The sequence below is a fragment of the Equus przewalskii genome, chromosome 25 (assembly GCF_037783145.1).
Source record: "Equus przewalskii isolate Varuska chromosome 25, EquPr2, whole genome shotgun sequence".
In the NCBI taxonomy this organism is placed as follows: domain Eukaryota; kingdom Metazoa; phylum Chordata; class Mammalia; order Perissodactyla; family Equidae; genus Equus; species Equus przewalskii.
The window spans coordinates 46,569,795-46,712,002 of NC_091855.1; the positions used below are offsets into that span (position 1 = coordinate 46,569,795).

At 52.6% G+C, this 142,208-nt stretch overlaps 2 long non-coding RNA genes and 1 gene segment (V, D, J or C); 2 read left to right on the forward strand and 1 right to left on the reverse strand.

The window, feature by feature from the left end:
* Window positions 1-839: 839 nt before the first annotated feature.
* LOC139079250 (uncharacterized) lies at window positions 840-68,783 on the forward strand. The gene is made up of 2 exons (XR_011532689.1): window positions 840-986; window positions 66,707-68,783. It is a non-coding gene; the product is annotated as an uncharacterized lncRNA (long non-coding RNA).
* LOC139079245 (uncharacterized) lies at window positions 57,566-60,862 on the forward strand. Its single transcript, XR_011532682.1, has 2 exons — window positions 57,566-58,785; window positions 58,963-60,862. It is a non-coding gene; the product is annotated as an uncharacterized lncRNA (long non-coding RNA).
* A 47,632-nt stretch (window positions 68,784-116,415) lies between the features above and the next one.
* On the reverse strand, window positions 116,416-117,084 carry LOC103542404 (immunoglobulin heavy variable 1-69-like). The segment is given in 2 exon segments: window positions 116,416-116,861; window positions 116,947-117,084. Coding segments are annotated over 2 exon segments (363 nt in total).
* Window positions 117,085-142,208: the final 25,124 nt, after the last annotated feature.

Genomic DNA, 142,208 nt, shown 5'->3' on the forward strand with positions numbered 1-142,208 from the left:
GACTGGAAAAGGAAACAGAGACAGTAAAGCATCTGCTGCCTCCTGGGCCACTTCAGGGCATGGCCACCAATTCAAAATGGCTCCAGGGGCACTGGCGGTCATGATGCCCCGTGTGGCCTGGCTTGGGTGTGGAGAGTTGGGTTCACCTTGTTGGGTGAGGAGATATAAGGGCTGGCCATGGGGAGGGGAGGGGGAGTGGAGGGAGATGCAGGGAGAGAAGTGAGGATATGAGGGGGATGGAGGGGAAAGGTGCAGGGTCGAGGGTCATGGGTGTTCAGGGAGTGAGCTGGAAAGAGAGGAGATGGAGACAAAGGTCGGATGCTGCAAACTCTGGAGGCAGAGCAGTGGATGCTGAGGGTCCCGAGTCTGGCCTGGGGGAGGTGACTGGGGGCAGAGAGGGAGGGTCTTGTGAGAGAGGCCGGGACCTGGGTGTCCCTGCAGGTGACAGACCAGAGAGGAGGAGAGTGACAACCCTCTGAGGTGGGGGCGGTGCTGGGAGGAGCAGGGGACAGCCTGTGAGTGCTGTGGTCACTCCCAGGGGCGCTCAGGTGTGCTGGGATGAGGAATGAGTGAATGAGGGAGTGAATGAATGGAGCACCATGACGTAGGGAGCGAGTGAAGAGATACATTGTTGCCTGGAGCAAAGGAATGGCGGAGCAACAGCACAGGGCTGTGCCAGCTCTGAAGGACTGAGAACCTGCAGGCCAGGGCGCAATGGGAGGGGAGGGGTAGGAACGAGGGGAGGGGCGTGCAGGCAGGAAGGGAGGCAGGAAGGGCTCTGTGGGTTTGGAGGCCCCGAGCTGGTGGAGCCTATCTGCTTCCTGTGTGCAGGGCGGTCTGGGGGGTGGTGGTGCCCTGTGGTGCCCTGGACGCTGCCAGGGAGCAGGCTGCCTGGGGCCTCGGCTGTCCTTCAGGCCCGCTGCCCACCTGTGACCGGGCTAGCCTGTTGGGACCCATAGGAAGAGCCATTGACAGGAAGGCACCTGGTGAGTGGCGCCGTGAGCCCCCAGCGTGGGGCCCCTGACCCTCCTGGAGACAGCCTGGTGATGGGTGGCAGGTGCAGGTTGGGGACGCGAGTGTGAATGCAGAGCTCCTGGCCCTGCTCTGAGCTGGGCTCGTGCTTTGGGAGTCCTGCTTTGGGCAAGGCCACCCTGGCTTCCTGCTGTAGCTGAGTCCCCAAAGCTGGGACAGAGGTCCGTGGGGACCCGAGGGGACTGTGTCATGGGGCTCATGGAGGACGTTGCCTGGATGACGGTCCCGCACGAGGGCAGAGCCGTGGGCTAGGCCGTAGGTGGGCTGCAGATGGAGGCTCCCCTTCCGTGCTGGTGTTCCCAGAGCCGCCTCAACTGGGGGCTCTGCTCCTGGAGACCTGTCAGCGGACCGTCACCTTGCGTGCTGGCCACCCGGCCGGGCTTTCTGAGCTCCAGCCCCACCGTGGTGCCCTCGAGTCTGCTCCCCAAGGGCTCGCACCCCTGCTAGCCCCAGGCGAGGGGCAGAGGACGGGGGCCTTGTGGTCCCAGTGATGCATGGGGCCAGCCAGGCTCTGGGGCTCCTGGATGTTGGGGACCCCGAGTGGGGTATCTGTTCTCTAGATGACATACATGAGGGGTCAGGCCTGCTGGTCCCTTGTCCCAGGGCCGTGGTGGCAGGAGTGGGACAACCAGCTTGAGGGCCAGCTCCGGTCAGGGGCCCCTTGACCACAGAGGAGGGTGAGGATGGGGCCCAGCCCCCACGGACTAGCCCAGTCCCTGTCCTCACCACAGAATGGGGACACTGAGGGCAGTCTGGGATAACCTGAGGACAGCGCCTGGCCTGGAGCTGGGCTCTGCTCGCTGACCTCTGGCCTGGACTTTCTGTGACCTCTGGCCTGGGCTGGGCCCCTGGAGCCCACAAGGACAGTTTTAGCCGTGGCTTCTCTCACGTTCCAACTATACGTACCATGATATGGGGCTGCTCAAAATTTCATAGTTGCGTCCTGGCCTCAGGGCCTTTGTGGGGAGGGGGGGACTGCTGGGTGGGGGGCTCCTGCTGGGGGTACTGGACCAGCAAGTGTGGTCTTTGTGGCAGGTTGGACGAGTGGCCTGAGGCACTGAGTTCCAGCCTGAGTGACACCCATGCCATCTCAGGCTGCACACAGACTATCAAGGACCCGGGGAGTTGTGGGGGCCCCACCTGGCTGCATCTCGGGGGATGTGTAGGCCCAGGAGCCCCATCAGGCTGTCAATGTCCACCAGAGAATGCAGGGCGAGGACATGGGGTCGTCTGCTGGCGGGGGTGGGATTCACACCTCAGATCTGGACTGCAGGCTCCCCTGCTGGTGGGCTGACCTTGCAGGGTTTCTGTCCTAAACAGTGTCACTGTGGGCCAACCGCTACCGTAGCACAGTGACACAAACCAGATCAGAAACCCCATGACGTGGTGGGGCTCAGTGCCCCTTGGATCTTGTCTGGCTCTGATGGAGGGGTGGGGGTCCCTCCACGCTGGACTCTTCCGCTGAGCTCCGGGGGCCCCCAGTGTGTGTGGCTCCTGCGGTGGCCTTCAGCCAGGTCCAGTGTGGGGACGAGCCCCGTGGGTGGGTGGGCTCTGGGGCAAAGCCAGTGGTTCCCACCTGCCTTGCAGCTAGAGAGGGTCCCTCCTGCTGGGTGTGGAGCCCGGCCGCCCCATCTCTGAGTCACAGTCTCAGCCGGGTCCGGTGGCCTGGCGTCCTGCTAGGCTGTGTGGTGGTCAGTCGGTCAGTGAGAGGGCTGTGGGAGGGGGCACCTCGGGGTCAGAGGAGCAGGGGGCTCAAGGAGAGGCCTCTGGGTTGGATCTGAGCCACTGTGGGGGTTGTTCCGCCCTGAGAGGGTTGCACGCGGTGTTTCCCCTATTTCTCTGTGGGAGCCCCCTCAGTGGAGCCTCCCCAGCAGTACCGTCTCCACCTGCCCTGCCGTGCGGGCCGGGTCCTGGGCCAGGGGGGCTGGGACTGGGGAGACAGGCCAGCACGGTGGGGTTGGCGGGAGGTGGGCCGGGTTCACGGAGCTCTTGGGGGTCAGCTCAGCAACAGAAGACGTTTGGGGCCGGAGCCACCACCATCCCTTCTCGGGCTCCCCCTGAGGTTCTGGTTGGTATTTGGGGGGCTGCCAGCCACGGTGGTAACCAGCACTGGAGTATCTCACCTCGACCCAGCCCCCGCCCCGCGGAGGGAGTCCTGGCGCATCCATATCCGCGCGCAGGGAAAGAGGAGGAGCAGCCTGACTGGGGCCCAGGGGACAGGGGCTCAGGATGGGGGGCTGTCCGGAGAGGATGAGCCAGCTGACCGTCCTCCACATCCACGGCCCAGGCCTGTCCTCTCGGCCTCTGGACAGGCTGTGGGCTGCCCTCCTGGGGCGGGAGGGAGGAGAGGGCCAGCTCTGGGCAGGAGGTGCAGACCCACCGACTATACTTTCCTGCCGGGAGTGCCAGCCGTGGACATTAGCGCGGAGGTGGGGGGGCTCCCCCTGCCTGCAGCATCCCTGGGTCTGCCTGGTGCTCTGCACGGCAGCCTTCCGTGAGGTCCAGCCTCCTACGACAGTTGCAGGATGGCAGGAGGGAGCGGGGCAGCGGGTTTTGAGCACAGGAGCTGTGGGAGCTGTACCCAGGACCCACAGTGTCAGAGACCCAGACAGTATGTCCCGTCTCTAGGGCCCAGGGGAGGACAAAACCCACAGCTGCCCACGCTGTCCGACTGGAGCCACGGTCCCTCTAGGATGCCTTGGTGAGGCCGGCATCGCCCTGGGCAGCTGAGCTGCAGGCATGGCTGGGAGATGGGCCTTAATCGAGGGGCCCCTGGGTTCCCTGAGGTCCTGTCCTGGCGGATGAGGCTCACATGCAGCTTCGTGGACAGGAGTCAGGCGTCTCCCTGAGTGGCCGCTGCACCTGGGCAGGTGGGGACCAGGGTCAGCTCAGGGCTCTGGGCTGTCCGCCTGGGCTCCCAGCCTCCTCCCTCGCTGGCTGTGTGGGCTGCTCCGTGCCTGTTTTCCCACTGTGGAGAGGGTGCTGATGGAGCCCCTCTGGGGAGGGCTGATGGGTGGACCAGGAGCTCAGCCCGGGGGCTTCTGTGCCCACTGTCCCTGGGGGTGCAGGGCAGGTGCAGGGCAGCCGCAGGGCCTGGGCTCCCTCCCATGTGAGGTGCGGGCTTTGAGCTTCTAGCCCCTCAATCTTTGCCTGTGGGTGCCCAGGCTCGTGCCCTCCTGGTTACCCCTCTGGCTGTGCTAGACACTACCTGTGCCCATAGCCTGTGATTTCAGTCTGGTCACTTAAAGCCAGTGGCCCTAAGGTCACTTCCCAAGCACAGACCTCCAGCTCTAGGGAGGGATACCAGGCCTGGGGTCAGGGAGCTGCCTGAAGGTGTGGCGATGCTGCGGGGTGCAGGTGGGCCCTTGTTGCTGCTCTGGGCAGCATCGCTAGTTGTGGAATCATGTAGACCACTGCCTGAGGCCCCTGACATGACCTAGGCCTGGTGCCTACAGGCGGGGCTGGCAGGACAGGGAGGGTCCAGGTGGCCAGTAGGACACGCCAAGGGCCACCAGGGCTGTGGAGGTGCCCGAGAGTTGCCCTGGGACCTGGACGCGTCCCCATTGCTGGGGGCCCATTGGAGGCTGGCCTTGGAGATTCAGCAGGGGCCACAGTCTGCAGCTCCTGGGGTGGGCCAGGAGGGGAGAGGCCATCTCAGGCTCCTGGGTGCACCATGCGCCTCTGTGCTCCTCGTCTGTGGACCCCAGGAGGAGGGTGTGAATGGAAGGAGCTTGGGCAGGCTGGATGCCAGGTATGAGTCTGAGAATGCAGGAATGGGCGACAGTGACACTGTGGGACAGGTCTGCTGTGCTGGCTGAGCTCAGGACTGCTGCCCCAGAGTGGACAGCGGCCTCAGGGGCCATGAGCTGGCCGGCGACAGCCTGACTGCCTGTGGGAGCCTGAGGTGGGCAAGCAGGGGCCTTGGGCTGGGCTGGGGGCCAGAGTGGGCATCTCTTCTCTGCTCTGATGTCCTGGGTGAGGGGTCCAAGGGGTGTTGGATGGGGCGGGCCGTCCTGTGGGACCCTGTGAGGCTACAGTGGGGCTGGGCTGCCCCGAGGGATCTCCAGGACCATGACTGCTGGGGTAGGGTGAGGGGTTTGCAAGCATTTCTGTCTGGATCAGAGGAGCAGGAGTGGGGCCGAGGGAGAAGGGAGGTCAGGGCTCCCAGACAGGCCCTGGGGGAGGGACAGTCCCCAATGCTCCTGCTCTCCTGTGGCCACCTGGGGGCTGCACTCTGGGCTTTCCAGAGCCGGTGCTGTGGCCTGACCCATCTGCCCTCTGGGAGGTCTGGGCTCCACTTTGTGCCAGTTCTGTGAGTCATGTGGGGGACATGGTGATGCCCCCAATCACGATCCCCGCCTTCTGTGGCCTGCAGTGCCTCCTAGGAAAGTATGCCCGGGAGGCCAACTGAAGCCCTGTGCTGGGAATGTGGCCCTGGGAACAAAAGCCTGGACGTGGGGAGGGGCACAGCATGTGGAGGGCAGGCCAGAGACCCCAAGATGACAAACAGAGGGTAGAACAGGGGTCAGTCACATGGCTAAGGTCAGGGATGAGGCCCTGGATAGTGTCCTATGCCTGGAACCTGGCCGGTGCCAAGGTCAGCGCAGCTCAGAGCACCCTGGCAGGGCTACTGGGTTGGGCAGGAGGAGGAGGGGGTCAGCTCCTCCAAGGGGCTTTCCCTGGAGAGAAACTCACTGTGGGTGGATAGCTAGCAGGGGGCACCTCCTGGCAATGACTGCAGGGAGACCCCCTGGAGCAGGAGCCTGTACAAGCCGGCTGCTGGGAGAGGCCCCTGGAATCCTCTCGAGCCAGGCCAGAAACAGACCCATCTGCCTGGGATCCACAGCCGACTGGGAGGCGGCCCACCCCCACTAACCCTCCCCAACCTCTCTCATTGGGCCAGCTCCTATGTAACTGAGCACAGGCCCAGCTCCAGCATCCACTCCTGTCAGCCTCCCTGAGGGCCTCTGTGGTCCTGTTGGGAGCTGACCTCTGATGGTTTGCCTGCTGCAGGCTGTGTCCTTCCTGATTCCTTTGGCTGGTGGTGTTGAGAGCAGGGCAGTTTCTGCCAGCCTGCCAGGCTCTGGCCGTGTGGCTGTGGGGTCAGTGTGGTCACCTCAGGGCCCTTTGAAGCCCCCAGCCATGGGTGAGGGCTGTGCCTGGACACAAGCACATGGGCTGAGTGGTTGGGAGCGGCCCTGGAGGCCAGGGGTCTGGGTTCTGAGTCTTGGGAGCTGCCCCTCCTGGCCTTGAGGCCCAGCGGGTCTCAGCAGGTTTTTGCTGCCGGGTCTGTCACTGTGGTTGTAGTATCCGTCATCGTAACACAGTAGGAAGATCTTTGACAAAAAGCCCTACTTGTGACAGGAAGGCCCCTCCCTGCTGGAGGCACCTGGCCCCTGATTGAAGGGGTGGGAGGAAACAAGCTTCCACGGGATTGGGTTAAGGGCCCGTGAGTGGCACCCCCGTGGTTTCAGGGAACAAGCAGAGCTGGCTTAGGGGGCTGCCCCAGAGATTGGCCCCGTCTTCTGTGAGTGCTCCCACACAGCCTCAGGGTCGGTGTCTGGATCTGGCCCGGGGAGGGTGTCCAATCCTGGAAGCTCCTCATGTCCGAGTGTGCAGTGGGGGTCCTCAGTGGGCTCCCCCCAGTATGTTGAGTTTGAGCCAGGAAAAGAGGGCTGCTCGGCTCTGGGGTGGACAGGCCAACTAGATGGATACCTGGGATGTGGGCACATGTGTCCACTCCTCCTTCTTGTGGGAACGTTTCCAAAATCGAATTCAATCAGCCACCCCTGAAGGGAAGCCACTCTTACCTTCCTAGTACCACAGGGCAGGACCCCAACCCACTTGGGACAATCCCTTGGGGAACGGGAGTTGAGGGGTGTTGGGTGCTGTGGGGTGTAGAGTTCGTGTGGTGTGGGCGATGTGGAGCTCGCAGTGGCGTGGAGAAAGGATGTTGTGGCCAGGTGGCCCAATGGCCACAGGCTGGGGGTAGTACCAGCTCATGGTGACCAGCCCCATCTTCGTATTGTCCCTTTCCAGCCTGGGGAACTCACAGGGTCCTTGCAGAGTTGAGACTCTGTGCCTTTCATCATGGCCCCTATGTGTCCCTAGGGAGAGAGCTTCCTGAGCTGCTGATGGGAGGCCAGTGGATGGTGTCCTTGGGGCGTCCCTGGTCTTGGGAGGGCCCACAGGGGTGTGAGGGAGGTCTGGCTGAGATCTGGGTGGCTTTGGGCTGTCGCTTTCATGGTCCCATGGACTTGGACAGGACCCTGTCAGTGGCGACATCTGCTATGTTGGGGAAGCGTGGGGGTCTGTGGGACGTCCCTGTGCCTGTCGCCCCAGGGGTTTTGGGCTTCTGCTGCACTGCTGAGTCACCCCACCGATGGGATGCAGCCTTGTTCAAAATATGGGAGATGGTATCACTGCCTCGTGAGGGCAGGGCTATGGCTTGGGTGGCTGGAACAGGTTTTTGATGGGCACTGTGACGCTGAGGTTGTAATAATCATGTCCAGAATAGTAATACCACAGTGACAATGACCCACCCTGAAACACCTCTAAGGGGTGGGGTTGGTGGGAAACCGGGGTGTTGAGGCTGACCTATGCAGGAAGGCAGAGCCCCAGGGAGGCTGTGGGTGGGATCAGCATGCGGGTGACCTGCTGGGAGCACGGGGAGACCCCTCCTGGCCAGTTCACGGCACACATGCCCAGCTCTGTTCTGTCTGTGTGGCCATGTCAGGCTGGCGTCTGTGCTCATTTAGGAGTCATCCCCACTGTGACAGCGTCTGGGTTGATAAATTGTCCCCAGACCATGGATGGGTCACCTTGGGGCCAGCAGGTGCTTTCCACCCAGGAGGCCAGAGGCGGCAGCAACCAGGTGTCATTATTCTTGATGCCCAAGCCTGGGATTAGGTCCAGATTGTGCTCCCGGTCCTGTGAGGGCAATGGAGAGAACAGCAGCAGCCTTGGAACCATCTGGACATGGACTTCCATCTCTGACTCTGGAGAGCACAGCCTCACTGGCCATCTCCTGTTCCCCTGGGGGGCTCTGTCCTGTCTGAAGCCTGCGAGGCATTCATGGCCGTGGTGACAGAAGAGCTCAGTGATTCTGCGGGAGGACCTGCTCCTCCCTGGATGCAGCTCCATCCTATCGGGTCCAGCAGGGCCTGAGGCAGGTGCAGGGGAGGAGGAACAGATGTGGGGGAGGACATGCAGGTGCAGGGGAGGAGGAGCAGGTGCAGGGGAGGAGGAGCAGGAGCAGGTGCAGGTGCAGGGGAGGAGGAGAAGGAGCAGGTGCAGGTGCAGGGGAGGAGGAACAGATGTGGGGGAGGAGATGCAGGTGCAGGGCAGGAGGAGCAGGGGCGGAGGTGCAGGTGCAGGGGAGAACAAGCAGGTGCAGGGGCGGAGGTGCAGGTGCAGGGGAGGAGGAGCAGGAGCAGGTGCAGGTCCAGGAGGAGCAGGGGCGGAGGTGCAGGTGCAGGGGAGGAGGAGCAGGAGCAGGTGCAGGGCAGGAGGAGCAGGGGCGGAGGTGCAGGTGCAGGGGAGAACGAGCAGGTGCAGGGGAGGAGGAGCAGGTGCAGGGTAGGCCCAGGTGCCTCTCCTGCCCGACTCCACATCCCCTCTGCTCTGCCTGTCTGGGGTCCCTGCTGGAGCATCCAGAGCCCCTGTGAGGTGACGTCTGCTGGGGCAGCACAGGGCCCTGCCTTCCTGAGCACACGTCCCTCCTGAGCCCTCGCAGCCCCAGGCCTGGAGCACTGCCGAGTCTGAGCCTCTTCAGCCCTCTCAGTGGCCTCTGGGCCTCGACTCCATGGTGATTGTGGGTGACTGACCCTCATCAGGCCCAGCATCTCTGGTTGGTTCAGGGGCGTCTGCCTCTGGAGCAGGGATGCTCGTCCATATCTAGTCCTCGCAGAACCAGCCTGAGCTTCCAGAGAGCACTGGCACCTGTCGGGGATGGGCGGGACAGGTTAGATGTTTGTTTTTCTAGACTTTCCCAGGGGATCCTGGAGCCAGAGGGCTGGGCTTTGCAGGAACACCTGCCCTGTTGGCCAATGTACCCGAGAGTCCTCAGGCGGGGGTCCGCGGCTTACCCAGATCCTGCCTCCGCTGTACCTCAGTGTCCCTGCTCACACCCATGCTGTGTCTTTGCTCTTCAGTCTCAGCGAGACCCTCCCTGGTATGCTGTCCTAACTCTCCTGGGTGGGGGGTGCTGAGCTGAGCCAGGGCCTAGCCCCACAGCGTGAGAAGCCACCGATCCAGGACCTGATGCCCTTCCCAGCACTGCCCAGCAAAATGTTTCAAAGATATATTAACATCAGATTTAAAAAGAATCTCATTGCTAAAGGGTGTCTGCATTTGGTGACAATGTGAGGGAACAAAGCACTGGGGGCCGCTCTCTGCTTCCCTCTGCTCTTCTCTCTCCCCCCGGGCCCTCCCCAGAGATCTCAGCCCCTCATGGTCTTCTGGGTCACTCCTGGGATTCCATGTCACAGCCCCTGTCCCCCTCCTCCTGTTCACCTCCTTATGGGGTGGTGGGAGGTCCCCTTGGCTTTTCTGGGTCTCTTTCTGTTACAGTCACTGAGCTGCCCTCTGACCCAAGGAGAGATTTCTGGTCAGGAGATGGGTGTGTTTGCACGGGGATGGACACGGTGGCCCTGGGGATGTGTGTCAGGTGGAGGTTTTGGACAGGGGATGTGTCACTGTGGGAGTACCAGGAACTACCACCATAGTAACTGTCACGGTGACACAGGCCCCCACAAAATCCTCCACCTGGCCCTGTGTCCTCTCCCCTTCACTGGCTCGGGCTGGCTCTGTGGGAACAGCCTGCATTTCCGGTGGTTTCTGCTCTGAACCTTGGGGTGAGTGGGGACGACCCGCCCGAGCCTCCGTGGGTCCAGTGGTGGCTCTGCACACAGCCTCCTGTGTTCGCTGGCTGGCAGCCCCGGGCACAGCCCTGTGTGGGAGGACGAGGAGCACCGGCTCCCGGAGCAGGGGGCCCTGGATGTCCTGCAGCCTGGGTGGTGGCCAGTTTGCCTGGCTCGGGGTTCTGGCTGTTTCTATTCTGTCCCAGGCCCTTCTCAGGAGCTGTCCCTGGTGTGGCCAGCGAGGGTCCACCTCCCCCGTCCCCATCTCGTCTCTGCTGGAATTTTCTGACGGGGCTGTTGTCCCACCCGCGAGGTTTCCTGTCAACAGGGGCCTGGGCTCGGCCGCCTGACTCCCGAGAGGCTTGCTCCCCCCCGACTTGGTGTCTGGTGTCTGAGCTCAGCTTCCTGGACACTCTTGTTCCCCGGCGCTGGGTGAGGGTGGACCTCCTCCCCAGAGACTCTCGTAGTCCCCCCAGCACCCCTGCCCAGTGAAGGCGCCCCTGTGCTCAGCTGGCCTCAACCTTCGTCCTGGGAGCCAAAGCCCGGACTGCCCACCGTCTGCAGCACCGCCCTCCTGAGGGGCAGGGGGTCCTGGAGCCGCTGCAGTGAGATCTGCTGGCCCAATGGCTCTGTATGCCCTTCGGGCAGGATTGCAGAGCCCCCAGTGTGCCTGGGGCCTGTGGTTGGTGAGCAGGCGGGTTGGGTCCACCCCACAGGGCCCGGGAAGTGGATGCCCCCATGAGTCAAGGCCCTGGCCTGCAGCCCTCCATCCTGTTGTGGGGACTGGTCTTAGTCTGAGTAGGGATGTTTGAGAAGGGCTCGGGGACGCCCGTTCCCACCTGGGATCAGAATAAGGTGGGGGCCGAGTTCACTGGGCCCTTGCCGTTCAGGTCAGTGATTTGCTCAGTGATCATCAGGGACCCTCACATTAGTCAAAGTGGTAGAAACAGAGTCATTGTCACTATTGACAGCAGGGACAGAGTGACTCCATCTAGGTTTGGACAGAATCATGGGCATTTTAGAGGGAGAGGGAGGGGCAGGGAGGGGCCAAGAGGGGCTCCGATGAGGACTCAGGAAGGGTGGTCCGTGTAGACCCCATGAGGCCGCCGTGTCCCCTGTTGGGCAATGAAGAGTCGGCTCCTGTCCTCACAGAGACAGGGGCCTGGGTCCCCATCCTTCCTGGTGGTTCTGTCTCTGAGGACTGGGTCCCAGCTCCTGTGAGGAGACGCTCCTGGGTTGTGGAGACACATGCCCCTCACATGGCAGAGGCAGGATTCTCAGTAAACGCTCTGAGGAAGGGGGTCGGGGATGAGTCTGGTGTCAATTTGAACAGAGGGCAAATTGTCCTGCAGCACTGCGCTGTCTCAGGCCGGCATCTAGGGGTCTGAGGTCTCTGTGGGAGGCAGGCTTGGGCTGACTGAAGCCATGCAGGGGTGCGGTGGTCTCTGGGTGCAGGGGTCTGGAAGGAGGCTCCCAGCCAGGCCTCTGGGGTCAGGGTGTGCACGCACACGCAGAGCACAGCTGTCACCTGAGGCCTTGGGTTCCAGCCGTCAAGGATCCGCGGCTCTTTGAGGGGGCGTTGCAGGAGGACCCAGCTGTGGGCAGGGCCTCAAAATCTTTTGCTGAGAGGCTCCCAGGGCTGAATGCAGGCAGCATCCACCCTCAATCATTTTGGGAAAAATTGGTTACCGGACGGATGACCACTCAAGTGAGCGTGTCACTGCAGTTGAAGCGTGACACACGTGTCCCTGCACTGGGGTCTCTGAGGCTGGCGCAGTTGCCACTGTGTTTCCAGGGCTGGGTGCCTGGTTAGGAGCTGGGTCCTCTGTGCGGGTTGGGCAGGAGGTGGAGGGGGGCCGGCTCCTCCGAGGGGCTTTCCCTGGAGAGAAACTCGCTGTGGGTGGATATCTAGCAGGAGGCACCTCCTGACAACGACCTCAGCGAGACCGCCTGGAGCAGGAGACTTTACAAGCCCGCTCCTGGGGGAGGCCCCTGGAGTCCTCTGGGGCCAGGCCAGGAAGGGACCCACCAGCCTGGGATCCATAGCCAACTGGGATGCATCCCACCCCCATGAGCCCTGCCCCGCCTCTGCCATCGGGCGCCCTTTGTGCAGCCGAGCACAGGCCCAGCTCTGACGTCTGCTCCTGGCAGCCTCCCTGAGGGCCTCTGGGGTCCTGTGGGTGCTGACTTCTGACAGTTTTCCGGGTGCAGGCTCTGCCCTTCCCGATACTTTGCTCAGTGGTGTTGAGAGCAGGGCGGTTTCTGCCAGCCTGCCAGGCTCTGGGTGTGAGGCTGTGCGTCAGCATGGTCACCTCAGAGCCCTTGGAGCCCCCAGCCATGGGTGAGGGCTGTGCCTGGACACAAGCCCGTGGGCTGAGTGGCTGAGAGTGACACTGGAGGCTGTTGGTCTGGGTTCTGAGCCTTGAGAGCCGCCCCTCCTGGCCTTGAGGCCCAGCGGGTCCCAGCAGGTTTTTGCTGCTGGGTCTGTCACTGTGGTAGTAAGCATAGCTGCTATAGCAGCACGATAGAAAAGTCCTTGACAAAAATTGCCGTGTGTGGCAGGAGGGCCCCTCCCTCCTGGAGGCCCTTGGGACCCGAGTGAACAGCTGTGCCAAGGCAAGCCTCCATGGTGCGGGCCAGGGGCCCTGGCAGGCACCCATATTCCTTTTAGGGTCTATGCAGAGCTGGGTGAGGAGGCTGCGGCAGAGCGTGGCCGCGTCTCCTGTGAGTGCGCCCACACAGATGTGGATCGGGGCCTGGATGTGGCCCAGGCAGGGCCTGAGGAGGGTGTGCAGTCCTGGAAGCTCCTCGTGTCTGAGTGTGCAGTGAGGGTCCTCGGTGGGCCTCCCGGCGTGTTGGGTGTGAACCAGGCCAAGAGGGTGGCTGGGCTGTGGGGTTGATGATCCAAGGAGATGGGTCCCGGGGACGCATGTGGGCTCAGGTGGCCACCCTTCTTCCTTGAACGTACACTTCAAAAATCAGATTGAATCAGCCTCCCCTGAAGGGGAGCCCCTCCCACCTTCCTCGAACCTCAGGTCAGGACCCCAACCTGCTTTGGGCAACGTTTGGGGAACTGGTGGTGAGGGGTGTTGGCTGCTGTGGGGTGTGGAGTTCATGTGGTGTGGGCGATGTGGAGCTCACAGTGGCATGGGGAAGGGGTGGTGTGACCAGGTGGCCCCATGGCCACAGGATGAGGGTAGTCCTAGCTCAGGGTGGCCAGCCCTTCCTTCATGTTGTCCCTGCCCAGCCAGGGGGACTCCCAGGTCCTCTCAGAGTGGGGTCTCTGTGGTTCCAGCCCTGGTCCCCACACGTCCCGAGGGAGAGCTTCACAAGCTGCTGGGACGCCAGCGGATGGCGTCCATGGGGCCCACCTGGTCTTGGGGGACCCAGCAAGTGTGCCCCTTGCAGGGAGGTCTGGCTGAGATTTGGTGGCTTTGATCCGTTGCTTTCATGGTCCCATGGACTTGGACAAGAACCTGGTGGTGGTGACATCTGTCGTGTTGGGGACGCTGGGGGCCGAGGGCCGCCCTGTGCCTGTCGCCCTAGCAGGTGTGTGTTCCGGCTGCACCACTGAGTCACTGTACCCATGGGATGCAGCCTCGCTCCACACCCTGGGTACGGCGTCACGGCCTCTTGAGGGCAGTGACAGGGTTTTAGATGGGCGCTGTGACACTGTGGTTGTAATAACGAAATGCAGAATAGTAATACCACGGTGACACAGACACACTCCCAAACCCCACTGAGGGACGGGGAAGGTGGAAACCCAGGATGTGCAGGCTGAGCCTTGCACGCAGGCAGAGCCCCAGGGAGGCTGTGGGAGGGCTCAGCATGCGGGTGTCCTGCTGGGAGCAGGGGGAGACCCCTTCCGGCCGGTGGACCACAGCCTCGCCCAGCTCTGTCCTGAGGCTCCGTGGCTGCGATGGGTGAGCGTCTGTGCCCATTGTGGAACCAGCCTCAGTGTGATGACCAATGGGTTGATAAACGGCCCCCACCCCCTGGATGGATCTCCTTGGGGCCAGAGGGTGAATGTTACCCAGGAGGCCAGAGGCGGCAGCGTGCAGGTGTCACTATTCTTTCTCTCGCTGACCCTGGGACTCTGTGTCCAGATTGTGCTCCTGGTCCTGTGAAGGCGACTGAGAGAACAGCTGCAGCCTTGGCCCCACGTGACACGGGCCTCTGGCTCTGCCTCGGGCCGAGTATGGCGTCAATGGCCATCTCCCTCGCCGGCCCCATGTGGGCTCTGTCCTGTCTAAAGCCTGCGTGGCCTTCCCCTCCGTGGCGACAGGAGAGCTCAGTGATTCTGCGGGAGGGCCTGGTCCTCCCTGGATGCAGCTCCATCCTATCGGGTCCAGCAGGGCCTGAGGCAGGTGCAGGGGAGGAGGAGCGGGTGCAGGGGAGGAGGAGTGGGTGCAGGGGAGGAGGAGCGGGTGCAGGGGAGGAGGAGCGGGTGCAGGGGAGGAGGTGCAGGTACAGGGGAGGAGGAGCAGGTGCCGGGGAGGAGGAGCAGCTGCAGGGGAGGAGGAGCGGGTGCAGGGGAGGAGGAGCGGGTGCAGGGGAGGAGGAGCAGGTGCCGGGGAGGAGGAGCAGGTGCCGGGGAGGAGGAGCGGCTGCAGGGGAGGAGGAGCGGGTGCAGGGGAGGAGGAGCGGGTGCAGGGGAGGAGGTGCAGGTGCAGGGGAGGAGGAGCCGGTGCAGGGGAGGAGGAGCAGGTGCAGGGGAGGAGGGGCAGCTGCGGAGGCCCAGGTGCCATCCAGCCTGACCCCACATCCCCTCCTCTCCACCTGTCTGGGGTCCCTGCTGGAGCATCCAGAGCCCCTGTGAGGTGACGTCTGCTGGGGCAGCACAGGGCCCTGCCTTCCTGAGCACACGTCCCTCCTGAGCCCTCGCGGCTCCAGGCCTGGAGCTCTGCGGGTTCTGAGTCTCTTTAGGCCCCTAAGTGGTCTCTGGGCCTCGAGTCCATGGTGACTTTAGGTGACTGATGCTCATCAGGCCCAGCAGCTCTGGTTTGTTCAGGGGTGTCTTCCTCTGGAGCAGGGACTCTCGTCTGTATCTAGTCCCCCACACAACCAGCCTGAGCTTCCAGGGAGCACTGGCACCTGTCAGGAATGCCCGGGGCAGATTAGATGTTTGTCCTTCTCAACCCTTCCCCAGGAGATCCTGAGCTGGAGGGCTGGCCTATTGTTAGGACCCGGCCCTGCCCCCCATGTCCCTGAGGGTCTTCAGGCCTTGGGAACGAATCTTCCCCAGAATTCTTCCTCCTGTGTACCTCCGTGTCCCTGCCGAGGTCCATGCTGTGTCGTTGCTCCTTGGTCTCAGCAGGCATCCCTGCCTCGAGGGCCCCTGGCCCACATCCCCTGAGTGGCAATGGCTGCGTCAAGCTTGGCCCTGCCATGAAGAGTGAAGCCACAGGTCCAGGACGTGGCGCCCTTCCCAGAACTGCCAGGTGAACTGTTTTAAAGACACATTAACCTCAGCTATCAAGGCATGAGTTTACAAATGAAGTGTCTGCATTTGGTGACAATGTGACACGACAAAGCACAGGGGGCCACTCTCCTTCCCTCTCTTTTCTCACACTCCCCCTGGGCCCTCCCCAGACACCTCAGCCCCTCATGGTCTTCTGGGTCCCTCCTGGGATTCCCTGTCACAGCCCTGTCCACCTGCCTCCTGTCCACCTCCCTATGGGGTGGTGGGAGGTCCCCTTGGCTTCTCTGGGTCTCCTTCAGTTACAGTCCCTGAGCTGCCCTCTGACCCTGGGAGAGATTTCTGGTCAGGAGTCGGGTGTGTGCACGGGGACGGACATGGTGGCCCCAGGGACCTGTGTCAGGCAGAGGTTTTTGGCAAGGGCTGTGTCACTGTGTGTAGTAGTAAGCACTACCATAACCATAGTCACGGTGACACAGGCCCCCACAAAATCCTCTGCCTGGCCCTGTGCCCTCTCCCCCTCCTGGCTCTGGCTGGCTCTGTGGGAACAGCCTGCGTTTCCGGTGGTTTCTGCTCTGAACCTCTGGGTGACTGGGGACCACCTGCCGGAGCCTGCGTGGGTCCAGGTGCGGCTCTGCACACGGCCTGCTGCGTTCGCTGGCTGGCAGCCCTGGGCACAGCCCTGTGTGGGAGGATGAGGAGCACCGGCTCCCAGCGCAGGGGGCCCTGGATCCACCGCAGCCCGTGTGGCGGGCGGCTTGCCCAGCTCGGGGTTCTGGCTGTTTTTGTTCTGCTCCGCGGGCCCCTCTCAGGAACGGTCCCTCGTGTGGCCAGCGAGGGTCCACCTCCCCCGCCGCCCTCTTGTCTCTGCTGGAATTTGCTGATGGGGCTGCTGTCCCACCCCCGAAGTTTCTAGTCGACAGCAGCCTGGGCTCAGCCACCTGCCTCCTGAGAGGCGACGCCCCCACCGTGAGCATGAGGAGACCCCATCTCCTCACTCTGCGCCCACCTGTTGGGGCTGCCCCCGCCCGCACAGGTATCTCCCTCTTCTGGGGTCTCTGAGCTGAGCTTCCTGGACACTCTCATTCCCCGGCTCCGAGTGAGCGTGGACCTCCTCCCAGACACTCTCACGACCCCGCCAGGGCCCATGCCTGCTGATGGCACCCGTGTTCTTGGTTGGTCTCAGCCTTCATCCTGGGAGCTGGAGCCAGGCCTGCCCACCGTCTGCAGTGCTGTCCTCCCGAGGGGCAGGGGGTTCCACAGCAGCTGCAGTGAGCTTTGGTGGCCGGACGGCTCTGTCTGCCCTTCCCACAGGATTGCAGGGCTTCTGATGTGCCCGCACCTTTGGGGAGTGAGTGGACAGGCAGAGACCACTCCATAGGCCCCATGAGGTGGATGACCAGGCGAGTCTTGTCCTGGGTTTGGAGCCTGGGAGCGGGCTGTGGGGACTGGGCTGAGCCTGGGGATATGTGGCCTGAGGGGCTCTGGGATGTTCTCTGCTCCTGGCAGCCTCCCTGAGGGCCTCTGGAGTCCTGTGGGTGCTGACTTCTGACAGTTTTCCAGGTGCAGGCTCTGCCCTTCCCTATCCTTTGCTCAGCGGTGTTCAGAGCAGGGCGGTTTCTGCCAGCCTGCCAGGCTGTGGACGTGAGGCTGTGGGTCAGCATGGTCACCTCAGAGCCCTTGGAAGCCCCCAGCCATGGGTGAGGGCTGTGCCTGGACACAAGCCCGTGGGCTGAGTGGCTGAGAGTGACACTGGAGGCTGTTGGTCTGGGTTCTGAGCCTTGAGAGCCGCCCCTCCTGGCCTTGAGGCCCAGCGTGTCCCAGCAGGTTTTTGCTGCTGGGTCTGTCACTGTGGTAGTAAGCATAGCTGCTATAGCAGCACGATAGAAAAGTCCTTGACAAAAATTGCCGTGTGTGGCAGGAGGGCCCCTCCCTCCTGGAGGCCCTTGGGACCCGAGTGAACAGCTGTGCCAAGGCAAGCCTCCATGGTGCGGGCCAGGGGCCCTGGCAGGCACCCATATTCCTTTTAGGGTCTATGCAGAGCTGGGTGAGGGGGCTGCGGCAGAGCGTGGCCGCGTCTCCTGTGAGTGCGCCCACACAGATGTGGATCGGGGCCTGGATGTGGCCCAGGCAGGGCCTGAGGAGGGTGTGCAGTCCTGGAAGCTCCTCGTGTCTGAGTGTGCAGTGAGGGTCCTCGGTGGGCCTCCCGGCGTGTTGGGTGTGAACCAGGCCAAGAGGGTGGCTGGGCTGTGGGGTTGATGATCCAAGGAGATGGGTCCCGGGGACGCATGTGGGCTCAGGTGGCCACCCTTCTTCCTTGAACGTACACTTCAAAAATCAGATTGAATCAGCCTCCCCTGAAGGGGAGCCCCTCCCACCTTCCTCGAACCTCAGGTCAGGACCCCAACCTGCTTTGGGCAACGTTTGGGGAACTGGTGGTGAGGGGTGTTGGCTGCTGTGGGGTGTGGAGTTCATGTGGTGTGGGCGATGTGGAGCTCACAGTGGCATGGGGAAGGGGTGGTGTGACCAGGTGGCCCCATGGCCACAGGATGAGGGTAGTCCTAGCTCAGGGTGGCCAGCCCTTCCTTCATGTTGTCCCTGCCCAGCCAGGGGGACTCCCAGGTCCTCTCAGAGTGGGGTCTCTGTGGTTCCAGCCCTGGTCCCCACACGTCCCGAGGGAGAGCTTCACAAGCTGCTGGGACGCCAGCGGATGGCGTCCATGGGGCCTGCCTGGTCTTGGGGGACCCAGCAAGTGTGCCCCTTGCAGGGAGGTCTGGCTGAGATTTGGTGGCTTTGGTCCGTTGCTTTCATGGTCCCATGGACTTGGACAGGCACCTGGTGGTGGTGACATCTGTCGTGTTGGGGACGCTGGGGGCCGAGGGCCGCCCTGTGCCTGTCGCCCTAGCAGGTGTGTGTTCCGGCTGCACCACTGAGTCACTGTACCCATGGGATGCAGCCTCGCTCCAAATCCTGGCGACGGCGTCACGGCCTCTTTTGATGGACGCTGTGATACTGTGGTTGTTATAACCATATTCAAAAGAGTAATACCAGGGTGACACAGACCCGCCCCCAATCCCCTCTGTGGGACGGGGTAGATGGGAACCTGGGATGTAGAGGCTGACCTGTGGACTCTGCCTCCTGTCACATCTCCTTATGGGGTGGCGGGGGTCTCCTTGGCTTCTCTGGGTCTCCTTCTGTTACAGTCACTGAGCTGCCCGCTGACCCCGGGAGAGATTTCTAGTCAGGAGTCGGGTGTGTGTGCACGGGGACGGACACGGTGGCCCCGGGGACCTGTGTCTGGCAGAGGTTTTGGGCAGGAGCTATGTCACTGTGTGTAGGAGTCACTAATACCATAGTAATCATCACGGTGACACAGGCCCCCACAAAATGCTCCACCTGGCCCTGTGTCCTCTCCTTTCACTGCCTCAGGCCGGCTCTGTGGGAACAGACTGCGTTTCCGGTGGTTTCTGCTCTGAACCTCGGGGTGAGGGGGGATGACCTGCCTGAGCCTCTGTGGGTCCAGGGGTGGCTCTGCACACGGCCTCCTGTGTTCGCTGGCTGGCAGCCCCAGGCACAGCCTGTGTGGGAGGACGAGGAGCACCGGCTCCCAGCGCAGGCGGCCCTGATTCCCTCGGCCTGTGTGGCAGTTGATTTGCTCGGCTTGGGGTTCTGACTATTTCTGTTCTGCTCTGGGCCCCTCTCTGGAGATTTTCCTGGTGTGGCCAGTGGGCGTTTGCCTCCACTCAACCCCACAGGTGTCTCCCTGGTCTGGGGTCTCTGTGCTCAGCTTCCTGGACACTTTGGTCTCCTGACTCCAGGTGAGTGTGCACCTCCTTGCCAGGGACCTTGCACCCCTCCTCCCCCTGGGCCCCTGCCCACCGAGGGCACCTGTGTGCTCAGCCAGCCTCAGTCTTCATCCTGGGATCCAGAGCCCGGGTTGCTCACTGTCTGCAGTGCTGCCCTCCTGAAGATCAGGGCTCCCAGAGCGGCTCCTGTGTGGTCTGCTGGCCGGACAGCTCCATCTATCTCTCCTTCCAACATGATCCCAGGGCTCCTGACAAGCCCGTGACCTTTGGGGAGACCAGTGGGCAAGCTGAGACCACCCCACGTGTCACACGAGGTGGATGCCCAGGCGAGTCTTTTCCTGGTTGTGGAGCCTGGATTCAGCTGTGGGGACAGGGCTTGGCCTGAGGGCATGTGGCCTGTGAGTGGCTCTGGGATGAACCCTGCCGCTCGGCATCCTTCTAGGGTGGGCTCTGAGTTCACTGGGCCCTTGTTGTCCAGGTCACATGTTCACTCAGTGACGGTCAAAGGCTTTCACATTAAAGTGATGGAAACAGACTCATTGTCACTATTGACAGCAGGGACAGGGTGACTCCATCTGGGTTTGCACAGGGTCACGGGCATTTTAGAGGGAGAGGGAGGGGCAGGGAGGGGCCGAGTGGGGCTCCAGTGAGGACTCAGGAAGGGTGGTCAGTGTAGACCCCATGAGGCCGCTGTGTCCCCTGTTGGGCAATGAAGAGTCGGCTCCTGTCCTCACAGAGACAGGGTCCTGCGGTCCTTATCCTTCCTGGTGGTTCTGTCTCTGAGGACTGGGTCCCAGCTCCTGTGAGGAGACGCTCCTGGTGGCAGGGGAGGAGGAGAAGGGGTGGTGTGACCAGGTGGCCCAATGACCACAGGTTGGGGGTTGTTCTAGCTCAGGGTGACCAGCCCCACCATCACATTGTCCCCGTCCAGCCTGAGGGACTCACAGGTCCTTCCCGAATGGCGCCTCTGTGCCTTCCAGCCCTGGTCCCCACACGTCCCAAGGGCAAGCTTCACAAGCTGCTGGCTTGACTCCTCCTTGTCTTGGGAGGGCCCACAGGGGTTTGAGGGAGGTGTGGCTGAGATCTGGGCAGCTTTGGCCAGTTGTTTTCATGGTCCCGTGGCCTTGGACGGGAACCTGGCAGTGACGACATCTGCTGTGTCTGGGAATTGAGGGGCTGTGCCTGTCGCTCCAATGGGTGTGGGTTTTGGCTGCACTGCTGTGGGAGTCACCGTACCCATGGGATGTGGCCCTCTTCAAAATCCTGGGGATGGCACCACTGCCTCTTGAGGGTAGTGATGGGGTTTTAGATGGGCGCTGTGACACTGTGGTTGTAATAATCATATGCAGAATAGTAATACCACAGTGGCACAGACACGCCCCAAAACCCCACTCAGGGATGGGGAAGGTGGAAACCCAGAATGTTGAGGCTGAGCTGTGCACGCAGGCAGAGCCCCAGGGAGGCTGTGGGAGGGCTCAGCATGCGGGTGTCCTGTTGAGAGCACAGGAAGAACCCTCCCGGCCGGTGGACCACAGCCACGCCCAGCTCTGGCCTGAGGCTCCGTGGCTGCAATGAGTGGGCATCTGTGCCCATTGTGGAACCAACATCAGTGTGATGCCCTATGGGTTGATAAATGACCCCCACGCCCTGGATGGATCTCCTTGGGGCCAGAGGGTGAATTTTACCCAGGAGACCAGAGGTGGCAGAGTGAAGGGGTCATTATTGTTCCTGCCACTGACCCTGGGACTCTCAGCCTGGACTGTGCTCCAGGTCCTGTGAGGGCAACTGAGAGAAGGCAGCAGCCTTGGCCCCACCTGGATACGGGCCTCTGGCTCTGACTTGGGCTGCGTGCGGCCTCACTGGCCATCTTCCTCGCCATCCCCCTGTGGGCTCTGTCCTGTCTAAAGCCTGCGTGGCTTTCACTGCTGTGGTGACGGGAGAGCTCATTGATTCTCTGGGAGGGCCTGCTCCTCCCTGGATGCAACTCAGTCCTATCGGTTCCAGCAGGGCCTGAGGCAGGTGCAGGGCAGGAGGATCAGGGACAGGTGAGGAGGAGCAGGTGCAGGGGAGGAGGAGCGGGTGCAGGGGAGGAGGAGCGGGTGCAGGGGAGGAGGAGCGGGTGCAGGGGAGGAGGAGCGGGTGCAGGGGAGGTGGAGCGGGTGCAGGGGAGGAGGAGCGGGTGCAGGGGAGGTGGAGCGGTGCAGGGGAGGAGGAGCGGGTGCAGGGGAGGAGGAGCGGGTGCAGGGGAGGAGGAGCCGGTGCAGGGGAGGAGGAGCAGGTGCAGGGGAGGAGGAGCAGGTGCAGGGGAGGAGGTGCAGGTGCAGGGGAGGAGGAGCAGGTGCAGGGGAGGAGGAGCGGGTGCAGGGGAGGAGGAGCGGGTGTAGGGGAGGAGGAGCAGGTGCAGGGGAGGAGGAGCAGGTGCAGGGGAGGAGGAGCCGGTGCAGGGGAGGAGGAGCAGGTGCAGGGGAGGAGGAGCTGGTGCAGGGGAGGAGGAGCAGGTGCAGGGGAGGAGGAGCGGGTGCAGGGGAGGAGGAGCAGGTGCAGGGGAGGAGGAGCAGGTGCAGGGGAGGAGGAGCGGGTGCAGGGGAGGAGGAGCAGGTACAGGGGAGGAGGAGCAGGTGCAGGGGAGGAGGAGCGGGTGCAGGGGAGGAGGAGCGGGTGCAGGGGAGGAGGTGCAGGTGCAGGGGAGGAGGAGCAGGTGCAGGGGAGGAGGAGCAGGTGCAGGGGAGGAGGAGCAGCTGTGTGGAGGTCCAAGTGCCTCCCCTGCCAGACCCCCCATCCCCTCCTCTCCGCCTGTCTGGGGTCCCTGCTGGAGCATCCAGAGCCCCTGTGAGGTGACGTTTGCCGGGGCAACAACACAGGGCCCTGCCCTCCCGACACATGTCCCTCCTGAGCCCTCGCGGCTCCAGGCCTGGAGCTCACCTGAGTCTGAGCCTCTTCAGGCCCCTCAGTGTCCTCTGGGCCTCGAGTCCATGGTGACTGTGGGTGACCGACCCTCATGAGGCCCAGCAGCTCTAGTTTGTTCTGAGGCGTCTTCTTCTGGAGCAGGGATGCTGGTTCGTATCGCATCTCCCCTCAGAAACCCCTGGAGCTTCTAGAGAGTTCTGGCACCTGTTGGGGATGCCCCGGCCAGTGTTGGTGTTTGCTTTTCTCAACTTCCCAAGGAGATCCTGAGCTGGAGGGCTGGCCCTTTGCATGACCCCTGCCCTGCCCCCCATGTCCCTGATGGTTGTCACCCCTTGGGAATGAATCTTCCCCAGAATTCTGCCTCCTGTGTACCTCAGTGTCCCTGCCCAGCTCCATGCTGTGTCGTTCCTCCTTAGTCTCAGCACGCGTCCCTGCCCCCAGACACTGGCCCACGTCCCCTGAGTGAAATGGCTGTGTCAAGCCTGGCCCTGCCATGAAGAGAGTGAAGCCACAGGTCCAGGACGTGGCGCCCTTCCCAGAACTGCCAGGTGAACTGTTTTAAAGACACATTTACCTCAGCTATCAAGGCATGAGTTTACAAATGTAGTGTCTGCACGTGGTGACAAGGTGAGGGGACAAAGCATGGGGGGGGTCACTCTCCTTCCCTCTGCTCTCCCCATGCCCCCCTGGACCCTCCCCAGAGATCTCAGCCCCTCATGGTCCTCTGGGTCCCTCCTGGGATTCCCTGTCACAGCCCTGTCCCCCTGCCTCCTGTCCACCTCCTCATGGGGCGGCTGGGGGTCCCCTTGGCTTCTCTGGGTCTCCTTCAGTTACAGTCACTGAGCTGCCCTCCGACCCCGGGAGAGATTTCTGGTCATGAGTTGGGAGTGTTTGCACGGGGACGGACACGGTGGCCCTGGGGACTTGTGTCGGGCGGAAGTTTTGGATGGGGACTGTGTCACTGTGTGTAGTATAAGTAACTACCAGCATAGGAACCGTCACGGTGACACAGGCCCTCACAAAATCCTCCGCCAGGCCCTGCACGCTCTCCCTTCTGTTGGCTCAGCTGGCTCTGTGGGAACAGCCTGTGTTTCCGGTGGTTTCTGCTCTGAACCTCGGGGTGACTGAGGACGACCGTCGGAGCCTCCGTGGGTCCATGGGCGGCTCTGCACACGGCCTCCTGTGTTCGCTGGCTGGCAGCCCCAGGCACAGCCTGTGTGGGAGGACGAGGAGCGCCGGCTCCCGGCGCAGGCGGCCCTGGATACCCCGCAGCACGTGTGGAGGCCGGTTTGCCCGGCTTGGGGTTCTGGCTGTTTCTGTTCTGCTCTCCAGGCCCCTCTCAGGAGCTGTCCCCGGTGTGGGCAGCGAGGGTCCACCTCCCCTGCCCCCATCTCGTCTCTGCTGGACTTTGCTGACGAGGCTTCTGTCCCACCCGCAAGTTTTCCCATTGACAGGGGCCTGGGCTCTGCTACCTGACTCCCGAGAGGCTGGCTCCCCACAGTGGGCACAAGGAGACCCCATCTCCTCTCTCCTCTCCTGACTCATAGGGTCGCACCTGGCCGTACAGGCGTCTCACTGGTCTGGGGTCTCTGAGCTCAGCTTCCTGGACACTCTAGTTCCCTGGCTCTGGGTGAGCGTGGACCTCCTCCCCAGAGACTCTCACAGCACCCCCAGGGCCCCTGCCCGCTGAGGGCGCCCGTATGCTCAGCCGGCCTCAGCCTTCATCTTGGAAGCTGGAGCCCGGGCTGTTTGGCTTCTGCAAAGCTGCCCTCCAGAGGGGCAGGGGGTCCCAAAGCAGCTATGGTGAGGTCTGCTGGCTGGACGGCTGTGTCTGCACTTCCTACAGGATTCTCAGTCTCGCATTGTACCCGGGGCCATCGGTGGGTGAACAGGCGGGCTGGGCCCTCCCACAGGACCAGGGAGGTGGGCGCTGAGTGAATCCGGGCCCTGACCTGCAGCCCTCAACCTGTCTGTGGATACTGTTCTTGGTCTGAGTAGGGATGGCCTGTGAGGGGCTCAGGGACCCCCGCTGCCTCCTTGGATCTAAAAGTGTGGGTGCCGAGTTCACAGGGCCATTGTCGTCCAGGTCAGAGGTTTGCTCAGTGACCATCAGGGGCACACACATTAGTCTAACCAGTAGAAACAGATTCATTGTCACTATCGACAGGAGGGACAGGGTGACTCCATCTAGGTTTGCACAGAAGACACGGGTGTTTTAGAGAGAGAGCGAGGGGCAGGGAGGGGCCGAGCTGGGCTCCAGCGAGGAATCAGTAAGGGTGGTCCACGAGGACGTCATGAGGCTGCTGTGTCTGCAGGCCGGCAATGAAGAGTCGGCTCCTGTCCTCACAGACACTGGGGGCTGGGGCCCCACCCTTGCTGGCAGTTCCATCAGCGAAGACCGGGTCCCAGGTCCTGGGTTGAGACACTCCTGGCTTGTGAGGACACACGCCCCTCGCAGGGCAGAGGCAGGATTCTAGTAAATGCTCCGAGGAAAGGGGTCAGGGCTGAGTCAGGTGTTGGCTGGAACAGAGGACAAATTCTCCCACAGCGCTGGGCTGTCTCAGGCCGGCCTTTCAAGGGTCAGGGTCTCCGTGGGACACCGGCTTGGGCTGCCAGAAGCCCTGCAAAGGTGCGGTGGTCTCTTGCTTCTGGGGTCAGGACAGCATCTCCCAATAGGCTCTCGGTGCCCATGCATGGGAAGAGCTCCACTGTCAGGAGGGGCCTCTGGTTTCAGCTTTCAGGGGTCCACAGCTCTGGGAGGGGGTGTTTCTGGAGGACTGAGCTGTGAGCGGAACGTCAGAGGGGTTTGCTGAAGGACTCCCAGGGCGCAGGGAAGGCAGGGCTGACACTCAAGCCCTTTGGGAAAAGTGTCATCAGGATGGATGATCACTTAAGTGAGGCTGTCAGTGTAGTTGAACCGTGACAGACACGTCCCAGCACTGGGGTCTCTGAGGCTGGTGCAACCTCCTGTGTGTTCCAGGGGGCAGGCGCCTGGTTAGGAGCCGGGTCCTCAGCGAGGATTGGGCAAAAGGTGGAGGGGGGCTGACTCCTCTGAGGGGCTTTCCCTGGAGAGAAACTCACTGTGGGTGGATAGCTCCTGGCAATGACCTCAGCGAGACCCCCTGGAGCAGGAGCCTGCACAAGCCCGCTCCTGGGAGAGGCCCCTGGAGCTGTCTCGGGCCAGGTCAGGAACGGACCGACCTGCCTGGGATCCACAGCTGACTGGGAGGCGTCCCACCCCATGACCCCTGCCCCGCCTCTCTCATGGGGCGGACTCCTATGCAGGCGAGCACAGGCCCAGCTCCAGTGTCGCTCCTCTTTGCCTCCCAGAGGGCCTCTGTGGTCCTGTTGGGTGCTGACCTCTGACGGTTTGCCTGGTGAAGCCTCTGTTCTTCCTGATTCCTTGGTCAGAGGTGTTAAGAGCCGGGCGGTTTCTGCCAGCCTGCCAGGCTTGGGCGTGTGGCTATAGGTCAGTGTGGTCACCTCAGAGACCTTGGAGGCCCCCATCCGTGGGTGAGGGCTGTGCCTGGATGCAAGCACATGGGCTGAGTGGTTGGGAGTGGCCCTGGAGGCTGAGGGTCTGTGTTCTGAGCCTTGAGAGCCACCCCTCCTGGCCTTGAGGCCCAGCGGGTCCCAGCAGGATTTTGCTGCTGGATCTGTTGCTGTGGGAGCTATATCGGTAGGAACACAGTAAGAAGGTCCTTGACAGTAAGGCCCTGGTGAAAGGAGGCCCCCTCCTTGCAGGAAGCCCCTGACCCCAGAGTAAACGGCTGGGAGGAAACAAGCCTCAAGGAGAGTGGGCCCAGGGGGAGACTCCAAGTTCTTTCATGTTGCAAGCAGAGCTGGCTTACGGGGCTGCCCCAGCGAGTGGCCCTGTCTCCTGCGAGTGCTCCCCCAGAGGATTGGGGTTGGTGCCTGGATCTGGCCCGGGACTGGCCTGGGGAGGGTGTCCAGTCCTGGACGCTCCTCGTGCCTGAGTGTTCAGTGAGTGTCCTTGGTGGACCCCACTAGCATGTTGGGTCCGAGAAAGCCCAGGAAGGTTACTGGCCTCTGGGGTGGACTAGCCAAGCAGGTGGTCCCAGGGACGTGGGCACGTGTCCACCCCGCTTCCTTGAATGGACGTTTCCAAAATCAAATTCACTCAGCCACCCCTGCAGGGAAGCCCCGCTCACCTTCCTAGAGCCACGGGGCAGGCCCCCAACCCACCTGGGACAATCCCTTGGGGAATGGGTGGTGAGGGGTGTCGGGTCCTGTGGGGTGTGGAGTTCGTGTGGTGTGGGCAATGTGGAGCACACAGTGGCGTGGGGAATGGGTGATGTGGCCAGGTGGCCCAATGGCCACAGGGTGGGGGTAGTCCAGCTCAGGGTGGCCAGTCCCACCTTCGACTTGCCCCTTTCCACCCAGGGGGACTCACAGGGTCCTTGCAGAGTGTGGTCTCTGTGCCTTCCAGCCCTGACCCTCATGTATTCTGAGTAGGCAGCTCCGAGCTGCGGCTGGATACCAGTGGACCATGGCCTTGGGGCCCTCCTGGTCTTGGAGCCTGGCAGTGGCGACTGCCACCATGTTTGGGAAGTGTGAGGGGCTGTGGGCCTTCCCTATGCCTGTTGCTCCAGCAGGTGTGGGTTCTGGCTGCACTACTGTGGGATTCACTATGACCGTGGGATATGGCCCTGTTCAAAAATCTGGGGAAGGCGTCATTGCCTCTCGAGGGCAGTGACAGGGATTTTGATGGGTGCTGTGACCCTGTGGTCGTAATAACATCCATGCCCAGGACATTCACACCACAGTGACACAGATGCACCCAGAAACACCTCTGAGGGAAGGGCTGGGTGGGGACCTGGATGAAGGGACTGACCTGTGGATGGAGGCAGAGCTCCAGGGAGGCAGCGCGGTGGGCGTACCTGGCGTCCCTTCCCCTGTGACCTTGGCCCATGTCCCTGGAGTGGTAATCGTTGTGTCAAGCCAGGACCCAACCCTGAAGGGGCAGAAGCTGCAGGTCCAGGACCTGGTGCCCTTCCCAAAACCGCCAGGCAGTAAGTTTTAAAGATACATTTACGTAGGATTTAAAGAGAATCTCATTGCTAAAGCGTGTCTGCACATGGTGACAATGTGAGGGGACAAAGCACAGGAGGGGGGTCACTCTCCTTCCTTCCTCTCCTCACACCCCCCAGGCCCTCCCCAGAGATCTCAGCCCCTCATGGTCTTCTGGGTCCCTCCTGGGGTTCCCTGTCACAGCCCCTGTCCCCCTCCTCCTGTTCACCTCCTTATGGGGTGGTGGGAGGTCCCCTTGGCTTCTCTGGGTCTCCTTCTGTTACAGTTGCTGAGCTCCCCTCTGACCCCGGGAGAGATTTCTGGTCAGGAGTCGGGTGTATTTGCACGGGATGGACATGGTGGCCCCGGGGACCTGTGTCAGGCAGAGGTTTTTGGCAAGGGCTGTGTCACTGTGGGCATAGTAACTACCAGCATAGGAACCATCACGGTGACACAGGCCCCAACAAAATCCTCCACCTGGCCCTGTGCCCTCTCCTTTCACTGCCTCAGGCCGGCTCTGTGGGAACATCCTGCGTTTCCGGTGGTTTCTGCTCTGAACCTCGGGGTGAGTGGGGACGACCCGCCCGAGCCTGCGTGGGTCCAGGGGTGGCTCTGCACACGGCCTCCTGCGTTTGCTGGCTGGCAGCCCCGGGCACAGCCCTGTGAGGGAGCACGAGAAGCACCGGCTCCCAGCGCAGGGGGCCCTGGATCCCCGTGGCCCGTGTGGTGGCCGGTTTGCCTGGCTTGGGTTCTGGCTGTTTCTGCTCTGCTCTGGGCCCGTCCAGGAACAGTCCCTGGCGTGGCCAGCGAGGGTCCGCCTCCCCTGCCCCCATCTCGTCTTTGCTGGAATTTGCTGACAGGGCTGCTTTCCCACCAGCGAGGTTTCCCATCGACAGGGGCCTGGGCTCGGCCACTTGACTCCCAAGAGGCCGGCTCCCCACAGTGCGCACGAGGAGACCCCCACCTCCTCACTCCTTTCCCACCTTGTGGGGCCGCAGCTGCCCGCACAGGCGTCTCCCTGGTCTGGGGTCTCTGAGCTCAGCTTCCTGGACACTCTAGTTCCCCAGCTCTGGGTGAGCGTGGACCTCCTCCTCAGACTCTCCTGGCCACCCCAGGGCCTCTGCCCTCTGAGGGCACCTGTGTGCTCAGCTGGCTCAGCCTTATTCATGGGAGCTGGATCCTGGGCTGCCTGCCATCCACACCACTGCCCTCTCGAGGGCCCTGGGGTCCCTTGCGGCTGCAGTGAGGTCTGCTGACCACTTGGCTCCGTCTCCCTCTTCTGACAGGGTTCCAGAGCCCCTGATGTTCCCTGGGGACTTTGGGGGGTGAGCAGGCAGGCTTGGACCACCCCACAGGGCCAGGGAAGTGGATGCTTCGGTGAGTCCAGGGTCTGGCCTGCAGCCCTCCAGCCAGCTGTGGGGACTGGTCTCGTTCTGCGTAGGGATGCCGTGAGGGGTTTGCGACACCCGCTCTTTCCTGGGATCCTGATCGCATGGGTTCCCAGTTCACAGGGCCCTGGTCCTAGAGGTTAGATAGTCACTCAGTGACAGTCAGGGGCCCTCACATTAGTCGAAGTGATGGAAGCAGAGTCATTATCACTATTGACAGCAGGGACAGAGTGACTCCATCTGGGTTTGCACAGAGGACACGAGTGTTTTAGAGGGAGAGCAAGGGGCAGGGAGGGGCCGAGTGGGGCTCCAGTGAGGAATCAGGGAGGGTGGTTCTTGTAGATGCCCTGAGGCCACTGTGACCGCAGGCCGGCAATGAAGGGTCCGCTCCTGTCCTCACAGAGACTGGGGTACCAAGGGCCCAGTCCCTCCTGTTAGTTCCGACACCGAGGAGCAGGGCCCACTTAATTGATGGCGATGCTGCTCGGTCGTGGGGACACACGCCCCTCACGGGGCAGAGGCGGAATTCTCAGTAAATACTCTCAGGAGGGGGGTCGGGGATGAGTCAGGTGTCGACTGGAACAGAGGGCTAATTCTCCCGCAGTGCTGGGCTGTCTCAGACCGGGCTTGTAGTGGTCTGGGGTCTTTGTGGGGACGCAGGCTTGTGCTGCCAGAAGTCATGCAGGGGTGCGGTGGTCTCTTGGTACAGGAATCTGGATGGCAGTTCCCAGCCTGGGCTCTCGGATTCTGTGCGCACGCACGCGCACGCACGGCTGTCAGGAGAGGCCTCGGGTTCCAGGCTTCAGGTGTCCGGGACTCTGGGAGGGGGCGTTTCAGCAGGGCTGAGCTGCAGATGTGACTTCAGTGGTTTTTGCTGAGGGGCTCCCTGGGCTGAGGGCAGGCAGGACTGACGCTCAAGCCCTTTGGGAAAAGTTGTCTCCAGGACAGATGACCATTCAAGTGAGGGGTCAGTATAGTTGAACCGTGACAGATACGTTCCAGCACTGGGGTCTCTGAGGCTGGTGCAGCCTCCTGTGTGTTCATGGGGGTGGGTGCCTGGTAAGGAGCCGGGTCCTCAGAGCAGGTTGGGCAGGAGGTGGAGGGGGTCCGGCTCCTCTGAGGGGCTTTCCCTGGAGAGAAACTCACTGTGGGTGGATATCTAGCAAGGGGCACCTCCTGGCAATGACCTCAGCGAGACCCCTCGAGCAGGAGCCTGCACAAGTCCGCTCCTGGGCGAGGCTCCTGAAGGCCCAGCTGACTAGGATCTGTAACAGACTGGGAGGCGTCCCACTCCTGTGAACCCTGCCCCACCTCTCCCATCAGGCGAGCTCCTATGTGGCCGAGCACAGGCCCAGCTCCAGCATTGCTCCTGTCTGCCTCCCCAAGGGCCTCTGGGTCCTGTTGGGAACTGAGCTCTGATGGTTTGCCTGGTGCAGGCTCTGTTCTGCCTGATTCCTTGCTCGGTGCTATTGAAAGCAGGGCATTTTCTGCCACCCTGCCAGGCTCAGGGCGTGTGGCTATGGGATCAGCATGGTCATCTCAGAGCCCTCGGAAGCCCCCAGCTGCGGGTGAGGGCTGTGCCTGGACACAAGCCTGTGGGCTGAGTGATTGGGAGCGGCCCTGGAGGCTGAGGGTCTGGGTTCTGAGCCTTGAGAGCCGCCCCTCCTGGCCTTGAGGCCCAGCGGATCCCAGCAGGTTTTTGTTGCCGGATCTGTCATTGTGGGAGCTATATCAGTGGCTACATAGTAGGAAGGTCCTTGACAAAAAGCCCTGTGTGTGGCAGGAAGGCCCCTTCCTGCTGGTGGCCCCTGACCCCAGTGTGAAGGACTAGGAGGAAACAAGCTACCAGGGGAGCAGGCCCAGGGGATGTTGGTGTCATCTCGAGTCATTTTAGGATGCATGCAGAGCAGGGCTGATTAGGCTTCCCCAGAGAGGGGCCCCTTCTCCTGTGAGTGGTCCCCACAGGCTTGGGGGCAGTGCCTGGAATGGACCTAGGCCTCGCCCGGGGAGGGTGTCCGGTCCTGGAAGCTCCTTGTGTCCAAGTATGCAGTGAGGGTCCTCGGTGAGCCCACCTGGCATGTCGAATTTGAACCAGGCGAAAGGACCACGGGGCTCTGGGGTGGACAGGTCAACCAGGCGGGTCCCAGGGACATGGGCACATGTGTCCGCTCTTCTTCCTCGTAGGAATGTTTCAAAATCAAATTCACTCAGACTCCCCTGAAGGGAAGCCCCTCCCACCTTCCTGGTACCACAGGGCAGGACCCCAACCCACTCAGGACAATCCCTTGGGGGAACGGGGGTTGAGGGGTGTCAGGTGCTGTAGGGTGTGGAGTTTGCATGGTGTGGGTGATGTGGGGCTCACAGTGGCGTGGGGAAGGGGTGTGGCCAGGTGGCCCAATGGCCACAGGGTGGGGGCAGTTCCAGCTCATGGTGGCCAGCCCCACCTTCGTATTGTCCCTGTCCACCCAGGGAGACTCACAGGGTCCTTACAGAATGGGGTCTCTGTGCCTTCCATCCTGGACCCCATGTGTCCCCAAGGAGAGAGCTTCCTGAGCTGCTAATGGGACGCCAGCAGATGGTGGCCTTGGGGTCCTCCTGGTCTTGGGAGGGCAGCAGGGGTGTGAGGGATGTCTGGTTGACATCTTGGCAGTTTTGGCCAGTTGCTTTCACAGCCCCATGGACTTGGACAGGATCCTGTCAGTGGCGACATCTGCTGTGCCTGGGAATTGAGGGGCTGTGGGTCTTCCCTGTGCCTGTTGCCCCAGGGGGATTGGGTTCCGGCTGCACAGCTAAGTCACCCTACCCATGGGATGCAGCCTCCTTCAAAATATGGGGGATAGTGTCACTGCCTCTCTAGGGCAGGGACGTGGTTTGGGAGGCTGGCACAGGGTTTTTGATGGGCACTGCGATGCCGTGGTTGTAATAATTATATCCAGAATAGTAATACCACAGTGACACACACCCACCCGCAAACCCCTCTCAGGGGCGGGGTCGGTGGGAAGCTGGGATGTTGAGGCTGATCTGTGGACAAAGGCAGAGCTCCAGGGAGGCTGAGGGTGGGCTCAGCCTGTGGGTGTCCTGCTGGGAGCACAAGGAGACCCGTCACGACTGATGGATGGCAGCCATGCCGGCTCAGTCCTGAGGCTCAGTGGCCGAACCCAGCTGGCGTATGTGTCCATTTAGAAACCAACTCCACTGTCATGGCCTCTGGGTCCACAGATCAGGGAAAGGTGACCTTGGGGCCAGAACGTGCCTTCCACTCATGGGGCCAGAGGTGGCAGCAGGCAGGAGTCATTATTCTTGATGCCGCTGACCCTGGGACTCTGTATCCAGATTGTGCTCCAGGTCCTGTGAGGGTGACGGAGAGAACAGCAGCCTTGACCCACCTGGACACTGGCCTTCAGCTCTGCCTCGGGCCAAGCAGTCTCACTGGCCATCTCCCTTGCCGCTCCCCTGTGGGCTCTGTCCTGTTTAAAGCCTGTGTGGCATTCATGGCCGTGGTGACGGGAGAGCTCAGTGATTCTGCGGGAGGACCTGCTGCTCCCTGGATGCAGCTTCAGTCCTATCGGTTCCAGCAGGGCCTGAGGCAGGTGCAGGGGAGGAGGTACAGGTACAGGGGAGGAGGAGCAGGTGCAGGGGAGGAGGAGCAGGTACAGGGGGAGGAGGTGCAGGTGCAGGGGAGGAGGAGCAGGTGCAGGGGAGGAGGTGCAGGTACAGGTGAGGAGGTGCAGGTACAGGGGAGGAGGTACAGGTGCAGGGGAGGAGGAGCAGGTGCAGGGGAGGAGGAGCAGGTGCAGGGGAGGAGGTGCAGGTACAGGGGAGGAGGTACAGGTGCAGGGGAGGAGGTGCAGGTGCAGGGGAGGAGGTGCAGGGGAGGAGGAGCAGGTGCAGGGGAGGAGGAGCAGGTGCAGGGGAGGAGGTGCAGGTGCAGGGGAGGAGGAGCAGGTGCAGGGGAGGAGGAGCGGGTGCAGGGGAGGAGGAGCGGGTGCAGGGGAGGAGGAGCAGGTGCAGGGGAGGAGGGGCAGCTGTGTGGAGGCCCAGGTCCCTCTCCTGTCCGACCCCACATCCCCTCTGCTCTGTGTGTCTGGGGTCCCTGCTGGAGCTTCCAGAGCCCCTGTGAGGTGACATTTGCTGGGGCAGCACAGGGCCCTGCTTTCCTGAGCACACATCCCTCCTGAGCCCTCGCCGCTCCAGGCCTGCAGCACTGCCGAGTCTGAGCCTCTTCAGGCCCCTCAGTGGCCTCTGGTCCTTGAGTCCATGGTGTCTGTGGGTGACTGACCCTCATCAGGCCCAGCAGCTCTGGTTGGTTCAGGGGCGTCTCCCTCTGGAGCAGGGACGCTCGTCCATATCATGTACCTGCAGAACCAGCATAGTTTCCAGAGAGTGCTGGCACCTAGTGGGGACGCCCCGGGCATGGGGTAGATGTTTGTTTTTCTCAACTTCACCTAGGGATGCTGGAGCCGTAGGGCTGGCCTTTGCAGGATCACCTGCGCAGTCCCCCCATGTCCCCCAGGGTCCTCAGGCAGGGGTTCGAGGCTTCCCTGGATCCTGCCTCCTCTGTGGGTCAGTGTCCCTGCCACGGTCACGCTGTGTCTGTGCTCTTCAGTCTCAGTGAGTCCTGCTCCCGGGACCCTGGCCTGAGTCTCTCAGGTGGCAGTGGCCAGTGGTCGTGGCTGTATTGAGTCTGGGCCCAGCCCAACAGGGGGCAGAATTTGCAGGCCCAGAACCTGGTGCCCTTCACAGAACCGCCAGGCCATAAGTTTTAAGGATACATTTACCTCAGATATAGAATACATGACTTCACAACTATGTCTTTACAAGTGGTGACATGTGAGGGGACAAAGCACAGGGGTGGTCGCTTTCCTTCCCTCTGCTCTCCTCATGCCCCCCATGGGCCCTCCCTGGAGGTCTAAGCCTCTCATGGTCCTCTGGGTTCCTCCTGGGATTCCCTGTCAAAGCCCTGTCCCCCCGCCTCCTGTCCACCTGCTTATGGGGCTGCTGGGGGGGGGGGTCCCCTTGGCTTCTCTGGGTCTCCTTCTGTTACAGTCACTGAGCTGCCCTCTGACCCCAGGAGATGTTTCTGGTCAGGAGTTGGCTGTATTTGCACAGGGACGGACACGGTGGCCCCAGGGACCTGTGTCGGGTGGAGGTTTTGGATGGGGGCTGTGTCACTGTGGGCATAGTAACTACTGTAGTAACTACCATAGTAACCATCACGGTGACACAGACCCCCACAAAATCCTCTGCCTGGCCCTGTGTCCTCTCCCCCTCACTGCCCCAGGCAGGCTCTGTGGGAACAGCCTGCGTTTCCGGTGGTTTCTCCTCTGAACCTCGCGGGGGGTGGGGACGACCCGCCCGAGCCTCCGTGGGTCCATGGGCGGCTCTGCACACGGCCTCCTGCGTTCGCTGGCTGCAGCCCCGGGCACATCCTGTGAGGGAGGACGAGGAACACCGGCTCCCAGCGCAGGCGGCTCTGGATCCCCGTGGCCCGTGTGGTGGCTGGTTTGCCCGGCTCGAGCATGCTGGCTGTTTCTGTTCTGCTCCGGGCCTCTCTCAGGAACTGTCCCTGGCGTGGCCAGCGATGGTCCAACCCCCCTCCCGGTTCTCGTCTCTGCTGGAATTTGCTGATGGGGCTGCTGTCCCACCTACCAAGTTTCCCATTGACAGGGGCCTGGCCTCTGCCACCTCACTCCCAAGGGGCCAGATCTCCGTGGTGGGCTTGATGAGACCCCGCCTCCTCTCTCCATGCCAGCATCGTGGGGCCACACCCACCCACGTGGGTCTCTCCCTGGTCTGGGGTCTCTGAGCTCAGCTTCCTGGACACTCTTGTTTACCGGCTCTGGGTGAGCGTGGACCTCCTTCCCAGAGTCTCTCACGGCCCCTCCCAGGGCCCCTGCCCGCTGAGGGGACCCGTGTGCTCCACTGGCCTCAGCCTTCGTCCTGGGAGCTGGACCCTGGGCTGCCCGCCGTCTGCAGCGCTGCCCTCCCAAGGGACAGGGGGTCCCAGAGTGGCTGCAGTGAGGTCTGCTCACCAGACGGCTCCGTCTGCCCTTCCAACAGGATTCTTACCCCCGACAGGCCTGGGGCCTGTGGTTGGTGAGCAGGCGGGCTGGGTCCCCCCACAGGGCCCGGGAAGTGGATACCCCGGTGAGTTCAAGGCCTGGCCTGCAGCCCTCCATCCGGCTGTGGGGACTGGTCTTAGTCTGAGTAGGGATGGCTGTGACGGGCTCGGGGATGCCGGCTCCCACCTGGGATCCGAATAGGGTGGGTGCCGAGTTCACTGGGCCCTTGCCGGGCAGGTCAGTGGTTCGCTCAGTGACCATCAGGGACCCTCACATTAGTCAAAGTGGTAGAAACAGATTCATTGTCACTATTGACAGCAGGGACAGAGTGACTCTATCTGGGGTTCACAGAGGACACAGGCATTTTAGCCTGAGATCCAGGGGGCAGGGAGGGTCTGAACAGGGCTTCAGTGCGGACCAAGAAGGGTGGTCCCTGTGGACGCCACGAGACTGCTGTGTCCCCTGGCCAGCAATGAAGAGTTGGCTCCTGTTCTCACAGAGATGGGGGACCTGGGGCTCATCCTTCCTGTGGGCCCGTCTCTGAGGAGCAGATCGCAGGTCGTGGATGGAGATGCTCCTGGGTTGTGGGGAACACGCCCCTTACAGGGCAGAGGCAGGCTACTCAGTAAATGCTCCCAGGAGGGGGGTCGGGGCTGAGTCAGGTGTTGGCTGGAACAGAGGGCTAATTCTTCCGCAGCGCTGGGCAGTCTCAGGCTGGGCTTTCATGGGTCTGGGTCTTTGTGGGACGCTGGCTTGGGCTGCCAGAAGCCTTGCAGGGGTGCGGTGGTCTCTTGGTGCAGGGGTCTGGACATTGGCTCCCGAGCTGGAATCTGGGATGTCAGTGCACCCCCCGGGAACAGCACGGCTGTCAGGAGAGGCCTTGGGTTTCAGGCTTCAGGGGTCTGCAGTTCTGAGAGGCAGCGTTGAAGGAGGACTGAGTTGTGGGTGCGCCCCCGGAGGGGTTTGCTAATGGGCTCCCAAGGCCAAGGGCAGGCAGGGCTGACCTCAAGCTCTTGGTGGAAAATTTGTCACCAGTATGGATGACCACTCGAGTGAGGCTGTGCTATGTAGTGAAGCATCCCAGACGCATCCCTGAGTCTCTGAGGCCTCTGGGTCTCTGAGGCTGGTGTAACGGTGTCTGTATTACCAGAGGGGGGTTCCTGGTTAGGAGCCAGGTCCTCCATGTGGGTTGGGCAGGAGGTGGAGGGGCGTCGGCTCCTCCGAGGGGCTTTCCCTGGAGAGAAACTCACTGTGGTTGGATAATTAGTAGGGGGCACCTCGTGGCAATGACCTCAGCAAGACCCCCTGGAGCAGGAGCCTGCACAAGCCCGGTTCTGGGAGAGGCCCCTCGAGCCCTCTCAGGCCAGGCCAGGAATGGACCCACCTGCCTGGATCCACAGCCGGCTGGGAGGCAGCCCACCACCATCATCTTACCCTGCTTCTCTCCTCTGGTGAGCTCCTATGCAGCCGAGCATAGGCCGAGCTCCGGCGTCCGTACCTGTCGACCTTCCCAAGGGCCTCTGGGGTCCTGTTGGGAGCTGAGCTCTGACGGTTTGCCCGGTGCAGGCTCTGTCCTTCCCGATTCCTTTGGCCGGTGGTGACGAGAGCAAGGCGGTTTCTGCCAGCCTGCTGGGCTCTGGGCATGTGACTGTGGGGTCAACGTGGTCACCTCAGGGCCCTTGGAAGACCCCATCTGCGGGTGAGGGCTGTGCCTGGACTCAAGCCCATGGGCTGAGTCCTTGGGAGTGGCCCTGGAGGCAGAGGGTCTGGGTTCTGAGTCTTGGGCGCAGCCCCTCCTGGCCTGGAGGCCCAGCAGGTCCCAACAGGTTTTTGCTGCCGGGTCTGTTGCTGTGGTTGCTACCATAGTAGTTACACAGTAGGAAGGCCGTTGACAAAAAGTCCCGTGCATGGCACGAGGGCCCCTCCCTCCCAAGGGCCTACGGGTCCAGCATGGACTGTCTGCACCAGTCCCCATTGCACCTCTCTCCTCCAGAATTATGAGCGGTGGGTGGTCTGGCCATCACCCCCAGCCCTGTCTCCCCAGGAAGGGCATGTGTGACCGCTGCTGAAGGGGTGAGCAGAGACAAGACGCCAGGGAGCAGGCCCAGGGGCCATGGGGCCCACCTCAAGTCCTTTCAGGGTCCGGCAGAGCTGGGCTGAAGGGTTGCCCCAGATGGCAACCCCGTCTCCTGCAGTGGGTCACACACAGGCTCGGGGTCGGTGTCTGGATCTGGCTGACGTTTGGCCCTGCGGATGGTGTCACTTCCTAGAAGCTCCTTGTGTCCGAGTCGGCAGTGAGTGTCCTCAGAGGGCTGGGCCAGGGAGGTTGGGTCCTGGCCAGGCTGAGAGGGCTCTTGTCTCAGAAGTGGAGGTCCAGCCCAGAGGGTCCCTGGGACGTGGGCTCGAGGGTCCACGCCTCCTCCTGGCAGGAACGTTTCCCAAATCAAATTCAATCAGCTGCCCCTGAAGGGGAGCCCCGCCCCCCTTACTGGGACCTCTGGGCAGGGCCCCAACCCGCTTGGAGTGGTGAAAGGAGACCGGGTGGTGTGGGGTGTGGAGTGCTGTGGCATGTGCCTGTGTCTGGTGTGGGATTCGTAGGGTGCAGGATGGTGTAGGGTCCAGAGTGCTGTGGGGTGTGGGATGTGTGGGGTATGCGATTTTTGGGTTTGGGGTGGTGTATGGAGGGGAACATGGGGTATGGGGTGCTCTGGGATGTGGGTGGGGTGGGATGTACTGTGCGTGGGGTAAATGTGATGTGACCAGGTGGCCCAGTGGCCACAGGGCGGGGGAAGTACCAGCTCAGAGGGGCCAGCCCCACCTTCCTGTTGTCCCTGCCCTGCCAGGGGGGCTCCCAGGTCCTTGCAGAGTGGGGTCTCTTTGCCTTCCAGCTGTTGTCCCCACTTGTGCCAAGGAACTGAACTTTCTGAACACCAGTGAACGGTAGCTGTGGGGCCCTCATGGTCTTGGGAGAGCCAGAGGGGTGCCCCTCTGAGGGAGGTTTGTCTGCCATCTGGGCAGCTTCAGCCAGTTGGTTTCATGGTCCAATGAACTAGGACAGGAGCCTGGCGGTGGTGACTGCTCTTGTGTCGGGGAAGCTGGGGGCTGTGGGCCTTCCCTGGTCCTGTTGTCCCAACAGGTGTGGGTTCCAGCTGCACTGCTGTGGGAGTCACTGTACCCAAGGGATGTGGCCCTGCTCAAAAGCCTCGGGGAGGCGTCACTGCCTCTCGAGGGCAGGACCAAGACTTGGGCCATGGGGATGGGGTTTTTGATGAGCCCTGTGATGCTGTGGATGTAGACACATCCATGACCAGTACAGTCATACCACAGTGACACAGACCTGCACCGAAACCCCTCCGAGGGGCAGGGTCAGTGGGAACCTGGGATGAGGAGGCTGACCTGTGGATGGAGGCAGAGCCCCAGGAAGGCTGTGGGTGGGCTCAGCGTGGGGGTGTTCTGCTGGGAGCATGGGGAGACCCCTCCCAGCAGGTGCACGGCAGCCACGCCCAGCTCTGTCCTGAGGCTCTATGGCTGCGTCTGGCAGACGTCTGTGCCCATTTGTGAGTCAACCCCACCGTGGCAGCCTCTGGGTTGATAAATTGTCCCCATACCATGGACGGGTCACTTTGTTGCCTGCAAGTGCCTCCCACTTAGGAGGCCGGAGGTGGCAGCAGGCAGGAATCACTATTCTTGTTCCTGGTGACCCTGGAACTCTGGGTCCAGATTGTGCTCCTGGTCCTGTGAGGGCGACTGAGAGAACAGCTGCAGCCTTGGCCCCACGTGACACGGGCCTCTGGCTCTGCCTCCAGCGGAAATGGCCTCACGGGTCATCTCCCTTACCCTCTCCCTGTGGGCTCTGTCATGTTTAGGGCCTGCCTAGCATTCACGGCCGTGGTGACAGGAGAGCTCAGTGATTCTCTGGGCGGGCCTGCTCCTCCCTGGATGCAGCTTCAGTCCAATCTGTTCCAACAGGGCCTGAACCAGGGGCAGGGGAGGAGGAGCAGATGCAGGGCAGGTCCAGGTGACTCTCCCGCCTGACCCCCCATCCCCTCTGCTCAGCCTGTCTGGGGTCCCTGCTGGAGCATCCAGAGCCCCTGCGAGGTGGCGTTTGCCGGGGCAGCACAGGGCCCTGCCTTCCCGAGCACACGTCCCTCCTGAGCCCTCACAGCTCCAGGCCTGGAGCTTGGCTGAGTCTGAGCCTCTTCAGGCCCCTCAGTGGCCTCTGGGCCTCGAGTCCATGGTGACTGTGGGTGACTGACCCTCATCAGGCCCAGCAGCTCTGGTTGGTTCAGGGGCGTCTCCCTCTGGAGCAGGGACACTTGTCCATATCGTGTCCCCTCAGAACCAGAGGAGCTTCCAGACAGCGCTGGCACCTGTCGGGCATGCCCGGGGCCGGTTAAATGTTTGTTTTCCTCGACTTGTCCAGGAGAGCCTGCAGCTGGAGGGCTGGCCCTTTGCTGGGACCCCTGCCCTGCAGCCCATGTCCCTGAGGGTCCTCAGGCCTGGGGAGTGAGTCTTCCCTGGATCCTGCCTCCTCTGTGCTTCAGTGTCCCTGCCCACGGCCATGCTGCGTCTTTGTTCTTTGGTCTCAGGAGGTGGCCCTGCCTCTGGGACCCTGGCCCACGTCCCCAGGGTGGCAGGCAGGTGCTGGTGGCTGCATTGGGCCGGGGCTCAGCTCCACTCGGTCAGAAGCTGCACGTCTAGAACCTGCTGGCCTTCCCAGAAACTCCAGGCGATACTTTTTAAAGGTATGTTTATGACAGGTGTAAAAAAATCTCATTAAAAATGTAGTGTCTGCACATGGTGAAATGTGAGAGGACAAAGCACAGGGGAGCTGCTTTCCTTCCCTCTGCGCTCCTCACGCCCCTCCTCCGCCCCGGCCCTTCCCAGAGATCTCAGCCACGCATGGTCTTCTGGGTCTGTCCTAGGATTCCCTGTCACAGCCCATGTCCCCCCTGCCTCCTGTCCACCTCCTTATGGGGTGGCGGGAGGTCCCTATGGCTTCTCTGGGTCTCCTTCTGTTACAGTCACTGAGCTGCTCTCTGACCCCGGGAGAGATTTCTGGTCAGGAGTCGGGTGTGTTTGCATGGGGACGGACATGGTGGCCCCGGGGACGTGTGTCAGGCGGAGGTTTTGGATGGGGGCTGTGTCACTGTGGGCATAGTAACTACCATAACTATAGTCACAGTGACACAGGCCCCCACAAAATCCTCCGCCTGGCCCTGTGCCCTCTCCCCCTCCCTGGCTCAGGCCAGCTCTGTGGGAACAGCCTGTGCTTCCGGTGGTTTCTGCTCTGAACCTCGGGGTGAGTGGAGACGACCCACCTGAGTCTCTGCAGGCCCAGGGGCGGCTCTGCACATGACCTCCTGCGTTCGCTGGCTGGCAGCCCCGGGCACAGCCCTGTGTGGGAGGATGAGGAGCACCGGCTCCCAGTGCAGGGGGCCCTGGATCTCCGCGGCCTGTGTGGCGGCTGGTTTGCCCACCTGGGGGTTCTGGCTGTTTCTGTTCTGTTCTGGGCCCTTCTCAGGTGTGGCCAGTGAGGGTCCACCTCCCCTGCCCCCATCTCGTCTCTGCTGGAATTTGCTGACGGGGCTGCTGTCCCACCTGCGAGGTTTCCGATCAACAGGGGCCTGGGCTTGGCCGCCTGACTCCCGAGGGGCCAGCTCCCTGCAGTGGGCATGAGGAGACCCCCACCTCCTCTCTCTGCACCTGCCTCATGGGGCTGTACCCGCCTGCACAGATGTCTCCCTGGTCTGGGGTCTATATGCTCAGCTTCCCGGACACTCTCATTCCCTGGCTTCAGGTGAGCGTGGACCTCCTCCAAGAGACTCTTGCTGCACCCCAGGGCCCCTGACTGCTGAGGGCACCCATGTACTCAGCCGGCCTCAGCCTTATTCCTGGGAGCAGGTGCCCGGGCTGCCCGCTGTCTGCAGCGCTGCCCTCCCGAGGGGCAAGGGGTCCCGGAGCGGCTGCAGTGAGGTCTGCTGGCTGGACAGCTCTGTCCGCCCTTCCTACAGGATTCCAGAGCCCCTGACATGCTGGGGGGGGGGGTGACAGGGTGGGCTGAGTCCCCGCACAGGCCCCACGAGGTCAATGCCCGGGCAAGTCTTGTGCTTGGCCTGGTGCCTGTGAGCTGGGTGTGAGGACTGGGCTTGGCCTGAGGGGATGTGGCTGGTGAGGGGCTTGGGGTGGCCTCTGCCAGCTAGCATCCTTTTAGGATGGGCTCTGAGTTCACTGAGCCCTTGTTGTCCAGGTCAGTGGTTTGCTCAGTGACCATCAGGGACCCTCACATTAGTCAGAGTGATGAAACCAGATTCATTGTCACTATTGACAGCAGGGACAGAGTGACTCCTTCTGGGTTTGCACAGAAGACAAAGTCGTTTTAGAGGGAGAGCGAGGGGCAGGGAGGGGCTCTGGGCATGTGACCGTGGGGTCAGCGTGGTCACCTCAGAACACTTTGAAGCCCCCAGCCGTGGGTGAGGGCTGTGTGGTTGGGAGTGGCCCTGGAGGCTGAGGGTCTGGGTTGTGAGCCTTGAGAGCTGCCCCTCCTGGCCTTGAGGCCCCGCAGGTCCCAGCAGGTTTTTGCTGCTGTGTCTGTCACTGTGGTAGCATAACCATAACCGTAGTTACACAGTAGGAAGGTCCTTGACAAAAAGCCCTGCATGTGACAGGAAGGCCCCTCCCTGCTGTAGGCCGTTGGCCCCCAGGTGAATTGCTGGGAGGAAACTAGCTTCCAGGGGAGTGGGCCCAGGTGCCCTGGGGGACACCCTGAGTCCTTCTAGGGTGCAGGCAGAGCTGAGCTTAGCGGGCAGCCTCAGAGTTTGGCCCCATCTCCTGTGAGTGGCCCCCCAAAGACTGGGGGTTGGGGCCTGGATCTGAACCAGGACTGGCCTGGGGATGGTGTCCTGTCCTAAAAGCTCCACGTGTCTGAGTCCACAGTGAGGGTCCTCGGTGGTCCCCAGCATGTTGGATTTGAGCCAGGCCAAGAGAGCTGCTGGGCTCTGGGTGGACAGTCCAAGCAGATGGGTCCCATGGTCGTGGGCACATGTGTCCACCCCTCTTGCTCAAAGGAATGTTTCTAAAATCAAATTGAATCCGCTGCCCATGAAAGGGAGCCCCTCCCTGCTTCCTGGGACCCTAAGGCTGCACCCCAGCCTGCTTTGGGTAACACTTGGGGAGCGGGAGTTGAGGGGTGTTGGGTGTTGTCAGTTGTGAAGTTCATGTGGTATGGGTGATGTGGAGCACACAGCGGTGTGGGGAAGGGGCGATGTGGCCAGGTGGCCCAGTGACCACAGGGAGGCCCGGGTTGGTTGCAGTTCATGGTGTCCAGCCCCCCTTCATATTGTTCCTGTCCAGCCCGGGGGACTGACAGGTCCTCTCAGAGAGGGATCGCTGTGGTTCCAGCCCTGGCCCCCACGTGTCCCGAGGGAGAGCTTCACAAGCTGCTGCTGGGACCCCAGAGGACGGTGTCCGTGGGGCCCCCCTGGTCCTGGGAGTGCCCGCAGGGGTGCCCCTTGGCGGGACGTCTGGCTGAGATCTGGGCGGCTTTGGCCCGTTGCTTTCACGATCTGATGAACTGGGACAGGAACCTGGTGGTGGTGACATCTGCAGTGTTGGGGAAGCAGTGGTGTTAGTGGGCCGCCCTGTGCCTGTTGCCCTAGCAGGTGTGGGTTCCGGCTCTACCACTGAGTCATTGTATCCAGGGGATGCAGCCTCATTCAAAATCCTGGGATGGTGTCACTGCCTCTGGAGGGCAGTGACGGGGTTTTTCATGGATGCTGTGAGGATGTGGTTGATACAATCATATGCAGAAGAGTAATACCACAGTGACACAGACCTACCCCCAAATCCCTCGGAGGGATGGGGTGGATGGGAACCTGCGATGTAGAGACTGAGCTGTGGATGGGGGCAGAGCCCCAGGGAGGCTGTGGGCGGGCTAGGTATGAGGGTGTCCTTCTGGGAGCACAGGGAGTCCCCTCTTGGCCGGTGGACCGCAGCTCCGCCCAGCTCTGTCTTGAGGCTCTGTGGCTGCATCGGGCTGGCGTCTGTGCCCATTTGGGAACCAACAACATTGTGATGGCTTCTGGTTTGATAAATTGTCCCCACACCTTGAATGGGTCTCTTTGCGGCCAGCAGGTGACTTCCACCCAGGGGGCAGGGGTGGCAGCAGGCAGGAGTCATTACTCTGGATGCTGCTGACCCTGGGACTCTGCCTGCAGATTGTGCTCCTGGTCCTGTGAGGCGACTGAGAGAACGCCAGCAGCCTTGGCCCCATCTGGACCCGGACTTCTAGTTCTGCCTGAGACCAAGTACTGTCTCACTGGCCATCTCCCGTCCCATCCCCCTGTGGGCTGTGTCCTGTCTAAAGCCTGTGTGGCATTCACGGCTGTGGTGATGGGAGAGCTCAGTGATTTTGAGCGAGGGCCTGCTGTTCCCTGGATGCCGCTTCAGTCCTATCGGTTCCAGCAGGGCCTGAGGCAGGTGCAGGGGAGGAGGAGCAGGTGCAGGGGAGGAGGAGCAGCTGCAGGGGAGGAGGTGCAGGTGCAGGGGAGGAGGAGCAGGTGCAGGGGAGGAGGTGCAGGTGCAGGGAAGGAGGAGCAGGTGCAGGGGAGGAGGTACAGGTGCAGGGGAGGAGGAGCAGATGCAGGGGAGGAGGAGCAGGTGCAGGGGAGGAGGAGCAGGTGCAGGGGAGGAGGTGCAGGTGCAGGGGAGGAGGAGCAGGTGCAGGGGAGGAGGAGCGGGTGCAGGGGAGGAGGAGCGGGTGCAGGGGAGGAGGTGCAGGTGCAGGGGAGGAGGAGCGGGTGCAGGGGAGGAGGAGCGGGTGCAGGGGAGGAGGTGCGGGTGCAGGGGAGGAGGAGCGGGGGGGGGGGGGGGAGGGCGGGTGCAGGGGAGGAGGAGCGGGTGCAGGGGAGGAGGAGCCGGTGCAGGGGAGGAGAAGCACGTGCAGGGGAGGAGGAGCCGGTGCAGGGGAGGAGGAGCAGGTGCAGGGGAGGAGGTGCAGGTGCAGGGGAGGAGGAGCCGGTGCAGGGGAGGAGGAGCGGGTGCAGGGGAGGAGGAGCAGCTGTGGAGGCCCAGGTGACTCTCCTGCCCGACCCCACATGCCCTCCTCTCTGCCTGTCTGGGGTCCCTGCTGGAGCATCCAGAGCCCCTGTGAGATGACGTTTGCTGGGGCAGCACAGGACCCTGCCTTCCTGAGCACACGTTCCTCCTGAGCCCTCATGAGGCCCAGCAGCTCTGGTTGGTTCAGGGGCGTCTCCCTCTGGAGCAGGGGTGCTGGTCCATATCGTGTTTCCCCAGAACCACCTGGAGCTTCCAGAGAGCGCCGGCACCTGAGGGGGATGCCTCGGCTGGTGTTGGTCTTTGCTTTCCTCAACTTCCCCAGGAGATGCTACAGCCAAGGGCTAACCCTTTCCCTGGAGCCTGCCCTGTGGGCTCGTGTCCCCGAGCATCTTCAGCCCTTGGGAACGAATCTTCCCCAGGATTCTGCCTCCTCTGCACCTCGCTGTCCCTGCCCACGGCCATGTTGTGTCTTTGCTCTTTAGTCTCAGTGGGTGCCCCTGCCCCTGGGACCTGGGTCTGTGTCACCTGAGTGGCAGTGGCTGTGTTGAGCCTGGGCCCAGCCCTGCAGGCCTGAAGCCACAGGTCCAGGACGCGATGCCCTTCCCAGACCCGCCAGGCGGTAAGTTTTAAATATACATTTACATTAGATTTAAAAAGAATCTCTTGGAGCTGACCCAGTGGCGCAGCGGTAAGTGCGCACGTTCTGCTTCAGCGGCCCAGGGTTCGCCGGTTCGGATCCCTGGTGTGGACATGGCACCGCTTGGCAAGCCATGCTGTGGCAGGCGTCCCACATACAAAGTAGAGGAAGATGGGCATGGATGTTAGCTCAGGGCCAGGCTTCCTCAGCAAAAGCAGGATTATTGGCAGCAGATGTAAGCTCAGGGCTAATCTTCCTCAAAAATAAATAAATAAATAAATAAATAAAAAGAATCTCATTGCAAACATGTGTCTTCATGTGGTGACAGTGTGAGGGGACAAAGCACAGGGGGTCATTCTCCTTCCTTCTGCTCTCCTCACGTCCCCCCTGACCCTTCCCCGGAGATCTCAGCCCCTCATGGTTTCTGAGTCCCTGCTGGGATTCTCTGTTGCAGACCTGTCCCCCTGCCTCCTGTCCACCTCCTTATGGGGCGATGGGAGGTCCCCTTGGCTTCTCTGGGTCTCCTTCTGTTATAGTCACTGAGCTGCCCTCTGACCCCGAGACAGATTTCTGGTCAGGAGTCTGGTGTGTTTGCACGGGGATGGACACGGTGGCCCCGGGGACGTGTGTTGGGTAGAGGTTTTTGACGGGGGCTGTGTCACTGTGTGTAGTCATAACCACTAGCATAGTAACCATCACGGTGACACAGGCCCCAACAAAATCTTCCACCTGGCCCTGTGCCCTCTCCCCGTCACTGGCTCGGGCTGGCTCTGTGGGAACAGCCTGTGTTTCCGGTGGTTTCTGCTCTGAATCTCGGGGTGAGTGGGACGACCGCCCGAGCCTCCATGGGTCCAGGGGCAGCTCTGCACACAGCCTCCTGCGTTCGCTGGCTGGCAGCCCCGGGCACAGCCTGTGAGGGAGGACGAGGAGCACCGGCTCCCAGCGCAGGCGGCCCTGGATCCACCGTGGCCCGTGTGGCAGCCGGCTTGCCCAGCTCGGGGTTCTGGCTGTTTCTGTTCTGCTCCTGGCCCCTCTCAGGAACGGTCCCTGGCGTGGCCAGCGAGGGTCCACCCCCCCGCTCCCCCGTCCTCATCTTGTCTCTGCTGGAATTTGCTGACGGGGCTGCTGTCCCACCCGCAAGGTTTCCCACCTACAGCAGCCTGGGCTCGGCCGCCTGACTCCCGAGAGGCCGGCTCCCTGTGGTGGACACCAGGAGACCCCCACCTCCTCTCTCCACGCCCGCCTCGTGGGGCTGGACTGGCCCACACAGGTGTCTCTCTGGTCTGGGGTCTCTGAGCTCAGCTTCCTGGGCATTCTCGTTCCCCGGCTCTGGGTGAGTGGACTTCCTCCTCAGACTCTTGCAGCCCCCCAGGGACTCTGCTCGCCAAGGACACCCGTGTGCTCAGCCGGCCTCAGCCCTCATCCTGGGAGCTGGAGCCTGGGCTGCCCGCCGTCCACAGCGCTACCCTCCTGAGGGACAAGTGGTCCCAGAGTGGCTTCAGTGAGGTCTGCTGGCCAGATGGCTCTGTCTGCCCTTCCTACAGGATTCCAGGGCTCCCAACGGACCTGGGGCCTCAGGGGTCAAGTAGGCAGGCTGGGTCCCCCCACAGGCCTATGAATGTGGATGCCCGAGTGAGTCTTGTGCTGAGCGTGGTTCCAGCGAATGGCTGTGAGGACTGGGCTTTGCCTGAGTGGGGCCCAGGGATGGCCTCTGCTGCCTGGGATCTAATGGCAGGGTTTCCGAGTTCACTGGGCCCAGGAATGGACATATCTGCCTTGGAATCCACAACCGACTGCAGGGTGTGTCACCCCCCTTCCGCCCCGTGAAGCCTGCCCTGCCTCTTTCATCAGGTGAGCTCCTATGCAGCCGAGGACAATCCCAGCTCCAGTGTCCGCTCCCATCAGCTTCCCCAAGGGCCTCTGGGGTCCTGTTGGGCGCTGACCTCTGACACTTTTCCTGGTACAGACTCTGTCCTTCCTCATTCCTTTGGCTGGTGGTGTTGAAAGCAGGGCTGTTTCTGCCAGCCTTCCAGCCTCTAGGCATATGCTATGGGGTCAGCGTGGTCATCTCAGAGCCCTTTGAAGCCCCCAGCTGCGGGTGAGGGCTGTGCCTGGACACAAGCCCATTGGCTGAGTGGTTGAGAGTGGTCCTGGAGGCCGAAGGTCTAGGTTCTGAGGCTCGAGAGCTCCTGCTCTTGGCCTGGAGGCCCAGCGGATCCCAGCAGGTTTTTGCCGTTGGGTCTGTCACTGTGGGAGCTATATCTGTAGTTACGCAATAGGAAGGTCTTTGACAAAAAGCCCTGTGCCTGGTAGGAGGGCCCCCCTCCCCTGCCGGATGTCCCTGGCCCCTGAGTGAAGGGCTGGGAGGAACCAAGCTTCCAGGGGAGCGGGCCTAGGGTTCCCTGGGTGGCACCCAAGTCCCTTTAGGGTGAAAACAGAGCTGGCTTAGGGGGCTGCCCCAGAGATTGGCCCCTTCTCCTGTGAGCCCTCCCACACAGGCTCGGGGTTGGTGCCTGGATCTGGCCCAGGACTGGCCTGGGGAGGGTGTCCATTCCTGGAATGTCCTCATGTCTGAGTGTGTAGTGAGGGTCCTCGGTGGGCCACTTGGCATGTTGAGTTTGATCCAGGCCAAGAGGGCCTCTGGGCTCTGGGGTGGATGGGTTGACCAGGTGGGTCCCAGGGATGTGGACACATGTGTCCACCCCTCTTCCTTGTAGGTACTTTCCAAAATCAAATTCACTCAGCTACCCCTGAAAGGAAGCCCCTCCTGCCTTCCTGGAACCACAGGGCAGGACCCCAACCTGCTTTGGGTAACGCTTGGGGAACAGTAGTTGAGGGGTGTCGGGTGCTGTGGGGTGTGGAGTTCGTGTGGTGTGGGCGATGTGGAGCTCACGGTGGCGAATGGGTGGTGTGGCCAGGTGGCCCAATGGCCACAGGGTGGGGGTAGTCCAGCTCAGGGTGGCCAGCCCCACCTTCGACTTGCCCCTTTCCACCCAGGGGGACTCACAGGGTCCTTGCAGAGTGTGGTCTCTGTGCCTTCTAGCCCTGACCCCCACGTATTCTGAGGGAGGGATCGTCCCAAGCTGCTGGCTGGATGCCAGAAGAAGGTGTCCTTGGATCCCTCCTGGTCTTGGGAGGGCCGGCAGAGGTGACCCTTGGACAGAGGTCTGGCTGTGATTTGGACGGCTTTCGCCTCTGGCTTTCACGCTCCGATGGACTTGGACAGGGACCTGGTGGTGGTGACATCTGCTGTGTTGGGGAATCATAAGGGCTGTGGGCCACCCCTGATCCTGTCGCCCCAGCGTGTTTGTGTTCCGGCTGCCCCGCTGAGTCACTGTACCCAGGGGATGTAGCCTCGCTCCAAATGATGGGGATAACATCACGGGCTTGGGCTATGGGGATGGGGTGTGGATGGGCGCTGTGTTGCTGTGGTTGTAACGAGCATCTGCACCCAGAACAGTAAATCCCACAGTGACACAGACCCACCTCAAACTCCTCGGAGGGGCAGGATCGGCGGGAAGCTGGGATGTCGGGGCTGAGCTGTGGTTGGAGGCAGAACCCCAGGGAGGCTGTGGGGTGCTCAGCATGCAGGCGTCCTGCTGGGAGCACAGGGAGACCCCCCCGGCAGGTGCCAAGCCCAGCTCTGTCCTGAGGCTCCGTGGCTGCGTCGGGCTGGTGTCTGTGCCCATTTGGGAGTCAACCCCACTGTGACAGCCTCTGGATGATAAATTGTCCCCACTCCCTGGATGGGTCACCTTGGGGCCAGAAGGTGCCTCCCACCCAGGAGGCCAGAGGTGGCAGCAGGAAGGAGTCATTATTCTTGATGCCCAAGCCCTGGGACTCTGGGTCCAGATTGTGCTCCGGGTCCTGTGAGGGCGACTGAGAGAAGGCAGCAGCCTTGGAACCATGTGGACATGGGCCTCTGGCTCTGCCTCGGGCTGAGCACGGCCTCACTGGCCATCTCCCTTCCCCTCTCCCTGTGGGCTCTGTCCTGTCTGAAGCCTGCGTGACTTTCACTTCTGTGGTGACAGGAGAGCTCAGTGATTCTGCGGGAGGGCCTGCTCCTCCCTGGATGCAGCTCAGGCCTATCGGTCCCAGCAGGGCCTGAGGCAGGTGCAGGAGAGGAGGAGCAGGTGCAGGGGAGGAGGAGCCGGTAGGGAAGCCCAGGTGACTCTCCCGCCCAACCTCCAACCCCTCTGCTCCACCTGTCTGGGGTCCCTGCTGGAGCATCCAGAGACCCTGTGAGGTGAAGTTTGCTGGGGCAGCACAGGGCCCTGCCTTCCCGAGCACACGCCTGTCCTGAGCCCTCGTGGCTGCAGGCCTGGAGCTTGGCTGAGTCTGAGCCTCTTCAGGCCCCTCAGTGGCCTCTGGGCCTTGAGTCCGTGGTGTCTGTGGGTGACTGACGCTCATGAGGCCCAGCAGCTCTGGATGGTTCAGGGGCGTCTCCCTCTGGAGCAGGAACCCTGGTCCATATCGTGTCCCCCCAGAAGCAGCCTGAGCTTCCAGAGAGCGCCAGCACCTGTGGTGGATGCCCGGGGCAGGTTAGACGTTTGTTTTTCTCAACTTCCCAAGGAGATGCTGGTCCTGGAGGGCTGGCCCTTTGCTGGGACCCATGTCCTGCCGGCCCTTGTCCCCAAGGGTTCTCAGGCCTGGGGAGTGAGTCTTCCCTGGGATCCTACCTCCTCTGTGCTTCAGTATCCCTGCCCACGGCCATGCTGTGCCTTTGTTCTTTGGTCTCACTGGGCAACCCAGCCCCTGGGACCCTGACCCACGTCCCCTGGGTGGCAGGTGGCAGGTAGTGGTGGCTGCATTGAGCCGGGCCCAGTTCCACAGGGGCAGAAGCTGTGGGTCCCAGAACCTCAGGTGATAACATTTTAAAGATATATTTACATCAGGTTTAAAAAAATCTCATTAAAAATGTAGTGTTTGCAGGTGGTGACGACGTGAGGCGGTTAAGCATGGGAGGGCCCTCTGCTCTCCTCGAGCCACCCGGACCCTTCCCAGAGATCTCAGCCCCTCATGGTCCTCTGGGTCCCTCCTGGGATTCCCTGTCACAGCCCTGTCCCCCTGCCTCCTGTCCACCTCCTCATGGGGTGGCGGGAGGTCCCCTTGGCTTCTCTGGGTCTCCTTCTGTTACAGTCACTGAGCTGCCCTCTGACCCTGGGAGAGATTTCTGGTCAGGAGTCAGGTGTGTTGCATGGGGACGGACACGGTGGCCCTGGGGACTTGTGTCGGGCGGAGGTTTTGGATGGGGCCTGTGTCACTGTGGGTATAGCAACTCCTACTATAGTAACCATCACGGTGACACAGGCCCCCACAAAATCCTCCGCCTGGCCCTGTGCCCTCTCCGCCTCGCTGGCTCAGGCCGGCTCTGTGGGAACAGCCTGTGTTTCCGGTGGTTTCTGCTCTGAACCTCGAGGTGAGTGGGGACGACCAACCCGAGCCTCTGCGGGCCCAGGGGCGCCTCTGCACACGGCCTCCTGCGTTTGCTGGCTGGCAGCCCTGGGGCACAGCTCACCTACACATGCTTTGGGTGTGTGATCATGGGGTCAGTATGGTCGTCTCAGAATCCTTTGAAGCCCCCAGCCGCGGGTGAGGGTTGTGTTGGACACAAGCCACGGCTGAGTGGTTGGGAGCGGCCCTGGAGGCTGAGGGTCTGGGTTCTGAGTCTTGAGAGCCGCCCCTCCTGGCCTTGAGGCCAAGCTGATTCCAACATGTTTTTGCTGCCGGGTCTGTCACTGTGGTAGTTATAGTTGTAGTAACACAGTAGGAAGGTCCCCGACAAAAAGCCCTGCAAGTGACCGGAAGGCCCCTCCCTGCTGGAGGCCCCTGGTCCCTGACTGAAGGGCTGGGAGAAAACAAGCTTCCAGGGGAGTGGGCCCAGGGGCCCTGGGTGGCACCCCAAGTGCTTTTAGGGTCCCGGCAGCGCTGTGCTTAGGGGGCTGCCCCAGACGGTGGCCCCGTCTCCTTCAAGTGGTCCCACATAGGCTCGGGGTTGGTCTTGTTCTGGCCCAGGACTGGCCTTGGGAGTGTGTCAGTCCTGGAAGTTCCTCATGTCTGAGTGTGCCTTGAGGGTCCTTGGTGGGCCCCCCAGCTTGTTGGGTCTGAGCCAGGCCAGGAGAGCCATTGTGCTCTGGGTGGACAGTCCAACCAGATGGGTCCCAGGGACATGGGAACATGTGTCCACCCCTCTTGCTCAAAGGAACGTTTCCAAAATCAAATTCAATCCACTGCCCCTGAATGGGAGCCCCTCCCCCTCCCTGGAACCCTAGGGCAGTACCTAACCCACTTGGGGCAACAGGGGGAACGGGGGTTGACAGGTGTTGGGTGTTGTGGGGTGAGAGGTTCATGTGTTGTGGGCGATGTGGAGCACACAGCGGTGTGGGGAAGGGGCGATGTGGCCAGGTGGCCCAGTGACCACAGGGAGGCCCGGGTTGGTTGCAGTTCATGGTGTCCAGCCCCCCTTCATATTGTTCCTGTCCAGCCCGGGGGACTGACAGGTCCTCTCAGAGAGGGATCGCTGTGGTTCCAGCCCTGGCCCCCACGTGTCCCGAGGGAGAGCTTCACAAGCTGCTGCTGGGACCCCAGAGGACGGTGTCCGTGGGGCCACCCTGGTCTTGGGAGTGCCCGCAGGGGTGCCCCTTGGCGGGACGTCTGGCTGAGATCTGGGCGGCTTTGGCCCGTTGCTTTCACGATCTGATGAACTGGGACAGGAACCTGGTGGTGGTGACATCTGCAGTGTTGGGGAAGCAGTGGTGTTAGTGGGCCGCCCTGTGCCTGTTGCCCTAGCAGGTGTGGGTTCCGGCTCTACCACTGAGTCATTGTATCCAGGGGATGCAGCCTCATTCAAAATCCTGGGATGGTGTCACTCCCTCTGGAGGGCAGTGACGGGGTTTTTCCTGGATGCTGTGAGGGTGTGGTTGATACAATCATATGCAGAAGAGTAATACCACAGTGACACAGACCTACCCCCAAATCCCTCGGAGGGATGGGGTGGATGGGAACCTGCGATGTAGAGACTGAGCTGTGGATGGGGGCAGACCCCAGGGAGGCTGTGGGCAGGCTAGGTATGAGGGTGTCCTTCTGGGAGCACGGGGAGTCCCCTCTTGGCCGGTGGACCGCAGCTCCGCCCAGCTCTGTCTTGAGGCTCTGTGGCTGCATCGGGCTGGCGTCTGTGCCCATTTGGGAGCCAAGAACTCTGTGATGACCTCTGGGTTGATAAATTGTCCCCACACCCTGGATGGGTCTCTTTGGGGCCAGTGGGTGAATTCTACCCAGGATTCCAGAGGTTGGAACTGTCAGGAGTCATTATTCTTGATGCCACTGACCCTGGGACTCTGAGTCCAGATTGTGCTCTGGTCCTGTGAGGCGACTGAGAGAACGGCAGCTGCCTTGGCCCCACCTGGACACGGACTTCTAGTTCTGCCTGGCACCGAGTATGGCGTCACTGGCCATCTCCCTTCCCATCCCTCTGTGGGCTGTGTCCTGTCTAAAGCCTGTGTGGCATTAAAGGCCATGGGGACAGGAGAGCTCAGTGATTCTCTGGGAGAGCCTGCTCCTCCCTGGATGCAGCCTCAGTCTTATCGGTTCCAGCAGGGCCTGAGGCAGGTGCAGGGGAGGAGGAGCAGCTGCAGGGGAGGAGGAACAGATGTGGGGGAGGAGGAGGCGGTGCAGGGGAGGAGGAGCAGGTGCAGGGGAGGAGGAGCAGGTGCAGGGGAGGAGGAGCAGGTGCAGGGGAGGAGGTGCAGGGGAGGAGATGCAGGTGTGTGGAGGCCCAGGTGCCTCTCCTCTCCAACGCCCCCCCCCCATCCTCTCTGCTCAGCCTGTCTAGTGTCCCTGCTGGAGCATCCAGAGCCCCTGTGAGGTGACGTTTGCTGGGAGAGCACAGGGCCCTGCATCCCCATGCCGGTGTCCCTCCTGAGCCCTCGTGGCTCCAGGCCTGGAACTCAGCTGAATCTGAGCCTCTTCAGGCCCCTCACTGGCCTCTGGGCCTCGAGTCCATGGTGACTTTGGGTGACTGACCCTCACTGGGCCCAGCAGCTCCGGTTTGTTCAGGGGCATCTCCCTCTGGAGCAGGGACCCTGGTCCGTATCTAGTCCCCACTGAGAACAACCTGGAGCTTTTAGAGAGTGCTGGCACTTGTCGGGGATGCCCAGGCCAGTGTTGGCATTTGCTTTTCTCAACTTCCCCAGGTGATCCTGGAACCAGAGGGCTGGGTGTTGCTGGGACCCTCATCTGCTGGCCCGTGTCCCCGAGGTTCCTTGGGCCTGGGGAGCAAGTCTTCCCTAGAATTCTGCCTCCTCTGTACCTCTGTGCCCCTGCACAGGACCGTGCTGTGTCTTTGCTCTTTGAACTCAGTGTGTGGCCCTGCCCCTGGGACCTTGGCCCACGTCATCTGGGTGGCAGGTGGCAGGTGGTGGTGGTTGTGTTACTCCTGGACCTGCAGGGGAGAAGCTGCAGATTCAGGACCTGATGCCCTTCTGGGCATTGCCGGGAGGTATGATTTAAAGATAAATTTATATCCGATATGAAAAACAGGACTTTACAAATGTCGTGTCTGCACGTGGTGACTATGTGAGCAAACAAAGAATGAGGGGGCCACTCTCCTTCCCTCTGCTCTCCTCACACCCCTCTGGGCCCTCCCCAGAGCATCAGCCCCTCATGGTCTTCTGGGTCCCTCCTGGGATTCCCTGTCACAGCCTTGTCCCCCTGCCTCCTGTCCACCTCCTCATGGGGTGGCGGGAGGTCCCCTTGGCTTCTCTGGGTCTCCTTCTGTTACAGTCACTGAGCTGCTCTCTGACCCCGGGAGAGATTTCTGGTCAGGAGTCGGGTGTGTTTGCATGGGGACGGACATGGTGGCTCCGGGGACGTGTGTTGGGCTGACGTTTTGGATGGGGGCTGTGTCACTGTGTGTATAGTAGAAAGTATCACCATAGTCATCATCACGGTGACACAGGCCCCCACAAAATCCTCCGCCTGGCCCTGTGTCCTCTCCCTTCTGTTGGCTCAGGCAGGCTCTGTGGGAACAGCCTGAGTTTCCGGTGGTTACTGTTCTGAACATCTGGGGTGAGTGGGGAAGACCGTCGGAGCCTCTGTGGGTCCAGGGGCGGCTCTGCACACGGCCTCCTGCGTTTGCTGGCTGGCAGCCCCGGGCACAGCCCTGTGTGGGAGGATGAGGAGCACCGGCTCCCAGCGCAGGCAGCCCTGGATCCCCTGCGGCCCGTGTGGCGGCCGGTTGCCTGGCTCGGATTCTGGCTCTTTCTGTTCTGCTCCGGGCCCGTCTCAGGAACTGTCCCTGGTGTGGCCAATGAGGGTCTGGCTCCCCTGCCCCCATCTCGTCTCTGCTGGAATTTGCTGATGGGGTTGGTGTCCCACCCGTGAGTTTTCCTGTTGACAGGGGCCTGGGATTGGCCGCCTAACTCCTGAGAGGCCAGCTCTCCGCAGTGAGCACCAGGAGACCCCCACCTTGTCTCTCCGCGCCCAGCTCGCAGGGCCGCCCCCACATTCACAGGTGTCTCCCTAGTTGGGGGGTCTCTGAGCTGAGCTTCCCAGACACTCTCGTTCCCCGGCTCAGAGTGAGTGTGGACCTCCTTCCCAGAAACTCTCACGGCCCCCCCAGGGCCCCTGCCCACCGAGAGCACCTGTGTGCTCAGCCAGCCTCAGCCTTTGTCCTGGGAGCTGAAGCCCGGGCTGTCCGCTGTCCACTGTGCTGCCCTCCCGAGGGGCAGGGGGTCCCAGAGTGGCTGCAGTGAGGTCTACTGGCTGGACGGCTCTGTCTGCCTATCCCACAGGATTCCAGAGCCCCCGCCGTGTCCAGTGTCTCAGGGCCGTGACAGGTGGGCTGGGTCCACTTCACAGGGCCCATGATGTGGATGCCCAGGCGAGTCTGGTGCTCAACCTAGAGCATGAGAGCTGCTGTGGGCACTGGACTTGGCCTAAGGGGCTCACGGACACCTGCTTCCGCATGGGATCCAAATAGAGTGGGTGCCGAGTTCAATGGGCCCTGGTCTTCCAGGTCAGATATTCACTCAGTGAGCCTCAGGAGCCTTCACATTGGTCTAAGTGATGGAAACAGACTCATTGTCACTATTGACAGCAGGGACAGAGTGACTCCATCTGGGTTTGCACAGAGGATACAGGCGTTTTAGAGGGAGAGTGAGGGGCAGGGAGGGGCCGAGTGGGGCTCCAGTGAGGACTCAGGAAGGGTGGTCCATGAGGACGCCCAGTGCTCTGTCCACTGGCCAGCAATGAAGTGTCAGTTTCTGTCCTCACAGAGACTGGGGGACCCAGGGCCCGTCCTTCCTGGTGGGTCCGTCTCTGAGGAACAGGTCCAGGTCCTGGATGGAGACGTTCCTGGGTTGTGGGGACACACGCCCCTCACAGGGCAGAGGCAGGATTCTCAGTAAATGCTCCCAGGAGGGGGGTCGGGCTGAGTCAGGTGTCGGCTGGAACAGAGGGCAAATTCTCCTGCAGCACTGGGCTGTCTCAGGCCGGGCTTTCAGGGGTCTGGGGTCTTCGTGGGACGCTGGCTTGGGCTGCCAGAAGCCCTGCAGGGGTGCAGTGGTCTCTTGGTGCGGGGGTCTGGATGGAGACTCCCGGCCTGGGCTCTGGGATCTCGGTGCACCCGCACGTGCAGAACGTGGCTGTCAGGAGAGGCCTCAGGTTCCAGCCTTCAGGGGCCCAGGTCTCTGGGAGGGGGCATTGCAGGAGGTCTGAGCTGTGGGTAAGACGGAGGAGTGGTTTGCTAAGTGTCTCCCAGGGCTGAGGGCAGGTAGGGCTGATGCTCAAGCCCTTTGGGAAAAGTGTCACCAGGATGGATGACCACTCAAGTGAGGTGTCAGTGCAGTTGAACCGTGACAGACACGTCCCAGCACTGGGGTCTCTGAGGCTGGTGCTGCTGCCACTGTGTTCCCGGGGGCCGGCGCCTGGTTAGGAGCCGGGTCCTCAGCAAACGTTGGGCAGGAGGTGAAGGGGTGCCGGCTCCTCTGAGGGGTTTCCCTGGAGAGAAACTCACTGTGGGTGGATATATAGCAGGGGGCGCCTCCTGGCAGTGACCTCAGCGAGACCCCTGGAGCAGGAGCCTGCACAAGCCCGCTCCTGGGAGAGGCTCCTGGAGCCCTCTTGGGCCAGGCCAGGATCGGACCCACCTGCCTGGGATCCTCAGCTGACTGGGAGGTGTCCGACCCCATGACCTCTGCCCTGCCTCTCTCATTGGGTGAGCTCCTGTGCAGCCAAGCACAGGCCCAGCTCTGGCGTCTGCTTCTGTCACCCTCCCAGAGGGCCTCTGGGGTCCTGTTGGGCGCTTACCTCTGGTGGTTTTGCCCAGTACTGTCCTTCCTGATTCCTTTGGCTGGTGGTGTTGAGAACAGGGCAGTTTCTGCCAGCCTGCCAGGCTCTGGGCATGTGGCTGTGGGTCAGTGTGGTCACAGAGCCCTCAGAAGCCCCCAGCTGTGAGGGCTGTGCCTGGACACAAACCCCTGGGCTGAGTGGTTGGGAGTGGCCCTGGAGGCCGAGGGTCTGGGCTCTGAGCCTTGAGAGCAGCCACTCCTGGCATTGAGGCCCAGGGGTTCCCAGCAGGTTTTTTCTGCCGGATCTGTCACTGTGGTTACCCCAGCCATAGTAACACAGTAGGAAGGTCCTTGACAAAAAGCCCTGTGTGTGGCAGGCGGGCCCCTCTCTTCTGAGGGTCCCATGGGTCCAGCATGGCCCATCTACACAGATGCCCAGTGCATCTCTCTTCTTCAGGATGGTGAGCAGTGGGTGGTCTGGCTGCCACCCTCACCCCTGTCTCCCCAGGAAGGGCGTGTGTGACCCCTGCTGAAGGGATGGGCAGAGGCAAGCGTCCAGGACTGGGCGCCAAGAGGCCATGGAGAGCACGCCAGGTCCTTTTACTATCCAGGCAGAGCTGGGCAGATGGATTTGCACCAGAGGGCCACCCTGTCTCCTACAGGTGGTCTCACACTGGCTTGGGGTCCATGACCTGGTCTGGCTGAGGCCTGGCCTGAGTCAGGGTGTCGGTTCCTGGAAGATCCTTGTGTCCAAGACTGCAGTGAGGGTCCTCAGTGGGTTTGCCAGTAAGGTTGAGTTCGGGTCAGGCTGAAGAGGCCGCTGGGCCATGGATTCGGTCCAGCCAGGCAGTTCCCAGGGATGTGGGCACATGTGTCCACGCCTCCTCCTGAAAGAAACGTTCCCCAAATCAAATTCAATCAGCTGCCCCTGAGGGGGAGCCCCGCCCACCTTCCTGGGACCACCAGGCAGGGTCCCAACCCACTTAGGGCAACTCATGTGAAGAAGGTGGAATGGCATGTGGGGTGGTGTGGGGTGCGGGGTGGTGTGGCAGTGGGGTTCTGTGGCATGCCGTGTTCACTGGGTGTGGGGTTTTGTTGGGTACAGGGTGCTGTGGTATGGGGGATGTTGGATTGGAGTTTGTGGTGTGCAGGTTGGTGTGGTGTGTTGGGTGGTATGGGGTTTGGGATGGTGTTCGGTATGCATTGCTGTAGGGTGTGGGGTGCTGTGGGTAGTGTGTGCGGGGTGCTGTGTGGGGCGTGTGGTGCGGGGCGCACAGTGGCATTGGGTAAGTGTGATGTGACCAAGTGGCCCAATGGCCACAGTGCTGGGGTAGTACCAGCTCATGGTTCCAGCCCCACCTTCCTGTTGTCCCTGTCCAGCCAGAGGGGCTCAGAGGTCCTCTCAGAGAGGGGTCTCTGTGCCTTCCAGCCTTGACCCTCATGTGTCCTGAAGGAGGGAGCTTCCCGAGCTGCTGGCTGGATCCCAGTGGACGGTGGCTTTGGGGCCCTCCTGGTCTTGGGAGGGCCCTCAGGGGTGCCCTTTGGAGGGAGGCCTGGCTGCAATCTGGGCGGCTTCGGCTCATTGACTTCACGGTCCGATGGGCTAGGACAGGAGCCTGGCGGTGGTGACTGCTGCCGTGTCAGGGAAGCTGGGGGCTGTGGGCCTTCCGTGTGCCTGTAGCCCCAGCAGGTGTGGGTTCTGGCTGCACTGCTGTGGGAGTCACCGTACCTGTGGGATGTGGCCCTGCTCAAAATCCTGGGCACAGCGTCACGGCCTCTCGAGGACAGAGATGGGATTTTTGATGGACGCTGTGACTCTGTGGTTGTAATTACTCTATCCAGGAGAATAATACCACAGTGACACAGCCCCGCCCCGAAACCCCTCCGAGAGGTGTGGTGAGTGGGAATCCGGGTTGTAGAGGCTGACCTGTGCATGGAGGCAGAGCCCTGGGGAGGCTGTGGGTGGGCTCAGCACATGGGTGTCCTGCTGGGAGCATGAGGAAACTCCCCTAGCAGGTGCACAGCTGCCACGCCCAGCGCTGTCCTGACATATCAGGCTGGCGTTTGTGCTCATTTTGCTGACCATAGTGGCTGCTGGGAACAAGGGAGCTGGCTGTCCAGCCTTTGAGCTGGAAATGTTCCCAGACTCATCTTCCAGAATGTTCTGCCTCTGTCTTTCTGTGGAGGCAGCTGCGGGTTTCTCAGGCTGGAAAGCAGTGTAGCGGTTTGTGGGCGGGTGTGCTGGTGAGCAAAGGATTCTGTGCAGACAAGAGATAGGTGGTGCTGTCGCTCATCACACCCTGTGGGTGGCCACGGGCCTGCGGTCCCTTGGGAGTAACTGATAGACAGGCAGGCGTCAGCAAGTTATGGGTCCCCCATGCCACAATGCTAAACAGGAAGGGTGGAGCTCTGTGAGTGTCAGATGTGCTGTGAGGCTGGTGGGAGTGGGGCTGTCACGTGGGAGCCTGAGAGTGCACGGCTTCCTGCTCACTGTCTGCGCAGGAGCCAGGCCCTGGGGGGAGGAGGAGGCGGCCCGGTGCACACGTGGGCTCCCGTGTCACTGTGCTGCAGGCGTGGGACACCCGTGCATCTCTGGGCTGCAGGATGGGGAACTGACCAGTGGCCCGGCCCAGCAGGCTGACCCTTTGGAAAGGACCTCTTTTGGGGGCATGGTGTCGCCAGCTCCCTCCTGGGACTTAGAGGTGATATTGTGACACTGAGGACATGCTGCGCCTGTCACCCTCGCTGCTGGGAGCTCTTGGCAGGAGGTCCGCGCAGCTGCGCTGAAGAGCGTCCCTGCAGACACTGACCCAGGCAGGGTGAGGCACCTGCCACTGTCTCTAGAGCGTGAGACGACAGCCTCTCTGCACAGACTGGGCAGGGCTGCGGGCGTGCAGCCGTTCTGCGGACTCGGCGGGGGCGCAGGTGTGTGGAGAGAGGCCGGGACACACATGGGGCCCACGGCGGATTGACTGGATTGGGACTTCGGTTCACGAAGGGAGTCCTGCCCTTTCTGGTGAGACAGCCACAGGCCGTCTTTTGCTGCGTGCTGGATGAGCTACAAACCGTCCCTCGTTCCTCCTTGAAGTCTCTGTCCCGAGAGCTGGACAGAAGTTGGCCTCCTAGACTTCATTTATGACTTTGGCTCTTTGCTGACGTGCAAATTAGCCCGCGTGTCTGTCTGGGAGCTTGGGATCATGATAAAGCTAACGTTCCTGGGAGTCCTGGAGCAGCTCCCGCTGCAGTGAAGTCTGAAAGCTCCCATGGAGGCCCCCTGGGCCCCAGTCGAATGAACAGGTAAGTTACTGAATAATCTTAGTGCTTTCTTGAGGATCCTTCCAATTGCAATTTCTGCTGTTCCTTGAGTCAGTTCAGTTATTTTATCGTTAGAAAGAGAAATTCCAGAGTGGCAGCACCGACACTGTCATTGTTTTGTGCTAACAACCACATCCTGTGTCTGCTCTGCCCTCCCAGCTCGAGTCCTGTTGTGGTTAAATGAGGCAGCGTGTCCAGAGCACTGGGATCGCGGCCGCCATGTGGGCACGGTGGCCGCTGGACAGAGAGCCCCAGGAAGGAAGCAGCGTCCCTGCAGGAGCACTGAGAAGAGAGGTGGACGCACCTGCTGCCAGTGGACCACCATGGGCCTTCGCCTGGGAGCACCACCTTGTGGGGACCGCGGGAACAGGACCAGGGGGCATGTCACCTCCAGCTCGAGGGTGTCATGCTGTGTTCTGCTCCTGGGCCCAGAGGGTCAGCGGTGCGGCTGTGAATTTCCTGGCTGGGCATCGGCTCCACAAGCCTTGGTGCCTTTCGGGGGCGGGCGCACCTCCCCGACGGGGAGCCGGGGGTGGGGGCCGACAAGTCAGGTGCAGCAGACGAGGGGCATTCTGGGTGGAGGGACGTGGTGGCAATAATCTCACAAGAACAGCTTGCATGGGCTGAGGGCTTGGTGCAGGCTGGACACCGCACTCTGAAGCACACCATTTCATCTGGTCCTGAGTGCTGATCCACGGGGGCCATCATCATCATCATCATCATCATCATCATCATCATCATCATCATCATCGTCTTCATCTTCCCGCTGTGTGGACAGAGAGCCTGAGGCACAGGCAGTGAAGGAACCGGCATGAGACCACCTGTTGGTGGCAGAGCCAGGTTTCTCTGGAAGGAGGGTGTTGTGTGTAGGTGACACGGCAGGTGGATGGTTAGAGCTCGCCCTGACAGGCGATGGAGCAGCGTTTGGGTCTGGCTGACCATGTGTGGACAGTGGGAAGAGGCTCGTGGAGTCCAGGGCAGGGATTCACAGTGTGTTCAGGCTCAGAGTGTGGACGCTGGAGCGTTGGGTCTGCCCTAGTCCCTGAGTCCTGGGTCTGGACGGTGCCATGCTGGACGGAGGATGCACCATGTCCTGCCGTCTGTGCCCAGTGGTGTGACTGTGGGAACAGCACAGGTGTCTATCTGCCACCTGTGGGGCTGGTGTCCACTCGTCTATAGGCGTCCCTGTTGGGACGACCACGGGGGTTTGGGGAGAACGGACTTCTGCCCTCATCTCCTGCAGGTCACCTCCAGAGCCACAAGGGGACCACTCCCTGGGCCCTAGGCTGAGTGGCGTGGCCAGTCCTGGCAGCCCCAGTGCAGAGTGGACTTTCCTTCTGGGGCTGTGGCTTGATGAGGCTCTGCACCCCCCTCCAATTGTCCCTGGCAGTCCCCAGCCCGCAGTGACTGTGGTGACCACAGTGCTGGCCCCCAGAGTGGTGACAGAGTTGGCGTCTATGATGGTGAAGGGTGGCCGAGCCCAGGAGGAGGTTGCGAGCCTGTGGTCGAGACAGCAAAGCCCTCCTGATTTTGAGGAGTTGTTTTTGGGGAGTGACAGGCGGACAAAATCAGTGACCCCCTTCTGGAACATTCCTCCTCCACACTTCCACTTGGACCCCAGCCTTTGGCCAATATCCCCCCTCTCCAACTACCCCCATTCACCCCTGGGGGTCTCACTTCCTGGAGCCATGGTGGAGTTGGGTAAGTATTTCTGGAACCTTCCATCTTTGAGCTTTAAAAACCTTCTGAAGATTTTAAGTGTGTTGACCCCAAGGAATTGTGGAGAAATTGAGGAGGGGCACAAGCCACATGGTGAGCAGCCAGTCTGCAGAGCGCAGGGGCCGTGACGTGAGGGCTGGGGATAGCCTCTCCTGCTGGCCTCCGTGGTTTGACAAACAAGAATGACCGGAACCTTCCATGGGGACTCCTGAGAAACCTAGGATGGAGAGCAGGCGCACACAGCACAGATGGACACGTGCGTGTGCACACACACTCACACACACACACACATGTGCACAGCATCCACCTTAACAGGAACAGGAGAAAGTCTGAGAATAAGCACATGCCTGCGTGTCTGCTCTGTGTCACTCACAGGGCCCCACGTCTGGACTGGGAGGAGCTTGTCCTCCCGGCTGCTGAGGACAGCGGTGCCGCACACACGACCAGCCACCCCTCTGCAGCCCCGATCGCCCTGTGATGCCCGGGGTGCCTCCCCTGGGTGCGTGTGCAGCTTCATCTCCTGTGCATGGGGGTCCCGGCGCCCCTGAGGCTCTGCCCACCCAGTGCATCTCCTACCATGTCCAGGCGCTCGGGCTGGTGATCCGAGGACGTTCTCTAGTGGGGGTCTCCCAAAGAGCCGCAGTGGCCATGGACCAGCCTGGGGCTGATAAGGGGGTGAAGGTCAAGCTCACCACTGCCCTTGGCAGAGACCCCGCAAGTCACACCCTCCCCTGGCGGGGCCACCTGCCCTGGGCCCTGGGCTCCATCGACAAGAAACTCAGCCATCCTGAGTGGGGTCTGTCACCTGACCCCTTCTCGGCAGGCTCCATGCCTGCCCCGTTGGGTCCCCCAGGACGGTCCAGGCTCACCTCCTTTGGGTCAAATAGTCCCGTCCTCAGTCTGCTTTCCTGGCCACTCGAGTTTCTGTTGGGGTGGGGGTGACATGATCTGAGAGTCCTTGCTGCCCACCTGTCTGTATTTGGCCGTGCAGGGCTCCTGTGCCCAACCCTGCTGCCCTTTCCTGACTCCAGCCACCCCCTGGCACTCAGACCTCACACATGAGCCCTTCGTTCATGACAGGCGGCCTCCTAGCGCCAGCCAAGCTCCATCCCAGGTATCTGGCAGTGTCACGGATCTTGTGAGCACCCTTGTCTGCGTGACCACTCCCGCCAGCCCTCAGCTCTCCACCAGGGTGGAAGAAACAGTTCTTCCCACAAACTTAAGGAATCTATAGGTCCCTGCACCCAAGGCTCTTGACCATTTCCAGCCGGGCATGGGTGGCACAGGCCACAGCTCTGCCCATGTCCCTGGACAGGATTCAGGTACAGATGTCACTTCCCAGAGCCACACCTGACACTCCAATTACCTCCACAGTCAGGGGGAGGGGACAGCTTTCTCCCTCTCCTCTGCAGCTCGCTCCTGGCCCCATAAGTGAAGCACCGCCAGCCTCCAGCGCCCCCTCCTGGAACGTGTTGTGCCCCAGAGCCCAGCCCTGACCTGGGCCCAGAGTCAGCGTCAGCTCCATCAGGGTCTGCACTGGCTGGGAGCACAGTGGGGGCTGTGCTCTAGCTGGACATGCAGGCACAGGGGAGGATGGAGGGCGGAGAGAGGGAGGGAGGACCCTGGAGGGGATGCAGGCGGCACCTCAGATGGATCCCAGCTGACTCCAGGGGTTTCTCACAGGCTTGGTCAGTGCCCCAGTGATGTCAACGCCTGCTTGGAACAAAGACCCCAGCTCAGCCTGTGAGGCTCTCAGCCCCCAAATGGATCGTGGAAACGTGTCTTACCCTGAGAGGAGGGTTCTGACCCTGAGGGGGGCATCTGACCCCTGGAGAAGGGTCCTGAGGCTGCCAAGAACCCAGGTGGGCAGGGTGGGCCCTCTCGAGGATCTAAGGGAGAATGCGTGCCTGGCCTTTTCCAGCTTCTAGAGCCGCATCCTGCACATCCCTTGGCTCACGGCCCCCCTTCCTCCATCTTCAAAGCTGGTGGGGTAGCATCTTCTCTCTGATGCTTCCCTCTGCTCCATCCTCAGCTGGTCTTCTCTTGTGTGTCCAATCTCCCTCTGCGTCCGTCCTCTGAGGACAGTTGTGATGACGTTTAGTACCCACCCACGTAATCCAGGATCATCTCCCATCTCATGATCCTTAACTAAACTGCATATGCAAAGACCCCTTTTCCACATAAGGTCACATGGTCACAGGTTCCAGCAAGAAGGACCTGGGTGGGTATCTTTTATGGGCCACCACTCAGCCCCCTACCCCACTCAGCAAACCTTTGTGTAACATCTCCTGGGAGCCAGACTCCACCTTCCGGGACATGCTGGTGGTCGCCAGATTCTGGCAGCTTCTGCGGCTTCAATTTCAGAACCTGAGCCCTGGGACTCACCTGGCATGCCTGGGTGGAGGACAGGGAAGTGATGGAGCCTCTGTCCTGCTCAGGGCTCACTTGGCTGGGGCATTGTGGCCCAGGGTCACCCTGCTCCGCATGGCCAGCTGTCAGAAACAGCTGGTCGCCCATGCCCTGGGTGAATTTGATGGCCTCTCCATCTTTCTGCTCAGTGAAAGACTTGCCCTCAGTCCCTCCACCCGGGGCCCCTGACCACTGACCCTGCTCCTTCCAGACCCTCGTCCTGTGCCGCTACAGTCCTGGCCCCAATCCAGCTGGACACACACAGGGCTGTCCCCTGGGCTTTCTGCAGCACCGGGCAGTCCCTGGGCCTGCACAGCATGCTCCCTGTGGTGGGAAGGCGGGCCTGCAGCACACAGGCCACACCAGTGACACTAATGCCATGCACTGGGTGGACAGGGAGGGGCCAGCCCCAGTTCGGGTCACCTGGTCCACCTGGTCATCACGTGTCTCCTCCACCTGGACACAGGCATCTTCACCCCTCCCTCTCGGAGTGGCCCACCCCCATGTCCTTCCCCAGGCTGTGCTGCAAAGCCTCCCGGGCCCAGGCCTGCATGGAGAACTCTGCTGTTAAGGGGTCCAGGAAATGCCCTGGGAGGCCACAGATGCAGCTGATGCTGTGGTGGGAGGCAGTGAAAACAGGAACCCCGGGTAATTGTTGCTGCCCTCCACACCGGCACCCACTTCCCTGGAACCTGGGACAGGGTGCAGGCTGTGCATTGTCCCTGGCCCGCAGTTCCTCGGGCCCTCGGGGACCCTTGGTCGGTCTCGGACCCAGGCAGGCCCAGTTGCTGCACCTGTCTCTGCTTTTCAGATGGACAGTTATGGTGGGCAGGTGGACACGGTCAGGCCTTCCTCAAAGCCCTTTGGCCTGTCCCGGGACCTCCTTCCGTGGCTGGACAGAGGCCCTGACAGCCCTGAGGGGTGGGCGGCATGCACCGTGGCCTGGCCCCAACGAAGGCTGCTCTCTTGCTCTGGTCAGCTCAACATTGCAGCTGTTTGGGCCCCCGGCATGTGGGCTGCCTGGGGGTGGTGAATGTGGGCCCCCAACCACACAGAGGCCCCTGACCGGGTCACGCTCCATGTGGTGGGCGGGTCCAGCCACGTGCCTGACCCCACATCACTGTCCCCTGCAGACGTGGCAGAGTCCAGATAAAGGGTCTGCCTGATGTCACATCTGGTCGAGGAGGGGTGCCCACCAGCCCTGCCTGGGGCCTGGGAGACCCAGGTGTGGGCTGGTCTCTGACACGGGGTGCGTTGGTTTCTCAGGATTCACCTGGAAAGTACGGACGTACTCAGAATCTTGCCCTGGGTCCAGTCGCAGCCACAGGGGTGTCCTGCAGAGCTGGGCTGGGCTGGCACTCCCAGAGGGAGCCCCTGGTGGACACCCCCTCCCACAGGGCTGGGGCAGCTGCCTCCCCAGGGCCCCCTCGCCTCACAGAGAGGACGCCACGTGGAGCCCTGGGGTGGGCGATGCTCCATGGGGTGTGTTCTGGCCTTTCCCGAGCCCTCGCCCATCTCAGAGGAGGGGCCTCCTTCATGGCTCCCCTCTGTTTGCACACGACCCCCACCCCATGAATGCAGGGACAGGCCTTCGGGGCGGTCGTCTGCTCGCCTTGCATGTCCTAACCGGCCCTTCTCCGCCTCTGGGCCCCATGTCCTGCTGGGGACACCCTGGGCTGGCAGCATGAAGGAGAGTGCAGCCAGGCCGGTGGCTCCATCCCTCTGACACGTCGCCAGCATGAGGACTGACCTCCTCTCAGCCCTCCACACAGGTGTCCTCCATGGCCTGGGGTGGCCCCGGGGAGCAGCTTGCTCCTGTCTGTCTTGTTGAGAGAAAAGAAATGCAGCAGCTTTATCACATGCTGGAGCCCGGAGCAGAGCCCACGTAGGGGCTGGGGAGGGCAGAGGATCTTTTGTGTGAGGGAAAAGGATCATCCTAGTCCAGACTCAGCACCCCACAGATGGGGAAACTGAGGCTCAGGGCCCTGGCTGTACAGTGACTGGAGCAGAGGCGGCTGGCGGCCCTGCGCTGCTTGGTGCTTCCCCCAACCACGGTCCCGTGTCTTGTTGCTTGGCACCTCCCAACCCTGGACCGGAACCCAGGCCCCCAGGACCCCAGGACCCAGAATTGGCTGACCAAATGACCCCAAGGCCTCCTCCAAGGTGGCCTGGGGACTTTTTAGGAGGATGGACAGGCTGTGAGGTGGGGGCCCCAGGTGTGTGCCTGCTCTGGGGTGGCTCTCGAGGAGGCTGAGGGTTCTAGTACAGGGAAGCATGTTTGTCCGGGATCCGCCTACATAAGGAACAGGTTGCTGGTGGATGCGGGCCTCTGTCCCACTCTGCCGCGGTGCGCTCTTGCCCAGCCACCTGGGTCAGTGCAGCCTGTGGCCGCAGCTGTGGCCGCCACCCACGGAGCTCAATCAAGTGGTCCCCACAGTTGGCGGCGGGGTGGATCTAAGGCAAACAATGGGAACGCAGAGCCACCCTGACTGGGGCTCAAATGATGCTCCTCATGACTGTGCAGACTCCTCAGGTCCTCTCGCTGTCTCGGGGAGAATCTACTCGGGGAACGGTTCTCCTGAGGCCTCTTCCAGGGCTGGGCACGCGGGGTCGCGGTGTCAGCATCCGCCTTCACTCGGGAAAGAGGGCCATGGCCTGCACTCCTCAGAGCCCGGAACACATCATGTGCACATGAGTGTGTGTTAGTGTGAGCAAGTGTGTGTGAGTGAGTGAGAAAGTGGTTGTGTGCACAAGTGTGTGTGAGGAGTGGGTGTGTGCATGAGTGTGTGTGAGTGTGAGCGAGTGTGAGTGTTATTCCAATTCACAGTAGGTGAGATGTGGGCTCCCCAGTGGCCTCTCAGCAGCCCAGGCGCAGGGGAGCACCCTGCATCCAAAGTGACCTGGATGCTGTGTCTGTTGGCTCCGGGGTCAGCTTCCGTCCGCCCTCTTGCTTCAGGGAGGCCAGGACACCCAGGGCACCCTCCGTGGAGGCTCCTGAACCAGTGTGGCTCCTCTCTGCCCACGAGGGTCATTCATGGCCACCCCGTGTCACTGCCCTGAGCCCGCCAGGCAAGGCACAACCACCCAGTGCCCTTCAATTGCAGCTCCTAAAAATGGGAGGACCCCATCTTTATGGATGTGCAGAGAGGACAGCCCCCCATGGTGCCATCTCTGACACTGAGATGGACATCTTTGAGCCCCAAGATGCTCAGGCCTCAGGATGGAGGCTTGGGGGTGATTCTCTGGCTGTGCCTTCTGGTGGTCTCTCTCCCTCCATTCTGGGGGAGTGGGGAGCGCATAGTGGGTCTCAGTAGCTCATCCCACCACTGTAGCCACCTCAGCCCTGACTCCAGGGCTCACATTTTCAAGGTGCCCTCACACCCCACCCACCCATCCATCCAGCTAAACTGGATGTGGCGTTCTCTTTATTTAAAGCTGTTCTCTTGCCTGGCTGTTAAATCAGAAAGGAGTGAGGGACAGTGATGGCGTGGCTCACAGACCCTTGGGCTTCTGCCCTTGGGCAAGATAAAGCCACAAATTCTTGAGGAACCATTAACTCTTTTCCAAGTCCTTATGCACAGGAATTCCAGAATGGTCTACTTTTAGGAAATCTGTCTGTGTACCGTTCACAGGGTGGAGCATAAAGGAAACAGCATGGGAACGTATTCAGAATATTCAGAGAGAGCGAGCAAAGGGTTTGCAAGACTTACTGAGATATCTTTGTAATACAAGTGTGATATAGATAATTGAAAGGAAAATGTCTTCTCTTGTTGAGGTGAGAATTTGGAAGCTGTCACGCAGTGTGCCCCACGTGCCATCAGATCGTCATGCATGTTCTTTTTGTTGAGATGAAGGGGTGCCGGTGTTTCTCAACAACGGAGAGAAAATAGATTGGAAAACAGCAACCTCAGGAGCTGTGACAACAGCAGAAGATCCAGTGTTGGATGAGATGGTGGGAGGAGTATTGGGAGAAATAATGACTGAAAACCTAACAAATTTGGTGACAGACACAAACTTCCAAATCCAAGAAGGTGCGTGAAAGCCAAGAAGGGCGAACTCAAAGAAATCCATGACCAGACACACTATAATCAAATCTTTGAAATCTAAGGACAAAATCTTGAAAGCAGCGAGAAAGGGACGAAGCATTACCTGAAGAGAGACGTCAGTTCAGCATCAGTGGATTTCTCAGCTGAGAGCATGGAAGCCAGAAGATGCTGCACAATATTTTTCAAGTGCTAAAAAAAGATGGTCAATTGTGAATTCTACATCGAGCGAGAGACTATCCTTCAAGAATGACGTTCTTTGTCTCTTATTACCGTTTTTGGCTTAAAGTCTATTTTGTCTGATATAAGTATAGCCACCCCTGCTTTCTCATGGTTTCTACTTGCATGGAATATCTTTTCCCATCCCTTCACTTTGAATCTATGTGTGTGTTCTTAAATCTGAAGTGGGTCTCTTGTAAACAGCATGTAGTTGGGTCTTGTTTTTTTATCCAGCCAGCCTCTCTGCTCCTTTGAGTTGGCGGATCCCATCCGTTTACATTTAGAGTGGTTATTGAGATGTAAGGACCTCCTACTGCCATCTTGCTAGTCCTTTTGGCTGTTTTGCATACCGTTGTTTCTTTCCCTCTGTTTTTGCCTGCCCTTACCCTTGTACATTGGTGATTTTCCAAGCTTGTCTGCTCTGCTTCCCCTTTTCTATCTTTGGTGGCTCTGCCCTAGGCTTTTGCCACGGGGCTTATGTAAAACATGTTATAGACAAAACAGTCCATTTTAGGCTGATAGCAACTTATCTGTGATTGCCTTTAAAGTCCCTACCCTTAAGATATCCTAATTTACCTCTTTTTTTATGGTGTGTATTTGTTAACAATTTGTAGTAGCTGTAGTTATTTTTACTGCTCTTTCCCTTTTACCTTTATACCGTAGTTGAGTGGCTAACACACCATCCTAATATGGAGTTACATTTTTCTAATTCTGACTCTTTTTGACATTTACCCAAGTGTCGTGTACTTTTGTATGTTTTTATGTCCCTGATTGACATCTTTTCATTTCAGCTTGAAGAACTCTTTCAGCATTCATCCAAGGCAGGTGTAGTGGTGGTGAACCCCCTCAGCTATTGTTTGTCTAGAAAAGACTTTATTTCTCCTTCATATCTGAAGGATAACTTGGATGGATAAAGTATTCTTGCCTGCCAGTTTTATCTTTCAACACTTTGAGTTTGTCATTCCATTCTCACCTGGCCTGAAGAGTTTCTGCTGAGAAATCTGCTCAGATCCTAATGGGGGTCCTGTGTAGGTTACTCTTTTTCTCCCCCCACCCCGCCAGCTGCCTTTAAGATACTTTCTTTGTCATTTGGTTTTGATGTTTCATTTTAGTGTGTCTTGGAGAAGGTCTCTTTCATTGAGACAATAGGGGGATCTATTAATTTCGTGGACTTGCACATCTAAGTCTTTCTTCAGGTTTGAGGAGTTCTCAAGTATTATTTCTTTAAATAAACCCTCTGCCCATAGTTCATGTAGGCTCTCTTTGCTCTTTTTAAATCTTTGTTCCTTCTTCTCGCCTAACTGTTATTTTAGAATTCTTATCCTCCAAGCCATTCTTTCTTTCTTCAATCTGGTCTGCTGTGCTATAGACGCTCTCTATTGCATTGTTCATCTCATTCATTGAATTCTTCAGCTCGAGGATTTCTGTTTGGTTCTTTTGTATAATTTCAATCTCTTTGATAAAGAACTCAGTTGTCCATATATTTATTTCCTGATTTCATTGAATTGTCCTTCTGTGTTTTCTTGTAACTTGTAGAGTTTCTCTGTATTTTGAATTCTTTATCAGTTAGATTACAATATTCCAGCCTTTGAGCTCAGTTTCCTTCCTTCATTCATTGATTAAAAAGGGAGATAAAAGGAGGCAAATCTTACATCACCATATGCTAGTGTCACTTGATTAGACATTTTAGAGTAAAAAATTCAGTAGCATTTAGTGCATTCAAAATGTTGTGTCACCCCACATCTATATCCTAACCTCCTTTTGTTTTTGGCATATTCTCCAATCCCTCATATAGTCATGACACAGTGTGAATTTTATGTATCGCTACATTTAATTTACTAAGCTGCCTCTAGATTCATGAGAGAGAGTGGCCTATAATTTTATTTGTTGTAATATCATTGACAGGTTTTATTTTACAGTTATCCTAGTCACACACAACTAGTTAAGAAGTGTCCTCTATTTCTCTAGTTTCTGAAAGAAGTTATGGAAGATGGTATTTTTTCCTTAGGTCTTCATGGATTTGGGGACTAAGTGTTGTAAAGAGGTCGAATTCCACAAATTGACATACAGTTGCAGCGCTGTCCTGATCAAAGCCTCAGCACTTTTGTTGTTGTTGTTGCTGAAGTTTACAACTCGATGCCAGTTGTTTGTGAAAGTAAAAATGGCCAAAGAATAGGCAAGGCAATCTGATGAAGTTAAACAAATTTGTAGGATTTGGCCCACTTGATATCTAGAGACAGTATAGACTCGAAGTAATTAGGACAGTTTGGAATTGGTACAAAGGGAGATGAGTGAACCCCCAGCACTGAGCAGACAGGCCGGAAACAGGCGTGGCTGAAGTGATGGCCAGCTTGTGACAGTGGTGGCCGAAGTGCACCAGGAAAGTGTGACTTTTTAGGGGATAGTTCTGGGTTATTAGGATGTCTGAATTGGGAAAAATAAACTGGATCTCTCCTGCTAATCATACTAAAAAAAAGTAATTCCAGGTGGATTGTAGATTTAAATGTGAAAACTGAAAAATTAGAACTTTACCAACAAAAATTTAATTTCCGTGCAATAAGAAAAGACTTTTTTTAAAAAAAAAACAGGATCTAAAACACAATACAAATGAAGGAAAAGTTGGATATTTTGGATTTTAAAATTAAAAACTTCTGTTCATCAAATGATACTATTATGAGAATCAACTCAGAAACAAAACAGTGGACAAATTACTTTCACATATATTTATCCATCAAAGCACTACTACATGCCAAAGAAAATAGACCGCACACCCAAAAAGAGCAACACCCAGTATTGATGAGGATGCAGGGTGCTTAGAACTTTCCTGTGCTTCTGGTGTGAGAGTACCTTTGGTGTGAACATTGGCAGAATTTGTTTGGCAATATCTACTAATGTTGAAAAGAACGGTACTCTGTGAGTAGAAGTCCCACTGCTGGGAATGAGCAGAAAAGGGAAATTGCCCTTTTGTAGGTCAAACACAGATAGGTACCTAAGCAGTTCAAAATTTACAAATAACTCAATTTTTGACACATGTTTACCCAACAGAATTACTTCCATGTTCACTAGAAGACGTGACCCATTTTGTTCCTAGCAGCGTTTTGTATTAGCTGAACCCTGGACAACCCCGCGTGTCATGTCCTGGTAGAATGTTTTCAGCGCATGCATCTGTCCATAGGAACCTCACACCTTAGTGTGGATACAAGAGTATCACGGGTTTGTGATCTCATTTACTAAAGTCAAACATGAGCAGACTAACCTATGACTTTGGCGTCCAGACGTCACTCATTTGCAGCAGGGTCTGGATGGGACAAAAAGGGTTTTGGGGGCTCTGTGATATTCTGACTCTGGACCTGAGTGCTCGGAACGGAGCTGTGTGCAGGTGCTGAAACCACTGCGCTGCGCGCTCAGGACTGGCACACTTTTCTGCACCACTGGTCTCTCTCCACACAATTTTGCCTGCACAGGGATTGATGGGTGCATAGTAACAGGAGAGCTGCTCCAAAGCTTGTCTAATAACCCCTAGAAACATAGGCCCACCAGAATATTTCTCCCCCTAGAAGTAGGATTTGAAACTTTATCATCCTGACTCCCAGGAACAAAGGTCAGGCAGAGGGAAGATGGGAGTCACCCTCATTCAGACTTTAGAGGCTGCGGTGAATCTCTTGAGATTAAAGGCAAGAAATGTCTGCCTTTGGGTCCTTAATACTTTTTGTAGAAGAATTCACACCTCTCCCTCCCCCAGCCTGCTGTTCTGACCCTTGTTTCCCTTCACTGCTTTGGCAAATGGTCTTAATTCATGGTGAGGTAGCCTGCCCTGTTGTCCACGCCATGGAAGAGGCCAAATCATCGCTTAATTATACCTTTGGAGGCTCATCTTGGGATACCATTTGGAGATGGGAATATTGATTCACTACCGTTCATTCTTCTGGGGACAAGCCATGTTTTCCCGAACGAATAAATCCTAGTACTCGTGCTGTATGGTATCAAACCAGGAAACGGAACAGATCTCTGTATCCTAAGGTTAAATACGCTTCGTGGTGAGCCTCCTTGGAACCATCCTCACCTCCGTCCCGAGCCCTGATCTCCTGTCCTCTCCCTACCTCGTGAGGAAGCCACGTTGATGGAGAGATGAGAAGCACGGGGCTCATCTAAACTCTCCGTAGGTCTCTGGGTGACTTGGAGCCCCACAGGGAGCGTTGAGAGCTGGTGACACAAGGAGGTCTCCATTTCCCTCCTGACCAATGGATTCCTAGTAAGAGGGCTCCATCTTGCTCTCCACCTCCTGCCCAGCCAAGCGTGGCTGTGTCCTCCTCATGTCAGGCTGGACCAGGGCTCGGGAAACTCCACCAGAGGGAACTGTGAGAGCCCAGACCACTTTTCCGCTTTCCCGCCCAATACCTACAGAGGCTGGGGTCAAAGAGAACTCAGCATGTGTGGGAATGAGGCCCTAAGAATGAATAAAAGAAAAGGATAATAAATGGGTGGATTTCCTTAATCCACTGCCCAAACATTGAGAGATGGGATGACACCACGGTTTGGTTTGCTCATTAGGAACACTGTGGGCTCCTGCCCACGTTTGTCACCACGTATATGAAAAACCCTGCTCTTTTATGCTTGGAGCCGAGGAATGGTGTGTTAGAGACAGCCAGGGCACAGTCCATGGAGAATAGTTATTTCACTTTATTTTTTACTGTGAAGAGGAAACAAAGTTGGAAAAGAAATCTTTTCATGGCCTATCCCTGCACCTGCCTCTGGGGCTGCTTCTTGAGATTAGTGAGTCCTGAGTGCCCCCTGGTGGTCCTGAGCACCCCTGGTGTCCTGAGCACCCCTGGTGTCCTGAGTGTCCCCTGGTGTCCTGAGCGCACCCTAGCGGTCATGAGTGCCCCCTGCAGCCCAGCCCCTCCTGTCTCTGTGCAGGGAGCTTTGTGTCCGGGCTCAGCCTCTCCTTGGGAGATTGAAAAAGCAGGAGGCCATCCCATAAGCAGAATCTCGTGCCGTGCTCCCACCACCGAGCCCAAATCAACACCCTGAGCAAGCCTCCTTTCCTGGCTTTGTCACAGCATTTCTGACTTGCTGAACGGTCTGCACTACCCCTTCCAGTGATTTCAGTCATGTACGTAATAAATGTTTCATATTCCCTTTGTGTATGTGTTTGTCATCAGGCTGGCCATCCATACCATGCTCTGGTGGGGGTCCCTCTGCCTTTGCATGGTCCCTTTGCCTCAACTGCTGTTGGTGCCATGAGCATGGTGTCAATGACCACCACCGGGGTCTTTCCCTTCCCCTCACTGTGTCTCTTGCACAGTAGTGCACAGGGTGTCCTTGGTCTTCAGATTGTCCATTTGCAGATGCAGTGTGTTCTCTGAATCATGTCTAGGAATGTTGACCCTGCCTTTCTCGGATCCAGCATCCTCTCTCGTGAGGCCACGAGCAGGGTGTCTTATCAAACAACCCACTCTGACCCCTTCCCTGGAACCTGGTGGACCCAGTGCCTCCAGTAGCTACTGAAGGTGAATCCAGAGGCCTCAGAGGAGAGTCTCGGAGACCCCCCGGGCTGTCTCACATCTCCCCCGGACTCCATCAGCTGTACCTCACACCTGACACCTGCAAACAGAGAGACACAGTGTTCACTTAGAATCACACAGAAGCAAAAGCAGGCAGGTGCAGAAGTCTCAGTGCTCCCCACTCCTGAAAACGACCTTGCCAAGTGATCAGGAACAAAACCCAGCTTGGCACAGAACTCATGGTGGAGCTGCTGGGTTCCTGTCCTAGACACGCGGGGTTGGGCTTCTCCCTAAGCATGCCTGGCAAGGCTCCCTCTTTTCATGAGCAGAAGGAGAGCCCAATTTGCACGTCCTTTGGATACAATGGTGCAGCTGTGACCCTGGACTGCGTGACTCACCTCCTTTTCCTACAGATGACACCAGTTGGGGTAGGGCTCAAGAACGCTGCCAACAAGCTGGGCCCTGTCCTGCCCCACCCTCCCACTCCCCCTTACCAAGACCTGGACATCTGACCCCATTCCCTTTGGTATAGGCTTTAGGAATTAGGATGTCTCCATGCTTGGGGCTTTGAGAAGGTTGCAGAGGACTGCAGAGTGCTGCCCCAGAGGCACTGTGGATGAGGGCCTCTTCTCACGCTTTCCTGCATCCCCTGTGTGACATACTGCCTTTCTGGGGCTTTGGAGTAAGAATGGGAATGGGAACAGCGTTTATATTTTTGAGCCTGAAAGATCCTCATACTTATCTTTCCTGCTCAGATCTTACGCAAACCTCATTTGTGTTGAAGCTCATTTGAAGTTGTGCCGCTTTGTGCCCCAGAACAGCTGTCACTCACAAGCACACAAGCTGCCTTCCCAAAGCCATTAATTCCACTTTCCTTCTCCCTGGTTAGTGTGTGAAAGGTCTGTTGCCCCAGGTCTTTCTAACTGTGAGAATTTCCATCATTTTCCTTTGTGTTTTTTTTAACTGAGGTGACACTGGTTTATATCGTTATATAAAGTTCAGATGTACATCATTATATTTCTATTTCTGTGTAGACTACATCACGTTCATCACCCCAGGACTAACTGCCGTCTGTCACTGTACACGCGCCCAGTCACCCCTTTGCCCTCCTCCCTCCCCTGCTCACCTCTCGTAACCACCAATCTAATCTCTGTGTCTATGTGTTTGTTTGTTGTTGTTGTCGTTTTTATCTGCTACTTGTGAGTGAAATCATGGTATTTGTCTTTCTCCCTCTGATTTATTTTGGTTAACATAATCCCCTCAAGGTCCTTCCATGTTGTTGCAAGTGGCAAGATTTCATATTTTTTCTAGCTGTGTAATATTCCATTCTGTGTATATACTATGTCTTTATCCATTCGTCCCTTGATGGGAACGTAGGTTGTTTCCAAGTCTTCGATATTGTGAATAGTGCTACAATGAACATAGGGTGCATATATCTTTATGTATTCATGTTTTCACATTCATCAGTGAAAATACTCATCAGTGGAATACTCATCAGTGGAATGGCTGGATCATATGGCAGTTCTTTTCTTAACTTTTTGAGAACTCTCCATGGTGTTTTCCGTAGTGGCTGGACCAGTTTACACTTCCACCAGCAGTGTATGAAAGTTCCCTTTTCTCCACACCCTCTCCAACGCTTGTTATTTTTTGTCTCATTAACTACAGCCATTCTGATGGATGTGAGGTGCTATCTCATTGTAGTTTGGTTTGCTTTTCCCTAATAATTAGTGACATTGAACATCTTTTCATGTGTCCCTTGGTTACCTTTGTATATTCTTAGAAGAATGTTTGTTTAGATCTTTTGCCTATGATTTAATTGTTTTGTTGTTGTTGTTGTTGATCTGTATGAGTTCTTTGCAGGTTTTGGATATTAACCCCTTATCTGATATATGGTTTGCGAATATCTTCTCCCAGTTGTTAGACTACCTTTACATTTTGTTGATGGTTTCCTTTGCTGTGCAGAAGCTTTTCAGTCTGATGTAGTCCCATTTGCTAATTTTTTTTTTTTGTTTCCCTTGCCTGGGGAAACATGGTATTCGAAAAGGTGCTGCTAAGACTGATGTCAAAGAGTGTACTGCCTGTGTTTCTTCCAGGATTTTTATAGGTTCAGGTCTTACATTCAAGTCTTGAATCCATTTGGAGTTAATTTTTGTGGATGGTGTAAGATAATGGCCTGCTTTCATTCTTTTGCATGTGACTGTCCAGTTTTCCCAACACCATTTATTGAAGAGACTTTCTTTTCTCCTTTGTTTAAGATTAGGTGTCCGTAGATGTGCGGGTTTATTCCTGGGCTTTCAATTCTGTTCCACTGATCTGTATGTCTGTTTTTGTGCCAGTATCATTCTGTTTTGGTTACTATGGCTTTGCAGTATATTTTGAAATCAAGGAGTGTGATGTCTCCAGCTTTGTTCTTTTTGCTCAGGATACCTCTGGCTATTCTGAGGCTTTTCTTGTTCCATTCACTATTCTTTGTTAAAGGAACATGTTGGCTCTCGGGAGCAAGATCTCTGTGTAGAACGTTGAGGTGCTGACAGATGCGGGCACCAAAGCATCGCAGCAGGACACACAGGCATCTCTGTGCTGGGTCTTCCTCCGGGTCAGCCCATTCTCTGGCGGCATCTCCTTCAGGCTGCAGAATGGCCACCTGTGTCACCAGGAGCTCTTCTTCAGCTGGCAGCCCCAGGTACACAGAACCCCTCCCTCCACCTTAGCACAGCAGGGGCTCCAGCGAGCTCTCCCTGGGCCCGCTTATGCACAAAGCCTCTGCTTCTTCCAAGAACACGCCCGTCAGCTGGACTTGTCCACCTGGGGTCTGAGGGAGCCCACCCACCCAGACCCGGTGTGACGAGCAGTGGCTCCCGTGGGAGACTGGGGACACTTGTGAGAAGAAGGAGGGCAGAGGTTGTGTGGCCAGATAAAACGTCTATTGCACACACACTATTAATTCATTTCACGGATGGGTTAACTGAGGCTCATTGAAGGAGCTGCATCAATCACCCACACTCTCTCAATGGATGAGTAATCTGTAAACTCACCATCTCATTCCAAATCTCATTGCGAAGTCTATGATCACCGTCTTCAAAGTGCTTATACACTAACGACCGTAAGGTCTTGCCAGCCATTGGAACTGTCTTTTGTTTCAATAAACATTTTGTGCACAGAAGTACACAGTCTCAAGCATACTTTTCAAGGAAATGTCCCCAAGTACAGCTGTTGGTGACACATGCCCATTACATGCCACTGTTGCCACATAAAGATGAGGAAACACTCTCTCCCAGGGCCCCCAGAACTCCCCTCCTGCCCACCAATCCCTACCTTCTCCCTCTTACCCTAAGAACCCACTCTCTTACTTTGTAACTGCTTACATGAGCGTTGGCTGATTCTGAACTTAAGTCAATGGGATCACATCGTGCATGTTCGATCGAGTCTGGCTTCTTCCTTCAACACTGTGTCTGGAGGACTGATCCAAGTTGTGGCCTGCGTGTGCAGCTTTTGCACCTCTCCCTATTATTTATTCTCTTTTCTGAATATACATCAGTCGATTATTCTATTCTCGGGTTGAGGGACGTGTAGCTGCTTTTCCAATTTTTGGTGAAACTGAATGGTACTTCTAAGAACTCTTTGCACAAGCCTTTGGGTGTGCATACCTGCTCATTTAAGGCCCAGGAGCGGGGTTTTGAGACATTGCATACACCAAGAATGTATAAATTAGTTGGGATTGAGAAAGTAAGAATCTGCCTGCCTTTCGTCAGGCAGGACAACAGACACAGAGAAAGACAGCAGCCACTGGGTTCACAGGGAACAGCACCCCTCCCAGGGTTTGTTGCACCTGTCAGTGTCACGCCATTGTCCTCTTTGACCCTGGCAATCACAAACATTGCTGCTTAAAATTATACCCATAGGAGCAACACGTCCTTCTCTTGCCTGCAGGACCGAAGCCATGTTGGCTCAGAGACGGCTCCTGATTTCCAGTGCTGGCAGATTAGGCGTTCTGGACACCACTCCCTTCTTTTCTGAGAGACGCATTTAAATTTATACTTCTGTCTTTTCTATCAGATAAGGACACCCATTCATACATTCATTGTCTCTTCAAATATCATTAAATATATGTTCTGCCAATTTTCCTTTTTCACATATTTATTAAGGAATAGTTTATTCCAATAAAATAGCAAAGAGCTGTCACATGGCATGATAAACAGAATCCCTTTTTTGATCTTTTCTATAAACAACCGTGTTCCCTCATTTGTCAGTGATGAGAGCCACTCAAACTTTCTTTTAATCTTTCCCTTGTCTTAAGTTCTAATAAATATGTATAATATAATAGATATTTAACAAGTATGTTCATAAAATAAATATGTATGTAATAATATAACAAATATGCATATACATATTATTTTAATAAACATATATAATATATAAGTATATTAAAAGAAGTACATTTATTTAGTATATTAAATGACATACACACACATTGAACAATATGGTTGTCAGTCCATTCCCCTTTAAAAAGTGTTCACCCTTTCTCCCTCTGATTTGATCTTAAGTGAATCTCTGAATCTTCTTGGACATCTCTCCAGAGATAATGAACAGAAGTTTCTCTGTGGCATGTGTCTATCAGAGAAAATTATGTTGATAGAAAATCAGACAAAAAGATTATAAGAAAAGAAGTGTTTATACCAATATTCCTTATGGACACAGACACAATTCACTAGCCTTTAGGGAAATGTAAATTATGACCACGACGAGTTATTACCACACACTTATTAGAATAGCTAACATAAAAAATAGCGATAATACCACATGCTGGCGAGGATTTGGAGAAACCAGGTCTCTCATACACTGGGGGTGGGCACGCAGTCTTCTAGCCACTCTGGAAAACACTTAGTCAGTCTCTTATGAAGCTAAACAGACCATTACCATTTAACCCAGCAACCACACTCTTGGACATTAATTCCAGAGACATGAAGACTTATGTCCACAGAAAAGTCCATACACTGTTGTCCACAGCAGCTTTATCTGTAATAGTCCCGAGCAGGAAACAACCAAGATGTCCCTCAACGGGTCAACACTTAAACGCACCTTGGTGTACCCCTACAGTGGAATACTACTCAGAAAGAAAAAAGAATGAACTACTGGCACACGCAACAGGCTGGGTGGATCTTGAGCACATTATGCCAAGTAAAGGAAGACAGTCCCCAAAGGTTACATACTGTATGAGTCAACTTATACAACATTCCTGAAATGATAAAATTATGCAGGTGGAGAAGAGATTAGTGGTCACCAGGGGTTAAGAATGGTGGTGGGGGGAGAGGGGCAGATTTGACAGTAGAGGAGTAACGTGAGGGTGAACTTCCTGGTGACAGAACAGCTCTGCATCTTGACTGAGGTGGGGGTAACACAAATCTACACACGTGAAAAATGGCACAGAACTACACACACACGAGAAAGAATCACAACATTACTCAGATTTCCCGTCACGAGATTCCTCTGAAGAACCTGGCCGTTCTCAACTGATGCTCACTTCAGTTGACCCGGTGCCTCAAAGTTCACCATACATGTCCTGGCTTCATCCACCAGTGTACCTGAAACTTTGGTAAGAATTTAAAGTGAATATGAAATATAAATGAATAGGAATACAAAATGTTTACAGAAAAAACTAGTTGTTATACTCTCCCCACTGCCAGAGGAAATTAATAAATTATAACAAATATTCCCTAAAATGGAATGAAACTCATTTTGGGTTGGCTTTTAGAAAATAATGTGAGATATACGGATGGCCAACAGGCACGTGAAAGGATGCTCAACATCATTAGATATCAGGGAAACGTAAACTAAAACTACAATGAGGCATCACCTCACTCCCTCAGAATGGCTGTAACTAACAAGACAGGAAACAGTAAGTGTTGCAGAGGGTGTGGAGAGAAGGAAATGCTTGTTCACTGCTGGTGGGAGGGCAAACTGGTGCAGCCACTGTGGAAAGCAGTATGCAGTATCCTCAGAAAATTAAGAATAGATCTACCATATGATCCAGCTATCCCACTGCTGGGTATTCATCCAAAGAACTTGAAAACACAAACGTGTAAAGATACATGCACCTCTGTGTTCACTGCAGCATTATTCACAATAACCAAGACTTGGAAGCAACCTAGGTGCCCATCAAGGGACGAATCGATAAAGAAGATGTGGTATTTACACACAATGGAATACTGCTCAGCCACAAGAAATGATGAAATCCGGCCATTTGTGACAACATGGATGGACCCTGAGGGCATTACGCTAAGTGAAATAAGTCAGAGGGAGAAAGTCAAATGCCATATGATCTCACTCATAAATAGAAGATAAAAACAACAATAAAGAAACACGTAGCGGGAGGCGGAGCAAAATGGCAGGGTGAGCTGACCCGGGACTCTCTCCCCTCCAAAGTACAACAAAGGAGTGAAAAAAAAAAAACAAAAAAACACCTGAATTTCAGCTAATGAACCTAATGCCAGGACCCAGAGACCGACAGTATCAAAAGACAGAAGACGGAGCCCCTACTGCCCGCCTCGGAGGAGCTGGAATGGGGTAAGAGAGAACATCGCTCCATCTCCTAGAGTCTGGGATCGCCGTGCGGGTCCAGGAAGGAGTAAGGGAGGGGCCACGTGACCAGGGGCTCCTCTGGGACTCCTGCCGCTGGTACAGTGGAAACCCGCTGACGGGGGAAGAGCGTCTGTGTGCGGGGACCCCATAAACGCAGGGTGGGAGACCAGAGAACAGAACTGATTGAATCCAGAGCCCTGCGCGAGAGAAACCGCCCCCACCCCCACCCCGGCAAAGCGCACTGGGCGCCGCCATCTTGCCCGAAGGCGAGAGCTCAGAACACGCGGCTCTCGACCCCCCATCTAGTGGCGACAGGCAGTAACTGCAACCGAATTCTACCACCATGCGAAAAAACTGCTCCTCTACCATCCACAAATTAATAAAAAACCCAGACCAGAAGGAAAACAATAAAAACACAGAATTAAGTCCTGAGGACTTGGAATTAGGTAAACTAAATGAAAATGAGTTCAGAGCAGCTATAATCAAAAAACTCAATGAGGTAGAGAGAAAGATAGAGAAACAAGCTGAGTTCTGGAGTTACTTCACAAAAGAGATTGAAATTATAAAGAAGAATCAAACAGAATTACTAGAGATGAAAAACACAATGGACCAGATAAAACACAATATGGATTCCCTGAATGCCCAGGTAGACTCCATAGAAGAGCAAATTAGCATAATTGAAGATAGACAGGCTGAATTGCTCCAGACAGAGGAAGAAAGAGAACTAAGGATTAAAAGGAATGAGCAAAGTATCAGAGAGATAGCAGATTCAATGAGGAGAAAGAATTTAAGGATCATAGGAATTCCCAAGAACGTGGAAAAGGAAAATGGAGCAGAAAGTGTGCTTAATGAAATTACGGAAGAGAACTTCCCAAATCTAGGGATTGAGGGAGAAATGTGTGTAGAGGAAGCTTTCAGATCTCCTAGATTTGTCAGTGCAAAAAGACCTACTGCAAGGCATATAGTAGTACAAATGGCAAAAAGGAATGACAAAGAAAGAATACTCAGGGCTCCACGACAAAAGAGAATTACCTACAAAGGAGCCCCTATCAGACTGTCAGCAGATTTCTCTGCAGAAACCTTATAAGCTAGGAGAGAATGGAGTGACATATTCAAAGCTTTAAAAGATAAAAATCTTCAGCCAAGAATACTCTATCCAGCAAGAATATCCTTCAGCTATGAGGGAGCAATTAAATCTTTTCCAGACAAACAAAAGTTAAAGGAATTGGTAACTAAAAGCCCTCCACTACAAGAAATCCTCAAGGCTCTCATACCTGAAAAAAGAAAAAAGGGAGAAAGGGGTCACAAACCACAGAGTAGGGAGACAGATAAATAGAACCAGAATAGGATAGCAAATACTCAACTATAGCATTAGGATAAAGGGAAGGAAACTACCAAAGCAAGGACGATCTTATCACTCTAACTACAAACTCATAACACAAGTTGGAACAAGAAGTGAAAATAATAATTTAGGAGGGGAAGAGCAAAGGGACTAAATTAGTCTAGGCCAAGTAAGTAAGAGACCACCAGAGAATAGACTATATTATTCACAAGATTCTAAATACAAACTTCAGGGTAGCCACTAAACTAAACAACAGAACAGAGACACAAAACATAGATAAGCAAAAATCTAAGAAACCCAGCATAAGAAATTGCAGTATCAAATGGGTAGGATAAAGCACACAGGAAGAGAAAAGCAGGAAAGCCAGATAATGAGCAACAGATTGACAGCATTAAGTCCACATGCATCAATAATCACTCTCAATGTAAACAGAATGAACTCTCCAATAAAAAGACACAGAGTGGCAAAATGGATTAAAGAACAAGATCCAACAATTTGTTGCCTCCAGGAAACACACCTCAGCCCCAAGGACAAACACAGGCTCAGAGTGAAGGGATGGAGGACAATACTTCAAGCTAATAGCAAGGAAAAAAGAGCAGGCATTGCAATTCTTATATCAGACAAAGTGGATTTCAAAATAAGACAAGTAAAGAGAGACACACAGGGACAATATATAATGATCAAAGGGACACTTCATCAAGAAGAAATAATGCTTATTAATATCTATGCACCCAACATAGGAGCACCAAGGTTCATAAAGCAACTATTAACAGACCTAATGGAAGACGTTAAAAACAACACAATAATAGTAGGGGACCTCAACACCCCACTCACATCAATGGACATATCATCCAGACAGAAAATCAACAAGGAAATAGTGGAGCTAAATGAAAAACTAAAACAATTGGACTTAATAGACATATATAGATCACTTCACCCTAAAAAAGCAGAATACACATTCTTCTCAAGTGCACATGGAACATTCTCAAGGATAGACCATATGTTGGGAAACAAGGCAAGCCTCTACAAATTTAAAAAAATTGAAATAATAACAAGCATCTTCTCTGATCATAATGCTATAAGGCTAGAAATTAATTACAAGTAAAAAGCTGAGAAAGGCGCAAAGATGTGGAGACTAAACAATGCACTACTGAACAAGCAATGGATCATTGAAGAAATTAAAGAAGAAATCAAAAAATACCTGGAAATAATGAAAATGATAACACGCCATACCAACTCATATGGGATACAGCAAAAGCTGTATTAAGAGGAAAATTCATCGCAATACAGGCACATCTTAACAAACAAGAAAAATCCCAAATAAGCAATCTTAAACTACACCTCACTGAACTAGAGAAAAAAGGACAAATAAAGCCCAAAGCCAGCAGAAGGAGAGAAATAATAAAAATCAGAGCAGAAATAAATACTATTGAAACAAAAAAGGCGGTAGAAAGGATCAATGAAACAAAGAGCTGGTTCTTTGAGAAGATAAATAAAATTGACAAACCCCTAGCCAGACTTACAAACAGAAAAGGGGAGAAAGCTTAAATAAACAAAATCAGAAATGAACAAGGAGAAATAACAACAGACTCCACAGAAATACAACGGATTATAAGAAAATACTACGAAAAACTCTATGCTAACAGAATGGATAACCTAGAGGAAATGGATAAATTCTTGGACTCCTACAATCTCCCAAAGCTCACTCAAGAAGAAGCAGACAATTTGAACAGACTAATCACAAGGAAAGAGATCGAAACAGCAATCAAAAACATCCCAAAGAATAAAACCCCAGGACCAGATGGCTTCCCTGGGGAATTCTACCAGACTTTCAGAGAGGATTTAATACCTATCCTTTTTCAAGCTATTCCAAAAACTTAGGGAGGATGGAACACTTCCTAACACATTCTACGAGGCCAACATCACGCTGATACCAAAGCCAGACAAGGACGCCACGAGAAAAGGGAACTACAGGCCAATATCACTGATGAACATAGATGCAAAAATTCTAAACAAAATTTTGGCCACCAGAATTCAGCAATTCATCAAAAGAATCATACATCATGATCAAGTGGGATTCATACCAGGGACACAGGGATGGTTCAACATCCTCAAATCAATCAACGTGATACACCACATCAACAAACTGAGGAATAAAAACCACATGATCATCTCAATAGATGCAGAGGAGGCATTTGACAAGATCCAACAGCCATTTATGATAAAAACTCTGAACAAAACGGGGATAGCAGGAAACTACCTCAACATAATAAAGGCCATATATGACAAGCCCACAGCCAACATCATACTCAATGGGCAAAAACTGAACGCCATCCCCCTGAAAACAGGAACGAGACAAGGATGCCCTCTATCACCACTCTTATTTAACATAGTACGGAAGTCCTGGCCAGAGCAATCAGGCAAGATAAAGGAATAAAAGGAATCCAAATAGGGAGGGAAGAAGTGAAACTCTCGCTGTTTGCAGACAACATGATCTTATATATAGAAAACCCCAAAGAATCCATTGGAAAACTCTTAGAAGTAATCAACAACTACAGCAAAGTTGCAGGGTATAAAATCAATTTGCATAAATCAGTAGCATTTCTATATTCTCATAACGAACTAACAGAAAAAGAACTCAAGAACACAATACCATTCACAGTAGCAACAAAAAGAATAAAATACCTCGGAGTAAATTTAACTAAGGAAGCGAAGGACCTATATAATGAAATTACAAGGCCTTTCTGAGGGAATTGGATGACGACATAAGGAGATGGAAAGACATTCCATGTACATGGATTGGAAGAATAAACTTAGTTAAAATGTCCGTTCTACCTAAAGCAATTTACAGATTCAACACTATCCCAATCAGAATCCCAATGACATTCTTTACAGAAATTGAACAAAGAATCCTAAAATTCATATGGGGCAACAAAAGACCCCGAATTTCTAAAGCAATCCTGAGAAAAAAGAACAAAACAGGAGGCATCACAATCCCTGACTTCGAAACATACTACAAAGCTACAGTAATCAAAATAGCATGGTACTGGTACAAAAACAGGTGCACAGATCAATGGAACAGAATTGAAAGCCCAGAAATAAAACCACACATCTATGGACAGCTTATCTTTGACAAAGGAGCTGAGGGCATACAATGGAGAAAAGAAAGTCTTTTCAACAAATGGTGCTGGGAAAACTGGAAAACCACATGTAGAAGAATGAAAATTGACCATTCTTTTTCACCATTCACCAAAATAAACTCAAAATGGATCAAAGACCTAAAGGTGAGACCTGAAACCCTAGGGCTTCTAGAAGAAAACGTAGGCAGTACACTCTTTGACATTAGTATTAAAAGGACCTTTTTGGACACCATGTCTTCTCAGAGAAGGGAGACAATAGAAAGAATAAACAAATGGGACTTCATCAGACTAAAGAGCTTCTTCAAGGCAAGGGAAAACAGGATTGAAACAAATACACAACCCACTAACTGGGAAAAAATATTTGCAAGTCATATATCTGACAAAGGCTTAATATCCATAATATATAGAGAACTCTCATAACTCAACAACAAAAAATCAAACAACCCGATAAAAAAATGGGCTGGAGACATGAACAGACATTTCTCCAAAGAAGATATACGGATGGCCAATAGGCACATGAAAAGATGCTCATCATCGCTGATCATCAGGGAAATGCAAATCAAAACTACACTAAGATATCACCTTACACCCATTAGAATGACAAAAATATCTAAATCTAATAGTAACAAATGTTGGAGAGGTTGTGGAGAGAATGGAACCCTCATACACTGCTGGTGGGAATGCAAACTAGTGCAGCCACTATGGAAAACAGTATGGAGATTCCTCAAAAAATTAAAAATAGAACTACCATACGATCCAGCCATCCCACTACTGGGTATCTATCCAAAGAGCTTGAAGTCAGCAATCCCAAAAGTCCTGTGCACCCCAATGTTTATTGCAGCACTGTTTACAATAGCCAAGACGTGGAAGCAACCTAAGTGTCCAGCAACAGACGAATGGATAAAGAAGTTGTGGTATATATATACAATGGAATACTACTCAGCTGCAAAACAGAACAAAATCATCCCATTTGCAACAACATGGATGGACCTTGAGGGAATTATGTTAAGTGAAATAAGCCAGTTAGAGAAGGATGATCTCTGTATAACTCCACTCATATGAGGAATTTAAAAATGTGGACAAAGAGAACAGATTAGTTTCTACCAGGGGAAAGGTGGCGTGGGGGGGTGGGCACAAAGGGTGAAGTGGTGCACCTACAACACGACTGACAAACATTAATGTACAAATGAAATTTCACAAGATTGTAACCTATTATTAACTCAATAAAAAAAAATAAAAGAAACACGTAGCAAAGGAAACTGGACTGGTGGTTACTGGAGGGGAAGGGGCGGACTGAGGGGAGGGTGACTGGGCGCACGTGTGTAGTAGGGACTGTAGTTGGTCTTGGAGTGGTGAACGTGGTGTAGTCCACACAGAATTGGAAATACAGTACGATGTACTCCTGAAATTTACATAATGTTGCGAACCACTGTAACCACAATAAAAAAGAAAAGGAAAATAATAAGAGGTCATATAAATTTAAAATAAAAGAAACTCAACAATTTTGAGAACTAAAAGAAATGTGCTGTTTATGCTATAAAAACTACTGGTTCTTTAAGAAAAATTGTGCTTCCTTGAACCATAACTTAGAAGGAAAAGAAAAGATTTAATTATGATTTAAACTGATCGTTTAGTTACCAGGCACAAGATAAGAAGTAGGAGAGTGAAAACAGAATTTGTGTATTTTTAACAACTTACATTAGTTATAAATGCGTCTTGTAATTTTATGGAAAAATGTGGACATAACAATCCTACTCAGGATGAATCTTTCGGAAAATTGGGCTGGTTAAATTGTTTTGTTTTAAGAAAGTATTCTCAATTTTAATGCATCATAAAAATAATATTAAAGTCCTATTTGGAGCTCATTGAGCTTCTCGGATTTATAAATTCATGTCTTTTATCAATTTTGGGTAGTTTTGGACCATTATTTCTTCAAATATTCTCTCTGCCCCTTTCTCTCTCCTTTTCTTCTTTCCAAGTTTCTTTTTACTTGATTCAGTGTTCACTTAGTTGCTGCGGACCTTTGACTGTTTTCGAGTTTGAGGATGTCAGTTCTGACCGTTTCTGCTTGTTTGTGATGTTCTGGTGGGGACGAGAACTCGGAGCTGCCTTCTCCACCGTTTTCCTGCTGTCACTTCTCCTCGGTGATTCACTTTGAACAAACAGAGAATGGAAAGGGTAGATAGCAAACCGCTATGGAAGACGGTGGGAGAGGCAGCAGGTGTGCCGTAGTTCATATCCTCGTTGAGCCAAGACGGAAACAGTGGTCCAGGCTGAGCAGGGACTTTGTTATATAGTAAAACGATCTTGGGTTTCAGGAAAAACAAGATTTGTGTTATCTGGAAGATCACAGGACACGCACATCAGGAAGAGGTGGTTTTTCTGTAGGGGTAATAATAGGTGTGTTACAGGAGTCTCTGCTCAAAGTCTGACTCCAGATCCCAACTCCCAAGGTTGTTCTTTCAGCGACTCTGGGAATTCTAGTTTGAAAGAAACACACAGAATAGTGGTTGTCAGGGGCTGGGAGGAGGAGGGAATGGGAGTTGGTGTTTAGTGGGTTCAGGGTTTCTTGACTGGGTAATCAAAACGCTCTGGAACTAGATAGAGGTGATGGTTGCACAATATAGTTAATGCGTTAAATGCCACTGAACGATACACTTCAAAGTGGCTAATTTTACGTTGTGAATTTTATGTCAGTTACAAAAAGAGGCACATACAAGTTCCACAGGCGCAAAGAGGCATGAATTGAAAAGTCTCATTCCTAAAAAAGAGACTTAAGTCAGTGATAACCCAAAGCAAACTTGTTCTTTCTCCAACACATGCAAACACTTTTGATAGTCATCTTTGTTGGGGGAGCAAGCTTTTGGTAATTGTGTGCACTCTCCTCCACACACTGAAGAATATGTATTAATTTCTGTTTTAAATTAAGGGAAAACAACACAATCTCTAAAACTCGATATTATAAAAGGGTTCCTGTGAGCTCTGTCACTGAGACTTGGAGCAAAACTAATTTAAGGCCCATCGGGAAATTCGGGAAGTTCCATCTTTGCTCAACTCTGCACCTGCTCCTGGTCTGGGCTCTGTGCTGGGGGTCCTGAGCGTCCCCTGGAGGTCGTGAGCATCTCCTGCTGCCCTGTCGCCCCCTGGTGGACCTGAGGCCCCTGCAGCCCAGCCTCTCCTGGCTCCCCGCAGGGAGGTGTGTGTCTGGGCTCGCCCTGACTTCCCTCCCTGTGTCTTGCACAGTAATACACGGCCGGGTCCTTGGCTGTCATGGAGCTCAGCTGCAGGGACAAGTGGCTCTTGGATCAGGCAGGGTTGACAGCTGACCGACCTTGGAGGGATGGTGCAGTCCCCTTTATGCCACCTGGACGTTAGTATGTCTTTCCCGGTTCCTGGAGACCTCTCCCTGGAAGCTGCCAGAGCAGGTTCCAAGCAGCACTGTTGCTGGAGTAGTGTCCCCAGAGCAGCACAGATGAGGGACAGGACCAGTGTGGGCTGCACAGCCTTGGAGCCCGACTCCTGCAGCTGCACCTGCACCTGGGTCAGACACCTGGGACAGAGGAAGGAGCAAGTTTAAACACCCCGTTGCTCTGTGAACGCTGCTGTGAGCCGAGCGTCTCCATGACCCTGACCCCATGGGACACCCAGCACGGGAGGAAGACGACAGGAGACAGACATTCTGGGTCAGGAGAAGTCAGCAGGCTCTTAGCCCCTCAGCGGGGAAGCTATATTTACACAGGAAACCATGTCTGTCGTCTGCCTGGGCATCACTCACTGATAAAGGCCCGGAGGGCACAGCCCCCTGAAGCCCAGTACCAGCAGCTCTACAGCGGGTTTCTCCAGAGCTGTGGCCTTGGACAAGCTGGACCCAAGGCAGGGGGCAGAGACGGAGGTGCTAAGAGGTGGGATCCTGGGCGTGGGCTGAGTGCAGTGCCTCCTGGAGTCCAGCATTTTGGATCTTACCTCAATTACACAGAGTGCATGCCCACATTAATTGATTGGATCCCACTCACTCGTTCATTCGTTCAACAAACACTGAGTACCAATTACATACCAGCACCGTTCCAGGCAGCAAGGACACATCAGTGGACAAGTTAGATGCCACTGTCCCCATGCTCCTGGGGTCACATGCCAGGCCCTTATGAGTCAGACACCCAACACCCCACCCTCAGCCCAGGCGGCCTGAGGATCCTGGAGTAAAGGAGGGGCCAGCTGGGGTCCTCAGCCCAGAGAACCCACAGTGGAAAGGAAATGCGCCTGGCTTTGCATTTTGCCTCCAAAGGGTGAGGTGCCCTCCAGCCCAGCAAAGTGACCTGTGGGCTCCTGTGGGGAGCGTCTCTCCACAGGGACCCCGGGATAGGAACAGCTAAAACACCCATGGCCCAGGATGGTGGAAATGGCCCAGCATGGGGGGTGGGGTGAGTGGGTGGGTGATCTTCCTTTTAAAACAACCCCATTGTTAATCAGAAGCGAGTGATGGCTAATGACAGAGGACCACCACACACGGGATGTCCTAGGAGAGAGTTCCTGTTTTGTGACACTTTCTACACACATGGGTACGGGCCTGTGTGTCTCTTCTGGCACTTTCTGGGGCAGCCCCCAGCTAACCACGTCCTAGACGCCAGGGTCCTGGGGGCCTGTGGTTTCACCCTCTGCTCTTCTGCACTCGCACCGTTGTCCCCACCAGTCGGCTGTATCCGTGGGCTGGGGACAGGGGGTGTGACCCTCTCGCACCACATATAAGAGCCACTGCAGATTGGCTAACTGGTGTGTGTCCCCCCGTCCACTGCTGGTCCCCGGCAATGCTGGGAAGCCACTGAGAGGAGGACAAGGGGATGAGTGTCTCCCAGACTGCTCCAGTCACTGGGTGGGGAGATGGCCTCTGGAGAGGACAGAGTGACGCCCCTCAGGCGGTGGGCCCTTGGCAGGGTTTGACTGCCTCAGTGCCCACCCTGGAGAGGTGCGCCTCCGGAGGGAACACATGCAGGAGGATGTGGGAATCCCGTCCAGATGCAGGATCCTCAAACCTAAACCAGTCCACAGCACAATTCGCTTGAAGGAGCCATGGTGCCACAGACCGGAGACCCTGCTGCTGGAGGCCACAGCGGCCTGGAGGCAGAGACCACCCTCATGGCAGCCCCAAAGCGCCAAGTCAGGAGCCTACGCCAGAGCCGCGAGGGAAGGGCTCTGAACATGGATGGGGAAGGATGGTCCCTCATGTCACTTCTGGTGAGTGACCGGGGCTGTGCCCATCACAGATCCCACAGTGTGTGAGAAGAAGGCAGGACAGCATGTGTACCCTCCTCACAGTCACAGAGACGGGACCTGCAGGGTGGGAAAATTAATGCCCTCATCAACACCCTCATGGGGAGTTTTCCTGGTTCATTTTAAGGTCCCACTGTGGTCCCGAGAGAGAAGAAACTTTCCCATTCAAGCTCTTCATCTCCAGCCATCGTGTTTTCTCTTGGGGCACCTGCCTGTTGTGAGCCAGACGGAGGTCCAGGCTTGCTTGCACGGGAGGGAGACCCTGCTGGGGTGTGGGGGGCTGACGGTGAGTCCAGCAGTGCTATTCAGGGCTGCTGTGGCAGATCAGGAACCTCCTGGCTCTCCAGTGCAGGGCTGGCTTCCTTCGGCTGTCCTTATATCCTGGGCAGCCCATTTCCTGCTCTGGGCTCTGAGGAGTTCTGAGGCAGGGGACGGGGAAGGGGGACCTAAGAGAAGTTTCTAACAGACAGAGTGAAGCACTGCCTAGTCCCATGGAGCTTGGGAATGAAGACCTGCTGGAGAGAGGACGCAAGTCTCCCCCCAGGTTCTTGCCAGGGCCCCATGGTGCTGCTTTGGAAACTGCACAAGAATCGTGGCTGTTGGGGTTGGTGCTGAGATAGCTGTCCCAGCTGAGCTGCTGTCCCGTCACTTCCGAAGCTTCATCTCATGGCCTGCTCTCAGCCACCTCAATGCCTGGCCCGGCGTGACTCCCCTGAAAGCACCCCCAGTTGGCAATGTTCACCACCCCCAACCCGCCCAGGTTGCAAGGAAAAAGTAAAATTGTCTCTATTCAGAGATTACACGATGTAGACAAAATCTGAGAGAATCTGCAAAAAAACCGCTTTCAAACTAAGTAAAAATCAAGAGTGTTTTAGTCTATATGCACCACATAATTCAGAAATGAATTTGGAAAGGAAAAAGCGTGATGCCATAAAAAACATCCACGAAATACCTTAGAAGAAATCTGAAAAATGATGCACAAGACGTTTACCCTGGACGTTCCAAAAGATTGCTCAGAGAATAGGAATAAACGAAGAGATGGAGCATAGCCTGTGTTCATGGATTAGTAAATGCAAGGTAGGCAAGATGTCACTTCTCCCTAAGTCATAGTTTCAGTTGAATCCCACTCAAAATCCCAGCAGGTTTTGAAGTGGACAGGCTGCTTCTAAGATTTTTTGTGAAAATGCAAAGGAGCTAGAATACCAAGAATTTTCTAAGAAGAACAAATTTGGGGTAATCCCCTGGATGGAATCCAGAGATGAAGCTTCGCCTAAACCCACATGATGGAGACCATGCAGTGTTGGCACGGAGCAGACGCACGGAGCAGTGGAGCAGCACGCGGGGTCTCCCAGTGGAGCCCCCACATGCGTCGCTTATTTTGTCGCAAGGACACCATTGCAGTTCCCTAGGGAGGGCACGGCACAGCAATTCCATGCTCATCCAGAGCAAGACGACTCGGATCTGCCCTTCTACCATACACAAGAGAAAATTTGAGATGTTTCATAGCCCTCAGTATGAAGGATACAGAAGGAAACTTCTAGAGAGAAACAGAATATCTTCATGAACTTGGGGCCTGTTAGGGGAGCGCGCTGAGCGTCTGCGCCCCACGCCCCTCCTGGTCCAGACCCCACAGACGGGAGCGTGCTGGCTCGGCGAAAGCCGCCAAGAGGATGTCGGTACCAGCTGGATGAGTGTCCCGGGGCCGCGGTCCCAAGTGACCGCGAAGGCAGCGGCGGGAGATCCCGCGCGACTCTGCTGGAGCGCCGGCGGGCGGAGTCGGCGCCTGGTCCTGGGCCGCAGCGCAGGGGCTCCTCCTGGAGGCGCTCTGGGAGAGCGCGCCTCGCCCTTCCAGCCTCTGGAGGCGCCTGTGTCTCCCGGCCGGTGGTCGTCCCTTGGCGGTGCAGCACTGGATCCCCGTCGCGTTGTCACGTCTCCTAGGTAAACTCTGACATCCCTCTTACTACAAATCGACTGATTATGTTGGGCCTGGGACAATTCAGGAAACTCTCTCCATCTCAAGATTCTTAACTTAATCGCGTATGAAAAGTCCCTTTTACCTTGAATGGTCACGTACAGGTTCCCGGGGTTTGGACGGGTGCCTCTTGGGGCCCCTCCTTGTGCCTACCTCTGCAGTATGATCACAGTGGCTCCGGATGGGAAGGAACGCAGATGCCCGTCTATCTGAGAATAGATAAATAAACTGTCATACGCGCTTAATAGTGAATACCACAAAGTAATTAAAAAAAGGACAAACATCTCTAGAGGCACCAGTATGAATGCGTCCTTTGAATGAAATAAGTCAAAGACATGTAACTACAAAAGACATTTTTTCATTGATATGAAGATGCAGCAGAGGACATCCTAATAATTATGGTAGTCAGAATAGAGGATCATTAGCCAAGAGGGTAGTGGGGGTGAGTGGCAAGATGTCATGCTCCATGGTGAGGGCTGGATTCAACACAGTGATGGGTGCTGTGGTTACCGGGGTGTTCACATATGTGATTGAAAGATTAGTGCACTTTACACATGATGCTGTACACACACCTGTGTGTGTGTATTGTACCTAAATTAAAAAGTTTTTAAAAGCCCATAAAATCTGAAAAATACATAAAAAAGGGTAAAGAAAGAAAGTTAGGAGTTTGATCTGTCAAAACATTTAATAAGATAAATACACATCTAGTATGACTCGGGGAAAAAAGAAAGAAAGCAGCAATTGCTCATATGAGGAATGAAGAAGGGGGCATCATATATACGCAAACCTATGTTCATGGCAGCATTATTCACAATAGCCAAACTTGGAAGCAACCTAAATGCCCGTTGATGGAGGAATGGATAAAGAAGATGTGGTTATATATACAATGGAAGCTGCTCAGCCATAAACTAAGAAGGCACCTTGCCATTTGAAACAACCTGGATGGATCATGAAGGTATTATGCTCAGTGAAATAAGTCAGAATGAAGAAGACAATTATCAAATGATTTCTCTTATATGTGGAAGATAAACCAACAAACATAGACATGGAGAACATATTGGTGGTTACCAGAGGGAAAGAGGAGGAGGCCAAAGGGCTAAAGGGGGCATGTGGACTAGACAGACAGAAACTAGACTTTGCGTGGTGAACACCATGCAGTGTGCACAGAAGCTGGAATGTAAAGATGTGCACCTGAAATTTATATACTAATATAAATCAATGTTACCCCGATAAAAAATCAGGAGGCATTATGAAAGATCCTATGGAGATTAAGCGGAAACAGAGAGTCTAAATGAATTTAGGAAAATTATTGGAAAAATTAAATAAGTTATACTAAAACATTCACGAAACTTAATTAAGAAAAACTGACATAGGAAGCAATAAAAAATGTGAGTAGTCCAGGAGCTTTTAAAGAAATTTAATCCATAATTAGAAAATTTGCCACCAAAAAGGAACAACAAATCTTCAGTCTCAGTTTCAGTGGTGTATTCCTCCAATTATTTAAGAAATAAATAGTAGCTCTCTCATGCAACAGTAAGAGAAGAAACACTCCCTACCTTGTTCCATGACACCACTATGAACTTGACATCAAAATCTGATGAGGATGTAACAGGGAGAATGGAGTCTACCATCTGTCACAAACAGTGAGGCAGAAAAAAACTAACGCATGAAACATTGACTCAACCCACATGTTAAAAGGGAAGTATGACATGACCCAGTAGGCTTAGTTTCAGGAACACAGGGACGATTTAACATCTGAACATCAATGTCATTCACCACATTAACACGTAAAGGAGGAAAACATCTCCGTAGATGCAGAAAAATTATTTGATAAAATTCAAGATAGATTTGTGAATAAAATCCACAGCAAATTTGACTAGAAGCTAACTTCCTTTAATTTGAGAAATAATGTGAAAAGTGATCTGGATATAACATCAATTTTCTGTTTTCAATGGAGACATATTTGATATATATTTTTTTTCCTGAGGATGATTAGCCCTGAGCTAGCATCTGTGCCTGTCTTCCTCCACTTCATGTGTGGGTCGCCACCACAGAATGGCTGAGGAGTGGCATAGGGCTGCGCCCAGGATCAGAACCTCTGAACCCAGGACACAGAAGTGGAATGCTGTGAAGTTAACCACTGTGCCACGGGGTCAGCCCCACAAAGACATCGTTCTTAATGGTGAAATATTGAACAGGTTCCTCTGTATATTTGATAAGGAGACGAAGACTGTCCCTCCTAGCATTCTGATTTAACGTGGTTTGGACGTCTGAGCCAGAGCATACAGACATCTGGGGTCCTGGCAGGTAAACAAACGTACCTCAGAGATTGCCAGTGAAGCGACACAACTGAGAGGACAACTTCCACAGGTGTGGACAGGATAGATAGAGCAAACAAGGGATGGAATGCCCCTGAACAGCAACTGTGGGCAGCCGGGATCCCTGGATCTCTGGGGAGCTGGGTCAGGACCTCATGTCCAGAGATTTCGTGAAGACGCAGGAAGAGCCCCCACCTCCGTCTCCTTCCCGTCTGTGTTGTGCTGCTGCCTCTCTGTGGGTGAGCCCCACCTGAAGCCAGCCGGCCAGGGAAGCATGAAGGGGGCAGGGGTGAACACAAACCTAAGGTGGAAAAAATCTCAAGCGTGCCCAGTGCAAGAATGAGACACTTCCTCCCTCCCTCTCCTTGGAGAGTTTCCTCAAGTAAGTCCTGTCTCTTCTTCTTTGAAGTGGGTGTAAGACTGAAAGCTAAATAAGCCTGTTTCCAGCTCTGTAACTTACCTGCAACGTTTGCTCAAGGACCTGGGAAGCAGCTCTTGGAAACAGAATCCTCTAGGAAGACAGCACCCCTGCCTCCCCGTTGCTGTGGGAGGGAGGGCCTAACTTCAGGGGCCACCTTGCTCTAAGTCGCAGTCCTGCTCCGTGTCATAAAGACATGGGGAGTTTAATTTCCTTTGGATAAAGGCAATTAGTAAACTCAGATTGCTGCCCTGATTGCGAGGTGAATGCAGGATGGATTCATTGTGACAAATCGTGCTCTGAAGGTGCTACTTGAGGCTAGCTGCCCCTCTCTCAAAGATCTATTGACCTTGTTTGTGTGGACGGCTTTTCACTCAGAGCACATCTCTGTTCCATTATCTGCTGCTTTGCCAATACCACACTGTCTTTATTACTGCAATTGCATGTCTCAAAACTGGTAGGTGATCTGATTCCTACAACTTGTTTTTCGTCTTCAACTTTGTTTTGTATTTTTCAGTTCTTTTGTGCATTCAAGTTTTAAAATCAGTTGGTCCACGTCTCCCAAACATCTTTCTGACATTTTGATTGATCTTCTGTGAAGTTTTTGAATCAATTGGGCCAGAGAATTGAAATCTTTCCTATGATGCATCTTCTAGTCTGCGGCTCCATTGGTTAGCTCGTCTCTGGCTTATTCTGTCAGCATTTCGTAAACATCAGTCTTTAAGTGCATTGCAGGTGTGGTTACATTTGTACCCAAATATTTGATTTGATTTTGGGGGGCTATTGACAATTGTATTTTAATTTTAATTTTGATTCCATTCATACATTGATAGTGTGTGAAAAGAATAACTTTTCTGTATTGACCTGTGATCTTGCTAAAGTCACAGATTTACTCTAGGTGATTTTGGGGAAGATTGCTTTGATTTTTTTCATAGATAAATGTGTCCTGTGCAGCTGGAGACACCTTGCATTTCCTTTCATATTTGTGTTATAGTCAATAGAAGTAATGAGAGTGGACATCCTTGTCTTTGTCCAGATCTCAGGGGAATCATCCACGTTTTCACTGTCAAGGATGACATTAGCCATAGGTTCCCTTTATCAGATTCAGGAGCGCCCTTTTATCCCAAGTTCACAGACTGTTTTATCAGGAATGGATGCTGTGCTTAGTCAAATAGTTTTCTGTATCGATTGATACAATCAAGTGAGTTTTCTTCTTTACACAGTGTCTATGTTGGATTGAAGTGGTTGATTTAAAAACATTGAACCGGCCATGAATTGTGGGGATGACTCCTGCTTTGCCACGGTGGCGTGTTATTTTTATATATCGCTGAGAGGAATTGCTGACACTTTGTTAAGGATTTTAGGATCTATGCTAATAAGGGGTATCTGTAGTTCTCTTTCTTTGTGCTGGTTGTACAAAGAAGGCTGGTCTCCTCAAACACGTTGGTGGGTGTCTTTCTATCTCCTGGTTAATTTTTGATACTGATAATTTGTCTCTTTCCTTGTTGGTCTTGCTAGCATTTGACTAGTTTTACTGAAGTTTTCAAAGAGTTAGCTTTTGGGCTCATTCATTTTCTCTACTGTTTTTCCACTTAAAATTTCATCCATCTCTGTTCATCTTAATTTTACCATTGTTTTGCCTGAGTGTCATTGATTTTGACCTTCTTTTCCAAATTTATTAAATTACAGCTTAGATTATCAACTTAAAGTATTTATTCTGTTTTAAAACTAGCATTTAATACATTTCCCTCTAAGTACCACTTTAGCTTAATGCCATACATTTTAATATTTTCAGGAAATTTTGCCTTCAATTTTCAAATATGGTTTCAGTTAGTTCAGAATTCTAAGTTGATGACATTTAAACTTCCCTTCAGTATTTAGAGTTGTCATCCCATTGTCTTCTGGCTTTGTGTTTTCATGTAAACTTTTGATGTTGTTATTAACTTTGTTCCTCTCTTCATAATGTGTTTTCTTTTTCCTTGCTGATTTTACTTTTTTGTCTTGTTTCACTGTTTCCAAAAGTTTGATTTTGCTGTTCCTGGATTCAATTTTCTCTAATCCTTTTCTTCTTGGCGTACTTTGGTCATTTTAGATCTGTTTATACTCTACATAAAGTTTTGAAAATGTTTGCTCATGATTACTTCAAACTTTTTGTTCGTCTTCCCTCTCTCCTCTTTGTGGGAGTCCAAGTGCATGCACATATATTAGACTCCTTTTATTTTCTCTTACATTACTGACACCTGCCCTTTTGTGGACACTTTACTTGGAGCTCCATCTTGCGTGGTTTCTATTACTCTTCAAGTTTACTTATGCTTTAACCTGCGGTGTTAATCTAATTCTGTATATTTTTCATTTGAGATATTGCATTTTTTTTTAACCTCTAGAAGTTCCAAATTCACAATAATTCTACCAAGGTCATTTTCTGTTAGACTTTGGAAATTAATAACAGGAACCTCACCTAAGTTGGAGTCAGGAAGGCCTGTAGGGAGCTCTCGTGCACCATCTCGCATCAATAATTACTCCAAACAGGAAGATACCTATGCTGCATCTCCAGAAGGAGGTACGAACTTTACTGTTGAAAGAAGATTCCTCTCCCCACTGGGCAACAACCCATCCAGTGGAAACACTGCAGCTCAGCCAATGAGAAGCCATCACCACCCTGACCTTTTCTTTCCCTCCAATGAACATTCATTTAGAACAGTCGCCCGGACTCCACCTTTCTCTCTATAACAGCAAGCCCACTCCTTCCTCTCTCTGGATTTGCCCAAGGGGCACCACAGCAGGCCCACCGTGAATTGCAATCCATTGCTGATCGCAGATAAACTTAGTTTTAGCTGGGGAAGAGAAGGCTATTTATTTGTTTAATATCACTGGATTAAAGCACTTGTGTGTTTCATTCAACAGAGGCAGACGAGAGAAGACTGGCCCATTTTCACTACTGCCTGAGGTAATTGGTTCCTGGTGCTGCAGTTACATACTTCCAGTCACTGCCCAAGGCCTCTCCCAATTTGTGACATATGTTGCAGTGTCTCCTGGAGTACAAACTGAAGGAAGTAGTAAGGACTCCTCTGACTATTTTAAATAATTGAGCAGAGGCAGTAACCAGCTTCCTCTAAGGTGTTAAAGAAGGTGCAAGACAATGTGAGGACAGTGAGTCCTTGGGAGAGGACAGAGAAGAAAGCCCCAGACCAGAGTAACAGAGGACATGTGCCACCATTCACCTGCTCCCGAGCTGGTCCCCATACTCTGTGGTCCTGAGCATCCCCTGCATCCCAGCCCCTCCAGTCTCCCTGCAGGGATGCTTGGGTCTAGGCTCACACTGACTTGCCCTCTCTGTGTGTTTCTGTGAGTCTCGCACAGTAATACAAGGCTGTGTCCTCAGTGGACACAGAGCTCAGCTGCAGGTTCACAAATGTGTCTTTGAAGATGGAGAGTCGGCTCTGAAAGGATGGGCTGAGGCGAGGCGTGAGCCACCACTGGAGCCGAGGCAGCCCATCCACTCCAGCCCCTTCCTGGAGGCTGCCGGATTCAGGCCCGAAAGTAACTGCTGATGAAGGAGATTCCAGAGACAGAGCAGGAGAGGGAGAGGGTCTGCAAAGTCTTCTCCAGTCCTGGCCTTGACTCTGGCAGCGGCCCTGGGACAGGACCCTGGGGGACAAGGAGGAAAATGGTGAGTCACAGGCAGACAGCACAGCCCACGGCCCCATTTCTGAAATCTCTGTGAGACTCCCATGGATGTGCAGCCACCAGGTGGGGACAAAACACAGAGATCTGAGGTTTTTCCCAAAGATGGGTGTGACTTTCCCAGAGGTCTTGCCAGGCCAGAGCGAGAAGCATCACAGGCTCTCTGCAGCCTGGCGTTGTGCCGTGCTGAGTCCCTGGAGGGACATTTGCAAGTGCTCTACCTGTGGCTTCAAGAGTCAGCTGGGCAGCCACTGCCGTGACTCAGGTGGACTCTGCTCTGCCTTCATGTCCTGGCCACTCATTGGCCGTGCCTCAGTGGAAGTAGATTGGGAACCTTCTTGGGAGCAAGTGAGGATGGGGAATGAGGAGAGAGACGCAGGATACAATCAGCGGAGACAGAACTCTGCATTGGAGGAGAAGCCTTCAGGAAACACTTGACAATTTTTCTTCGCTTTGCAAGTTTACGAAGCAGCAGGGGAGTTGCAGTAAAGTCACAGACACCCCAACCCTAAGTCCACACACAGAGAAACTGTCTCTTCAGCCCAGGAGCAGCAGTCTCTGCACAGAAGCTGCAGGGGCTCCAAGGGTCTTTCCCCGACCCAGGCCATGGCGCTGCCTTGCCATGCCCGACCAAGAGAGACCTGAGTCAGCATCGGAGGGCCACCTCAGGTGTCTCTGCAGAGCGTCTTCCTGCTGCTTCCTTAACACGTCAAGTAGAGCGAGAGCCATATCAATGCACACCTCACCTCAGCAATGGAGAGGCCAAGACATATTTTCCTGTCAAGGGAGAGACAGTGACCTTACGACAAACACATTACCTGACTACCTTTCACATTAAGGGGAAAATAAAATTGACTAAGAGGTTTTTTCAGTGGAAATTGTGCTTATTTATACGTAAATTAGTAACAAAAATAATCAGGTACTAACTGCAGTCAACGTATACAGTTTAAAGGGATATTCGATGAAGCAATTGTATGTTAATAAAAAGTGGACAACTGTCAGCTCACCCTGTACATGACTGTCGTGCTCCTGCTGGAGAAATCACAGCCTTCCCGCAGGTGGATTTTCCCAGAGCAGCCAGTGGCCTTCTCATGCCTCAGAGCACAGCCCAGAGGGGAGGCACCTGGTATGCAAGGGTGCCTAACCTTTCTCTTCCCAAGGAACGTGTGGGCTTCCATCTAAGCAGAAGCAGAAGAGACCTTCAGCACCTGCAAAAAGAGACAAGGCTACATCAAGCAGCACCATGCTCATTGGCCACAGTGACTTGTGGGCATAGTCAACCTCTCTGCCCCAACTCAGGCTGCACAACCCCAGGCTACATGGTGAGAGAAGTAGATTCTATGGTGGGGTTGCTGCTGCCCCCATGGTAGGCCCTCCTTCCACACTGCTCCACAGGGGTCAACCATGATGATACCACTTGATGTGAATGCAAATACCTCAGCCCTGAAATCGGTTGAAGTGATTTCCCATCCATCCACCCACCCCAACATCCATTCTGCTATCAATCCATCCACTCATTCATTCTTCTGTCTGTCTGTCCTTCCATCTACCCACCTTCCCATCTCTTCTGCCATCTATATATATATTCATCCATCTGTCTATCCATCCTTCCACCTACCCACGCATTTATTCTTCCATCTGTCTTCCATCCATCCACACATCCATCCATCCACCCACCCTCACATCCATTCCTCCATCGATCCATCCACTCATTCACTCTACAATCTATCAGTCCATCCAACTACTCACACATCACTTCATCCAAGCATCCACCTTCCCATCCATTCCTCTACTTTTCTATCCACCCATTCATCCACTCATATGTGCTATAAACATTTAAGAATCAGTACCACATGGCAAGTCTGATCTCAGTGTTGGGATCATGAGAGAGAACATGGATAACAGGCTCGTTTTCTTACCAATTGTAACATGGGTGGGAAGAAGACAGATGGCAAATTCGCCTGCTTGTTCAGTTTCTTGCAAGATGACATTGGGTGATATGCTAGAGAACAATGGAGGCTTCTGTGTGGACACATGGTAATGCAGGCCTCTGTGAGGGACTGAGTCCTGCGGGAAGAGAAACAAGCAAACAACTGCAGAAAAGACAGGGAGTGAGCACACATCAGCAGAGCAGCTGGTGAAAGGTCCTTCAGGTTAGGCAAGGCTGTTATATTTTAAGCAACTGAGAATGCTACATGGAGCACAAATCTCTTGCCTGGTTTCTCATTTTCCCTTGTGTGTACACCTGTGTGGGTTCAACAGCGATTCTGCTAAAACTAAATATGGCACTGATTTGCTATTGCCCTTATTTTTAAATAAGCGAAATGGAAAACAAAGAACCAGAGAATCCAACATTGTGCTGTAGGCTGACCCCCTCTTAGCAACTATTTTCTTTCTCAGTCTCCTCTCCACAGGGGACATTAAGTCCTCTCTCTGCCTCTCTGTCTCTCTGATCTCTTCCTGTCTCTCTCATCGTCTATCCCATCTCTCTATGTGTCTTTTTATCAGCTTATCATTTTAACAAATGCTTTCAGCTTCTGTCTACTGTGCTAAAACTATCTTTTCACTAACCAAGACATTTTAGAAAATGTTTTGTTCACTTTATTACAAAATTCTGTGTTATTATTTTACTGCAGCATCTTCTCCATTATGGGTGCAGAACTTTTGGAATTTAAAAGTGTTATTAATTGCCATTTTTTCATGATAACAATTAATGTTTCAAATATGGTTTTTGTATGAGCATGGGAATTAATGTATTTAATTACTGTGTCACAGGAATGAGGATTTTAAAGGACTCTCTTATGTCATCCTACAGAATGGATATGCCAAAATACAGCAATGACTCATATGAAAGTAGCTTTTACAGCTTTCTATCCCCTTGGATGTGGATTAAGGCTGCCCCAGCTAGAGAAGCCCAAGGTGACCTGGCCTACATGCCAAACTATATGACCCGGTGGATTTTTTTTATGGTATGAATTAGGGCTGCCCCAGGGAGAGAAGCCCAGGGTATCCTCACCTACATGCCGATCTATATGACCAGATTCGTATCTAAAGTTATATGACCGCACGATAACCAGACCCCATCTGCACTGAAATCATTTAATGACTTTTTACATCATCTTTTCTTTTTCCAGTAAAAATAAGTCACGTACCCATGCCTTATAAAATTAGCCCTAACCCTCAACTCAGGGCAGCAGCAGCTCTGACTGCCCATGGGTCCTGTCCTCATGCAGCAGCGGCAGCAGCTCTGCCTGCCCATGGGTCCTGTCCCCATGCAGCACGAGCTCTGACTGCCCATGGGTTCTGTCCCCATGCAGCATGAGCTCTGACTGCCCATGGGTTCTGTCCCCATGCAGCATGAGCTCTGACTGCCCATGGGTTCTGTCCCCATGCAGCAGCAGCAGGAGCTCTGACTGCCCATGGGTCCTGTCCCCATGCAGCAGGAGCTCTGACTGCCCATGGGTTCTGTCCCCATGCAGCAGCAGCAGGAGCTCTGACTGCCCATGGGTTCTGTCCCCATGCAGCAGCAGCAGGCGCTCTGACTGCCCATGTGTCCTGTCCCCATGCAGCAGCAGGAGCTCGGACTGCCCATGGGTCCTGTCCCCATGCAGCAGCAGCAGGAGCTCTGATTGCCCATGGGTTCTGTCCCCATGCAGCAGCAGCAGGCGCTCTGACTGCCCATGGGTCCTGTCCCCATGCAGCAGCAGCAGGAGCTCTGACTGCCCATGGGTCCTATCCCCATGCAGCAGCAGCAACAGCTCTTCACTGCCCATGGGTCCTGTCCCCATGCTATTCCACACTATTCTCTAAATAAAAGAGCACTACTGCCAGATCTTGAGAGTCCAAGAAATCTTTCTTTCGACTCCTCGGCTCACCGACCCCGCATCAGGCAATAGACAAGGAACATCTGTGAAAAAATCAGTAAAGAGTTGGCAAAGCTGGAGCCCACATTTCCAGAAGTCTGCAGGAGACACAGGGGTCCCCCGACACATCATGGGTGGAGCGAGAGGTGTCAGCATTCTCATGCCAGGTCTCCCTGGTAGGTCACTGACCAGCACTCTGAAATAAATCTTAAAAAAGCACATGTTGGTGTCCTCTACATTTTGCGTTAGCCTCTAAGAGCCCAGGCTGAGCCCTAGCCTCTGGCCAGGAAAGGAGACCTGAGTCAGCAGCTGGGTCTTGACCTGAGGTTGCTGGTCCCACTGGCAGGGGAAGTTGCCACAGGCTCCTTCAGGGGCGTATTCGTGACACATCTCCAAAAGACTGCTCTTGAGCACTGAGGTTTTCCTCATCCTCTGGTAATCTCTCCTCTAAACCCGAAGTGGGTTCAGGGCAATTGAGGGCCTCTCCCGACTGACACTGCCTGCCCCAGACTGGGGTGGCTGTGGTTGTGGGGCGAGAGGCATTGGGTTCACTTCCCACCTAACATGAACTGGGATGGTCTAGAGAGCAAATATCCCTGAGACGGGCACTCAGGCCACAATGCTGAATGCTGCATTCAGTGACATCCCATCAGAACCTTAGGAGAAGTGCCTGCCAAGGACACTGGCACTCCGAGGGAGCCTGTGAATGTTAGCTCCCCCTCCCTTCTCGCCTCTGCATTTCAGTGCCTGCAGAGGGACTGTGAGCTGAGTGGGTCATGGCGAATGACAGACACAGGTCTTTACAACAGGCTGTGGGAGTGGAAAACCAGTCTACCTCATGGCTGAGTAATTTTCAGTCAACTGTTATTTTATGAGGTAACGCAAAATTAATAAAAAAGAAAATGCATAAGTCAAACATTTAAAAAATTGTTTTAAATTATCATTGAAATTATATTGGCCTTTTCCCCATGCAATACAGGTCCATGATGCAGAATTTAAAAGCCAAAAACTCCCACCACCTTAATGCCTTATACTTCCCACACCATGCACCGAAAAACACTTTTAGTCTGTTGTAACACTTGTTTCCAGTGTTTTCCTAAATGTGTGTGGTTAAAACTGGGTCGCTTCCATAGACAGTGTTTTGAAAATCCATCCTTTTTTCTCCACCTACAGCTTGACGTCCTATGATTGAACCTCCTCCTAATTTCCAACATTCAATCTCTGTTTTGGGTACTCGGGCCTATTTTGGTGTCCTCTCAGTGTATTCCATTATCTTGTAGTTGGATATAAATGGGAAATTTAAGTGAGGGATGAGAAGAATTAAATGCCCACCTACTTCCACGTCCTTTGAACGTCAATGCCTTCCTTTATGCAGCACCTCCCCCTCCACAACGTTTGTCAATCTTCCGCCTGCACCCTCCCACAGGCAGACCTCTCCTTGGGGCCTGGAGGGTGTGCCTTCCAGGGCTCATCTCGCCTCTCCCTCAAGCTCCTTGTCATTTCAGGCTCCGTGTCAGATGAGCACCAAGTCCTGATCCCCTAGGCCTCTCTTTCTATTGTCTGTTTCTCTTTTCCTTTTCAGACTTTTGGTCATCACGTCATGTCTCCTGGCATGGCTAATAGTTTGTGACGGAAGTCCAGAGACGGGGTGTGAAGAACTGTGGAGGTTCTCGGGAATGTGACTGTCCTGCCGAGAGGACTGACCCCACTGAGCTCCCCCAATCAGAGCAGAGCAAATCTCTGTGCTCTGGTGAGGGACGGAGTCAATGTGAGGTTGGGTCCAGTGTGTGTGAGGGTGCTCCGTTCACAGTTTTCTGTGATAGTGTTTTGTTATTGTATATAGACATGCACCTGATTTTAGAATGCTCGTTTCGTATCCTGCGACTTTACTGAATCTTCTCACTAGTTCTAACAGGTTTTTGGTCGTCTTTAGAGTGTCTATATCCAAGATCATCCCATGTGCAAACAAAGACGGCTTCCCTTCTTCCTTTGTGATTTGGATGTGTTTTATTTCCTTTTCTTGCCTAATTGCTCTGACCAGGACTTCCATAGCGTGCGGAATAAAACTGGGGAGAGTGGGCACTCTTGTCTTGTCCCTCATCTGTGGTGAAACACTCCCAGCTTTTCCCTGCTGAGTGTGATGTTAGCTGTGGGTTTCCTATAGATGCTTTGATTATGTTGAGGGATGTTCCATCTGCAGCCCGTTTGTTGAGTGTTTATCATGGGTGGGTATTGAATTTTGTCAAATGCTTTTTTTGCCTCTATTGAGATGATCATATGCTTTTTATACTTCAATTTGTCGATGTGGGGCATCACATGGATTGATTTATGGCTGCTGAGCCCACACGCGTCCCCCAGAGTAATCCCACTGGATCATGGTGTAGGATCCTTTTACTGTATTTCTGAATTTGGCTTGGTTATTTTGTTGAGGGTAGTTGCAACTGTGTTCATCGGGGATATTGGCCTGCTCTTTTCTTTTCTTGTAGTGTTCCTTGTGGGTTTGGTATCAGGGTAATTCTGGCTTCATAAAATTAGGTAAAATTGTAACTTCTTCTTATATATGTTGGAAGAATTCAAGAAAAAATTATTTTACTCTTATGTGTGTGGTGGAATTCACCAGTGAAGTCATCTGGTACTGAACTTTTGTTTCTTGGAAGATTTTTCATTACTGATTCAATCTTCTTCCAAATTTTTGGTCTGTTCAGATTTCCTATTTCTTTATGATTCAAACTTAGTCGGTCTATGTTTCTGGGAATTTATCTGTTTCTTCTCAGTGTCCAGTCTGTTGGTGCACAAGTGTTCAGAGTAGTCTTTCAGGATCTTTTGTATAGCTGTGATGTTGGTTGTAATGTCTCCTCTTTCATTTCTAATTTTTTTTTTGGTCCTCTCTCTTTTTCTCTTGATGAATCTAGCTAAAGTTTTTTCTAGTTTGTTTAACTTTTCAAAAAACATGTCTTCTATTTCTTTGATCTTTTCCATTGTCCTTTTCTGTCTCTATTTCCTTTATGTCCACTTTAAGCTTGTTATTTCCTTTCCTTCTACTAAATTTGTGGTTAGTTTGTTCTTATTTCTCTAGTTCCTCATGGTATAAAATTAGTTTTTTTTTTCTTTAGGAACTTTCTTTTTTCTTAAGGTAGGTTTTTATTGCTATGGACTTCCCCACTTAGAACTGCTTCTGCTGCATCTCATAAGTTTTGGTATATTGTATTTGCATTTTGATTTGTCTCTAGATATTTTTTGAATTCTCATTTGCTTCTTATTTGCCTTATTGTTTTTTCAGTAGCATGTCATTATTCTCCAAAAATCTGTAAATGTTATACATTTCTTGCGATAATTGATTTATAGTTTCATAGCATTGTAGTTTCAAAAGATGCTTGATATGATTTCAAACTCTTATAGTAATTATGACTTCTTTCTGACTTAATACGTGAACTGTCTTGCAAAATGTCCCGTGTGCACCCGAGAGGAATGTGTACTCTGCTGTTTCCGGTAGGAATGTCCCGTAAATGCCTTTCAAATCCATCTGGCCAAATGCATTTTTAAGCGCAATGTTTCCTTCTTTATTTTCCGCCTGGGTGATCCGCACATTCTCTAAGTCGGGGACTGAAGTCTCCTGCTGTCATTGTATTGCTGTCTGTTTCTCTCTGACAGTCTGCTAATATTTGCTTCAAATATTTAGGCCCTCCTATCTTGAGTGCGGATGTCTTTGCAAATGTTTCGTCCTTGTTTTGATTGGTCCCTTCATCAGTATAGAAGGAGCTGCTCTGACAGTTATAGTCTTTGTCTATAAGTTTATTTTTTCACTTTTTGAGGAAGATTAGACCTGAGCTAACATCTGTTGCCAATCATCCTCTTTTTCCTGAGAAGGATTGGCTCTGAGCTAACCTCTGTGCCTATCTTCCTCTATTTTCTACGTGGGACCCCTGCCACAGCATGTCTTGATAAGCAGTGCATAGGTCCTTGCGCAGGATGCAAAGTGATGAACCCTGAGCTGGTGAACTTAACCGCAATGCCACCAGGCTGACCTTGAGTCTTTAAGTCTATCTTAATTGACATAAGTATAGCTACCCCTGCTCTCATTTGCTTTCCATTTGCATGGGACATATTTTTCCATTTCTTCACTTTCAATCTGTCTGTGATCTGTAAGGGGAAGTGAGTCTCTTACAGGCAGCATACACTCAAGTCTTGTTTTTTCATCCGTACAGCCTCTCTATGACTTTTGATTGGAGAATTTAGGCCCTTTACATTTAAGGTAATTATTGATAGGTATGGGCTTACTATTCCAGTTTTTTCTTTGTTTTCTGGTTCATTTGTAATTGTTTTGTTCCTCTCTTCTCCTCTTAGTCTCTTCCTCTGTGATCAGATGGTTTTCTGTAGTGGTATGATCAGATTTCTTTCTCTTTATTTCTTGTGTATTGATTATAGGTTTTTGCTTTCTGGTTACCAGGAGGCTTCTATACAACAGCTTATATGTGTAACAGTCTATTTCAAGCAGATCAGAACTTGAGTTTGAATGCATCCTAAAGCTGTAAATTTTAACCATCCCTCCAATATTTTATGTTTTGATGTCACAATTTACAGATTTTCATCTTGTGTATCCGTTAGTAAATTACATAGTTGTGCTTATTATCAGTACTTTGGTCTACAACCTCCCTACTAGATTTGTAGGTAATTTACCCTCCACCATTTCTGCATTAGATTATTCTGAATTAAACTATACGTTTTCCTTACCCAGTGAGATATGTGTGTTCATCCAATTCCCTGTTACCAATTAGCACCCTTTCATTTCTTCTTGAAGGAATTTATTTTTTTTTTGAGGAAGATTACCCCTGAGCTGACATCTGCAGCCAATCCTCTGTTTCACTGAGGAAGACTGGCCCTGAGCTAACATCTGTGCCCATCTTCCTCTACTTTGTATGTGGGACGCCTACCACAGCATGGGTTGGCAAGCATTGTGTAGGTCCACACCCAGAATCTGAACTGGCAAACCCTGGGACGCCAAAGCAGAACATGCGAACTTAACCACTGTGCCACTGTGCTGACCCAGGAATTTCTTCAACAAATCTTGTAAGGCCAGTCTAGTGGTGATGAACTCCTTCAGCTTTGCTTGTCCTCAAAAGTCTTCTATCTTTCAGACAACCCTGCCATGTAGAGACATCTTTGTTGGCAGACCTTTTCTTTCAGGACTTTGAATGTATCATTCGACCCCTTTCAGGCCAGCAATGATTCTGCTGAAAATCTGCTTGTTGTGTTATTGTGGGGTCCCTGGTACATAGCCAGCTGCTTTCTTCTTGTTGCTTTGAAGATTCTCTACTTGTTTTTACATTTTGACAGCTTCATTACAATGTGCTTTGGGGTGGGTCTCTTTAGATTCATCTTATTTGGAACTCTCTGCTTTCTGGATCTGGATGTCTGTTTCTTTTCCTGGTTAGGAAAGTTTTCAGCCACTATTTCTTGAAAAAAGTTTCCTTCCCACTTAACTCTCTTTTCTCCTCGGGAACCCACATAATGTGAATATTGGTCTGCATGATGGTGTCTCACACGCCCATCTAATTATCTTCACCATTTTTCATTCTTTGTTTTTTCTCCTCTAATCCATGAATTCCACTGCCCTGTCTTTGAGCTCATGGATACTTTCTTATGTTTCATCTAGTCTGTTGTTGAACCTCTCTACTGATTTTTCCTTTCAGTTATTGAGTTTTTCAGCTCTGTGATTTCTTTTGGTACTTCCTTATAGTTTTATCTCTTTGTTGAAATTCTCACTTTGTTAGTGCTTTGTTCTCCTGACCTTGGTGAGTATCTTTATGACCACTATTTTGAAATCCATCAGGAAAATCACTAATCCTCATTTCTTTAAAGTCTGTTTTTGGAGTTTTTCTTGTCTTTTGTTTAGAACACATTTCTCTGCTTCTCCATTTTTCTTGACACTCTATATTGGTTCCTCTGCATTAGCTAAAAAGCCACCTCCCAAGCCTGAAGGAGCAGTTTCATGCAGGAGATGAGGCTTATCGTTCAACCCTGCCCTAGTTCCAAGTCAACTCCCAGTTCAATAAAATGGTTGAGTTTATCCGATGCAGAACGTTTATCTTCTTATTTATAAGGTGTAAGATAGAGACTGTTTATCCATCTGAGTCACAAAGAAACAGCATCTTTGGCAAATCATGATGGTTAAGTTTATGTGTCAGCTTGGCTGAGGCAAGGGAGGCTCAGGTAGCCTGTAAGTCATTATTTCTAGGTGTGTCTCTGATGGTGTCACTGGAGGTGGTTAGGACTGAATCAGCAGACTGAGTAAACATCATCAGAGTCACCAGTGTGCCTGAGCATCCTCCAGTTCCTTGAGGACCGAGATAGAACAAAACAGGAGAGGAAGGGTGAATTCACTCTTTTCTTGAGCAGGGAATTCATCTTCTCCTGCTCTCAGACATCAGTACTCCGGTTTCTTGGGCCTTCAAATTCAGACCAGGACTTGCACAATTGACGCCCCTGATTCTCAGACCTTAAAACTGGGACCTAAACTACATCACCAGCTTTTCTGGATCCCAAGCTTGCAGACAGCAGACTTTGGGTATAAGCCTGCCTACTTGCATGAGCCAATCCCTCATAATAAGTATCTCTCACCTATGCATGTATGTATATATGTATCTATCATCTCTCTCTCTCTGTATATCTATCTATCTATCTTTCATCATTTCCTCTTGTCTGTTTCTCTGGAGAACCCTGACTAATGCAACAATGCTCGCACAAGCTCCTGTTGCTGGGCAGTTAGTGTGGGCAGGACAACTTGATTTTGGAGTCCAGCAGAAGCTCAACTATTAATTACTGATTGGAGTGCTTCCAATGTTCACATGTGATATTGAACTCTTGTTCCATTACTATAGAGATGTTTAGGATCACATTCTCTAAATCACAATTTCAAAAACGTGGGAATGGTGTCTTAAAACTGAAAAGAACTTGGAGTGGTGATACACAAGTTGGTTTTCTATTGAGTCATCTTGTTTTGTACATTTGTGCTGCGTGACTTTGTGAAGGAAAGAGCCCAGTTTGTAATTTGGCTGGCATATAAGATGGAGTGCCAATGACAGAAAGAGCCTGGTATCTGAGTCCACATCGTCTTGACCATTTAGGTGGGAACACTTTATACTCCTTGTCACCACATAAGATAGAAGGGCCACTCTTGTTCACAGACAAGGCCAAAGTGGAACCTGCAGCTCCCCAGGTCTGGGGTGATTCAGGCCCCTTGTCACTGGACATATTGGCATCTTCACACCTGCGCTCCCCAGGTCCTCCTGTCAGTTTGTAAGAGCAGAACAGGTTGTCAAGCCCTGCAGTCCAGCTTTGGCAGCTCTAAGGCTTGGCTTTGTCACCTGGCCAAGCTAGTTCAGACTTTTGGTCTACTTGTGTATAAGCTGTGGTGCTGGGCAGCCTAATCAGGGGAGAGGCTGAGCTACTCCAGGTTGTACACGTGTGGCTTGAGAACCAGCCGAAACACGTTGTGATCTGGCAAGTGTTTGTGCCATAAGAGTCAGTTCAGAAGCACTTGAGACTCCTTGAGGCATCTGAGCATGCTGCCTGAGGAATCATTGCACAGGGTTTGAGTGCAGCATTGCCTTGGTATGTTACCAAGGAGGAGTCCAGAACCATGCCCGTTTTTGTGCAAAGGGGAGTGTCCTCTCCAAAGACCTTGCCTGAGAAAGAGAAAGCCCTTGAGCTTCCATAGAGGTTTTCTAGGTCCAATTAGCTCACTGGAAGGAGAGGTTGAGTGACGTTGTTTTTCTGGTTGTGGATACCACACGTTTTCACTCATCCATCCCTTGTTGTGCTCACATGCATCTGCTCAGATTGGCAGGAATAAAAACTAGTTCAGGTTCTTACTCACTATCTAGATGTTGACACAACTACCAATCAGACTGATTAGTTAATGAGGACAGTGTTCAGAAACCATTGTGAGGGGTGTTGGGTCTTTTCCTGACTTGTTGAGAAAACACTCTGGGTTAAGAAGAATGAGACACAGTTTGAAACAGAGCTGATAGTGGAGGATCGGAGAAAGAGCGCGACAGACTGAGACAAGCAATCTCCTGTCAATTTTTCAATAAATGGAGAGAAGTGGAAGTTTTGTTTAAAAAAAGTGGGTTTTTATTCCTAACAAGAGAGAGACCTATAAAAGAAGAAAATAGGTGGAGATGAAGCCTTTTGGTCCATGATTTTGTGAAAACTGTCTACTCTGAGATGTCGTCTGCTCGCAGAGCCTGAGAATTGTCTCTGGAATCCTTATTTAAGGTCACTCACGAGGACCGTCTTCCAGTTGTCTTGGGAGTGGTGTTCTGGACTTTTCTTCCTATTGCTTGTGTGAATCCAGGGGCGTCTTTCCTTTATTTTGATGGCAGTGTAAGTGGCTCCAGGACATCCTAAGGTCCTTCCCACTGAGCTGACAGCCCATGTTTTCTTCTGAAGATCTTGATGTAGAAAGGGATGGCAAGGTTTGTCAAAAGGCAAAGGCAATAGCCTTATTACATGTGGATGATATGCTTGAAGTATACCAGTTAGTTCTTGAAGTTAACTAGTCGTAGCATCAAGTTGTTCACTTAAATCCCCATAAAGTTCACTCAACCAAGGAATGAAAGTTCCTTCTGGATATAAAAACTACTTTTGTATTTATAAAAATATTTATAAAAAATATTGCAAAAGGTGTTAATTCATTTCTCCTATTTAGAATATTACAGGTTTTTTCTTATGAGCCAAGGGCAATGGTTTTAGTCATTAAATCCAGTTTCTTGACAGATTTTTCCTAAAGTCCCTTTTTTGGGGGTGGGGAAGGTGAAACTTGGGCTAACATCTGCATCAATCTTCCTCCACTTTATACATGGGTCACGACCACAGCGTGGCTAATGAGAGGTGAAGGTGTGTGACTTCATCAGGGAGTGGGTAGAGTGGCCAGATTTAAGTGTTAGAATGACATAAGATGATGGAGAGATTGGTTCAGTGGGCTTGCTAGGATGTGGTCTGCCCATGAAGAGAGGTGTTGTGTCCTATGCACTGGTCAGAGAGCAGACACAGCATGGGGAATATGGAGATAAATGAGGAAGCCTAACGGGAGGAGATTGACTTTGCCAATAAGGCAGCTGCTGTAGGTATGCAAGCCTAGGACTCTGCCTGAGGCAACAGGGTCGGATTGACATGGGAAATATGTTACAGGCCACATCTGAGTGACAGAACATTGTCCCAGGAGACCTACAACAATTCCATCATTTTCATGGCAGGACAAGTGAAAAGGATTATTAACACTGAGTAATCTGAGAGCTGTGGCTGTGGACAGTGTTATTATTAAGGTTTCAAAGGAGGTTAGTGCCTCCATCAGCCAGGAAATGAGTGCTGAGGAAGTGTCTTGGGGGAGCACACAGAGGTTTGGCCAGGGCAGCAAAGTTAGGAATCCACTGGGGCGGTAGCCTGCTGTCCCCAGAAATTTGTGTAGCAGCTTTTTGTCTTGGTAAAGGGGTAAAGTGGACTCAAGGCATTTTGTGGTGAGTTGTTGAGTGCTGTGAGGTGTCCTGTGTCCTCTCAGGTACCAGTTGTTTGCACCCATTGGAGTTTAAATGGGAGGCGCTATGGCCTCCTTCAGCTGGTGCCTTCAGGAGAAGGAGGGCGCCTCTAAGAGCACCCTGCTTAGTCTGGTCTCAGGGGAAGAGGTCGTCAAAATACTGTACAAGAGTGGAACCTTGGTCAAGATACAGGCTTAGCTGGTTTCAAGGATTTGAAAAACATTGAGAGACACTGACAATATCCCTGAGGTATGCAAGTCCCTGTTAACTGTCTTGTTCTAATTGTAAAAGCAAAGAGAAATTGAGTGTCAGGGTACAATGGAAGTGAAAATAAAGCTGAGCAGAGGTCAATGGCTTAAAACCAGGCTGTCAGCAAGATGGGAGCTAGAGCAGGAACCTGAGATGATGAGGGACCACAGAAAGTTCAGGGCTCTTAGCTCTTGTAGAATATCAATAGATTTGATTCCCACGTGAATCAAACCTCCCTGCCTTCTTCACTAGCAAGATTGGCGTGTTACAGGGTGAGGAAGTAAAGACAAGCACACCCTGCTGTAAAAAAGAGTCTATGCCAGTTCAATTCCTCACCCTGCACCCAGAGAGAAGAGGTTGGGCCACTGATGGGAGAGGGCCATTCCTTTTCCCATCAAGGTGTGCATGGGGACCTCAGTCAGTAGCAATCCAACCTCATTTGCATGTGAGGCCCAGAGACTAGTTGGCACATCTTTTAAAGAGTGCACCCTCTTCAGAGGATCTTAAATCAAGATGGGTGTCCATCTGGGAAAGAAAGAAGTTTGTGGTTTGGTCTGAGGGCAGGGAAATAAGAACCCCTTTCTCGTTCCATTGTATGGGGGCATGAGATTTACAACACACACCTCCACCTACGAGGTTTGTCTGCATGGAGCCAGGAGCTGGAAAGGCAAGATGGGCATGAAGAAGGCCTCAGGCTACTGGGAGGCCTGGGATGTGGGCAATGAGAGGCTGCCCAGAGAGCAGACAGTCTGAGGTATCAGAAATGACTGGTAGGGATAAATCCTGTGAGCAGGTGGTGAAGATGCACCAGAGTTGGTGAGGACGTCCATTTCCTGATCCTCTATTTGAGGTTGAGTGGTGGCTTCTGGGGTGGGACTCACGACCAGCCAGCCCGGCAAGAGATGAGGAGCTGTCCCACATGAGGGGAGATCAGAGCCTCTGAGGTTCTGGGGTCAGGGAGATTGTTTCTCTAGCATTCCTGTCTCTGGGTTCAGGACCCATGTCTCCTCAGTGTCTCCTTTGCAGTGTCTGCAGCTCTGGAGAGAAACAGGCTCAGTGGCCGTGAGCCAGCGGGGATCGAGTTTCTCCCAGACTCACAGCTTTTGCCTTTGTAGAGACTCAGTTTGTCAGACAAGGATGGTTGATTTTAATCCATTTTTCCTCCTGTTTTCCTGTAAGCTATTTTCAAATACTTGACCAGTAGCTTCTAAAATAACGCTGAAAGATGGTCTTGCCCATCCAACCACACTCTTCTGGATTTTCCACTTTATATCAAGGAGAAGATTTCTGACTAAGGTGGGAATTGATTGATTTCTGTGTTCTGGGGCCGTGGTTCAACACAGCCTGCCTTTGAAAAGTCTGCATACAGTGTTCCACAGAGGCCCTGGGACGGTCCCCTTCATTCTGAGGCCAATCTTAGTCTCACACCCACTCGCCTCACAGGGAGAGGTCTCACAGCCATGCTAGTGACTTGGAAGTGGTACGTCATGGTTTCTAAAAATTTTCACTTCCCTGATGATGTTGGGCACCTTTTCATGTGCTCATTGGCCACTGCAGATCTTGTCTGGAGCACCGTTTGATCAAGCACTTTGTCCCTCCCCCCGCCCACACCTTTTTCTTCTTTTATAGATTGGCACCTGAGCTAACAACTATGGCCAATGTTTTTTTTTTTTTCTGCTTTGTCTCCCCAAATCCACCCTGGTACATAGTTGTATATCTTAGTTGCAGTTCCTTCTAGTTGTGGCATATGGGACGCTGCCTCAACGTGGCCTGACAAGCAGTGCCATGTCCGCGCTGAGGATCCGAAGACTGGGCCACCACAGCGGAGCGCACGAACTTAACCACCAGGCCATGGTTCCGGCCCCTGCCCCTTCCACTTTGTAAAGTGGGGGGTTTAGCGGTTGTTGTTGAGTTGGAAATGCTCTTCATATATTCTGGATACTCAACACTTATCAGACTTACTAATCTTTCCTTCCATTCTGTAGGTTGTCTTTTTGCTTCCTTTATAATATTCCTTGATACCAAAGGTTTTTAGGGGTGTTTTTGCTGAGGAAGATTCACCCTGAGCTGACATCTGTTGCCAGCCTCCCTTTTTTTGTATGTAAGCCACCACCACAGCTTGGCCACTGAGAGAGGAGCCGTGTAGGCCCACACCCAGGAAGCAAACTTAGGCCGCTGAAGTGGAGCGTGCCAAACTTGATCACTAGGCCACTGCAGCTGGACCCAAGGATTTCTAGTTCTGATGAATAACAATATTTCCATTTTTTTTTGTAGCTGTTGTTTTGGTGTCATCTCTAACTATCTGTTGACAAGTCTGAGATTCACTTGTAGGTTTTCTTCCACAAGTTTTATGATATTAGGTCCTACATTCAGATCTTTGATCCACTTTGAGTTACTTTTAGAACATGCAGTAAGGTTGGGGTACAATTTTGTTTTATTTTGCATTTGGAAATGCAGTTGCTGGGGATACCTCATTTCGTGTTCCTGGCACCCCTGTTGAACATCAATTGACCATAGATGGATGGATTTATGTCTGGACCCTTAATTCTACTCCACTGATCTGTTCATCATTCCTCATACCAGTACCACACTGTTCTGATTATTTTTGCTTTGTAGAAAATTTTGGTGTCAGGAAGTTAGTCTTCCAATTTTGTTTTTCTTTTTCAATATTGTTTTGGCTGATGGTAAGCCATAAATTCTCTATTAACTTGAGGATTCACTTTCCCTTTTCTGATAAAGTGTTGCTGGAATTTAGAGAAGGAAAGCATGGAATATGTAGATTACTTTGGGGGAAGTATTGCCATCTTACAATACAAAACATCTCCCACTCTCTGAGCACAGGATATCTTTCTGTATATTTAGGTCTTTAATTGCTTTCAGTTATGTTTTGTAGTTTTCAGTGTACACATCTCTCATGCCCTATGATAAATTTACCCCTAGGTATTTTATTCTTTTACATGTTATTTTGAATGGACTATTATCTTCATTTCCTTTCTGGAGTGTTCACTGCTGGTGTAAATGAATCCTAGGTGCAGATTGACAACTGAAAGAGACCAGTGTTAAAAGCTACATACTGCACAATTTCATTAAAGGCTATTCTGGGAGTGGAAAACTGTAGTTAGGATAAACATTTCAGTGGACACCAGGAATTTGAGGAAGGGTGGTGAAAAGTGAAGCACAGGTGACGTTCAGGGGTTGTGAAGCCAGGTGACGTTCAGGGTGGTGAATTGTGAAGGACAGGTGATGTTCAGGGTGGTGAATTGTGAAGCACAGGTGACGTTCAGGGTGGTGAATTGTGAAGCACAGGTGACGTTCAGGGTGGTGAATTGTGAAGCACAGGTGACGTTCAGGGTGGTGAATTGTGAAGGACAGGTGACGTTCAGGGTGGTGAATTGTGAAGCACAGGTGACGTTCAGGGTGGTGAATTGTGAAGGACAGGTGACGTTCAGGGTGGTGAATTGTGAAGCACAGGTGACGTTCAGGGTGGTGAATTGTGAAGCACAGGTGACGTTCAGGGTGGTGAATTGTGAAGCACAGGTGATGTTCAGGGTGGTGAAACTTCTGTATGGTACGACAATGGTGGATCCACAATGCTATGCATTTGCCAAAAGCCAAAGAATTTTATAGCACAAAGAGTGACCCTTAAGGGTTACAATTTAAAAATCATGTAGTAGGTCATGGATCTCAGCGTGGGATACAGACTGTGTAAAACTAACGGCATTATAAATTTTGAGACAAACTTACTGAGTGTGATGGGGGCAACAAGGTCCTGACCTGAGTAATTTCCAAAATGAGTGGAGTTTGCAAGAGTTCAGGTTGAAAGAAGTGCTGTGCCTTCCAGCTGACCGAGCTGTTTCTCATGCGAGGGTGTGCTGCCAACTCTGAAGCCACTGTGCACTTACGCTGGCACTGAACGATTAAGAAAGAAATGGCCTATGATGCTAGCCAGACTTCTTACTGCTGGAGTGGGAGGTTCTAGGCGACAAGAGAGGAGGCTAGAGAGGTCCATGTGGTAGAGTAGTAGGGCTGGAGGCACCAGGACATTCTCGAGCTTAGTTTAATATCAGTAAAGAACATTAGATTCAGAAATTCTTGTAGATATCTGTGTGTACATTGCTGAGTATACTCACATATTTCCTTGGTCTGCCAGCTGAGTGCTCATAGAAGCAATGACACTCCAGGAGAAAGGGTACACCAGACCAAACTCCTGGTTTCTAATACACTTCCACAGCAAAGAAAAACAGAATTCCTTAGAGACATGGCTAGTTCTAGGGCTTGGAAAGGGAATACTCAAGATGAGGCTGGAGCATCTTGCAGTAGCACAAAGTAAGGAATTGATAAAAAAAAAAAATACAGAGGAATTCCAAAAGGATCTAGGAGGCAACACCAAAGTGCCCCCAAAGGATAAAAATCTTGGGACAACTTGAACAAAATGAATACTGTAATATTTAATTTCAATGCAAAGTTTAAAATAAGTATCCATGAGTCCATACTGATGTTAATAAATGAATGAATGAAACACATGGGGGAGAGGACCAATCTCCACATGGAAGAATTCCAAGTAACTGGTGTAATTCTACCTTCCAGATTAAGGAGCTCAATCCCTTGAGTGTGGCCTCGCTTAGGAACTTGGGAGACCCCCTGGATGTCCTTTGATTTGTCCACAAGCTTTTATAAATAAGACCAAAAACATGTTCCCTGAAAAAATTGATAAATTAGAATGCATCAAATTTAAAAAACTTTTGTTTGTGGAAGGCAGTGTTACAGGAATCTAAAGGCAAGCCACGACAAAAGGATATAATTCCAAATATCGTATTTGGTAAGTACTTGTATGGTGGAAACACAAAGACACGTACAACTGAACAGAAGAAAACAAACAACTCAATTAAAAAAGGAGCAAAGATCTGAACCTAGCAAACAAGGAAAACAGATGGCAAATAAGCTGATGAAAAGACTCTCAACATCACATGTCACTAGGGATTTGCAAATTAAAACAATGAGAGGCCAATACCCACCTCCTAGGATGGCGAGAATCCTGAACACGGGCAGCACAAATGCTGCTGAGGATGTGGAGCGCCAGAGACTCTCGCCCATCGGTGGGGGCAGCAAAGGCACCCGGGCGGCAGTTTAACACTCTCCTCTGGAGTCACACCTGCACTTTTCACCTGAGGGAGCAGTCCTGCTCTAAGACAGTAAAACAAATCATTTAAAAACAGGTTCACACAAGAACCCCCATGGGAATGCTTACATCTGCCTTATTCATTGAGCTTCTCCTTGCTCCCTAAAGTTCGCTTACAGGGTGATTGTTGCATGCAGCATCCCCCTTAAAAACATGTGTACACGGTTCTGTTGTTCCTTTTACTCAATTTCTAACCCTGTTTTCTAAGGAAGCCAAGAAATGAATCATGCTCCCTGCATTGCCTCCACCCAGCACAGCTGCCGTCTCCCTCAGGGTTTCTGACACGCTCAGGATGTGGGTTATCACACTGTGTCTGTTGCACAGTAATACACGGCTGTGTCCTCAGATGCCAGACTGCTCAGCTCCATGTAGACTGTGCTCGTGGACTTGTCCGCAGTCATGGTGACTCTGCCCTGGAACTTCTGCGGGTAGCCCATAGCATCATATTCAGGATAGATATATCCCGTCCACTCAAGCCCTTGTCCAGGGGCCTGTCGCACCCAGCTCATAGAGTAATAAGTGAAGCTGTCTCCAGAAGCCTTGCAGGAGACCTTCACGGATGCCCCTGGCTTCTTCACCTCAGCCCCAGACTGCACCAGCTGGACCTCGGAGGAGACACCTGTGGAGAGAAGACAGGAGTGGATGAAATCCCCCTTCACTGGCCCTGGTCTCCTCCTCATCCTCGGATCCGGGGAACTGATTACCTGCAGCCACTGCCACCAAGAAGAGGATGCTCCAGCTCCAGTCCATGCTGAGGGGCTGTGCTCTCAGGGCTTCTGTGTGGGAGGGAGTGGCTGTTGGGTGATGCTCTCAGGGCACAGACATGTCAGTATTTAACTAAGTACACTTCATATCATTTGCATATTCAGGAACCTAAATATTTCACAGTCAATACTTGTCTTAACCTGAGAGAAGGTCGATGACACAGGGACCATGCTTAGTGGGAAGCTGAGATCCCAAGTCCTAATCCTTGTTTGAGGATACATGTCCCCTGCCATTGTCCCTGAACCATTTGCAGACAGACTCCTCCCACTGAGGAACAAGCACGCACAAGAAATGCTCCTCATTGTGAACCCACCTTTGAATGGCACAGAGACCACCTGAACCTGTTCTGGGTTTTGACATCTGAATGTCTTACTCCTGAGGTCAGAGTATCTCCCAAAACTCTGCAACCAAGGGGTTAATAAAAACATCCCTGGCCCCCAGCTCATTATAATTAAGATCTCTAGAAGGCCTAGAAATACCCACTTTGAATGTGGCTCTCGCTGACTTATGGAGTAAGGTAAATGCTCCCAACAGCACACCATATTTGAAGGCACAGCAGCAGTCCTTGTCAAATTCTCAGTATAGATTTTTTTTTTTTCTTTTTTGAAAAAAGAAAACTCTCACAGGAAGCCCCTCTCAATCCCCCTGTGCACCTGCGCCAGGGCTGGAGCCCTGTGCTGGGAGGTTCTGAGCGCCCCCTGCCGCCCAGCCCCCGCCCTGCAGGGAGGGTCCTATCTGGGCTCAAAGGGCGTTTACCACTCAGTGTCTCTCGTTCATTACTGATGGCTGTGCCCTGGCTTCAGGATGCTCCTGCAGTGACACCATGTGCATTTTGACATCATCTCTTGAAATAGTGAACTGGCCTTACTAAGCCCACATGCTCTGCAGGGAGACCCCAAACAAGGCTTTTATGAAACCAGGGGGGAGCCCCTTCCCTGGAGCTGCACGATGATCTGATATGGTCCACACCCACGGGGAGTCCAGGAACCCTGGGGGCCTTTGGCAGAGCCCCACATCTCCTTCAGGTTCCTCTGCTTTATCATCACATCAGAGATCCCTGCACGTAGAAACCATGGGCTCCCGGTCTGATCCACACCCACTGTGCCATAACACACACACACATACATCCTGTAGCTGATATTTGCAGTAATGAGCCCCAGATTTGCCCTTCTTTCCTGTACCTGGCACGTGGGCAGTGCTCATCACACAGACTCTAGGCCTGGGTATGTGACCAGCTTTGAGAAAAAGGACAGAAGAGACACGATGCCAGTGGAGACTGGAAAGTGTGTGCACGTTGCGTTTCTTCTCCAAGCGCCTGGAACTCTCCACATGCCTCAGCGAGAAGGGTCCAGGAATGTCCCATGGAAGGTCAGACCCAGGGTCAAACCAGCCCAGTCAGTTTGACCAATACTGAGCCCCCTGGATGTGTATGGAGGATCTCACTAAACCTACAGACTCAGCTGGGCTCCATTCTCAGAGGGCACAGCCCCAGGAGCTCTGAGGGCAGGGCCGTGAAGGGCCCTCGATGGAGCAACATCCCCATCTCCAGGAGCAGAAGCACCTGCTGATGCAGGAAGAGGGGACTGCAAAAAGTGAGCGTGGTGGGTCGGAGTCCCTGTGGGCCAGAGTGTCTGGGATGGGCCTCTGCTGCTCCCCTTCTCTGGTGGGGGCATCTCTCCTGGTCATCACTTCCCTGTCTCACCTATGCAGGTGGGCTCCTTGGGGGCACTGACTCATCTTTTTAGTTCTGTAGTCTCTGGAACAGAAGAGCCACACTTAAAAAGCCTCAGTTGGGGAGATGCATCTGCTTCCTGGCCTGGTTAAAATGACTCCAGACTTGAGCCTGATGCTGTCTGTGGAGGGACCATGTGGCTCTCCCTGTGAGGTGAACACATGCTGCCTCTGTCCTGGGGGGACTCAGATGACTGCAACAGTGTCCACCCTCCATCCCGTACACAGGGCCCTGTGCAGTGCATCCTCGCAGCCCCTCCCCCGAGAGGTGGGGTCTGAGTCTCTACCCCAAACCCTGGCTGGGCCCTGGGACTCACTGCCACCCACCAAGAGGCCTGGACAGTGTGGGGACTCTGGGCTGCCGCTGCTGCCTAGCACCCTCCAGACAACACAAAGTGCATGAGCCTGAGGAAGGGGCTGAGGACAGACTCGGGCAGTCACCCCCTGACTACTCTTAGTCCTGCAGCTGAGGGTACCTGGAGACTCCCATGCCTGATGGAAGGGAGACTGCTGAGAAGTCAGAGGAGGAGGGGGAAGCATCATTTTCAGTGGATTCAGGTGAGGCTGCCCTGCAGGTTCACCAGGTGGGTTGCGCAGCAGCCAGCAGGTGAGCAAGCTCAGCTCCATGAGGGGCACCCTTGCCTCTGCAGGACACCTGGTAACTAGGACGGACTTGGGATCCTCCATCCTCAGGGCTCCATTCTGCTGGTCATCTTCCTTCCTGACCACCTGCCCCATGGACCTCAGGCCCCCGTCAGACATGACAACAGGCTCACTGCACAGTGACCCACAACCATGCAGCGAGTTCCCCGTGGGAAATCCTGTCTCCTCCTGGATCTGCACCTCCGGTGGAACCGTGATGATGGACACACCCGGATACACCTGGAGGGTCTGCCTGGAGAAGGTTCTGGGTGGATTTCTCAGTGATTAATCTCCCCTTCCCCTGTCAGAGGCATGAGGGGACAGGTCTGGATCCTCACCTTAGAACCTGGAGGTTTCTGGAGGGAGATTCCACAAAGGTGTGGGGTGTGGACCCAGGAGCTCTCACCCTCACACTACCCACCTGTGTCCCCCAGCCGTTCACAGCTACCCTGAAAGTGCTCCACCTCTCTGTGCCTCCAGCGCTTCTGTTCCAGGCGGCTGATCTCACCATGGCTTCTGGATGTGCCTGTGTTTCCGCTTATTGGGGTGGAGGTTTTCCCCACAGTTTCTCTGATTGATCAAGGAAAAGTCACTAATTTTCAGTTTTCCCACCTTTTTTTGGTAAGAATAAGAGTTATGATTTCCAAGATCTTTACATGTCAGAGCAGAAACCAGAAGCTCCCTTAGAGGTCCTTAGAGGATGCAGAAAACTAATCTCACCAAGTGCAAGTGGACCCTGGACAGACATCACTGAGCATCTCAGAGATTTCAAGCCTCTCCCAGCAGCTGGAATTCAGAAAGCACAACAGGCGAAGAACCAGGTAAGTCTCATGTGATGTCATGTTCTGGAAGGATGTCCTTGCCCTGGAGGAACCCAGTAGGTGCACCTGGAACCTCACAGTTGGGAACAGGAACTCTCATTCCTTAAACTCAAGACATACCCATGAGAAAGCCGTTTCCCAGAGGGAGGGCAGAGCAGCGTGGAGCAGATGGAGGCGTCCAACCAGGAGCAAACAGAAAGCAAGTAAAATAGAACTGAAAAAAAGTAAAAGGAATCCTGATTAGATGCTTGTGCCCCTCCTAGTCACACTCTGCCTTCTGTGCATTCTATAATGTTCCATCCTATTGCAGCAAATCTTTCTGAATTCGGAGACATCAGTGGAAGGCACAGAATCATTAATCTGGAAAGGTTCCCTGGGAAAACTGTTAGAAGAGAGGAAGCCCCAGATGCTGGCAAGAAACCTGCTCTTAACCTCCACTGCACCTGCCCTGGGCTGGTCCCCTCTGCTTGATAGCACTTGAGCACCCCCTTGTGTCCTGAGCGCCTCCTGCAGCCCTCCTGTGTCCCTGGTCCCCCTGTCTCCCTGCAGGGAGGTCGGTGTCTGGGTTCACACTGACTTCCCCTCATTGTGTGTCTTGCACAGTGACACATGGCCATGCCTTCCAGGGTCACAGAGTTCAGCTGCAGTGAGAACTATTTTTAACGTGTGTCTCTGGATGTGGAAGTGTGGATCTGAGGGATGGGCTATAGTTAGTGTTCCCATTATAAAATATCAGCTCAGTCCACTCCAGCCCTTTCTCTGGGAACTGGCGGATCCAGTAACAGCAGTAACCACTGGTTGTGATGGAGCCTCCAGTGACAGTGCAGGTGAGGGAGAGGGTCTGTGAGGCTTCACCAGTCCTGGGCCCGACTCCTGCAGCTGCACCTGGGACAGGACTCCTGGGGACAAGGAGAATCAGTCCTGTCAGTCACGTTCAGTCACAGCCATCCCCGTAGACCCAGGTCTGACATCTGTGACACTCACCTTTAGGAGCCATCACCAGGCAGAGAAGAAGACTCAACAGTCTCATCTTCTTATAGAGCACAGCTCACCTCCCCCAGAGACCTCAGCCCTGTCTGAGGAGAGAGCTGTGTGCTCCCACAGCCCAAGAGTGGATTTTACCTTCCAGCGTCAGGAGAATTTTGCATGTGGGGAGCCCAGTCCTTCTAAGTTGAGAGGGACTGAGGTCAGACCCTCTAGTCCTTCTGGGGCTCCTGCGAGGTGTCTCTTCCCTGAAATCACTCAACATGTAAGTCTAGGAAGGGGAGCACTTGGTTTGTGAGATGCATTGGATCAAGTCAAAGAACAGCTTCACCTTTCTAACGATAAGGTAAATGTTGGGATAGATGAGTAGATTAAATTTTATAAATCTCATGCTTCTTGAAATAGATATTAAAAGGGATTAGCATTTTTCTAGATAGTTTTGATGCCCAACACTTTACCATATCCACAATTGTCAAATTATAATAATTTTATATATAAATAATATTTTGAAGTCTGCCTTGGTATAAAAATAATCACAAAATTATGGACAGTTCTTCTCATATCTTTTTAAAAAAAATTCAAGCACTTATGACCTTACTTTGATGTGAGTAACTACCTCCCAAGCACAGGCATAATGGGAGACCCTTGGTTCTTGATGTCGGGAGTTTTAAATTGTGTCTATGGCTCCCTGTGCAAACCCTTCCCTTGAGTCAGCCTGTGGCGTGTTCCAGAGAACCTAAACTCATTACATCAGGAATAATCACACTTTTTCACTGAGAAAAATCAAAAAGAAAAAGAGTGATTTGGCATCTGTATAATCCAGCATCTTGCAAATATTGACATTATTACAGCTGAGGATTAACTGGCCTGCTTTCTCAGCCTAGTGTTAGCAGTGAAGTAAAGGTTCAGAGGGAAGCAATTGGAGAGGGATCCTAGCCTAGATTTGCACCCGGGACAGGGAACTTTAAGCCTGAAGGGAGCCTCTCGCTCCCCAGCGTCCCTCTGCCCCACCCTTGGGGCTCAGGCTTGTGGTCAGAGGGTTCTGGGCTCTCCTGCATTATATATAAAGTTCTTAAAATATTATCAATGCAAATTTTCATCAGGCGTTTAGTTTGAAAATATATTCTCCCAGTCTATGCTTGTGTTCTCATTCTCTTAATGGTATCTTTGGTGGGACAAATGTTTTTAGTTTAACAAAGTCTAATTTATCAATATTTTCATTATGAGTCTTATTTTTGATGTTTTATCTAAAAGCTCCTAAGAAAATTGTCAACCTCCATTGTCCATGATATGGGAAATTCTCCTATGAATGCAGTGAGTATTAACAGTGGTAGAGCCATGTTGTTTGGAATCCATAATGTTGTTGAAATCTGATTTGCTGTGGCCCTCACCAGGAGAGCAACTTTCCTAGGATGAAGTATTGATTCGCTTCAAGGATTAATTCATTTGATTGGACTTTAGAAGGTGAATTGCCCTAGAGTATGATAGCACAGCTAATCAGACTCATCCCTGAGAAACGGTAATATTTAAACATCAAGCAGATGTGGAAGAAACATCAAAGGACATGATGGAGTTGCTAAGTAGAGATGACAAAAGAAACCAACTGAGAGATTATTTCAAGAAGATGAAGATGGCTAGCAAGGACTAAGCCTACAGAGAGGTTGTGCAGAATGAGACATAAAGAGGATCAGCTGGAACTCACACTGAGAATGTTAATCATTCCAGGAAGAGCCATTTGTAGAGTTGTTTGTGAAGAGCTAACATCAGAACAAGCGAAACAGATAATGGACCTTACAAGATGTGAAGACTTGGAGGGTACTTAGCTCTTTCAGTTTGTCTTGAGAGAGTAGCGGACATGTTACACTTAAATGGGTGATGGAAATTCTAAAGAATGTTCTCCAGTGCGTTCACTAATATAACCACTCAGGGGACGCTCAGGTACAAGACAGCAGAGGTGATGGTGTCCCCTCCTGGTCACTCTGAGCCATGGAGCCTGCACAGTCCTGATTTCTTCTCAGCTTCCTGTCCATCCTCCTTTGGGATGGAAGAGCTCATCTTTAAGGTCAAGTTTTTACTGTGCAAAGAGGAGAAAATGATGAAGTCACAGACGATGAGGCCATTTTGCATCATTTACCGTGTCCTTATTAGTGACAGAAATGGGCATGTCTCTGGTTGATTTGATATTTGCAACTTTTGTAGTTAGCCCTTAAAGTTGACAATGAAGTCAAGTGATATTGTGAGAGAGGGAGAGTGAGTAGAAACGAATGGCAGGAAGTCATTATTTTAAACGTGTGTACTAAAAGCAATGCTTATTTTAATTACACATTCTCTGCACGGTATGCAAATTAATCATTAGACCACTTAGCTCACTTCTGATTGCTACTTATTAATTTTCCCCTAAAGGCATTTTCACCTGTGGTTCTGCTCTCTGTCCTGCTCTGGGTCTCTTCCATAAATAACAGTGGCTCTGGAAGGTGTTACTTGTGTATCTGGGCTCTGTTCACTGAGGACATGGGGGTGACCAGCCCATCCAGCCCATTCCCTGATCACCGTTGACCTGAGCTGTCTGTAGACATGTCCACTGTGGTTTTCTGCAGAAGGTGAGGCCAGCTGGACAACTCTGACATAGGTGTGTGTGTGGCCAGAGGTGTCCTGAGGTCAGCAGCCAGCTGTGACCTCACCAGATCTAAAGCTTTTGTGACCTCAAATTATATGCACACAATATGTGGGCTCAGCAGGGAGTTGATGTCAGCTTCAGACCACGTGTCTGTTGTTATTGAATCAGGTTCATTTTTGTCTGCTGCCAAGAAAGCCAAACACCGAGATGATGAGATTGTAGCTGCCAGAGAGTTTACTCTCAAGGCAGCCACGTGAGGAAGTAAGAATATGAGCCTCAAATCCACTTTCCCGAAAATAGGGACTCAGGGGTATTTATCGGATAGGAGCCAAGGTGGTCTGAAATGTGGCGGTAGGTGATTGGAGGTGAGGAGAGGTGAGGTAATTGATGATCTGTGCAGGTGTAGTCAGACTTCATGTCTCTTCATAGGACGCATATTCACAAAATGGCGGCATTGGCATGATCTGAGGGTGGAGTTTTTAGCCTCTTGACGTCAAGATGTCGCCTATCGGACATCTGTGTGGGCCCAGTTGATGAGTTGATGGTCTCAACCGGCCTGAAGTGGACAAGGAGTTCTAATTCCTGAAAAACAGCTCACACACCCATTGCCGTGGTGACGCAGGCTCCAGGGAGATGTTATCTACAGGAGCCTAGTGGGAGTCAGATAGCATATTGCCTAAGCAGCACAGTTAACAACGGGTGGGTTACACAGCTAAAAGCTGTAATCAGTAATCGCCAAAACTTTAGTACCTAGATACTTAATCATCAGTGGCTGTTTGCCAGTTTCACTGTGACCTGCCCTGGTGTGTCCACAAAGGGATGGACACATGAATGTGCATTTGGGGAATTAGTGAGGTCAGATGCATTGATTGTCAAACTTTACTGATTCTCCACTCTGTACCTCACACCGAGAGGAGAGCTGGGAAGAGCAAGAAGGCCAAAGACCCAGGGATCTCGTGCTTAGGACAGATGTAGTAGGAATTTAGACAGTAGAAGGAGAGGTTGATAGGTGCGGGGTTTCTGTGGGATACTCGACAGAAAGCAGAGGCGGGGCAGGGATCAGGACTCTGTCCAGCTGGTTTTCATTATCCACCTGGACTCTCCATGTGGAAGCTGAGAAATACATGTTGCAACACAACCTCCAGGGCTGCTTTCAGAGACCCCACCCAAAGCACTGCCCAGCAGGGCTGTGATGGATTTTCATCTGTGCCACGGTCTTCCCGTCTTCTCCACGTGGGCTCTGGGAGCTCTGTCTGGCCCTCAGGCAGGCTACTTCTCCATCCTGGAGGCTGATGGGCAAAGAGAGAGTGTGGAAAGTTCTGAAAATCAAAGTCCTGCAGACTGCATGAGGAGTGAGAGGGGCAACCGCCCAGAGAGAGCAGGACTCCCTGCGGCAGATTCCTGGTGATGCTACGTGGGGACAGATCTGTGCCTGTCTGAGGGAAGGGGCTCCCATGGCAACAGATGTGTGTTTGCTGAGAGCAGAAAGGATGAGCTCAGCGTGCAGGGAGTGAGGATTTCATGGATGTTTCTCTTTGTGGGAAATGCTTCCCAATCACAGGGATGGTGGGAATCCTCAGGATGATCCATTTTTCTAAAGAAAGAAATTTGGTCCCACAGAAACCTGGTGAAGCGTTGAGCCCCAGTGTCTGGAAACATCTTACCTGGAAACAGAGAATGCCACTTATTCCTTCCTCACCTGCAGTGAGAATGGAGAAATTAGGGTCACAAAGAACAAGGCAAAAGTGTCCCTGGGGACATCGGAGAGCTCCAAGGGGAGAAGAAGTCCACGATAACAACAGGAAGCCTGTTCTCAGCCCCTCGGTGCACCTGCTCCTGGGGTAAGTTCCCTCATTCACTAGGTACTGAGCCTTCCTAGTGGTCCTGAGTGCCCCCTGCTGCTTTTCCCTCCTGTCTCCCTGCAGGGAGGTTTGTGTCTGGGCTCACACTGACTACTCCTCACAGTCCACCTTTCACACGGTTACGCCCAGCTGTGTTCTTAACTCTCCGGCTGCTCACGTGCAGATACGGGTGTTGTTGGAGTTGTCTCTGGAGATGGTGAATCGGCGCTTCACAGAGTCAGCGTTGATTGTACTACCACCATTCCAGTTAATGAGTGACACACATGCAAGCCCTTTTCCTGGAGACTGGTGAACCCAGTTCATGGTGTAGTCATCAAAGATGAATCCAGAGACTGCACAGGAAAGTCTCTTAGAGCACCCCGCCCCCGTGTATACCAAGCCTCCTTCAGACTCCACCAGATGCACCTCACTACCAACACAAAGACATCCTGGTCAGGAAACTGTTACAGATCCACTGCTTCTCTCGCTCATATCTTCTCACATATCTGGCATCTGTTGTTCTGCATAAATTATCTCTTAAAATAGCAACAAGGAAAACCCAGCTCAGCCCAAACTCCATGCTGAGTCGTCTGTGTTCAGTCCTGATCACAGAATGGGAACACCCTGTTGCTGTGGCTCCTCTCCAGAGCTGCAGAGTCAGGGCTGGGCTGGTTTTCATCAGCAGACGGAGGGCCCTATTGCATGTCCTCTGACTATATAGCAGGCTCTGGGACTGCACATCAACATAAAGGGCAGAGTCCCAGAGTGTGACGTGTCCAATGCTGATGCTTTAAAGTAAGCAGGTGAGCCTCCTTCGCTTTAAATCTGGGCATGTGGCTGCCTGTGAGCGGGGCCACGGGGCAGGTAGGTCTGAGCACATGGGCCTTTTAAGACATGTCTCCCAGATGGCTACGATCTTGCAGGTCTTGGGATATGAGCATCTGGCTGTTCAAAGTGAGACACCTGGGAATCCTGTTGTAGTAGTCCTTTCACAGAACACTCTCTCAACACCAGGTCAGGTACAGAAGCCATTTGTCATGGATGAAGCCTAACCCACTTACCCATGCCCTTGAGGATTCATTCAATACCACAGCTATGGCATTGTTCCCTTGAGTAGGGCCATTTCGTTTCTGGCAGAATGTCTATGTTCCTCATCCAAATGCTGAGGGCTCACTATCTTGTAGTCATCACAGGGACCCAAGAAGCATCCTGTACAATGATGTCTCTACTTTATGAGAGCTCATCAACCCATGAGATGGACAACTTTGATGGGGCTCCTTCTAACCAAAGTTAGGTTTCCATTCTGAAGAAATGTGGAAAAAATGTAAGCATCCACATGAAACTAAAAACTCTGAAGGACAGATTTTCAATTTTGACCCTGAATTGGTCCTTTCCTCTCCCCTATAACCTGTGACAAACAATGCATCACTATCATCCTTGGCCAACTGGTTCTGAAGTCATCACAGCCACAGCACCCAAAGAAGACAGCAGAGCCTCACACACAGTTAATTCAGTGCTTCCTACTTGGAATAAAGAAACACGTATTTCTGCAAGTAGACACAGAACGTGTCATAGAATGACTTAGGATGAGTCCCATATTCTTCAAATTTTGGCATACTTTTAGAATTATAGGTATTAAATCTTCTTTGAATGCTTGGTAGAATTCTCCAGAGAAGCCATCTGGTCCTGGACTTTGGTTGTTTGAGAAGTTTTCAATTACTGTTTCAATCTCTTCACTTGTGGTTCGTCTAATGCAGATTCACTATTTCTTCTTGATTCAATATTGGGAGGTTGTATTCGTCTAAGAATTTATCCATTTCTCCTAGGCTATTTAATTTGTGGGCATATAGTTTTTCAAAGTATTCTCTTATAATCTTTTGTATTTCTGTGATATCTGTTGCAATTTCTCCTCTTTCATTTCTAATTTTATTTATTTGAGCCTTCTTGCTTTTCTTCTTGGTAAGTCTGGCTAAGTGTTTGTAATTTTGTTTATCTTCTCAAAGAGCCAAGTCTTAGTTTCTTTAATCCTTTCTACTGAATATTTTAGTCTCTATTTGATTTATTTGTGTTCTAATTTTTATTATTTCCATCCTTCTGCTGACTTTGGGCTTTGTTTGTTCTTCTTTTTCTAGTTCTGTTAAGTGCAGCTTAAGATTACTTATTTGAGATTTTTCTTATTTCTTGATGTGGGCCTCTATTCCTATGAATTTCCCTCTTATTATTGCTTTTTCCACATTCCTTAAGAGTTGGTATGTTGTATTTTCATTTTCACCTGTCTCCAGGTATTTTTTAATTTCTCCTTTGATCTCTTCATTGATTCAATAGTTGTTGAGTAGCATGTTATTTAGTCTCCACATATTTCTGACTTTCCCAGTTTTTTTTTCTTGCAGTTGATTTCTACTTTCACAGCATTGTCGTTAGAAAATATGTATGATATGATTTACATCTTCTTAAGTTTATTGAGGCTTGCCTTTTTTCCCAGCATATGGTCTATCTTTGAGAATAATCTGTGTGCACTTGAGAAGATTGTATATTCTGTTACTTTTGGATGGAATGCTCTCTAGATATCTCTTAAGTCAAGCTGATCAAGTGCTTTGTTCAAATTCACTATTTGCTTGTTGACTGTCTGTCTGGATGACCTGTCCATTGATGTGAGTGGGATGTTGAGGTCCCCTGCTATTATAGTGTTGCTGTTAATTTCTACCTTTAGGTCTATTAATACTTGCTTTATGTACTTTGGTGCTCCTGTGTTAGATGCATACATATCCATAAGTCTTATGTCTTCCTGGTGGGCTGTGCTTTTATCATTATATACTGCCCATCCTTGTCTCTCATTGTCTTTTTTTATCTTGAAGTCTGCTTTGTCTGATACAAGTATGGCAACACCCACTGTCTTTTGTTGGCCATTATCTTCAAGTGTCATATTCCATCCCTTCATTCTGAGCCTGTGTTTGTCTTTAGAGCTGAGATATGTTTGCTGGAGGCAGCACTTTGTTGGGTCTTGTTTTTTAACCCATCCATCTACTCTGTGTCTTTTGATTAGAGAAGTCAATCCATTTACATTAGAGTGATTGTTGGTATATGAGGGCTTAATGTGGCCATTTTCTCTCTTGTTTTCTGGTTGTTCTACATTTCCATTGTTTCTCTTCCTTTGTATTTCTAACTGCCGTTTCATTTTGGTGGTTTTCTGGGGAGATTTTATCAGTTTTCTCTTTTTGTGTGAATCATGCCTCTGCTCTGATTTTTTGTTTAGTGGTTACGCTGAGGTTTGTATAAAAGATCTTGTAGAAAAAATAATCCATTTTCTCATAGCTTCTTATCTCCATTAGCCTAAGCAAGTTCCATCCCTTTCCTCTTCCTCTTCTGAGTTATTTTTGTCACAATTTATTCTGTTTGGTGTTGTGAGTTTGTGACTAAGTTGAAGTGTTTATAGTTACTTTTGATGTTCTCCTTCCCTTTACCTATTACGTTATACTTGAGTATTTGTTCCCCTGTTTTGATAGAGAGCTGAAGTTTTCTGATTATTTTTCTATTTATCTCCTTGCTTAAAGCTTTGTAGACATTTGCCTTTTTGTTTCTGGTGTAAGGGCCTCTTTAACCATCTCTTGTAGGATAAGTCTAATGGTAACAAACTCCTTCAGCTTTTGTTTATCTGGATAAGCTTTCATTTTTCCATCATATGTGAAGGAAACTTTTGCTGGATGGAGTAATCTTGGCTGAAAGTTTTTGTCTTCCAGTATTTTGAATATGGCATTCCATTCTTTCCTAGCCTGTAAGTTTTCTGCTGAGAAATCTACTGAAAGCCTGATGGGGTTCCCTTGTAGGTTATTTTCTTCTGCCTTGCTGCCCTTAATGTTTTTTCTTTGTCATTGACTTTTGCCAGTTTCACTATTATATGCCTTGGAGAAGGTCTTTTAGCACTGATGTGGTTAGGCAATCTATTAACTTCATGTATTTGTAAATCTGGTTCCTTCCCCAGGTTTGGGAAGTTGTCAGCTATTATTTCTTTGAACAAGCTCTCTTCACCTTTTCCCTCTCTTCTCCCTTTGGAATATCTATAATTCTATGTTGCTTTTCCTAGTTGAGTCAGATATTTCTTGAAGAATTCCTTCATTTTTAAAAAATCTTAGTTCTCTCTCCTCTTCCACCTGTAGGATTTCTATATTTCTATCCTCCAACTCACTAATTCTTTCCTCCATAACATCAGCTCTGGTTTTTAAGGATTCTAGATTATTATTTATTTACTTATTGTTTTTTTCATATCCAGAATTTCTGCTTGTTTTTTTTTAATAGTTTCAATCTCTTTGTTGAAGTATTCCTTCTTCGCATTAATTTTATTACTGAGCTCATTGAACTTTCTTTGAGCTTTTTGGTAACTTGTTGAGTTTCTTTAAGTTAGGTATTTTGAATTCTCTGTCATTTAGATGGTAAATTTCTGTGCCTTCAACATTGGTTCCTGGAGAATTGTCATTTTCCTTCTTGTCTGAATTGTTGCTGTAGTTTCTCATGGTGTTTGATGAACTAATCTTTTGCTGGCACATTTGTGGTAGTATTAGGTCACAAATTCCACCTGATACTTCTAGAGGGAAGCAGGAGCTGAGTTTCTGATCCTACCCTGTCTTCTGGAAGCTGTAGGGGTACTATGGGTGCTTTTACTGGCCTAGAAAGTGCTCAAATACCTGTATAGACTGTGCTTGGTGGACTGAGCTTCCTTGTGGGGACTGAGCCAGGGCCACTCTTTCAGGCCACAGGGGCATGGTGGGCTCCGCCACCTCCAGGAGGGGATCATCAGCCAGCTAATGGCAGCAGCCATCTTTTCCTACAATTGCCCCAGTACATGTTCCCACTTTTGGGGGGCACTTGTGTGGGCCAGGAATGTGCTTGCCCAGGCACGTATATAACGCCACCACCTCTTTGTGTGGTCACACTGACCGCTGTGCTTGGTAAGTGGGGCTTGCTCATGGGGACTGAGCCACGGCCACTCATTGGGACCACAGGGGCATGGTTGGCTCCTTGCTGCCAGGAAACCAATCACAAGTGGGCTAAGGGCTGCTGCCACCACTTTCTACATTCACCCTGGGGCACATCCCAACTTTCTGGGTGCAGCAGTACTATGGGTGTTTGCACCAGGCTAGAAAGCATTTGTGCGCATGCACAAGGCTGCTGGGGATGGATAGGGAGTGTTCACCTATCTCCACCACTTCCGGGAGAGCCAGTCAATCCACTTTCAGATGTATACTTGTGTGGGTCTCTCAGGCATCCTGTTGTGGTGTGTGGGTTTCCTCCATGGGTCAATGAATATCCATTTAGTTGTGGTTCAAAGGGGGAAGACGTAAAGGGAGCAGTTCACTCTGCCATGTTGCTGACATCACTCTGACGTCAATTTTAATTCTTCATCCCATTTTAACCAAACAATATCTCCTTGGTTACTAATGGCCATTTGCATTTAAAAATTAGTCCATGAAGAGAGGACTGAAGGAGAGTCCTGGGCAATGGTGAGTGAGAAAGTCCAGTCAGCCTTTCCTAGGTACCCTCAGTAACCAGTCTGAGTCAAAAGCTGAGTTCTAGATAAAGTTCATGAGCCCTGGGATTTAGAACACAGAAAAAATCCTTTCTTTGGAAAACCAAAAAAGAAAAGAGAGATCTTGGAACAAAGACTAGAGAAAATGTAAATGGATTACCAGAGAAAGAAACAATCAGATCAGTTTTGAGTCTGATATGCAATTTTACCTGAGGAGGAGTAGATGTGAAATCAATTGGGTTTTATGGTCTCTGACCCTGGCTTAGACTCTCTCTTATCTGTAACCCCAAAGATCATTCTATTCAGGAAATCCCACTGAGGTCTCTGTTCTGAGTATGATCAGAAAAGAATGACCAGGTTCCCTGGAGCTTGCTCAGGACTCCAATCCTGGTGACCACTTGCAGAGTCAATTCTGCCCCATTTGGTGACACTGTGTTTTGTGAATATGAGAATAGGTCCTCCTGTTACAACAAAGTTTTCTCACTCTGATTTCAGAGGTTATCATAGAATCACACATCAAGGGATGTTCACTGGAGGACGTGCTAGATAAAGAGAAAGTCTCTGATGCTGACAAGAAATCAGAACTTTACCTCCATCTGCACCTGATCCTGCAACTGCGACTCTGTGATTCCTGGATATTCATTACCTGCTGATGGTCTGGAGTATTGCTTGGTGGATCCTGAGCAGCCTCTGGTGGTCTTGAGTGCCACATGGTGTCCTGAGCACCCACTGGTGGTCAGGAGTGTCCCTGCAGCCCAGCCCCTCCTGTCTCCCTGCAGGGAGATTTGTGTCTGGGTTCACACTGCCTTCCCCTCACTGTCTCTCACACAGTAATATACAGTCATGTCCTTGGTGGTCACAGAGCACAGCTGAAGGAAAACTGGGTCTTGGATTTGTCTCTGGAGATGGAGATGGGGCTCCTGAACTACTGGCTGTACAATGTGCTACCACCCTAAGTTATGCACCCCATCCAATTCTCTTACTTCACTGGGGCTTCTAGTTCCGTTCATAACCACCGGATATGGAATAACCAGAAACAGCACAGGTAATGGAGAGGCTCTGCAAGAGCTTCATCTTCCCGGGCTTGAATCCTACAGCTTCATCTAAGACACAATACCTGAAGATAAGGAGAATCAGTTCCTGTGAGTCAAGTGCAGTCACAACCATCCCCATAGACTCATGAGTGACATCTGAGACACTCACCTTGGGAAGACGTCACCAGGCAAAGGAGAAGATCCAACTGTCTCGTCTTCTAGACCACAGATCTGCCTTCGCCAGAGGCCTCAGTCCTGTTTGAGGAGAGAGCTGTAAGCTCCCACACAGAAAAGTGGATTTGGCTCTCGAGTGTAAGGAGAATTTTGCCTGTAAGGAGCTATATCCTTATAAGTGGGGAAGAGCTGAGATCGAACTCCCCTGGTCCCTCCAGTGCCCAAACCACAGACTCTTTATACTTTTTCAGTTTTGTTGTAATTTGATAGCTCACTTTCCCCTTTATCTACCATAATTGGTACTTTGTGATACATTTATGCAGAACTTTTAAGCATAAAATTTAGCTGAGATTTAGCAAAGTCCAATTTTTCCTGAGGCCAGTCATTTTTCATTGATTTCCATTACATCCAGTGGAGGCTTTAACTTAATCTCGCTAAAGATTTGATCATCATTATCAATATTATCATATCTCTCATTGATGATAAATACTCAATTTTTACCATCAATGCTAGTGTTACATGACATCACAGTGTTATCATAGTACAAATTAGTTTAGTTACAGAGCAAATCATTAGTAATGAGAGAGATATTTGCCTTCCAAAGGCAATCAGTCCTAGATCCTATACCAGATATTCCAATGGGAGAGCTGTCCTTAAAGTTTGTGCTTGGATTTGGTATTTCTCTATTCCAAGTGACTTGGGGCAAGAGTATTCACCTCATCTCAGTTTACGGATCTTTACTGTGATTATTTTCCATTTGTACTATTTATAGATTTCTAATCTGTCATCAAAAATTGGTCCAGATGATCATTATATCCTATGACCAAAATGTCTCTCAGAGCAGAGGGTTAAACATTTAAATGAGATGCATTTGAAGGTGACCACTAATGAATTCACCAAGGGGAATCAACATCAGGATCAGAGGGAGAATTGAAGATACAAGAGGGTTTCATGTGAGGGAGATGTGGAAATTCTAACCGATGGCTTATTTTCCCATATAAAGAGTCCAGAAGATAAACTCAGAACAGAGGGTGAACTAGGCCACATGTCTGAGGATAGTGGAGAGACTGTGTTACAGTTATTGTGAATATGGAAGCGTGAACTCTGCAGAGAACCACGGCAGTGCTCCTGGATCATGTTAGTTCAGTAGAGTCTGGTGTGATGAACATGTACGACATTCAGTTTCCCCATTTTTGTTTTTCTTCTCTAGACTCTGCTGGAAGACCTGCTTCAAATGCTGGGAGTATAGATGAAACTCAATCACAATTAGGACTTTTTTGGTGAAGCTATAGGTAGATATTTGGGAGTAATTAAGTTTCCTTTATGGAAATTTGCTTGTTGACAATCTTGATGTCAATCTCTAATATGGAATAACAGAGTCTAAATGAAATCATTAGTGGTATAAACAGCGTCATTTTTCCTTAGCCATGGGCTACAAAAGCAATGTATAATTCAAACAGCCTCCTCTCATTGGAGCTGTGGTTCTAATTTCATATGAAAAAGTGAGCACCCTCATCGATGCAGCCTCACTTCCCCATCGGGGTTCATTGTCTCTGCTGACCTGTGACACAGTTCTGGTCAGGGAGGCAGGAGAGACGCTCTGTGGGCCATGCCTGGTTCTTCAGAAGTTAATTTTACAAAGAACCACCTCCTCTTCTCCCCGTCCCCTTTCATGTCTTACTATGATTGTTAAGTGCAATAAGTAGTCAGATTCTATATTTGATGTTTGACTGCTGACAGCCAAAGGCTCATTCCTCCCTCTTCTTTTGCCCCCCTCCCCACAGGAAATCTGATAAGAAGGCAGGGGTCTGCTCTTTTGATGTCAGTGGGAGACTGAAATCAACCTCCTGTAAGTGGAGCCATCACCCTTCCCCACCACTGAGCCACAACTAAAGCCATGAGCAAGCCTCCTTTCCTGGTTGTATCAGAGCATTTCTGACTTGCTGAAAGGCCTGCCTGCTCTTCCCAGAGATTTCAATCGTGTACGTAATAGATCTTTCACATTCCCGTGGTGTGTGTGCTTCTCATCAGACTGGACATCCATACCAAGCCCTGAGGGGGGGAGGTCCCCGTGCCTTTGCAAGTTGTCACCTTCTGTTGGTGCCATGAGCATGGTGCCAAGCCTTTACCACCACCAGGGTCTTTCCTCTCTTGCTTTGAATTCATAGTGCCTCTGTGGCTTGATGTCCAGCCTGCACTTTATGCAGCTGCTTGCTGGCTAGTTGGACACTGAGCTGTGTTGTGTGGAGCTGCACTCTGGAATCCCATAGAGTCTCTTCCATAGATTTAGCTGATGAATATCAAAAACCTAGATAAGTAATTGGCATTTAGGGAGTAACTGTAAGTGTAGCTGTCTGTGAGTGACTCTGTAATTTGTGCTTGTGAGAATGTTTTCCTTCTATTACAACAGACTTTTCTAATTCAGAGACTACAGAGGTGAGCTAAGAATCACAAGTCCAGAGAGATTATCTTGGGGAAACTTTTATAAGAAAAAGAAGCCATGACAGGAAACCAGTCCTTACCCTCCATCTGCACCTGCCTCTGTGATGGTCCTTGAGCACAGGGGCCCTGAGCGCCCCCTGGTGGTCCTGAGCCCCTCCTGCAGGGAGGTTTGTGTCTGGGCTCACGCTGACGTCCCCTCACTGTGTCTTTTGCACAATAATACACGGCCGTGTCCTCGTCTCTCAGGCTGTTCATTTGCAGATAGAGCGTGTTCTTGGCGTTGTCTCTGGAGATGGTGAATCGGCCCTTCACGGAGTCAGCGTAGTGTGTGCTACCACCACTCCAGCTAATGAATGACACCCACTCAAGTCCTTTTCCTGGAGCCTGTCTAACCCAGTGCAGGGCATAGTCATCAAAAGTGAATCCAGAGGCTGCACAGGAGAGTCTCAGAGACCCCCCAGGCTTCACCAGGCCTCCCCCAGACTCCACCAGCTGCACCTCACACTGGACACCTGCAAACACAAAGACATCCTGGTCAGAAACCTGTCACACATCCACTGTTTCCATCCCTCACATCCTCTCACGTACTCAATGTCTCCTGTTCTCCATAAATTACCTGTTAAAATAGCAACAAGGAAAACCCAGCTTCAGCCCAAACTTCATGATGAGTCGTCTGTGTTCAGTCCTGATCACCGAATGGGAAAATTGTGAATCTCAGGGCTGTGGCTCCTCTCCAGAGCTGCAGAGTCAGGGCTGGGCTGGTTTTCATCAGCAGAGGGAGGGCCCTATTTGCATGTCCTCTGACTATTTAGCAAGCTCTGGGGCTGGAGGTCAACATCAGGGGCAGAGTCCTAGAGTGTGATGTGTCCAAGAGCAGAAATCTGGTAAGAGTTAACCTCAGGATCTGGGCCACCGTGCCTCAGTCCTCAACTCGACTGCCCTCCTGAACCAACTCCAGGACCGGGGTGGGCAGGCCTGGTGAGCTTTGGAGAAGCCCCTTCCTGTAATGAGGACATGTATGTCTTTTATGAGTTCTACTACTTATCTAGAATTTATAGTCAAGCAATGTATATATTTTCAGAAGTTTCTGAAATTTCACATTATTGTCCATCTGCCTATAAGTTTTTAAAACCAATGATGCCTTTTTGTACGGGAAATAGGTTTAATGGTGAATAATTGACATGTAGTAAACCTCACAGTACAATAGGACGCAGGCATTATCTAAATCGATAGGGATTTTGTGGATCTGGAAGCAAGCCTCACAGTAGGAATGGACCACCCACTTCCCCGCTAACTGGCGTCATTCCCAGTGGCCCACGTGAGAAACTGTGGTGCAGCCCAGTTCAACTAGACTTCTCATTTTTTTCTTCCGAGGAAGTTTAGCCCTGAAATAACCGCTGCCAGTCCTCCTCTTTTTGCTGAGGAAGATTGGCCCTGAGCTAACATTCGAGCACATTTTCTTCTACTTTATATGTGGGACGCCTGCCACAGCATGGCTTGATGAGCAGTGCCATGTCCACACCCAGGATCCGAACTGGTAAACCCCGGGCCGTTGATGTGGGACGTGTGCACTTAACTGCTGCACCACATGGCAAGCCCCTAGACTTTTCATTTAAGAGACTAGCAGGCAAGCAGAGACCCACCTTCCTGGCAGGGACCATGGACCATATCAGTAGGAGTGGCTGTGATCTTACAATGGGGAAGGAAGAAGATGTTTAGTCCTTCGTAAATCCACAATAGCACTTTTAGAATTGCTCGCTTTTGACTACCTATGGACAAGTGCAATCCTGAATACATAACTGAGCCGATAACTAAATATGTTTGTGTGTGAACACAGAAAAGGTATAATGCAAGTTTATATTGTCAGTCACACTGTATTTAATTAGATGACCACATGCCATGTTCCTCAGAACAGAGAACTAAAAAAGAAAACCTTCTTCCTCCTCTCTGTCACATACCAACGATCAGTGCATCAGAACTTCCAGCCCTTCAGTACACCAAAATATATTCCACATTTATTTGAAAATATCTGTCAATTCTGTACAAATTCATCATCTGTCCTTACCCAGCCTGCAGCATCTCCACCACGTCACTGCCCTGTGGAAATATTCCACTGCATCTTCATCATGAGACACTGAGGAGAAAGACACCTCACCTCACCTCCACCTCCTTCAGTCCCACACCCCTGTGTGTCCCTTTCCTGAGCCTGGAGATGCTGAGCTCAGTGAGCAGCTGGGTGGAGTGAGGGGGTGGATGAGCATGAGGGTCTGGAGACAAATATGCACCTGGAAAAGAGCCCACAGGCTGCAAGTCTTGTGAGAGTGGATTCTGGGTACCTGTTGATATTAAAGCCCTCACTCCTGAGTGTGCCCTTATCTCCTGACCTTTAAGAAGACCAAAAGGACTGAAGCGTGGAGACTTTTTTTTCTTTCACTGGAACTTGGAGATACTGAGAAACCTTGAAACAGAGACATGGAGCTGATGGAGAAGCTATGGTCTTTCTACAACCACAAGGCCCATTTACATATGATCTCTCTAATTAGACATCAGGGAAAATAATAAAAAAGATAAAATGATAGAGTATTAAGTCAAATAAATTAAAGTCAGAATATCTGAGATCAGTAAAAATGCACTTATTTAAGGTTAATTTACTCATCTATGAATGGAAATCATTATAACTCTAAATGCATAGTGGCATTGTCAAGACAGCATAAGTTATTTGATCCAAATGCCTGGTCCTTGGCAATTTTGAGTATTACTTTTAATAACCATTGACTCTGAAAAGATAAGTCAATGCTGTGTATTTGCAGCTAGTAGAAAACTACTCTTTGTATGTCAGGAAGAGATTTGAAGGACTTGGAGATAAAACCCTTGACAGGAAGCCAGCCCTCAACCCCTCTCCTCTGCTGGAACAGGAGCTCAGTGGGTCCTGAGAGGCCCCTCAGCCTCGGCCCTCCTGTCTCCTGTGGGGAAGTTTGCACCTGGGCTCACACTGCCTTCTCCTCACTGGGTCTCTTGCACAGTAATACAGGGCCGTGTGCTCAGCCTTCACGGAGCTCAGCTGCAGAGAGAACTGGTTCTTGGATGTGTCTCTGGAGAGGGAGAGTCATCTTTGGAGATGCAGGTTATATACCGTGCTGCCTACAGAACCAAAACACGCTATCCAATCCAGTCCGTTTCCTAGGGGCTGGTGGATTCAGTCCCAGCAGTAACTGCAGTTTGTGATGGAGAATGTAGAGACAGACCAGGAGAGGGAGCGTGTCTCTGAGGGCTTCACGTGTCCTGGGCCTGACTCCTACACCAGCACCTGGCACAGGATACTTGGGGAGAGGAAAAACGATGGGATGCCAACTTCACAGATATTATCCCCATAATTTCACTTTCCTAAGACCCAGGGGATGCTCACAGCTGAGATAAGTTATCAAGAGGAGGCATGACTAGAAGGATTTCATGTTTTTTTGGACAAAACTCTTGAATACCAGAGAACTCTATCCAGGAAGATGAGAACCCTGACTCTGGGTAGCAGAGTCACTGTGTTTTCTCCAGGATCTGAAGCACTTTTGGAATCTGGGGAGCAAGTTTCTGTATAAAGATGGGAAGGGTCATGATTGGTCCCTCTTTGTGGGACCCTCCTGGGAGGAGGCTGCTGGCTGAGATCCGTGGCGGACAGAGCCTCTGTATGCACGGACCAGGTGTCTCTTCCGTAACAGGAGAGATCAGTCAGAGGAAGTGTCAGGGGGGAGGTGGTTGGGACAGTAAGCCCAGCAGGACTCATGTTCTCTCTCAATGTTTCATGTGGGAACTCAATGAAGGTGCATCCATACACTAACAACTAGAGCTGGGCCATCTCTACACTCCTCCTCTCGTCCCAGCCTCCTGGGGCTCCTCCTTGGCTCCCTGCAGACCTCAACTTTCTCTTGTTCTAACTCTGGACTTGCTTGTTAAACCTGTGCTGTGCGCTCTCTCACTAGTCACAGGATCAGCTTTCCAAACTCCAACCCACTGTGTTGGCATTTTTATTATAAATATAGTGAAATATAAAATTTGAGTTTTACTTGGTGATGAAAATTTCCTTATAATTTTAGCACATTTTTATATTGTTGATTTTGAAATTATACCAATACAATAGAATTTGGACACTAATTTATCCACAATCACTCTCTGTCCTCCTATTAATTCTAAAGAATGTGTCAGAGGCTCTGAGGTGGAGTAAGGTTTAGTCACCCTGCCATCTCTGAGCAATGGGTGGCATTTTCTTTCCAGTCGTGGTACTTTAATTTATTCTCTTTAGTTCCTGTTCTGCCTGGGCCCTGAGAACAGTGCAGTATGAGAATGGTGACAGGAAGTGTCTCTGCATATTTCCTGTTCCTACTTTATGTGACCCAGCAATGCACTACTGTTTATAACATCTATCAAAGGAACTTTTTCGATTGTTGTTTTATAATGTAATTTATATTCTGTTTTAATTTGCTGTGATGTTACACTGTCATTAACAATTGAGTTCATGTAGATTTTTCTGTGTTTATCTAGATTAACAAATACACCTTCTAATTCAATCTCATGAGCTAAAATACATTGGTATATTTTAATAATTCAAACTAAACTTAAAGATAATCGTGGGGCTGTCCTTGCTATTCTTTGTGTGTTTCCGTTGACCAGCGCATTCTGAGGGCTGAGAGGAAGGTGTCCATGCCGAGACAGCCCTTCAGGTCCTTCCGTCTTCTCATGGTCGTGCTTTTACTAGTGAAGATTAGATTTAAAAAGTATTAGTGGTTTATCCTTTGACTGTATCTTTTCTAGAAATTATTGTTTGAGGTGTAATTATAAATTTATTTTAATTTCAGATGAAGTTATTTTAAATACAATTTTAACTGAATTCATTTTAAAGGGAAGATTTCACTACTGGGCCTTCCATTCCTCCGACTACACAGTGACCAGCATTCAATCAAACATGACTAAATGTCTGAAGAAACAGTGATAAGTGAATAAAATCCAAGGAAAAGATGGATAAGAAGAGGCGTAAGGTGATTCCAATATGGAGAAGACAAAGATTTTACTGCAAATATGTTAAATATGCTCAAGAAAATATTTAAAAATGTGGATAAATTACCTTGGTCATGTAAAGCAATAATTAAATTGGATAAGAGGGATCGAATGGTCATTCTAGATATAAGAAATATGATTTCTCAAATTAGCAATGAAAAGGCGATAGATGAGTCAACAGCACATGAAATTAAAGCTGAAATTAAAATGAGTGAGGAAAAGTCAGTATACTTTGAAAGGTATTTTTCTGCCTATAGATCATAAATTGGTTTTTTTGTGATTCCTTTGAAAAAACAATTGTTTTTTAAAAACAATATAAAGGTACAATTCACATGACATAAAATTAACCCCATTAAGGTGAGCACTGAGTGGTATTAAGTGCATTCACACTAGTGTGCAACCGTCACCACTAAGACCAAACATTGTCGTCACCCCACAAGGACACACCACACTCATCAAGGGTTTACTAGTTACTCCCCACCTCCCCCAGCCCTGCCCCTCACCAACACCTCCCGTCTCTGTCTCTGTGGATCATCTACTCTGGACCTTTTATATGAGTGGAAATGCACAGATACACATTCCCTACCACGTTTAAGTGATGTTTTTCTTCATTAACTGTTTTCTTGGTTAGTGTAAGTATTTGACTGCTCTCTACAGTTCTGACAAAGGTGATTCTGATGGCTTTGCTTCTGTCTTTTATATTTCTGTGAAGGACCCTTGGAAATGCCTCCATGTCCATGTGCCTTGGATGGGTTCCATTCCGTTGACTATGACTTCCTTTCTGATGTATCCTGAGCAGTCAGCCTCAGCTCTGCCGTGTCTCTGTGAAGGTAAATCATCTGTGTCTTCCTGATAATGACTTGGTTCCCAAAAGGGATGTGATTTTCTATTAGGTTTTTAAAAGTGGTGTGGTGTGCTTTGAATCTAGTACTTGGTATATTTCTATTTAAAAAATCAGAAATTTCAGGTCTTCAGTGTGTGCCCTCAGTGATATCTCTATCTTTTACTTCCACGACTGAAAAATAAATGACTTCTTCTCTCCATATTTTATTTATCCCACATTTTTTGTTATAATTATTTTCCTGTCTCTCTGTACTTTAGATGGTAGATTTTATTCTGAACTATTATCAAAATTAATACTTTAATCTCCATAAACGTCTACTCTGCTTCCATATCATTTGTGTATTAGTTTGCTAGGGTTCCCGCTACAAACTTACAGCCTGGGTGGTTTAAACAACAGAAATTTACTTCTCACAGATCTGGAGTCTGGAAGTCCAAGATCAAGATGCCATCAGATTTTTTTCTTTATACTAAGACCTTTCTCTGTCACTTGAGATGGACAGCTTGTCACTGAGTCCTAAGATGGACTCTTCTCTATATGCGTGTGGATCCCTCGTGTCTCTGTGCTTTTCCTATTCCTCTTCTAACAAGGTGGCAGACTCCTTGACCATACTTTAGTTGGGCTCCTCAAAATGCTCTTCTCAGCTAGCTCTCAAATCTGGGCTCTGTGTCTACCTTCATGGCTTTGTTTTATCTAGGACCCTGCTGATCAGATTAATGAGGATACCCACCCCTGTCATGTGCTCACTCTCACATTGATCAAATTCATCACCATGCTATCCCGGGTGAAATCGGACGATGTGGCCTCCCTTCAGCAAGAACCCTGTGGAGTCGGTCTGGCCAGAACCCCAGATCTGACATCTCCTCTTGGTGATTTTTCATCGCTCACCCCTCCCTGCTCCTTGGTCATAAATCTCCGCTTGTCCGTGCTGTGTCGGCATTGAGCCAAGTCTCCAGGGCTGCCTCAAATATGCAGTGAGTTTTGTCTTCATCTTACTTGGAGGTAATTACTATTTGATACGTTAGCACAGAGCCCACCGTCAAAGGCAGGATAACTCCTTCCTGAATGGAGCTTTTCTACCATATATATTTTCTCCTTAAGATATTTCACAGGCTTTTTGAGCATACGAACACAGGCCAGCCCCTCAGCACTGCGAATGAGGGGCCGTGTAGACAGGGAACCTGCCAACCACAGACACCAAAATGTGAAAGACATGGCCCTAAGCTGACATCAAAAGAAACTTGTTTACATGATGGAGCTGAAACAAAAAGGCAGAGAACTACCTTGTGTGACCTCAGCTGGGAATGTGCATGTGTTGCGTATCTCAAAATATTGGCTGCACTGTACGTTTCCATGAATAACTGAGAAAGCAATGACAGTTTTCATTTTGGGGAGCAGATAAATTTTAGTAAGGAGATGAACTTGCATATTTGAATTCCGTGAATAATGAGGATCATTGTCTATCTGATATCAGGGCATGCTGGCATTAACAGTGTATCCCAGTGCATAT